General features: G+C 42.2%; 1 pseudogene; it reads left to right on the plus strand.

Annotated features, from left to right (window-relative positions):
- The first annotated feature begins 20,048 nt into the window (after positions 1-20,048).
- Positions 20,049-84,280, plus strand: LOC127215020 (U1 small nuclear ribonucleoprotein C-like; annotated as a pseudogene).
- The last annotated feature ends 59,899 nt before the right edge of the window (positions 84,281-144,179 follow it).

The raw sequence follows: 144,179 nt of genomic DNA on the forward strand, positions 1-144,179 counted from the left end.
TTCCCCCTCCATCTGTTCCTTGCCTGATGGTTTCTCCACCCCCACTTCTTTGGACCAGACAGGTAAGGCAATCCTCCTGCTGCAGCTTCGGTCTTCAGCCTTTCTGTTTGCTGGGATTACAGAGTGAGCCACCACACCCAGATCTTGGCCTACATCTCTGAAAAGACCAGGGCACTGGTTAAAACCAAAACCAAAACAGGGAAACTTTACAACACTGTCTCATAGTCACTCAGGCCTTAAAAATGAAATGAAATGGTAAGCAGACTAGCCATTAATTACTGTCAGTCACAAAGGAACTAAACCCACAGCTCGATGGCTGCAGCTCTGTGTGAGAGGTTTCGTGTGGGGGTGTACAACCCAGGCTTGTGTTCCCCTGAGCTCCCTCCCAGGAATAGGGCTGCAGACACACTCCCCATGAACAGCAGCTCTATAATTTGCATTTCTTCTGCTTGGGCACCTGGAAGCCAGAAACACAGGAGTAGCGGTGAAAGCAGTTTCTTTTTTTTCTTTCGTTCTTTTTTTCTGTTTTGTTTGGTTGGTTCTGTTTGTCTGTTTGTTTGAGACATTGTCTTGCTCTAAGGCCTAGGTTGACTCCTAGCTTGTTACCCTTCTGCATCCATCCCTGAGTGCTGGGATTACAAGAGAACTCAGCACACAGCCACTTCACAAGGAACGTTTTTTACCTGCCTCTGGCTAATGATAGACAGTTACTCTTTGGCCTCTCACTAGCTGAGCTCCACTCAGAGGCTTTCAGGCTGAAACCACAAGAAAATTGAAGTGGATTGTGGGCTGAGGTGTGGCTTAACAGTAGAGTACATGCATGTCATGTACAAAGCCCTGGCTTGACTCCTAGCGCTGCATAACAAAACACACACACACACACACACATTCACACACACACACACACACATTCACACACACACATCAAAACATTCCAGCAATAACCATTAATTGGGAGAAAAACAAAACAAAATCCTAGTCAAGTGTAGTGGCAGAGTGTGCACCCATTGCTTACAGCGCCTCAGGAGGCAGAAGCAGTGGGATTTCTTAGTTCAGGTGTTCTAGGACAACCTGGGAGACATAGTGAAGTCCAGCTAAGCTAAGAAACAAAAATCAGTCTAGTGGTGGTACACACCTTTAATTCCAGCACTTGGGAGGCAGAGGCAGGTGGACTTGAAGCCAGCCTGGTCTACAGAGTGAGTTCTGGGACAGCCAGGATTGTTTCACAGAGAAACCCTGTGCCAAAAACAAAAACAAAACAAAAAAACCCAAACCCAAACAAACAAACAGCAGAATTAACAAGGCCAGTACAGGAAGAGTAGGGCACATTGCTTTGTTATTCTTTGAAAAAGCTAACTAATGGGCAAGAATCTTCCAGTCTGAAGTGCTGGGGCATCCTCAGTGGAGAGGTGAGATCCAGCTATGAATATTTCCCTGTTACTGATTCTTCTCAAGTAGACAGACTCAAGCTGCATAAGAAAAGTCATGGATACTTTAAGCAGAAACAAAGAAAGGGATGTCCAGGCATACAGGATGCACTTTTCTATCCTAGCACTGAGCTGACAGGTAGATGAGGGAGCCAGTGACCTCTCCAGGTGCCACTGCTGGCTGTTTGTGTTGCGGCTTCGTGTTTTCCCATGCCGGGCACCTGTTCACCGTATCTGTTTATTGGGCTTGAGTAGCCTTCCGCCAGGAATGATATACAATATACCCAGCATATTATAAAAATGGATTCCAAGAGTGATCGCAGGTGTGTGGAACTGTGGCAGAACAGAGGACATTTCTGTCCCTTCTCTTTCTAAGGTCCCTAATTCATTTCAATCCGTTAAAACCTTCGAGTTCCTGTAGCGCTCTTGCTTTATAACGACCAGAGGGGGAAAGGCAGGTGCGCCCTAGCCTCAGTTTACATTCTAGGAAGGAGAAAGGAGAGTTGAAGATCTGGAAAAGGCCTCCCAGTTCTTTCTTGCACATTCTCCCGCCCCATCTCCTGCAATGCAATTCAGACTGTAACTTAAAATGCCTGTTTCCTGGGTCTGAACCAGGAACGACCGACTGCTAAGGATTTCAAATGAGTACTTAAAACAGTTTTATCTGGCCCAGTAATGGACTCCGTTTTGATAAGTGACAGGGTAAAGCTGATATGCCCCTTTCAAAGGCATGGGCAATCGGCCAGGAAAGCCACGCCCAGGGACTTCATGGAAGCCCCAGGGAAAGTGGGGGTAGGTGCTGCACTTTGGACCCCATCCTACTGTTGTAACAGGTGAGGCCCCAATAGCAAACATTTGCCTAAACTCCTCTTGTAAACACAGTTGCCCTCAGTAGGATGTGCTCTGTAAAAATGATGGCAGTTTTTTTTTAATAGACATTATCAAAATATTTGTGAAACCTATTTGCTCTTTTTCAAGGATGACGAATTCGGCCGGCATTGGGGTGGGGGGAACTAGCTTTGGCAAAGGTTGGTGATTACAAGAGTTGGGAAATGAAAAGCAGCCTCAGGATGCATGGGTTCGAAGTCTCTGCAGGCTCAGGTAGAGCCTAGTGAGAGAGCCCTGCAAACTTCAGGGAATCAGAGCTGGAGAAGTATGGTCTAAGAGCAGGGTCTTTCCTGGTTTGTTTTTTAGTTTTATTTTGACATTTTGGGTTTTGTTTAGTTGTTGTTCGTACTGTTTGTTTTTTATTTTTATTTTATTTTTGAGGCAGGATTTTTGCCGACTTCAGGCTCATAATCCTCCGGCCTAGCCATCCTCCTCCTCCGTCCGTAGTGCTTGGATTACAGGCTTGCTTGCAGCATCCTGGTTTTTCTGCCCTCCCTTGCTACATTTGATTGTATCTTTCATTTCATGTCATGCTTTTAAATTTTAAGTTGTCTCTCTGCCTTCGCCTCCTTACCTACCTTCCGTCCTCCTTCTCATCCTCCCCTTCCTTCTCCCCACCCCGAGATGCTTCCTCCTGCCTCAGCATCCCAACTGGATAGGATAATAGGCTGTGCCACCACACGCAGCTCCCTGAATTACAAATCCCAAATGCGCACATTACCGGAGCACCATGCAGCGGTCAGCCCAGGAAAATACTGTGCCTTTAAATCAGCGCGAGCGCACACACCTCTGCAGACACTCTTCGTCAATTTTTTAAAAATTCTTCTAGCTTTTGAAATAGATAGTCATCACGCTGTGTAATGGCACCTAGACTGTCTCACTCTCGTCTGCTTGTGGCTTTGTACACAATAATCAGCTTCACCCATCTCTTTCCTTCCCCTCAGTCTCCCTAGCCTCTAGTCATCTGTACTCTTGACTTCCATGAAAACGACTCTTTCAGATTTCCCGTATGACTGAGACCATGTTGTACCCCTGTGCGCACGGCTTGCTTTGCTTAACATAACGAAAAGCAATGCTGTAAAAGCAGAGCAAAAGGAACACGTATAAAGGAAAGAATGGACCGAATGGCATAGGAACAGTGACCTCAGGGATATCCGTGATGTGATCAGGGCCCTTCTGGATTTGGATTTGGGGGGACATCTGCAAAGGCGGGTGCATGGCGTGTAGAGGGCTGAAAGAGGAGAGAACATTTAACAAAGAAAACTGAACCTGAGTATGAATGCGCAGAACTGACTCACTAGCGCAAAGGATTTGGTGGGAGACAAGGCTGACGGGCAGCATGGAGAGATGGTCCATTTGAATGGATGCGAGTCCTGGCATTTTAGTGACACAGTCTAGTTTACTATTGCTCAGGACATAAGCAGTAGGATAATACTGTCCTCAGCTCTTATGTATGCCTGAGTTCTTTTATTTTAACCTATGAGAACACCATGAGCATTTGTTTTAAGTCTTCAACAATGTATACTGCTTTTTTTCAGAGAACTTGGGTTCAGGTCCCAGCCCACTCATCAGTTAGTTTACAATTGCCTGCAACTCCAGGTCTGGGATGTGGGGACTCCACCCCTGGCTTCCTTGTGCATTTATGTGCAAATATTCCCTTATAATTCAGCACTAAAAATAATAACAAGTCCTAAAAAAAAAAACTTCAATACTACTTTTCCTCAAAAACTCAGTGCAACATTGCAAATAGACACAAACTGCGTATTAAGAACCCCCGAGAACCAAATGAAAATGCGGCCCACAGATCCTTCTTTCTCTCTCCTCCAGTGTCCAGGCCTTCCTCAGCCAGTTAATTCTGTTAGTAGAAGAGACCAGTATGAAAGGAGGCAGCGTTGTGGTCACGTGTTTACAGATGTGTCTGAAAGCCTGGAGTCCAAAGTACAACAGCCAAGAGCTCATTTCTATGGCTTGGTTGCCCCCAGAAATGGTTGCCAAGCTCCATTTCCCAGAAAGCCACCAAGCTTACTAGCCAAAATCCAAGTTCCGATTGCCAAGGGAAGAGACCAGGCAGACTGCCCCAGGGCCTCTGCTGAAGTGTGGTGGTCAAACAATGCAGACAGGCCTCTTGCATGAGGCCATTTATGAAGTTTGACATGTCTTCTTTAATTATGTGCCTGCCAAGCAACTTGTATATTTGCCATTTAGCACCTACAATATTGTGATAATTACCTGCATAAAGACACTCTCCACAGCTGGGCGGACAAAGGAATAACCCAAACAAAGCACCATGTCGAATAGCAGCTTTGACTGCCTTACAGTATAGGAGATTCCCAGTTATCCTAGTTCATTTCTTTCTATTCTTTTTTGTTGTTGTTGTTGTTCACTTGATTACTTTTTTAGTGTAGTATCATTTTTTTAGGCTGCTTCATGAAAAATAACTGGACACTCCCTTCTTACTTTACTAGAACAGATGCATGAGTTCTCCCAGTAGTATTTGCTTTTGTTTTTATTACCTGACTTTTTATTTTATTTTATTTGCTAAATTTAATGCAGGGACTCCTGTAATCCACCATATCCTAGAACTTGCTATGTAGCTGAGTCTGATCTTTAACTACTGATCCTCCTCACTCCACACCTTGAGACCTGGGATTACAGGTGTGTGACACCACGCTTTGCCCTTGAATTGTGTGTGGGGGTGGGGGGGTGGGTCTCTCTGTAGCTTTGGCTGCCCTAGAACTCATTATGTAGAGCAGGCTGACCTGGAGCCCATAGCCATCCATCCATCTGCCTCTGCCTCCCAAGTGCTGGGATTACCCAGGTTATGAATTGTCTTTTTTTTCTTCTTCTTCTTCTAATGATTCTTGTAACTGTCAATTTCCCCAAGATAAAATACATTTATATAAAATGAACACAAATCGTTGTGTGCAGGGTCCTAAATTCTTAAGATATAAATATAAACTTGAAATCTGTGTAGTGACTTGATGCTGTAGGTAAGGCTTTAAGATTCTATCTCTTTTCTGATAGTCTTTGAAGCTAGTTAGATTAACCCAGTGTCAAGAAAAGGAAATGACATAAGGGTTCATTGTTGGGTATACATTCTCTCCAGGGATTAACTATATACTACTATAGAGTATAACTATACACTGCTGTAGAGTAAACCAGGAGATCCCTTTTGCACTATTTAAATACAGTTATATTATAATAACTTTACGTTTATATTCAAAGTAGGTCTTTGTGTGTGTGTATGTGTGCGCCCGCGCACGCGTATGTGACATTTAAAAATGCAATACAGCTTTATGGATAATTTTTATGAATGGCTATAAAATGCATAGTAAAATTATGCAATATAGTTCCTGATTATGTGTTATAGTTCAGGAATTTTATTTTAGATTTAAACCACATCTTAAGCTTTGCAAGGAAACGAATAAAATTTTACCACGTTTGAATCTTATCCTTATCCTGGAACTTACTAAGCGCTGAAGCAGTGACTTCTATTAAGTTTAGCACTAGACAGGGTGTCAGTGTGTGTGGCCATGCGGGTGAGTGTATGGTGTCGTGATGTAGATTACATAGTGATTACTGTATCACCATACATAATTACGTGTGTGTGTGTGTGTGTGTGTGTGTGTGTATTATACAAATACAACTGTATGTGTATATGTTTACATATATATTAAAATCATTTAGTTCTTGTGATGAGGACAGTAGTTTCTAGTTTTGTTTTATTTATTTATTTATTTTAATTTTTGCCTTTTGGGGACAGGGTTTCTGCCAGGGCTGACTTTGCATCCCAGGGCCCGTACTTCAGCCTATTGAATGCTAGCACTGTGAGTGAATGCCAGCATTCCGTGCTCTGTGACCACAGGTGCTGAGTTTCTAGAAGGCAGGGAGCACACAGATTGTTCCTGAAGCAGGGTTTGAATCACTGTCAGCTCAAGTTTGAAACATTCATTTGTCAGCATGTCATTAGAATCCTCCTTTTTTTTTTTTTTTTTTTTTTTTCTGTTTTCTTGAGTATTCGTTCTGATTGGTGGGGATCCGGGAAGTAACAGGAAGTTGAAAATGGTGTAGAGCATCCTGGCTTAGATATTCTGTGCTGAGTCAGAAACACTCATGAGGGAAGGACATATCACGATTGACATTGAACTAACGGTTTGGAAGTGTGGAATAAGGCCTCAGTTTACTCTCATCTGCAAACTTGTGAGCTGACACTCACCTGCCTTGGGGTTGTGACAGGGTACACTCTGAGCTGCAGCCACTAATGTGACCCCGGCACATTCATTACAGTCCCTTTTAAAACAGCCCCTGCCTACCTCCTACTTCCTCCCTCCCTCTCCCTCTCTCTCTCTCTCTCTCTCTCTCTCTCTCTCTCTCTCTCTCTCTCCTCTTCTGTCACCCCTTTCCCCAAAGGCCAGTTTCCCCTCTCACCTCCTTATCCTTCCCATGCACTTTCCCCCAATAAAGAAAAACTTCTCTACTCAAGCTCTGTCGCATGGTGTCTTTTTCTTGAGCGCCACTTTTAAAATTACAACAGTGTGGGCTCCTCTTATTAGGCTGAGGTAACACCTCCTCAGCCTGGTCCTGCTGCAAGGTGGTGGCCAAACAGTCACTTCTCTCTTCCTGGTAAATGCGATAGGTTTGAACCAGGATATGGAATCGGCACCTGTCTTTTGTGCCCATCGCTGTTCTGTATAGATTTGGGCTTCAATTAACATGTTGATAACTAACAATATTCCCAGAAACTTGTTTTGAATATTTGACATTCAAGAATCAACATATTAAAAAAAAACCAGTACCTGCTTATCTAGGACACATAATGTGCCTAGACAGAGAAAACAGTCTTGAGCTATCTTCAAGTCACTTGGGGAGTAAAATGAAAAGCCCTACACCTAATATCCATGATTGCTTTTCTTCCTATGTCCCTTAGCTTTGGTCTCCAACCAAATATGACTAAGTAGGTTAGTGCAGTGGCGATTGCCAGCTGGGAAGAGGAGAAAACTGGTAAGGAATCAGCAAAGGCACCCGCAAAAAAGGAAAAGTCCCAAGCAAGCAGAATGACAGTTTAAAGCAACGCACACATGCTCCAGTTCATGAGAACTGAAGAAAACAGGAAAACCGAAACTGTGTGTGGACAAGGCTCATGTGCTAAGGGAAGATAAAGAGTTGGTTTCAGCTAAGATGCAAATGAGCTGCTCCTAGTGCTCCAGAAGGAGCACTCTTAACTTGATTTCCTCATTTGCTCTTGTTTCCTCTTAGGAGTACTGGCTGAGAATTTACTGTTAACCAAATGTAACCAGAAGCTATTCACCCAGTGTTAGTGATGGACACATAAACAGGGAGACTTGTGATGAGAAGTTACAATAGAAATGATTCTTTACTAGCAGAACTATTCCTGTTTAAGCCCAGGGCACATATATGTATACGTGTTTACCAGATATAGGAGAAGCAAGGATTCTTGAAAAAGGTGGATGTAATACTAAATCCTGTCTTTGTGTGATAGGACAAGCTACTGGGTATGCACAAAATAATGTAAGTGATAGCAATTTTTGCTTGTCAACTTCATCCCATTTGGAAGTCTGGACACACCTGTGAGAGATATTTTCTTAATTAGATCATTTGAAAAGGGAAGACTCACTTCTTTTGAGGTGGGAAGATCCACCTTGAATCTGGGTCACAACTTCTGCTGGATACGGAAGAAGGAAGCCCATTCTCTTTGTCTGCTCTAACTCTTGCTGGCAAGTCCATCACTTCACTGGTATTACAGCCTACTTCTTTGGGATTGCAGCATATACTGAAGACCAGCTGGGATGCCACGCCTCATGGCTTGAACGAGGGTATTCCTGGGCTTACTGCTGGTAGACAGCCATTGTTGGACTAGCTGGACCACAGCCTGTAAGTAAGCCACATATATACGCATGTTCAGTTTGTCTGCTCTCTTCCAATAGAGAATCCTGGCTGACACAATGGGTATTGTTGAACTCTCAAGCACATGCAATTACATTGGAAGCTGAACAAGGGTTAGAGTGGATTACTACCACTGTACTCAACTATGGTTATTGAACTAATACTATTTTGCTATGTTTACATAAACCCATGGAAAATAATTACATCTCAACACAAATTATAGGAAGTGTTAAGATTTTTTTCTTATAATGTGCTTTTATGAAATAAAAACATGTTTCATCATCCAAAATAACCAGATGTTTTGCCTTTGCAGAAAAAAAAATGTTGCTTGTATTTGTCTCTTCTCATTCAGAGACTTTGACATCACATATAGTCTAATAGTTTGGTTTTCAAGGTATGATTAGACCCTTCCCACTGAATCTGTGGTGTTCAAAGTTATGCTAGATCTAGCATCATATGTTAATTGCTAGTTTGAATTTGTTTGTATCATGCCAAATTTGATGCCAGAATCTTTATGGTGATTTTGTTTTGTTTTTCAATTAGGAAACCTTTCTGAAGATCCATATATTAATCCTCTCCTATCCATGCAGCTTTCCTGATATGGTTAGTCTCCATCTCCATCACAGTCTTTACACCAAACACTTCTGGTAAAGACAACTCTGCCGTCCTTGGGACATTCTGCTATTACCTTAAGCACATCCAGAGTCTGACACTGCTCAGCTCACTGGTCACCTCCTGCTATGGTCTGAATGTCTATACCCCAGAATTAATCCATTTGAAATGGGATCTCCAAAGCCATAGGTAAACGGCATTGGAGGTGTAGCTTTTGGGTAGTGATTGATTGGGTCACCAAGGCTCTGCCTTATGAATGGATTAATTTATCTATGGCAGTGTTTCTCAACCTTCCTAATGATGTGGCCCTTTAATACAGTTCTGCATGTTGTGGTGTGACCCCTCCCCCAACCATAAAATTATTTTCATTGCTACTTCGTAACTATAATTTTGAAACAGTTATGAGTCATAATGCAAATATCTGGTGTGCAGGATAGTCTTAGATGACACCTGTAAAAGGGTCCTTAGGCCCCCAAAGGGATCTCAACGCACAGGCTGAGATTGGCAAAGCTATGAGATAGATAGTGAGGCATGGACCAAAGTAACATTGTTAGAGAAGCAAGTGTTTTCAGGCATGCTTGCTCTGTGTTTCCTTATAATGCTGCCTGCCTGTGATGGCACAGGAGAAAAGCATCGAGCAGGTGATCAGAGGGGAATGATACCACGTTCTTGATTATTTCATGGGGCAAATAACTGTCCTGATTAACGTGACGTAGTCTAGACTTTTGTGAGAGGATATCCTCAGTTGAGGGACGGTCTGGACATGTCTTTATCGTTATATGAGGTAGGATGGCCCAACCCACTGTGCGTGGGGGTATCACACATTGGCAGGTGCTTCTGAACTGCGTAAGAAAGCTAGCTGATGGTAAGCTTGCCGGCAAGCCAGGTAGCAAGCAGCGTCCGCCATGCTGTACTTCTTGACTGTGAACCAAGTGCTTTCCTGGGATAGTGAACAGGCCTGCCTCAGGTTCCTGTCATGACTTCCTTCAGCGATGGATTGTGTGGTCTGGAACTGTAAGCCAAAATAAACCTCTCTTCCTCCCCTAAGTCTTTTTTTTTTTTTGTTTTTGTTTTTGTTTTTTTGTTTTTTTGTGTGTGTGTTTTTTTTTTTTTTTTTTTTTTTTTTTTTTTTTTTGGTCAGGGTACTTTATCTTAGCCATAGCAGGGGGACTGGACCACCAGCCCTTATTCTTTGCCCAGCGCCGTCTACCTCAGCAGCACTCACTGTCTGTGGGACCGTCTTGCTCTCTTTACTTACCGAGCATCACACACCAGTCTTTGTTTCCAAAGCATTTCTTACTTCGTGTTCTGTCATGTTTTCTGGGAAATGCACCCACATCTTGAAAATCTGTTAACTTGATTTTGTTTCCCCCAATTTTGCAAAGACTCATTTTGTCTGGGAAAACTTTGTACAGCGTCCCTTGTCTCCTTGATGTGATTCATCAATGGAATGTCCCTGGTTTTCCTTGCTGGCCTATGAAAGTCTAGTTATGCCCACTGGGAATTTTTGGAACTTCTTGTCAACTCTGAGGCCATGAAAATGCCAGGCTTATTTCCTCATTTCAATGATCTTGGAAGTAACCGCCCCCCCACCCAAATAACCAAGAATTAGAGAGGATGCCAGGAGAATGATTTCACTTTCTTTTTTCTTTCTTGCTTTTGTTTTGGATACAGGGTTTCCTGTAGCTCAGGCTGACCCAGAACTCACTATGTAGCCCTAAATCCTTGGTCCTGCTGTCTCCATTTCCCCAGTGGTGGGAATAGAGGTTTGGGGGGGGGGTCTTAGTCTCATTGCTAACGGAATTCAGTAATGGACTCAGAAGGGAGCTCAAGGACAATTTAATAGAGTTTAAGATAAAAGCCCAGGTTAGGTGAAAATCCCTGCAGCTGCCAGGAGGAAATGGTGTGGACAGAAAGAGACAGCTTACCGAGCAGGGAAAGAGTGGAGGTGGGCTACTGAGCTGAGAAAGGGGCCCCCAAAGCATCCTCCCTTCCTCTGAAAACCCGTTTGTTTTACGTGTTAATCTTGACGTAGCATTTTTAGCTCAGCAACTGGCTAGACTGATTTAGGAGCCAAAGGTCATTTCTTTACCGAGATCTCTCCCTTTCAAGTCAATAGGCCTTCCAAACAGGATTTAACCTGTCATGTTCTCTTGTTTATCTTATCCCACCCCAACCCCACCCTACCCCAACATTTGATAGCCCTTGAACTTTTAGGAGGCCAGGAATCTCCTTCTGAAAAGTAGGTTTCCCTGGCAAGATGTCTTTACAAAACAAACACTTTTAAGTGGAGAATGACTATAGAGCCCGGCAAGTTTATGTGCAGGAACATCTAGGTGAGGGTAAGTGTAGGGCTTAGACTTATCTGGTTGCTCTCATCATTCTGGACCTAGACTTATATTTCTTACTGAGTACATGAAACACTTCATTGTTCTCTCCATAGCAAGAGAGAAGTCACCTGCCTCTGCCGCTGTAGATAGCCCTTCAGAATCACCCAGGGTGTGGCTACTAGAAAGGGACACATCCTCTACCTTCCCCCATGACCTTGATGCTCTGTAGAAATAATTCTTGAAAGATTTGATACACTGGAGGAAGAGTGACATCCCCGAGGAGGTGTCTTCAGCTGCTCCCACAGAACCAGAGCTGGAGAGGTCACAGGCAATCCACTATCCCTATCTTGCCAAATGATTGTGTTATCAAGCTGCCATGTGAGGAGTCACACCTGTGCTCGTAGAGCTGGGCTGTTCTCTGTCTTGGAGAAGATTCTTTTGCAGTGAGCATCAGGCAGTGCAGAGACTGGTAACAGTCAGCGTCCTGAGAATGGGTGGCTGTGAATGCTTAGCCCTGAATGAGACATCTATACCCACACTCCTTTCTCCCACTCAGGTGTCACAAAGAATATGACACCTAGGGGCTGGGCCACAGTGCTGTGAAATGCTGTCTTTTTGCACATGATAGGGCCATTGCACCCATGAATCCATAATAGCTGTGGATACCTACAGAAGATCTACGCAAGAGTAAGCCAGTCAACATTCCAGCATGAATGTGGGAGGGGCTTATGAGGCCCCACAGGTAACTGAAGATTTGTTAGCAGTTGATGTCTACTAGGATGGGAGTGGGGTCAAGAATTAAGGAGGTTGGAGAAGGTGTATGCCCATGCCCTGGTGAATTGTTCCACAACCATGTACACATAAGCAATGTTAATTGGGCCCAGTGAGTGTGTGTGTGTGTGTGCACATGTGTGAGTGTGTGTGTGAGTGTGTATATGAGTGTGTGAGTGTGTATGTGTGTATGAGTGTGTGAGTGAGTGTGTGAATGCGTATGTGACAGTGTGTGTATGTGTGTGTATGTGAGTGAGTGTGTGTATGTGAGTGAGTGTGTGAGTGTGTGTATGTGTGTGAGTGAGTGTGTGAATGTGTATGTGACAGTGTGTGAGAGTATGTGTGTGTGAGAGAGTGTGTGTATGTGAGTGTGTGAGTGAGTGAGTGTGTGTATGTGAGTGTGTGTGTGAATGTGTGTGTGAGTGTGTGTGTGAGAGTGTATGAGTGTGTGTGTGTGAGAGAGAGTGTGTGTGTGTGTGTGTGAATGTGTGTGTGAGTGTGTGTGTGTGTGTGTGTGTGTGTGTGTGTGTGTAGGACATGAAGTTGGGAAAGGGACCTGTTAGAGTGTTAGAGAAGAGAGTGTGTTGGAGTAGGGTCCAGGGGAAGTTGGAGGAAAGAAATGGGAATGGATATGATTAAAATACATTATATATGTGTATAACATTTTCAAAGAATTAATACAATGGGAAGAGAGGCAAGAGAACCTGGAGAAATATCATTCTGAGGAACCAGAGGATAGTCTGAGGTCACACACCTTATTCTTTTTCAGGCAGAACTAAAATCAACCTTGACTTGTCAGTATTTTAGCAAGATTTTACTGGACATGGAACTTTTCCTGAACTTATTTAACGCATGAATCCTTAGTAATCAGAGAACCTTAGTACCCAGGGGAAGGTACACATTCCCCATGGCTTAGTGACATATGTGAAGAAGGCTAATTAATATAAATAAATATATCTTAAATGTCATCTTTTAGAAATATTTCCCTAAATGCTTCGTATTGTCCATAATCTATTCATCTGGAGCACAGTTACACAGTTCATCAATGAAAAGTGGATCTGTGATCGTTTTTCATTTTAGCCTGGTAAGGAGCCAGACTCGAATCAAGCAAATGACTCTGGAGTTAGCAACCTCAGCTACAGAGTGCTGTTTATCCTCGATGTTATAACAAGCACTGTCCTGTCCTGACAGCCCATCCCTGGCCCATGAGAATTTTAAACATCTGAATGAAATTTTCCTTTCATGACCGTCAAGGTGCAAACAGAGTAGAGAATACTGGATCATTAAGAGACCAATGTTCCTATCTCATACTATAAGTTTCTGAGATTTTGAATATGCAACATGTAACCTGTCCTCAAATGTCTTGTGCATGTCTGTGCCTCTGATAAGAGAACAGTTTCTTGTTTAGACATTTTCTAAGGGCAACTAGAAAAATACAATGTAGAAAGCCTTTGTGGCAGGTTAATTAGCCATAGAGGAGAAAGTGTAGCACAGTATTATTTGCTAAAACCATGAGAGGAAGTGTGATCATGGTGTCCACATGTCCTCCCATTATACAAAGAGAGGGTGGCATTTGTCCACTGAAGCTTCCTTTGATGGCTGCTGATCTTTTCTTTAGGAGGCCTTCTCTTACACAGGTAGGGATTAGCAGGTCGCCTGTCAGTACAAGCCCAAAGGCGGCATCACTTGGTGATTGCCCATCAATGCTCTCAAGAGTTCTGGGAAGTCAGCCTCAAGGAGTGACTCCAGAAGTTTGGCTTTGTGCCTCTGCCCTGGATTCTGCCACCCAACAGAGAACTGTGACTTGGTGCTCTGTGACTCAACATCCCCAAAGTTGACTTGCTTTTCCTCAGCCTTGAATGCCCGAAACTGGGCTTTGGCAAATCAGCGTTCACACCCCAGCTCTTGGGTCTTCTCTCTGTCTTGCTGCCTCACTTGAGAGTCCAAAAGCAACGGGGTGATGATTCATTGGCCCCATTTCCTGTAAGTCATCATTTTCCCACGGCGAGCGAAGGTTTACTCTGCCGGAAGGAGGAAGAATGTTGGCTTGATTTATTTTTTTTTCTTTTGTGCACCATTTCTGCTGACAGAAAGCCAACTTGGAGTACTTTGTCTCCATTTTCATGGTCATCTCAAAACAAAAACAAAACAAAACAAAACAAAAAACCAACTCTAAAAGTATTATAATTGTTCAGCCGAGACTCCTGAGGTGTGTGTTATCGGCGGGGAACAAGAACATGATTATCCCAATGCATATTTTGTTTAAAAGTTTTAAATTTTCTTCTGTAGTTTCACGTGGGATGACTATGTTTGCATTATAGAGGCCAAGGGCTGTTGAGGCCCCTGCTGTGGCCCCATTCTATGGATGAGAAAACTGAGAGCCAGATAACTGACATAATTTGTCTATTTCTACAGAGCTGCTCAGTGACAGACACATTAGGGCAGGGATCGGCTCCTTTTAGGCTATGGTTTTCCTTAAGGTATGATAAATAGACCTAAGGTTATCTGTACCATGAAGGGATCCATGAATTAGTGACACAGGATTGAGGGAGATGGGTGACTGGTGTCAGATGAGCCTGAGCATGGCTGACATGTAGCGGGAGTGTGCTGCTTTTAGAGTGTTCTCTGAGAGCATGTCTATGTTTTCAGAGGAGACTGGGGGAGATCTTGACTATTTCATGTGTTGTAAGAACAGGTGATAATGTGCTTAAGCACACAGTAGGTGGTCAATAATAGCCTTAGTTAGTACCGATGACTTGGTAGCATGCTCCTTGGCTCTCTGGTCCTTCCTTCCTTTTACCCATTTCTGTTCTAAGCTAGGCTGTGCAGAGGGCTTTCTCAGGCTTAGCACTATGCTATTTCCTTTGACATTTGCATCTGAGTTGTCTCATTTCCCTGAAGCACTGTCACACGCTCTGAGGTTGCTACAGAGCAAGATCTGAAACCCCGGCCAGGGAAGTCCCAAGGAGAAGCATTGCTTTCTCTTCTGGAGTTGTCTCTCTCTTCCAGATAGCAGCCGCTGTGGGCTGGTGGCTCTCAGGCTTCTTCCTGGTGGCTGATGGCAGACCTGGGCAGTGGAAAGGTGGTGGTGGGTGGGGTAGGGGTGGCTCTGCTCCTGACTCTGTGCCCTCAGCATCCCCATCAGATGTGTTTTCCCTTTCCCCTTCCTCCCTTGCCAGTGGAAATTTAGAGGGTTTTGTGGTTCTTAGGAAACTCTGGGGCTGTAAATTTTCCATCCTCACTTCCTCTACACATCACAGGGGTTTCCTAAAGCAGGCTCACTGCCCAGCACCCGGGCTGGCTCCCTCCCCTGGGATGGGGAATTGCCACATAGGTTCACTCATCTTCAAATTCCCTTTTTAAATTTCACTTGCAAAAATACATATCTGGTGTTCAAGTCCATTCATTTTTTTTTTTTTTTTTTTTTTGGATTTGGAAGGACTGCTCAGTCCATGCTTTTCAACACACCAGATAGCCCTGAGTTTTATTTAGACCCTACTACATACTAGAGGTAAAGTAGAACAAAGAGCAGCATTATCAGTTAACCTTGAATCAAGGAGCAGCCAGGTTCACTATCATGTGGGTCCCATTAGCAGCAAGCAGCTTCATCCCCTATCTCTATGTGCCTATAGCTGGCATCAAAAGATTGTTAGTTACATAATGTGTTCTTTTCCATAGGCTTAATCGGAACTTTCTCATGCCTCTCAAGAAGTCCATTCATTTTTTTTCAGTGTTTTTTGTGTAATTTAAATGTCTAACACAATAAAATAGTCAATTAAGTGGGTTTATTTCTTTAATTACAGTTTGTGTGTTTGTATCTGTCTCTGATTGTATGTGTACACATGTATAGTATGTATATTTAAATGTGTGTGTATATTTGTGTGGTGTATATGTATGTATGGGTATGTGTGTGTCTATATGATGTGTATGAATGTGTGTTTATATTTGTGCATTGTTTGTGGTGTGTATGTATGTGTGTATATGTATGTACTTTTGTATTGTTTGTGTATGGTGTATACATTTGTGTGTTCAGTGTACATGTATGTATGTATGTATTTGTGTGTCTTTATGTGTTGAATGTGTGTATTCATATATGTGTGTAATATGTATTTGTGTGTGTATGAGTGGTGTATATGTAAGTATGTGTATATGTTTGTGTATGTGTGAGCCTGTGTAGAGTGTACATGAATGTGTATATAAATGTGCATGTGTGTGCCTATACATGTGTGGTGTGTGTGTGGTATACATGTATGTATATGTGTTTATGTATGTATATTTGTATATGTGTGTATATGTGATGTGCTTGTGTATATGTGTGTGTGTGGCATATATGAATGTAGGTATGTAAGTATGTGTGTGTTTGTATGGATATGTGTAAGTGTATCTGTATGTGTGGGACTCTATGTGTGTGTGTATGTATTAATTCTTTTCATGTGTTTGTTTCATTTTGTCACCAGGGAATTCCCCTCTTGAGGGTATGTCACAACACAATTGACCTATCTGCAGCACACTGAAAACTGCGGCTTTGTGCTCAGTGCTTTGGAGGACATTAAGTAACATTAAATATTGCAAAAGCAGAGAGGAGGAAAGAGGGCCTGAGTGACAGCTCAGAGGGAGATGCTTGCCTGGCAGCAGGAGCCCCAGTGCATCCGAGCACTAGATAAAGTGGACAAGACAGTCTGCGCCCCAGCACCCAGGGCATGGAGACAGAGAGCCAGAAATACAAAGGTCATCCTAAGCTACGTAGTGAGTTTGTGGCCAATCTGGGATACGTGAGGCCCTGTCTCAAAATTAAACCAATAAAAAGGGAAATATAGGCAACCTGTCCTTTTATTGTAATGACTAATTTTCTTTCATGTGTTAACTGGTTTCAGTTGCTTTCTCAAGTGCTATATTTTCACTAGAGTCTGATTAGAGTTGTAATTATAAAATCAAACCAAAACAAAACCCAAATGTCTCTCAGCACTTGGGAGGCAGATGCAGCATCGTGGATTTGAGGTCAGCCTGGGCTACATAGCAAGACCTCATTGCAAAGCAAAGCAAAGCACCAACCACCCGTTACCTTAATTCACTTTGCGGGCCTGCCCACTTTTCTAATTTTGTGTGGGTTTCCTTCTCAGGCCTAGGACTAGCAGGTACCATGAACTCCCGCAGCTCCTGCCTTCCCCTCCAGGGCCTGAGATTACAGGCATGATCTGCCATGCTTGGGATAAGCTCAATTTTTTGTCAGCTTCTTCTTTTGTAAGTGTCTTGTATTAGAATATATTATTTGTAGATAAGAATTGGTTTATTATAGCACTTTATACATGTAAATAATGAATTTAGATGGTTTTCTTTTTCTCTCTCATACACACGAGTTAATCCTTTCTTGCCATCCCTCCATTCCTGTTAATTCCCTCCCTTTTCCACCTAACCCTTCTTTACTTCTCATGTTGCACATGTGTGCACGTGTGTGTGTGCACATGTGTGTGTGTGTGTGAGAGAGAGACAGACAGACAGACATCGCTGCTTACAGGAGCACGTGCACCTCACCACTGGCGACATCACTGAAGACAATGTTTCTCCTTCCCCATATTAACTAATATCTACCTGTGTGGGAACCCTGAGGGAGGAGTAGAAACATGGCCCCCACCACCCTGTGACGGGGTGTTAGAAACAATTGTCTGGGTAATCACAGCTTAGTGTGGTGACTCAAGAGTGATGCTGCCACGTCACACTCCTACCACCCGTCCTTCCGACCTTACATCCTCTCCATCTATCTCCCACAACATCCCCTGATATAAAAGGAGGAACTGCAAACGTCCCGTTTCTAAGTAAACTTTCACTATCTTGATATTCTAAACAATTGGAGTGTCTCTGTAGCCACTGTTGACCACTGCCAAAAAGAAGCTTCTCTGTCTAAAATTAATAGTGGAACTATTTTATAGGCATGGACACAGTTAATTAGAAAGCAGTTTAACAGGCATGTTGTATTTAACAAAGTAATAATAACAGTAGCTTTTGTACTAGGGCCTGACTCCCTTCTCCAAGTCATGGGCTTTGGCTGGGTTTACAGCACCAGTTATCAATTCCCTCTTGTGGAGCAGGCCTCAAGTCCAATCAGGAGATGGTTGGTTACCCCCACCACACACTTTCCACTAGTGTACCAAAGAGCACATCTTGCCTGCCAGTTGGTACCACCACAAGGTTCAAAGTAAGCAAGGCTGTGGGTATTGTTCTCCCCAGCAGTCTGTCCAGCACTTGGAAAGCCAACCAGATGGAGGAAGCTGACAGCTGGTTGATGTCTGCATCCTGCAACCAAAGTTTCTGATGTCTTCAGTAGCAGGGTCTTCCATAAAGTTCTCAGCGGCACTCAGAAGCAAGGCTAATTGCTGCATTATTGGGGGGGGGGAGACTCAAGGTAAAGAGTGAGGGGCTCTTCTCCCTAAGAGCTGCTGCTAATAGTGGGTAGAGGAGGGGGGTACCTCCCTCTTAGTCATGGGAACAGCCATAACTAAACTCTCTAACACACACACGTGCACACACACGCACGCGTGCGCACACACACGCACGCGTGCGCACACACGCACACACGCACACACACGCACACACGTGCGTGCACACACAAACAACAGTAGAAAAAGACAAAAGGAAAAGGAAGGAGATCAATGGGGGCATGAGGGGAACCAGGTAATGATGTGTGAATATCATCAAAATACATCATGTACACAAATGAAATGTTGCCAAAAACAAGACTGCAGAATGAATTACGTATTTCGTAGGCCTTTATCAAGTGCCTACCCAGTGCCGAATGTTACAGTACTGATGGAGGACCTGACTTTGTTATATTAAAGATAGGGGAAATGGTAGGTTCCTGATTCTTCAAGTAGCTCAGAGCCAATTAAAGGAAAAAAATATCCTTGCTGTTGTTCATGTGTGTCTGCACTGTAACCGAGGAAAAATAGATGCAGAAGATAAAAACTAAAATGAAGGGGAAGGCAAGTGTGGGGTTGGAATGCATTAGGCACAGTGGTTCAAAAACCCCCCTAACCTGTGACTCTTTAATAGTTTCATGGGTTCGTTTTGAAATTTCATACATATGTATCATTATACTTAAAGTTCTTCTCGGGACATTTCTGTTTTTCTTTCTTCCTCCAGATCTCTTCTGTTTTAATGACAGGTATATGTCATTAGCCTCTCTTGTTTAGCCTCCCTTTACACCTCTCCCTTTTTCCAATAGTCCCCCCCTCTCTGTATATGTGTGTGTGTATGTAAAATACATATTTTTATATACATGAAAACTTAAATCGAGATTCCCCATATGAGAGAAAACATGAAATATTGGTTTTTCTAAGTCTGACTTATTGAATTTAATATAACGATCCCAAGTTCTACCCATTCTTCTGTAAATGCCATCATTTCATTTTTCTTTACAGCCGAACAAAACACCATATTTCTCCATCCATCCATCCATCCATCTGGAGATGGACATGACGTTTAGTTTCACCTCTTGACCACAGTGCAAAGTGCACTGTGCAAAGTGCACTGTGCAAAGTGCAAAGTGTGGCAACAAGTGTAGGGTCTCTGCCGTGTGCTGACACAGAGCCTCTTGGGTATGGGCAGGGCTGGTACAGCTGGGCCACTTGGAGCCTCTAATTGTAGTTTTTTTTTAGGAACCTCCATAGTGATTTCCATAGTAGCTGCCTGCTCTCCCATCCCCCAGCGGGGCAAGCAGTCCAACTTCCCCCATATCTTGGCCAGCATTTGTCATTTGTTGAGAAACACATTTCTAATGGTTTTATATAAAAGCTGAAAATTATTGTTCATGCAACTAAAAGATGCCAGGCTGACTTTGGCTGAAATGAAGATTTCTAGCAACGTTTCCTATGATTTTGCCCTTCTCCACATGTCTACTTTACCATGTCCCCCTGGCTTCTATTTTTAGACACACTCGTTCACATAGTGGCAATGATGACTGTCTGCAGCTGGGGGCTTAAATTCTGTTAACTTGTGAAGGCCCAGATGGAAAGCACATGCTTTACAAAACCTGATTGGCCCCGCTTGAGTCATGGGCTTCCCCTTGGAGACAGCTGGTGAGGCAGTTCTCCATCCAAACCATATGGACTGAGAGGAGACAATGAGGCCTATCCAAGAGAATGTGTTCTACCAGAAGGGGAATGTGAGCCTGAAAAACCCAAGGGTGACAAGGACACAGAGCCCCCATTGGAATATCGAGTGTGTCAACCTTCGGCTGGTAGGAAGTGCTCGACAGACCATAGGAACACAGTTCAATCCAGCTCACAGTTTCAGGACCTTGCATGACTTCGGCTTTATCCTCCATACCATAAAGCTCAAACGCCTCCGATGCAAATACTGCTGTAGGAGTTGAAATAGTTGATGTTGAGGATTGGAACTTTTGGTCCTTGTATCATCCACTCCTAGGAAGGTGCTCAGGTGGAATAAAACATTCAGCACATTTGATGAACAAGTAAACCGAACAGCATTGTCTGGCGATGCTATGCTGGTACTGGGCGAGGGGTTTGCATCCGTCATCATCTTTCATCCTCCCAATCCTTCTTTCGTGGATAAGACAGCAGAATCCATATAGGAACAAAGTGAGCCCAGGACTGACTATTGACAAGCATGGGAAGTCCCAGAAGTCCCAGGGATCCTCCCATCACCGGGGGTATGGAGCAGAGCTCACTTAACCAAGCCTGACCTGAGTGCTGGGGATCCAAACTCAGTTCCTCTTCCCTATGTGGTAAGGGCGGCATCACCCATGGTCTGAGGAATAACTGGTTCTCAAACATAACATCCTTTCCTGGAATGGCTCCATGTTGTATCTCCACACCAACATGTGTTTCCATGGAAGCCAAGGCAGGCGAGAAAGAGAGGGTGTCTCGTCAGAAATTAAATGTTTGTCTGGAAGTGACACTCATACCTACTAAAAGAAATCACACAAATAAACCTAATTTCAAGATGATAGCAGCAGAGCAAAGCATCCCCTTGTCCTAAAGGAAAGCTAAGACGTTAATGAATAGCACAAATACCTTCTCTGTGACCCAAAACTGATAGGTGGAGAAGTAATTTAAATAACTTTTGAATTAATATATGTCCTTGGAATCCATACTACATTTCAACACTTGCATCCCTCTCCCATAACAGCATTTGGGAGTACTACTTTCTCTTAGTATTTTGACAAAATAGGTAAAGCCAAGGAAAGCATTATCATTAACTCACAAATTAGTTTTGAATGTCCAGTTCTTTGATTTGAAAGGCCTTAAAAGCCAGTCATGGAGGGCTAGACAAATGAATACAAGCTAACTAATTATAGTGAAAGTGAGAGCCCACATGCTCCTGAAGGAAGTGTATATGTAGCAACATCAGTACAGAAATGGAAAATCATATTCCATTGTACTTACCTTTCTCAGTCACAAAGCCTTTGGCATCTACTACATTTCTGTTGGTATTCCATGGTGATTTAAATCAATTAATATCTACTTTTAGCAAAGTGTTGACAGTAAGTTTTAAAATTCACAGGCTCCACACTTTCCAGTGTAATTGGACAGACATGAAAGAGCTTTCAGTTTGCTGCTAAAAGCAACACAGAAAGATGTGAAGTGGGTGTTAACCCTTCACAAGGAGGCCCCTGCTGTAATACTGGTGTGGGTGACCTTCTGATGGAGAGAAGCTAGGCACAGACCTAATGAACTCTCTAACTCGTGAGCTGTAGCCAGGGGTCCTCCAAACGTCTGCAAAGACTCTCTCTGTAGCCCTCTAGGTGAAAGAGTGGGCTTGGGGAGAGTCCAGCAGAGCCCAATGGAGACTTGGGATTTCATCTGATGGTGGTTACTTTCTCCTTTAGTCCACACACCCCAGTCTGAGGGATGGGGAGACAGGATGGTGGATAAAGTGCTCACAGTCTGAGTGTGAACCTGTGGGAAAGCCGGTTGTGGTGGCATACATTTGTAATCCCGGCACTGGGGAAGGCAGAGACAGGGCAGGCTGCTGGGAATTGCTGGCTATACAGGCACCATACCTTCATCAGCAAGAACCAGGTCAGTGAAAGACCATGTCCCAAAAAATCACAGGCTAGATGGGGCCTGAGGAACGACACTCAAGGCTGACCTTTGGCTGCTACATGTAAACATGTTCATATGCCTATACAGACATACTAACAAACACACACACACACACAGGCACACAAACACACAGACACACAGACATAGACACACAAAAACACAGACACACCGACAGACACACAGACACATAGACACATGCACACAGACACACACACAGACACACACACAAACACACAGAGACACATACATACAAACTCACAGACACACAGAAACACACACAGACATGCAAACACACAGACAGACACATAGACACATGCACACACACAGACATACAGACACACAGACATAAGCACACACACACATGTTCATATGCCTATACAAACATACACACAAACACACAGACTGAAACATACATACACACACATGCTCTCACACACACATGCACAGACACACACACACACACACACATTTTTTAAGCTGGGGGAGCTTCAATAACATTGCTGAATTTTTCTGAACAAAATTTTTAAATATAAAAACTGGCTATGTATTAATCTGCAGTTTCAAAAGCAATAAACTAAGCAAAAGTATTTGTTTTATAAAATATAAAATTGAATAGTTTGAATGAAAAGAGAATGTTTTATTACTGATAGCAAAATGTTATCATGAAATAAACTGGTATATAAACAGGGGATGTAAAAAGAGAGAAATGTAGATAGGCCTTGCACAGTGAGAAGACATTGATCCTGAGATCAAGGGAAAAGAAAATTGGTCTTGGGGGATATGATCTCTATGAGATCACAAGCTAGACCCTTACAAGGTGTGGGATGTAGTGAAATTTCATTTTAAGTTCCAGGGTTCTACAAGTGAATGGATGGGATTTCATTAGGCCAGTAGAGAGACCTGACAACTACCACCCATCTTGTGACAGGAAACTGGCACTCAGAGATGTCCCGTTGTGAAGATGTGGCTCTTGTGGTTGGGAGAAAGTAGACTTGAGACAGCTTATTAAGTTAGAGAATAGGGTGGAACGTCAACATAGCACTGGCCCATTGTAAGCACCAAGCCCACCTACAAGGAACTTTCTTCATTCGTCCCAAACATTCCTCACAGTCCAACCTTAAATGCTGAAGTGCATCCTAGCTCCCATCAGCCTCTCCAAACGTCAGTGACGTCCAGAACAATCTAGGCAGGGTCTGAGTCATACTAGTCATGGAGGAGGTAGACGGATGCTGACAGGAGGCAGGTGATGTCAGTCTGAGCCAGTCCCAGGCTTTTTGATCATTAGAGTTTTTGTTGTTGGTTTGTTTGTGTTTGTTTTTGTTTTCAATGATGGGCGGTAGATGGTGCTTCTTGGTGTTCAGGAGCTGGACTGAGTTATGCTGTCCTATGGTCCTGTTTCAACCTGAGAATCCTTGAGTTCCAAGGCCTCGGTTATCTCTCAGAACATCTTACAGTGTTCACGCCCCTGTCATAATATTCTCCACCTAGTGGTTGATTCTTGGCTGAAGAGAGAAGCTTGTGCAGGTGAGCCATGGCCACTTAGTGTGCCCCGGGGTCATTTCCGGTAATCGGGGCAAGATTCCCACATATTTCAGGAAAGGTCTTTCTTTGCTCAATAGCCTGTCCCAGGACAGGTACAAACATGAATCCGAAGCTGCTCCATCGCTGGCTAGTTCTCACTGGACATCTCCAGTGTTGGGAGTCATGAGGCCCAGTGTCAGACCAGTGTATGAATGGTTGTCTACTGCATCTCCAGATGAGGCGAAGCCCGTGGGGACAGTCTCACTCAGCAAGAACCACTGCACTTCAGGACAGCCTACAGTCCACAACCCTAGAGACGCTAGGAAACAAGGAGAGACGTGCATGGTCCCCCAGAGAAGGGGAAAGGGACAAGATCTCCTGAGCAAATTGGGAGCACAGCAGGAGGGAGGTAGGAGCAAGAGGAGCAGAGAAAGGGAGGGAGAGGAGAACACAAGGGATCAGGAAGGTCTAGGTGTGTGCTTCTGGTGTGAGGTGAGGCTGAGGGTCTGGGTGTGTTCCTGGTGTGAGGTGAGGCTGAGGGTCTGGGTGTGCTCCTGGTGTGAGGTGAGGCTGAGGGTCTGGGTGTGCTCCTGGTGTGAAGTGAGGTCGAGATTCTGGCTATGAGTTTAGCCATAGCTTGTGCTTTCATTACCACTGATCTTGCTGCCAACCAGCAGGCTGATTTTCTTGTTTTTACTTTCATACATCAGAATGGAAACCCTGAGTAGGCAAAGGGTGGCTTCCTCCATGTTGGCAGTTTCAAGCCCTCCTAGAAGCTCAGGCCTGAGAACCGAAAGCTTATGGCTGTCAGCTGTCCAGTCCAGGAACTTAAAGTGGTATCTACACAAGTCAGAGCCTCATTGCTCTAGGCCTTAGCTATTAGCGGTCGAACACAGTTTTCCCTGGTCCACACCTCCATTGCTTGTCCATCGCTACAAATGGCATTGGTCTCCACGGGTGGTGGTTAGCGTTAAAGAGAAACCTGAGTGTCGGGAACTTTTAGTTCCTAGCAGCAGCTAATGTAGCTACTGGGATTCTTGGCCTTAGGGTCTTGGCAGCTCTCTGGAATTCTCTATGTATCAGAGCCCATAATCTCTCATATTTTACTTAACAAGATTTCAACCTTCTGTAGTCATAGCTTTCCACCTTCTCTTAACTTCTCTCTTCCTACCCCCTCTTGTCCCTGGCTGCCCCTGCTCTACTCAGTTTCTGCTCCAAGGCCTTCTGAATTCTTCACGTGCATTCTTCATGCTGCAGTTGCTGATCCCACCGGTAGCCAATCATGCTGCTGCCAGCCTTTTCCATCCATGACAGAGACCCCAAGAAGAGACTGCCCATGTCCATTCAGGGAAGAGCTGTTTATTTGGCCTGATACTGCAACACCTGTCACCCTCATAGAAGACTGTCCCTTGGCGCATGCAAAATCTGAGAATAACAATAATCAGAGTGTAGTGTTTGCTTGGATGTAGCATACAAACACAATGGTTGTAATTAACACCCAAACCAGCACAACTTTCAGTGTGAAGAAGGGTAATCATAGTCAAGCATAGGTGTGCATTCCTGCCATTCTAACCACAAGCTTTTTGCTGAGTCACGAAGGGAGTGTCCTTCTTTCTTTGGACCTGATTGAAGATGGCTCATTAAGGTCTGGAGTAGCCAGATGTTTGACATGGCTGCAGGTGAGGTTGTGTAAAGTTCATTGAGGCTTGCCCTCCTGGGTGAAGGTTTTCCTGCACAATTGTAAGCTATGCCTGGAACATAGTCTCTGGAATCAGGACTCATCTCTTAAACATTCACGGTTTGTCACAGTATTGGTCAGGCTTCCTATTACTTTGATGAAACACCAAGACCAAATGAAACTTGGGGAGGAAAGAATGCTTTTGGCTTATGCTTTGTATCACTGTTCATCATGGAAGATTGTTGGGGCAAGAACTCAAGTAGGGAAGGTGCCTGGAGAAGCTGATGTAGAGGCCGTGGAGGGGTTCTGTTTACTGACTTGCTTATCATGGCTTCTTATAGAACTCAGGACTACCTACCTGCTCATGGATGGCCCCACACACAATGGGCTGGACCCTCCCATATCAATCACTAATTAAGAAATGGTCTATAGGCTTATCTACAACCTAATCTTATGGAAGCATTTTCTGAATTGGGGTTCTCTCCTCTCGGATGACTCTAGCCTTTTTTAAGCTGACAGTAGAGAAAGCAACTAACTTCATGGCCACAGAGCAGAAAGCCAGGCAGGGAAGATGCTGTGTGCCATTTCCTTCCCAAGAAGCAAGTTCCTAAACCCATATTCTAAAAGAAAAGCTCAGGGAGTAAACAACTTAATAGCTTTAGGAAGTCCCTGAAATTGACAAGATTCACCAGGCTCCTCTCTACTCGAAAGGAAAATTAGAAACTAGTGAAAATATACAGGCATTCATTATAAAGTTCATAAAGGAGGTATGTGCACATGAGTGTGTGTGTGTGTGTGTGTGTGTGTGTGTGTGTGTGTGTGTGTGTACACATGGGGTTGTTTGGGATTTGGTGAATCAAACAGGAAACTTAAGGCAGGCATTATTTCTATTGCCTCGTCTTAGACACACATGTCTATTCAGCTAACATTTATTTATAATCAATGCATTGAATAATTTATTCTAGGCCAGTGGAGTGTATATAAGAAGTAGATTCTGCATGTCTCCTAGATCTATAATCCAGTTCAGGAACTGCCAGAACTCATCGATAAGTACAAATGTTTACACAGAAAATCAGATCTTCAAGAGGTTACAGGAAAGAGAAGCCGATTTCACTGACATGGTACAACAGAAAGACAAGGGGACAGTGCATGGCATCTAGTTACTCGTGCTAGAATTTTTGAGGACTAGGAATATTAGAAAGCAACTCTGATGATAGAATCTTGGTCTTGCTCTCCAGCACATTCTTGCCTGCATTCAGCAGGATAATCCAGTCTTTACAAAAAGTCCCTCTGGCTCTTCAAATCAATATTCATCCCGAGCAGGAACAATCAGTATTTGTCTTTCATTAGTCACAGATTCAACAGCTCAGAGAGAGAGAGAGAGCCAGCAGTGACTTTTCAATCACCGCTCCACTCACCAGCTTCCCCTGAGAAAGTCTGCAACTTCTTGCAGGAAGAGCATGCATTATATTTAGCAACAAGTCCCTCCTTGCCCTGAAGCAAGCCAGAGACAAATGCTGAAAGCTCACCGAAAAAACTGAGAACTTGTGGGGCTTGTTACTTGGCAACTGAGATCTGAGCTGTTAAAATAAGAAATCTGTGTTACTTTACGATTTTTAAAATTCCATGCATGGTATTTTCTTTTCTAGGAGGGAGGAAATAAATTTACTGTAGTTCCAAGTTCTCGTTGTTAAAGAAATCCCAGACTTGTTAAGCCAGCGATGGATGCTCTTTTCATAATTGTCACTGAAGTGGATATTTATGTGTCTATGGTCTTCAGGTGACTCAGCAAGTCTTGTCAGGGGCTCAGAGATGCCAGGAGAAAGCCAAGCAAGCATGCAAGCATCCAGACTGGAAAGAATGTTGTCAGGACGTGAGGGATGCTGTCTTGGAGGTGGTGCACAGTGACATCGTGGTGAGGATACAGAGAAACTGTTGCATCTGCCCCACTTCTAGAAGACTCCTTCCTCTCCAGGTCCAATCCCATTCCTTTCCTTTCCTTTTTTTTTTCCTCACACCTTTAAAGTTGTCCCTAACTCTACATCCAGATGACCAGTGCCTGAGAAAGTATCACTATGTCATACATTGCCTCCCAAAATTCACTTTAGGACATTCACAAGAGTGAATAAACTATGAAAAAAGAAGACAAAAATGTCTGTATAGCTTCTTGGAGAAAGTGGGGTGGAGGGTGCTTTTTTAAAACGTTTTTTATAAGGCTTGGTTGAATTTTTGTGTCTCTGGACCACATGAAACTCAGAGGGTATTAGGTATGTTCAGCACTCTGGATTCCATCAAGTTTCTTTTTCTGTCTCTGCTGTCATTACAGGGTTGTTATAAAGGCTAGGGATCTTGCAGCCACGTTCCATGATGGTGAGTCAACAGAAGGGAAATTCCTAGGGTCAAATGTTCTCACCAGTCCGACTGATAGCAGCTTTGTGCTCTAAGAAGGCTATTTTTTGAATGTTTAGAAGATGGAGAAGGTGAATGACCATGCTGCAACTTTGCTATTACCCGTTAGACAAGGAAATGCATATTCTGCTTTTTGTTGGGAAATAATAGAAAATGTTTCCTTCCGTACGGCCACGATCTCACAGTTAAAGTAGGAGAGTGCACTTGACCAGAATGGAAGCTTTGTTGTCGTGTTCCCCATTATATCTGTAACTATTGAAAAGGGGTCAGGGTATATTACAGGTAGGAAATAAATATCTGTTGAATACATAGCTTACAGAATCTACTATTTATGCACAGCGTGAAAGTGAATGGTCTTGTTTGATATTATAGGAGATTAGATTTCAACTAAAGTTAGTTGGCTATTTTTCCAGCCAAAGATCTCAGAATGTGGCCATTTGTATTTCATAAATTCTATAACATTGAATGCTTTTTTTTATCTGTTATCTGTTGGAAAAAAATGTTGTCTAAGGATTATTTCATCTAAAAGCTACAGACCGTAGAATGTAGGTTTTCTTATACTTCTCCCATTTGGAACACTCCGTGCCTCTTACAAAGACACATTTATTGGCTCATTGGTTCCTATGTGGAGAGCCTCGGGACATTGTGAAAGAATGATACCAAAGTCTCGTTAGTGATTTCCCAAAGAATCACTGAGTAGAGAGAAATGTTCACTGCTGGACTCTGAAAAGTTGTGGCTGATTATTTATTCAGAAAATTCATAAACAAGAGCTTCCCTTTTAATACTCATTGTATGGCCGTGGCCTCATACTATCACATGTGGAATTTAGAATGGAGTTTAGGGGACAGACAGAAATCTGTGACTGGTCATTACAAATTATGGAAAATGATGTGAAAGTCTGGGGTCCCAATCACCAAGAAGAAACCCCAACCAGGCCGAGGTGGGAGGTGGGGCTTTTCTGATGGGAAGTCAGGCTAGTTCATCCTGTTCGAGTCTCCTCTGGAAGACCAGAGGGAGCCATGTGTGTGCAGGGCAAGGGAAAATCAATCAGACAGAGGACAGGGACATGACACTAGCCTATGAGTCACAACTCCAGAGCTTTTACACTTGCAGAAGTGATATGGAATTTAGGGTTTGCTTAAAATAATTCAGGAGTGACCAACGGGTAAAGATAAACCATACCATCTGTATAATAACTGGTGAAACTGGACTGGTATATAGACAAGTTATGCTTTGCTCTCTAGTGTAGGTTTGTGATTTTATGTAACAAAATGGTTAGTGAAGAATTTTGTTGACATGGTCTTTTCTTGGTTTAGCTTAGGAGCCAAGGCCTCTTTCCATCATTTACTGTCTTAGCAATGTTGGAACCGGTGCACACTGCTGGAGCTGAGTGTTCGAAACGTCTAGAAGTGAAGTCATCGACGCTGATGCTCCCAGTACAGAGTGATCTCTGACCTAGAAATGAAGGATTTTGTGTTTGGGGTCTTGATATTTACTTAGTTATATTTTTGATGGGATCTTGGCTACGTGGCTCAGTTTAACCTCAAATGCATATTTTGTGTCCCATTCCTCTAAGATCCGGGATTCTAGATTTTATGTGTTTTTATGAAATGATAGAAATAGAGTATTTTAGGAAGTATGACCACATTCAACAAGAAAGCACTCTCAAGGTATAATTTATATAATTAAATTCACATATATATATGTATATATATGTGTGTGTGTGTGTGTATGTGTGTGTGTGTGTGTGTGTGTGTGTGTGTGTGTCCTCATAACACCTTGATGCTCTATCCTGAGCAAGAATAGAATATTCGACCTCTTCAGAATTTTCAGTGTTATCTCTTGTGGTCAATTACTTCCATCCCTTGATTTAGGAAACAGTTAAACTGACTTTTATTATTATAGATTGCATTTACCTGTGCTTAAAGCACCATGTTGTGTCCTTTTACTCAGCCTATGGATACAGCTCATCCCTGTGATGATATGTATCGGTAGAGTATCAAGTAACTATCGCGTTATATAAATAAACCCAACTTTTGTAGCCATTTAATGGGCATTGGATTGGTTCTAGATTTGGACTACCGTGTACAAAGAGGTCATACACGTTCATTTGCAAGTCTGTTTTTGTACCCATTTGTGTTTTCTCTTAAGTAAATATCTGGGTAGGATGTTAAGACTGTTTGACTGTTGTAGAAACCACCAAAATGCTTTCCAAAGTGTTTGAACACTATTGTTTGCTCACAAGCAGTACTTAAAGACTGTATCTCCACATTCATACATAAAATATGGTATATTTAATACACCAGGCTTAAAATTTCAGCCAGTGTAGTGGGTACAAAATGATATCACAACCTAATTGTAATTTACGCTTTCCGAACAACAAATGTTGAACACTTGGATGACTATATATCCCGAGAAGATCGTTGAAGTCACTGCAGGCCATGTGCCTGTGATATCAGCACAGGGAGATAAGTTCAGGTCAGCCTGAGCTATAAGGCAAGATCTGGCCTCCAAAAACAAAGCTAAAAACAAATAGAAATCCATGGAAGTCTTTTTCCTTTTGTATTACATTGTTTGTTGTATTAAGATGAGAAGTACTTGATGCATTCTTCATGTACTTTGTCATGATGTGTTTTAAGACAGTGAAAAGATTCTATTTTTTTAATGCTATTTTTCATGCTTTTCCGTGTCTTACTAATAAATCGTTGCCCACCACATGATATAACATACTTTTGTGCTCTCCATTCCTCCATCCTGCTGGCTGTAACTGCCTAGGATAGCTAAAATCAAGTTCTATAAATTGTCTTTATAAATATTAAAGTCCCTCCCCTAACACCTCATGATTCTACATGTCTTTAAGAATCAGTTTGTCCCTTTCCTTTTTAAAATATGGTCTGACAGGTGTGTGATTTATACCCCATTTTCAAAACTTTTCCTAGCAATGGCATAGTTTTATGTATAAAAGATTTGGATGACTTTTATTCAATTTATGCATAGAGTTTTAGGTCTTTTGAGGACATTGTACAAGTATCCTTTTGATATTTTATTTTTCCAGTCATAATGGCATGCTTGTAATTCCAGCACTCAAAAGGCAGAGACAGGAGGATTGCTGAGAGCCCAAGACATGATGATACTGTCTCAAAACAAACAAACCAATTTTCAATTTTGTCTTCAGAAGGTAGTTTATGGTTATCATATTGAAATTAGAGAATATGCTCACAAATCCACATTACATCGCTACCATCTTCATGAATTAGCACTTACCCTCAATCCAAGCTAAACTGAGTCTCTTACAGCTGACGACAACAAGGCACCCAGGTATGAAATCACTTGAATCAAGGTCCACGTGCACACAACACTTCCTGCTTTCTGTCTATACCTGCCCTCCTGGAACTTCAGACTACTCGCGTGTGGGAACAGAATTTAATCCAAGAGGCACATAGAGGCTGGATGCAGAGCCTTTTGTGGGATGGTCCATAGTGTGGCTCCCTAAGCTTCTGGAAAACTTTTGAATAGCTATAAAAGTACAGCTTTTTATGTTTGATTTGGCATAGCTGGAAATGGGAAAAGGGAACAGTGGCATAAAATAGATAAGGAGGTTTGTTGAGATGGCTCAATAGACAAGGGCATTTGTTGCCAAAATTATCAACCTAAGCTCAGTCTTGAGTATCTACACGGTGGACAAGACAGTCAGCTCCTGAAAGTGCTCTTCTGGTCTCCACACATGCACCATGGCATGTGCCCCACCCCTGTAATTAAATTAATAAACAAATGTAATAAATTGTATCTTCTAAAAATTAAAAATAGCCCAGCTATCTACTGTGTGCCTGCCAGGCCTTACATATACGATGTCTTTTCATCTCTGCTACAACCCCATGAGGGTACAGCAGGAATTCTGAGATAAGGGATTATTATCTCAGAATTATTATTAAACTAAGCTTCAAAGGGATTACATAATGCACTAAATGTTCTTTAGTTTCTAAGTGTCTGGTTCCTAAACTCTTTATCTTTCATAGAGCAAACTGTCTAAATGAGACACCGGTAAAAGTCCAAAAGGCATACGAAGAAGTATGGAATGGTGTCGGAGGACGTGGGGCATTCCTAACTCCCTCCAGGGCCTCTGGATTTGCTTGACTTTTCTTTGTAAGATCCCCCTTGACCATCAAGCTCTCCTCTTCTTCAAGGGGTGAGACAGGTCACAGATGAAACCATACTCCCAGCTTATGGCTAGGGTGTGTGCATAGACTTCATGTTTATTTTCAGTCACAATACTGAAGTCAAATCTTGTTTCTAAAGTGTTTGATCATGCCAGACTCATGGTAGATGCTGAGAGGGAAGTTATAGTACAAGTCCTGCCTTCAGGAATACCCAGGGAGATTCCCCAAGGTAATTACTGACACATGAAGGTAGTGTCATATGGATACACAGACATGCGTGCAACAGGAATTGGAGGGCATCGAGAGTGTGAGTGGGAACCTGGGTTTTGACTGGTAGGTAGGGTCCAAGTAGGAGAGAGGTTGTATTTCTTGACAGGAAATGACGCAATGGGGGTAAAAAAAAAAAATGTTTGTCCTTTGCTGGGACAAACACAAGCAGGTCACATGACTGGAGAACTGCCCGATCTGTGTAGTTGAGCCTGAGGTCTGGAGATAGACTACCTGAAGCATATTTGAGCACCACTGACCATCTTTGAGATTCTGGCCACTTCACTAATCATCTCTCTCTCTCTCTCTCTCTCTCTCTCTTTATCCTTCTCTCTCTCTCTCACATACACACACACACACACACATACACACGCCCTTCTATACACACTTGAGCACAACACCTATTGCTCGCATGGGAAAGCGATGAAACGGTGTGGTGCTGATGCTGGTCATCCAGTGCTGCAGGGAAGACTCAGGGAGACAGGGCCTGGAAACATTGCTGCTGCACCATCTTTACAGAGCAAACACACACTCAAGTCCCCGAAGCAGTCATCAACAAAGGTATGCGTGTCTGGAGAAGCCAATTCACTCCACTTTCTGTTCTTGTCTGTGACCATCCTCGCTTTTTTGCTTTGTGTCTTCCTTAGCAGGGTTAATCCCTTCATTTGGCCGGGCCCTCATTCCTCCGCCTTTCCTATGGTTTGTTATTAGAGATCATGACACATCTTTGGCCTTTTGTTTCATCAAACATTTGTCTTTGAGGGAAGAAGTGACTAAATCTTCCTATCTCACATTGTTTCTATTGTACAGATAAAGGGCTTTGCCTTTTTCTCTACTTAAATTGACAAAGGGCTCTTTGCTTAACTTTTTTTTTTTTCAGTGCTAGACTGCTAGGCTGGTGATAGCAAGTGACACACTAGGGTAGGAGTCTGTGCAGTCATTAGCTCAAGAATCTGGAAATCTTAATCAAACTGAGCAATCTATTAGAGCATATGCTTGCTCCTCAATATTAAATAACATATTTCAAATGGGAAAACCCACACTAAGGGGAAGAAGGGAATCATAAAAGAAACAGTGCTAAGAAAGATTGTCTTGTTTCAAAATACAGAATGTGGCCTTATCCATCCATCCATCCATTCAGCCATCCATCCATTCATCCATATCCATCATCTATCTGTCTGTCCATATTTCATCTTATCATCTATTTACATCGACTATCTATCTATCTATCTATCTATCTATCTATCTATCTATCATCTATCCATCCATTCTTTATTTATTGTCTTTGGGTTGCTATTGCTGTGAAGACAAAGCATGACCAAGGCAACTTACAAAAGAAAGCATTCAGTTGGGGGCTTGCTTACAGACTCAGAGGACAAGGCTATGATTATCATGGTGGGGAGCATGGGGGCAGGAAGGAGTGGCGCTGGAGCAGTAGCAGGACGCTTACATCCGTCCTGAGAGAGAGAGAGAGAGAGAGAGAGAGAGAGAGAGAGAGAGAGAACCTGGAGTGGGAGGGAGAGACCCTGGAGTGGGGTTTGAAACCTCGAACCCCCTCTTCCCCCCCCCAGTGACATACCTCCTCCAGGAAGGCCAAACCTCTTATCTTTCCTGGACTATTCCACCAACTGTTAACCAAACATCAAAATACATGCACCTATAGGGCATCGTCATTCAAACCACGCTCTTAGCAGGCAGCTTAGGCTAACCTTGAACATATAAATCCCCTTGCCTTAGCTTCTAGAGTGCTGAGATTACAGGCATGAACCACCACCACACTTGGCATCTGCTTTAAAAAAACAGGAAAAAATAAATGGTAATTTCCACTGCTTTATTTAAAAATCCGTGGTAGCCAGGCATGGCGGTGCATGCCTTTAATCCCAGCACTTGGGAGGCAGAGACAGGAGGATCTCTGTGAGTTCAAGACCAACCTGGTCTACGTAGCAGGACAGTCAGGGCTGTACAGAGAGACCATGTCTCAAAAAGCCAAAACAAGTAATGAAGTAAGGCGGTGGCACAGGCTCCTCACTCACAGCTGGGGGGGGGGGGGTGTCTGCTGGAGTGCGTGGCCAGCCTAGAAGTGCAATGACACCGAGGCTCTACTCTGCCTTTCCACAACCTGCCTGTGCCACCGCACTCCAACCCTTTGAGATACACCACAGACACAGTGAACTAAAGTACCCCGGGAGAAAACTGCACACACTGAGGATGGGGAAAGCCTGAGCACGCTCTGCATTTTTATAAGCTGCCAAGTTTGCTGCTGGCTGGTGTTTACATTAGCAGAGGAATGCGATTTTAATATTTAGCTCATGCTGCTGGAATATGCATTTAAATAAGAGAAACGCGGGCTCTGCTATAATTGTCTGTGTCAACTTTTACATACATACATACATGCATGCATACATACATGCGCATACAGACACATACACGGGGTGCTGGGGGCAGCGGACAAACACTCTTAATGTTTGCCAGCTTAAATGGCTGAGAGTCCTTAGTGAAATGCAATGAACAACACACATGGCGCAGAGGGAAAGGATGTAGGGATGGCAATGTTTACAGCTACACGGGCCACACAGTGTGCACAGGCCATTGTGGTCCTCTGTGGAGGCGGAAGTACACCACATGGCCAGCTGCAGCATCAAAGGATCCCAGTGACCTAGATTCAGCCATAGATCATCAACTGCCCAGGCCTGTGTGGTGCAGCTAGCTCTGTACCACCACGCCAGTCTGCCTGCAGTTCCACGGGCTGCCTGGCAAAGGGCGCTGACCCGTTTCACCATGACAACCTGGGCTGCCCCAATCACAAAGGCTGTGAGTGGGGGGAAACGCTCTCTTGTCAGCATTGCAAAGATTTCAAAATCATGTTTACTCAGAGTTTTAAAAATGTACACTTGGAAAATCCAACTAAAACAGCTATTCTTTGACAGCGTTGCACGGCCTGGAGAAGAAGGAAGAGGGCACGCGGGGATTGGCCTTTTCCAAGTTGGATGCAATCAGCTGAGAAACTACCCGTTTCATGTCTCGCTCAGTCAGTAGCATCCTGCTAGGCATGCACCGAACCAAAATGAAGTGGCCCTTCTCTCTTTGAGAACGCACAGGCTGAAAGGCTAAGGGATTGTCTCCCACTGCTACATGTATTCTGATCTTTTAAAACAGAAAATATAGAATCAAATAATTTCACAGTAGGTAAATGGAAAAGTTTAAAGTGGATTTATTACAGCTTTGGCTCAGTCTTAACATGTGCAGAGTTGAGTTTCACTGGAGCACTAGAATGGTGAGCCCCTTGGGGGGGAGGGATGGATCTGTGCTTTGGTAAAGGAATTCCATTTAGGGAAAGCAATTTAGGAAAATCAGGCCCTGGAATGTGCATGTGATCACATTAAAATGCAACCTCTGCTTGTCTGGTGAAAACCACAGCTCAGAAGTGAACGAATTTGCAGGCCTTTGAGCTAAATGCTATCTGCCTCTCTTAGCATCATTTTCTGTTTTTAGTTAGTTCAGGAAGTTAAGGCAGAGAACCTCCTGAACTTTTCTCTTTCCAGCACAGGGAAAGAAGCCACAACAGGCTAAAGAATGGCTCAGGATTTCTTTTACCAATGATGTATCTTAGCCCTGGGCCAGAAGAGTATTTACTTAGGGATAATAGGTTATTGCAAGATTTTTGTTTTGGTAATGGTCTCATTTTGAAATTTAAGGGTGCTAGTGATTCTTTTGTTCTTGTTTTTATATTGATTGATTGATTTTGTCGACTTGATGCAACATAAGCCTTGCCTGGGAAAAGGAAGCCTTATTTGAGAAAATGCATTCATTAGGATGTCCTATAGGCACGTCTGTGGAGACATTTTCTTGGTTAGGGGTTGAGCCGAGAGGACCTTACCCACAGCAGGCAATGCCACCCCTGGGCCAGCAGTCCTCGGTTGCACCGGGGCAAGCCATGGGAAAGCAGCCAGCAAGCAGGGTTCTCCAAGGCTGCAGTTTTCAGCTCCCAGGCTGACTTCCCCTGGTGTTGGCCTCAGAACAAGGCGGGGAAGCTAGATAAGTCCTGACTTCCCTGCCTTGCTTTAGGTTGTGGTGTTTTATTACAGCAACAGAATGCAACTAGGGAAACAGGTCAGCCTTGCCCATGCTGCACAGGCCTGGCACTTGGAACTGAGGTGGTCGTGAGGAGAACGCAGCAGTTCAGGAAAATCAGTAGAAGGCGATGCGTGCGAACACACAAGTGAAACAAAACCCATCATCTCTGCTTCTTTAAGGGCAGAGATTTCAACAACTAGGCAGTTTCCTTCAGTTCCTGCAGAGATTTTCTGTCTTCCTGCTGCAAAGAGGCAGTCTTCTGTCCCGCTCCCCAGGTGAGGTCACCTAGGACCAATCTATCCTGTGTCCAAAGATGGACTTCCTTCTGGAGAAGCTTCTAGATCTGTTTTCAGCTGTATGCCTGATGTTTTTCACCCCAGGGCTCATTGTCAGTCAATGGTTTATTAGGTCATCTAAGGATTTAACATCTTGTTACAAACTGATAGGTATTTCCCGAACAATAAACATTGAAATCCATGGTATCACTCTCCAAACAATTGACTGTGAAAAACGCATCAGCAAGATGGATGTGGCTTTGTCATGAAATGAAATGATAAACTGGGGAACCAGACACTTGCCCTCTGTCTCCCTGATCTGATTACAGCCGCCCCCCCCCCCCAGCCTCCCTGGCCCTCATTTCGATGGTAAATTGCTTGTCTTCCCAGTCATCGGTCCAGAACCACCTCCTTCAGTATCTGCACTTCAGGTTGCTGTCTGTGAGATGCACTTTTCTCAGAGTGGGCTCTGTTTAGGAAACAGCAGCTACCGCCTTCTACCAGAAGTGATGCCACTTTTATACGCGTGATTAAGGTGGGTTTGAACTGATCTTAGCAGTGAATTGAGGACATCACAGCCCAAACTGGGAGGTAGCAAAGGCTGGGATTGCTGTTTTGTTCACTCCAGAGTGACTTTCTATACTCTGCTCATCAGCTCAGTGCTCGCTTCCCCTGTATGTCGGTCACTGTCACTCTGTCCTATTTCCTTTCCAGGGGACACACCAACATGCTCTCCAATCCTTCACTGACTCCAACACACAAATAATTAACCTGAGCTTTAAAGTTTAGGTTTGTGCTTCCTTCCTTCCTTTCTTTTTTCTTTCTTCCTCCCTTTCTTATTTATTTCATTTCCTTCTTTATGTTTTTAATAGTCCTTCACAAATTTAAAAGGTAAGAGGATTTGCATGACAAAGAAAAGACTTTTTGGTTGGATTTCTGGTGCACATCCCTAAAAATCACTTAAAATTTCGAACTATGGTCATACCGATGGACAACTCTGGTCAGAGTCAGTTACCAAACAAAAGACCTAAGTCCCTGACAGGGTCCGGTAGGGGTTGGCAGAAGTAGGAAGAATCACAACGCATTGTAGGTGAGCATGAAATTGTCTAAGAACAAATTTAGTCAATAAAAAGGGGGAGAAAAATCACATTCTATTACTGCTTATTTGGAAAATAAGAAATATTCATGGTCTTTTCAGTGCTAGGCCTTTTGATAGAAATGGACAACATGTATAGGCCACAGTAAGGTCACTTGCTTAATTGAATTGTCTTTCAATGGCAATCTAATTGTATGATAATTACTTTTATTGTATAAGAAATAAAGCCTCATGATATGAATAAACTCCTTTGGAAATTATTATCTCCTATAGAAATTTTCTAAATTAGAGAATAGGCATTTTATCCGATCACTAGAGACCTTTTTGATAAATGCGATATTGTCTCTTTTTGATAAATGTGATATCGTCTCTTTTTGATAAATGCGATATTGTCTCTTTTAGATAAATGTGATATTGTCTCTCTCCCACCTTTTAATCACCACGCGTTTATCAACTTTTGTGGTGGCTTTGCCAAGATTCTCGGTGACTAGCGTGAGCATCATCTCTGGGCAGGTTTCTATATCTCCAGGTCTGAAGTTCTGCAAAGTTTTAATGGAGTTCACTGTCTAGGCATGTAGTGTCTTGTGGATTGAATCATAATTGTGATTTGTTCATGGTTGCACCGAGGCTTAGAACTACAAGGCATTTAGTGATGCAAATGTTTAACTGGTTTGAGAAATGCCAGTGCATCTACTAATGGGAAAGAATCACCAGTCTTGACTTGAAAAAGTGTGGAGTTAGCTTGAGAAGTTTTACATTGTTCCTGCTGCTAGAGTACCCTAGGGCCTTGAGTGTTTTACCACTTAACTGTATCCCTAGATATCGTTTTACTTGTATTATTTTCACACAGGGTCTCACTAAGTCATCCAGGCCAGTCTTAAAGTCAGTCTATAGCCCAGACAGGACTTGAAATGATGACAATTCTTCCTAGTCTCTAAGTAGCTGGGCTACGGGCCTGCGTCACCAGGCCCAGGTAAGAATATTTGATATTTGTGGAGACAGTATTCATGTGAGTACTGTGTTTGGGTAAAAAGTGGCCTTAGGGTTTCTATGCTAGAGTAAAACACCATGACCAAAAGCAACTTGGGGAGGGAAGGATTTATTTAGTTTACAGGTCCTGATCATAGTTCATCATGAACGGGAGTCAAGGCAGAAACTCAAGGCAGGAGCCTGGAGGCAGGGACTGAAGCAGAGGCCATGGAGGATGCTGCTCACTGGCTTCCTCAGACTGACACTATCCACAGTGGGCAGGACCTTACACCCCAAGGATGCCATTGCTCAGCCTTCATGAGGCCCTGGACCTATGAGGCATTTCTGCTTTGATAGTGGGGAAACTGTGGCACAAAGAATTGAAGTAAATATAGTGAAGCAATTACTCAAACCAATTTTCCGTAGAAAAAGGTGGGTCACCGTAGTTTTGGTGGCAGTTATATTGAACCACAGTGAAGTGGTTTAATCAGGGCAAACTTGTGATGAGCAGGCCAATTGGAAATAATTAAGGCTGAGCTATTGTGGAAGATAACGATGGTTCCTAATTGCTGAAGCTGATATGGATAATTTAGGAAAATTAGGACAGTGACATTGGAGTATTGTCATGAATTACATGGGGGTATTTTTGTCTTTCTGTTCAAGTTAAGAAAAGGAATAGGCTTGTTTATTCTTAATTTTGTGTTGAGAAGTTTTTGACTAACTACTTGTAAGAAACTTTCTATTTAATACGGATAATCCCTGACTTGATGCTGGGAAGAAAACAAGATGCTGGCTAGAACGCAAGAGTTCAGGTGACTAAGAATTATGGCAATGCTACAGAACACAGGTCACCATGGATGACGTGGTAATTGGTGATTATATTAAAACAATTATCGTGAAAGTATAAGCCATGCCTTCTATATGTGTGTGTGTCTCTATGAACAAAGAACTTCAGAATATTCATTTGTAGGTGTGGCATCATAACAGAAGAGGGAATGAAAATAAGGAATTTTATCTAAAAGTAGAATATTGAAGAATTAAGATTTAAAATGATTTCTTCCCCTCTCAAATGACCCAAGTCAGGCTTGCTCCTCAGGCATGTGAAATGGGAGTCATGTCTTTGAGGTCTATGATAGCATCCGTTCTTGTGTGTGTAGATTGGCTCACGATTGCTGGACTGTGATGCAGAGATGTCTTCTATTGCAAATAAAAGTAACCAGTGGACTTTAAAAGCTAACATGAGGCAAGGGGAGGGAAATGTTCCATTTCTTCATTTTGACATGGGTCTTTCAGAAATTTGACATTGAATATCTCCGTGTCTCTAGAGGAGGAAAGAAAGAAACCATGCAGGCATTCTGAATGCAGTGTTGAAATAAAACCTTCTGTTGTCCACTAAGACAATAGCACTAGTCTATAACAATGTAGCACAAGGAGAGCACAACTGACATAAGCCAGCAGAGCAATCTTTGCTTCAGTGCAATCTTCCGCATCAACCATGGACACTCCCCAGAGCCAAGAGAACAGCCTTACCCCATTTCCCATAACTCTCTACTGCTTCCCTCTCCTCACTGTGTAGAAAGCTGTGCAATTAACCTCTCCTTTGGGATGGCTAACCATGTTTGACAGCATAGGAAGTGTCCTAAATCTTGGCCAGGGTCTTGCACAAAGCCCAAACTGTTTGTGTCCGTATGCAAAATTAGTTAGCTTCATTTCAATTCCCAAGCTTGCACAGGGCAGATGTTTGTTGTGAAGACACAGGGCAATAGCAAGATTTCCCCCGTAGGAAAATCACTGCTTGGGAAGTCTTCAACTTCCATGGAGAGAGATAATAACTTTTATTTTTTTACCCTGTGGTCCCATATTGTCTAAGCAGGCCTCAGGGTTGCTAAGTAGTTGAAGATGACCTTGAATTCCTGATCCTCCTGCTTCTGCTTTCTGAGGTTGTAGGAGTGTGGCATCACACCCAGTCTGAGATAATATCTTTATATGGAAATCATAGTAAGAAAAAATACATATTACTAAATCAGAGTAAAATGTTAAAGGCTGAAAGGCTGTGGGATAGTCAGAGGCACTGCCTGGGAATGCATCTCCACCTGGACTAGGTGAGGCCTGGCCTCATCACTAATCTTGCTGAAAGCCATGAGATCAGCTTATCCTCTGGCAACAAAAACAATCAGTTCACAAGACATCATGACTTTTTGTCACCAGAAAACCAAGCCGTGTTCGAGTCGGGGGGAAAAGGCTCTATCACATGGAAATGTTCACTAATGCAGAATCACCTGTTGTTAAGAGTCGCATATAAAACAACATAGAGGAAAAGACTTGCTATTTTAGCATCTGTAGACCATGACATAGTTCACTTAACAGTCAGTGACATCTGATGGTCATTGGAAGCTTAGAACTCTTCTGTTTGCATATGAACTACAGTAAGCAAGTTCATCTTCTACTATCTGGCTTTGAAATAATTCACTTATGCAAATATTTTCTCTTTGGCAAGACTTGAAATGCATCAGGGGACAAGTCTTTCTCACTCTTTATTTTCTATTTTCCTGTAGTGTGTGTGTATGTGTGGGTGTGTAAGACATGAGCTAGATAGATGCCCAATCTGTATCTTCTAGGATGGAACACATACAATGGACCAATGACTATTTGAAAGCAAGAAACAAGGTAATCAGGGAGAGTTGGAGGTATAAATGATAGAATAAGCATTTTATATTGACACACCTGTTTGGTCTCAAGGCATTTAGTAGAAACCAGAATGATATGATGGCGAATACTAGGGAGGGAGTATCTGAGGGCGAGGTCTCTAGGCAATGAATGAAAGTCATATACAAAGGCCCCTAGGCAGGTATGTGTCTAGTGGTTTGGCAGCTTGGAGCTAATGTGTTCTCAGGCTCAAAAGTGCCAAGAGATGAGCTCAGAGAGGTGAAGGGGCTGGCTAGTACATCTGTGATGGCTCTTACTTTGAGGTAATAGGTAAGGAATAGAGAACCAAAATTTAAGGGGGACTTTGGAAATGACTTTGGGCAAATTTTAAAATAGGCTTGAGGGTCAGCAAGAAAATTTATGCTTTATGCACAAAGTGATGTTTGTGTTTTAAGATGTTTAATCGCCAGGAAAATTGATCAAGAGGATTTTTAGAAATCTATTAAATGCTTAGGAAAGACCATCTTGCTTCATATGAAATTTCACTTAGAGTAAAGAATCAATGCTTTTTTTTTTTCTTGAACCACTTAAGCTAATCCACAGTCAATTGAATTGATTGTGTAATCATACTGATTTAGTAATTAAGACTTCTAGGGAAACTGGGCTCTACTCAGCTTTCTTATCTGCTGTTTTCAACTAGACATCTCTAAGGGAAATGTGATTCACCATCGCTAGCACAGTGAGCCTACTGTATTTGGTTCATGAATAACTTCAGTAGATCTTCTAGGAGATATATATATATATATATATAATAAACTCCCCAAGCACTGGCTAAGACATGAAGGGAGGGAGGGTGGTAAGACGGTTTGATAGTCCATCAACCTTACAGTTTAAAAAATTAGCCTGCCCTTCATCTCCATGGAAATTCACATATACACCAGTTTCTAACCACTCATAGCCGGCACCCATTAAGAATGCTCCGTTGACAATATATGCTTTCCTGTGCTTCTTCTTGGCTACTTTCTCCCACAATGTTCCAAAGCCTTAATTCACTGGAGACGCAGTGAATGGGCAGGCGTCGGGTAACTGTGGAAAGGACTCCTATGGGGAATACTGTGTGGAGCATCGTCAGATTTCAGCTGTCTGGGGTCACGGTCTTCTGTTCTGCCATTTCTAATGGCTTTCAGACGCAAGGGTTTGTTCCTAGTGAGAAGTTATATTTCTCACAAGGACACTGGAGATGACATCAATGTGCATTGATTCCCATGGCATTTTGGAGGCCTTTATAGAATAGTAGTAGATGCCAAGCCAAAGCCTCTACTATTAATACGTTTTTTTAGGGGCCATATTCCCATGTTGTAAACCATAAGACTTGACTAAGTGCCATGCTAAGGACTTCAGAGGCCAGCTAAGCAGAGGGCAAGGTGGCTGGGCATGCCGTGAAGCATGGAAGCTGTGGTCCCACATTCCAGTTTGCCTTTTGGCCTTACATCCAGCTGAGGCTGCTGCAATTTTTGTTGAATCATGGCTTGGAGTGCCTTTTTTATCCCCAGGGAAACACAGTGTCTGAAGAAATAAGGGATTAATACTTGTTTGTTGGTTTGGTTTCTGTTTGCTTTAAACAATGATGGCAGCTGCTCTAGTTGTTCTCAGAAACTGGATTAAGGATTTAGATGATGTCTGCGCATGACAGACAAAGCTTGAACAAAGCAAGTCTTTCACTGGCAGAATGGCAACCTTCTTCCTGAGGAGTCTCCTCAGGAAGTCTCCTAGGACTCACAGGAGTCTCCTAGGCTGCCCCCCATTCTGTCCCAGCCCCTTCCAAATGGCATGGTTGTAAACTTGCACCTGTGGAGGTTACTTCCATTGACATGTCTTCCTGTCAACAGCAAACCCATGTTCCGTGCTTACAAAACAGGGCTCAGTACCAACAAAAGGAGGCTGAAGGGTGTCTCCAGCCATCTTCCAATGCTAAACTCGACAAGAGAAATAGTAGATGGGACTTCCCCATTCCTGTGAGGAGCGGCAGGCTAATCTTACAATCTGAGCCACCCATTTCTGCTTCCAACAGCCTTGTCTTTCTGTTTAAGGTGTTCCATTCACTCTCCTTCCCTGTCCACTCACCTCCATTATGCAAGAGGTGCACATGCCATCGAGCACCAAATGCACCAAATGCCATTCAAGTTATTCATGGACTTTACTTGAGGTGTCTGAGCAGTTCTGGATGAGGTCAGGCTGAACAACGTGCCAAAGTACACTACCATCAGTCATGAGAGCATCAAGAAGTTAAAAGCAATATTGCATAACATCGGTGATAATTGGACGTGTGCTGATAACAAGCGTTACGAGGTGGCACAGATCGAGGCTACACTCTAGGTGAGGTACGAACACGGATGGGGAGGGATTGCAGTCATCTCTTGTTGGGACATACAACGAACAGAGGAGAGTACACGTGCATTTAAAAATAGGAGTGCTGGCTTCACACTTGGGACTTCAGAGTAGCCCTGAGGCGGGCAAGGGTACTGGCATTTGAGAAGCCCCTTGGCCACGTCCAACTGTTCGGCTTCAGAGGAGATAGAGGACTTCTTAAATGGCCGCTGATGTCCTTTAAGGTGTTTCATTTTCTTTGCCATTCATCACCCATAGCCGCTGAACTCCTACCCTTTCCCAAGCAATATCCCCCTGCTTCTGTTTCGTGCCTTGCCTGGCAGGCGTGGGAGACGGAAGCGGGAGGGGACCAGCCTCTCCTACTGCTTTTTGAAATCATTGCATCCTGACACACTAGTCCTTTCCCTGGAACAACTAGATTAACTCACTGGGAGGGGGCAGCAACAAGGCTCAGGAGCTGGGTCCATCACAGGTGTTCCCGCTGAGCCTTAGACTTTACATGGGACAGGGGGCGGGGATGGGGTGGGGGCTCCTCCAAACAGCTCAATCTCTGTCCATGGGAATTTCTCATATTGAATAACTACTGAGAGGTGTCTAATGTCATCTGCATAATGGTTCTGCCATGTGGCTATTATTAGCTCTACTTTATATATTAGGAAACCGAGATGCAGAGTGAGTAAATATCTTTCCCATGATCACATAGCTAGGAAGTGGAAGAACTGGTTTGTGAAGGGAGGGTTTTCTCTATACTGTGCTTTCCAGTGCCTACAGTACCTCTTGGTTCAGGCTTCTGTGCAGGAAATGGCAGAACCTTCTTCTAAGTCGGTAGTTCCAAATTTGGATGAAGAAAGAGCATAATCCCTGTGCACCCCTTCTGGGTACTCAGGATAGATCTATGTGATAAGAAGTAAATGCTCTTTAATTCCTTGCCCACCCCACCCTCAAAGACCTCTAAACTGGTCCATACTACCCTTAAGACCATTCCTGCATCAGCAGGGTGCGTCTACAGAGAACGCATTGCCTTGAGGTTAGTCCGTGTGAGGGATAACCCATCTGGCATTTGGTTCATTACTCATCACTTAATGAAGGAGGACAGAAAAGCTCCTAAGTCCCCACTCCTGTCACCGGGGTTACAGCTCACCCTGAGTCTTCTGAAAGAGACACCTGGGAAGCCGATTAGCAACAATACGTACCCTGAGCCAACAGCAAGAGCTGCAGGTGATAAAGAATGACTGTTCTTCTCTAGGATGAGGAAACCCGAGCCTTGTGTTTCATAGTAGAAGCAATCAGGCCTTCTTCGTCAATGTTTGCATGAGGGCTGCTTCCTACACCAGAGGACTGTTGCCTGTTCTCAGCCCAAGTGCCAGTGATACCACCAGTTAGTTGTCTGAGCTCTGGACAAGCCCCTGCCTGGACAGGGGCCTTCAATACATCCCATAGTGCCTCGGTCTTATGGCCTCTTGTTCCCTGCCTCTCATGAGAAAGCAAGTTACTTTGGCATGTGTGGGACAATAGCTGTGTTGGTAACTCCAGAGACCTTTCCGTGGTTTTTGCCTGGATTCCAGAGCATGCTCCTAAACGTGCTTGGCTATCCACTGGAAGAACTCGGTGCTTAGAAAGATCTCTCGTTTGGCTCTGAGTTTCTTATTTCCTAACTCTGGACAGATCATGAACCAGTTCACAGAAACTGGTACCACATGTAAAAGGCGTGAATTCAGTCCCTTCCTGAGGTTTTAGCACCCAAGTCTTACCAAGTTCACCTTATCTTCTCCCAAAACACACCAGCATGTCCTTTCTAAAACCCTAATAAATCCTGGAAGATGAACGAATCAAAGAGAAATGATAATGTCTTAGGCATTTTTATATGTATACCGTCGACTGTCGCTGGCCTCTGAGGTATCCCTTATAGTGTTCCCGCAAGACCAGGGGAGTTATCCCATCCACGTTTCATAAAAAGCTAAGACCGTTCCTTTCATTTCTTATTGCCTAAACCAGAAAGCTACCCTCTGAAATTATGTTCAGTAACAATGTAGTCCCAGGAGTGGAAGCCTGGGGCCCTGGGGCCCACCCTTTGCTTGATTACGCTTCCCTCGGCCCTTTTCCCGTCACCGCACAGGCACCAACTCATTCCCCATTAGGATTTGGCACAACGGGAAACTAGAAGAATCTGGCCGGACTGCCAGAGTTAACAGCCCTTCGAGTACAATAAAGGCAGACAGTACTTTTGACAAAGCGCATTCTCTGTGCATTCAGAGGCCTGGAAAGCGTCCATGGCTGTTGATTTCAAGCAAGCAAGTATCCCAGGGGAATGAGAGGCAGAGGTGTGTGCTCTCGGCCCTCACCGAATGCCCTTGGGGGCCCAAAGCAGGCGTGAAAGTGAAGGAGCATGTGGCTAGACACGGAACACCTGTGAGGCAACATTGCAAATCCTGAGATGTCGCAAACTGCCCTTCCTTCATAGCAAATGTATTTCCACCAGTAATCTACAGGCTGGCATCATATAACGTTTCCAGGCTCCTAGGAGTTTCATTCTGTAATTCGCTGGCCACGAAATCTGTCCTATCCTTTCTTGGCCTCTGGTTTTAGGTGCAGCCCCTTCACATAGCCTGCCTCCATCCTGCAATCTGTGGGGTTATACATGCACGAGGGGCACTATTACACAGCTCATTTACACGTCCTCTCACCATTATCCCTGGGTCTCCTATTGGCCAAAAATTGGAGAAATGTGTCCAGTTTGTAGGTGCACAGACCAGGGAAGGGGCCCTACAAGGTGCTGGAAGCTGTCCTCGGATGGTTGAGAACGGAAGTGCAGAGTCCCAAAACATGCTTAGGAGTGAGCAAGGCATTGTGCAAGGATGCCTGGGGAAGCTTGATAGACGGACCACAAAGGCTCTCCTGCCTGGATTTCTGGATGGTGTGCACAATGTGATCTTTGTTAAGGGACACAAACCGTGGATACTTGGCTATAGTGCTGCAGATGCAGGTACAGTAGGACAAGTCACTCTGTCCTTCATAACCCCCAAAGAGACAACTCTACGGCGATCCTCAGCTCAGGCTGGGCTGTAACTTCCCTTGAGAAATGTTTCCCCTCTCTGCACGCAAACATGCATCCTGGGAAGCAGGCACACATCCTCAGAAGATGCCCACAGGTGATGGAGCGTCACCCAGGACAGGGGGCCACTGTTGCCCCCAATGACTGTGCTTTTCTTGCTGTGTCTGTATCACAATCTTTATGGCTACTGCAAAACACTCGGAGCCCAGAGAAGAGTCATCAGCAGAAAGCAGTGCTCGTGGGCTGTAGGTTACAAAGGCATCTGTTGTTGGTTGGTGGCGTGGTCAGTCAGATGGGGCCAGAGGGAGACAGGACTCTCGACTGGCTTCTCCACTGGGTTCCATACAGGATGAAAATCAAAGGAGTTAGCATTCAGAAACCATTGCAAACACAGTACAAACAAACACCAACCTTTGGGAGCCCATCTACTTTACCGTTGTCCAGCCCACTGACCTCTTCCCTCCACCCAGAAACCATTTGGAGTGAACATCATGGTAGACTCCTCTAGGGTTACTTGCCGGACGCCAAACCTGAGACTTGAATCTAGATCTTCCGATGTAAATCCAGGCTTTTGCCAAGTATGGCGGACAGGTTTTCCCAGCACTTCTGGGTGGTACAGACTGAGCCTTTATGCTGTGGCATTAATTAGCACATGCCAGTAAACAGTTCTGTGTTCAGCTTTACATAAAACACAAATCACATAATGAGTCCAGGTAGGTCCACATGGAAGATAGGGAGAGCCTTGATTTCTAGAGCTAGCAAGTGGCTCTTTAGTTGTGACGTCTACATGTAAATTAAGACACTGAGAGAGGAATATGTGTCTTCTCATTGGCTCATTGCTCTCACTCAAGGTCTGGAAAATTCCGGGCCGACCGTTTTAAGGTTGTGTGTGGACTGTATCCTGTATGAGTCCAACAACAACATGAAATTACAAAATCACAAGTCATGCTCATTTTCTTCAACTCTGTTTCTGGGTACATGTACATGTGAGCTATTCCAGAGGCAAAGCTTCCCCACTTAGAATACAATTTCCTGTGTCCCCACAGGAGAGGCTTCTATCCAAAGCCCAGGTCAAGGGTGACCATGACCTGGCATAGTGATTTATTGAGAACCTGTCCCCAAGCAGGGCAGGCTCTGGTTCTGGGAAGTAGAATTTCACACAATTAGAGGGTCTAGGATGGAGAATACAAGTGAAGGTAGGCCCAAAGTGAATGCTTATTTAGAATGAGGCAATCAATCACCGTAACTGATGAAGCCTTGGAGGCTTTTCTCACTAAGATCATATGAGGCCTCTTCCCAGACATACTAGTGTTGCGCTTCCTGGTTGTAGCTTGGCATCCCATCTTGCCAAGGAAAAGCCACCAAACCCAGCAGACCATAGCAGGCCCAGGGCCCTCCACATATACTCCTGGTCTTTAGCAACTGCGCATCGATATTATTTACTTACTAGTTTGTTTATGTATATGCTTCATGCATTTCCAAAGGATCGAAGCAGAGACTTGCCCTCTGCATTCCGGCGATGGAGCAGGACACTTATGATGCTGGTGCAAGCTTCACACCCTCTGTTTCTCATCTGCCCAACCCCACCTGCTCTCCCCCCCCCCCCAGGGCATGGGAAAAGTGTCAGGTCTCTCTTTGTTCTTTAATTCTGTTCTGCAGTATTGATTGCTTTTGAAGCCATGGTTCTGGGGTCTATTTGAACCCCCAGGGACTTTTGGTAATGCCTGCAGACATTTTGGATTAGCATAACTTGTGTGGCCTTGTGGTTGCTAACCTGAATGTAGTGGGCGGAGAAAACGAACTCTGGTAAATACCCTACAATGCACAGGACAGTCTCAGCGTTAAATGAGTTACATGGTCTAAACCAGGGGTTCTCAACCTGTGGGTTACGGCCCCTTTGGCAAATCTCTGTCTCCAAAAATATTTACGATATGATTGGTAACATTAGCAAAAATTGAAGTTGTGAAATAGGAATGAAGACAATTTTACTCTTGGGGGTCACCACAACAGGAGGAACTGTATTAAAGAGTCGCAGTGTTAAGAAGGTAGAGGTCCACTGCTCTAAACTTAGCGACGTTAAAGGTGAGGAACCTCACTCTTCATGATTTAGGGACCCTGTTCTATGCTCCTGGAACCACACCCACAGAGTCTGTGCTTGTGACTCACGGACGCGATCATCTGTGCATATCCACTGGTACACTTTAACCACTGGCTGTTGAGTCATCTGAGGGATTTTAATTTTTCCTAGTGACCCCAGAATCTACCTGCTTGCACACACTGAATTTTCTGCAATGATAATTCAAAGTGATGGGCTCTACTACCTTTTTCTGAGCCATATGTCAGTAAGTCTACTCTGCAGTGCCCTATTTTAAAATATGTTACTGTATAAGCAGCGTGTCTTTGGCAAGGCTGTAAATGTCTAAAGTAGAAAAAATTATGTCTTTCTTACACTTTTCCCACAACATCTCTCTTGTAACTAAGCATGCAACAGGTTCTCAGGTGATTGCAGATTAATTGTCTGCCGATTTCCCCAAAATATTTGTAAAGTTTAAAGTTATAGTTGGACTAAGGTAGGACAGACATAAAAGGAGAAAGTGTCTGGTGGAAATGCCTAAAATTCAATATGAAAGTTTTAAATGTATTTGAGTAAGGACATGTGTGCTATACTACAGATGCACAGGTCAAAGGGCAGCCTGTTGGAGTCAATTCTCTCCATCTACCATACGTGGCACAGGGATTGAACTCAGGTCATCTGACTTAGCGGCAGGCATCTTTACCTGCTGAACCATCTCCTTGGTTCCAGAAAAAAAAAAAAAAAAAAAAAAAAAGAAAGAAAGAAAGAAAAGAAAAAGAAAAATGTTTTTATGTTTTTCAAGACAGGGTTTCTCTGTGTAGCCTTGGCTGTCCTGGAACTCACTCTGTAGACCAGGCTGGCCTCAGACTCACAGAAATCTGCCTGCCTCTGCCCCCTGAGTAGTGGGATTAAAGGCATGCGCCACCACTGCCTGGCTTGAACAATTTTTGAAAAAGGAAAAAGACTCATATTCGATTAGAAAGGAAGTTTCTCATAAAAAAAATTACAGTGTTGTCTAGCAGTGGTTTTAACTTATGAAGAAAATTATGACTTTATGATAAGGAGAATTAGTGATAGTTAATCTAATTAGTATAGTTATATCTTGAGGCTTGTTGAACAAACTGCTTTGGGTCAGGGTTTCAGAGCCAACACTGTGGTTTCAAAGTAAATGAAGTGGTAAGTGATTATCAGTGGGCCAGCCTCCCAGATGTTCTGTTCACAGAGCAAAATCTACCCAAAGGGGATGTGATTGCTAAGAGTCAAGACTGCAGAGGTGCTTTAAGGCCCATGATGGTGTGCATCGTACCCTAGCTCTTAGAGCTAGCCCAGACCTTTTGTGTAGATTAACAATTACTTATGGACCTATCTTGGGGAGGTTTTAGTTGTTCATATCCATATTTTTCATGCCTTTGTGTGGTGACTGGGAAATTTCTGTGGAGGTAAGCTCCCATCAATCTACCCAGGTGTTGCTAGGTGATAATCACAGGAATGAGGGGGAAAGGGTTCCGGGAACTCTGGTGGTTTAAAAATTCCAGCGAAGCTTCATCTGTCTCACCTTGAATGACCGCAAGAGCAAGCATGAAGTTTCAAGATGCCTTATGCCAGTCCCTTTGAGGCCCGAATCCATTATCTTTCATCTAATACCATGGAGTGTGCAGGCTATCACAGCACCTAGAGATGTTAGTGAGTAGCAGGAAGGGAAAGTCATCCCTGAGGCTCAAGACTTCCATTATTGGGGGGATACACAGCCTTATCACTTCCTTACTGATTGTACTGGTGGACAAGAATCAATTCTATTTTTGTCATTTATCCCCAGGCCCTTTGCTATATAATTTGATGTTATCTCTGTCATCTAGTCCCTCCACCTCCTTCTACTTCTCCTAGTATATAAAGGTACAGTATAGATCACATGGTAAATAACTTAATATATCTTGACTAATGCTTATTTTTAAAACTCTTGATTTTAATAAAAGTGTGCCTCAGCTCTGCCTGCTCATCATGTCTTGTTCTAATTTATCCAGGGTGTGCATTGCATAGGTGCAAGATGTCATTTTGTGTGAAGTACATTTTAAAACTATATTCTTTCACGATAATACATATACTCTATTATTTTTACTAGTATAGGTAATGAAAAATCGGTTATTACAAAGCCTGATTTAACAAGAAGTTTGTTTAACTTTAGACGCGGACGAGTAGAGGCCTATACACACTATGGGTAACTCTTCTTTGTATAGGCCTTTGGCGGTTTTCTTATCTCATTGTGTAATAGACTTTGAACCTTGAGACACAAAAGAAGGTGGAAAAGAAGAACTGGCCAAGTGCTCCTGACAAAAGAGATAAAGATAAAATTGGGCATGTGGCCCAGCCAGGCTGGAGACGATCATTTGTTGATGGTGGTACATAGGAACCAGAAGAAAATAGTGACTTCTTTTCAAGGATGACTAACCCGAGTGGGTGTGCATCTGGAACTTTCTTTAGGTACTTTCCTAGGATACTCAAAGGGAATCTTCATTGTTAGAGTAGAAGGCAGCCCTACCATGAGACATGTGATAGATGATGAAGGAAAGCAGGGAGGCAGAAAGGAAGGAGAGGGGCAGATAGAGCATCCCGGGCATTCATTGACCTCCAAATTCAGTGATGCCTAAAGTCAGTGTCTCTAATACCTTTCAGTTCCAAGAGTCAATCAGTCTCCTCTCCCTTTATTTTCTTGCTCATTTTTTGAACTGGTTGTTTCCATTAACAATGAAATTATCTCTGATGAACACCACCTGAAGACTACCCAGGTGGATTGTCCAAATCAATGTGATCAATCTTGGACCAAAATTCCTCTCCCTAGAAGAACTTACAGTTGACTGCTGTAGGTCCCAAATGGTAAATGCTTTACTTTAATGCCCTAAGACAATTTCCACCATTAGTAAATCAATCACATTAATTGATGTATTAATGATCCCATATGGTCCCACTTGATAGCTTTAAGCATCATGATTATGAGCAACTATAGACAAGATTGACAGATTGCCTGGAAGCCAGAAAAGGCTGTCTGTATGCTGTGCCCTAGAATCACTCAGGTGGTAACTTGAGTATAGTCTACATAATTGCAGTATATGAAGTTTAATATGCTTTGTAAGATGTTTGTTTTAAGAAATCTCTCTCTCTCCCTCTCTCTCTCTCTCTCTCTCTCTGTGTGTGTGTGTGTGTGTGTGTGTGTGTGTGTGTGTGTTGGACATGTATGCCTATTCAGAGAGTAGAGGACAATGACTGGGCATCTTATCCAACCTCTCTCTACTTTATCTTTTGAGACAGGATCTCTCACTGAGCTTGGTGCTGGACCAGTCCCAGGGATGCTCTTGTCTCACCTTCTCAATTCTCCACAATCCTAGTAGGATCATCCTTGCAAACAGACTTTTACATGGGTGCTTAGGATTAATCTCAGGTCTTCTTGCACACTAGACAAGAACTTTAAGACCTGACTCTCTCTAGCATCCCAACATCAACTTTTTAGTAGTGGAGTCTTGTGAAGTCAGTTACAAAAGTGTGTGGTGTGGAGGCTTTGACCACATACACAAGGACAGAAAAGCATATCTTATTAAAATAGGCTACTTAACCCCCAAACAGAAGTATAATCCTGATGGGAGATGTCATTCTGTATATGTTTCTCATACTGGTTAATGAATAAAGCACTGTTGGCCAATAGGAAAGGAAGATAGGAGGGACTAGGAGACAAGGAGGAAATAGGAAGCAGTAAGCAGGGGTCAAGATGGAGAATCTGGAGAGACTAGAACCGCCAGCCATCTCTCGCTGGTAAGGCCACGTGGAAATACATAGAAATGGGTTAATAATTAAGACAGAGCTAGCCGATAAGAAATAAGTACCTGGCCAACAGAATTATATCAAATACAGAGTCTCAATGTGTTATTTGGGGTTGGCTCGGCGGCGGAACAAGACCAGGCAGAGGGCGGAAAAACCGTACTCCTTACATAATCCTATCCTATAATATTTTAGGAACAGTAGTGTGGATAACTAATAACATAATTTTTCACAATATAGAATTTTGAGTATCTTCTGGACTATGAATGAGAATTCCTAGAAAGACATTGTTTCTGCAGGTGCTCATTGACTGGTGAGAAGGTCAATAGTGTGGAGAGATTTGTATGTTATAAATCCAGAGGTCGATTACCTTATCTTGAGCTAACTTTAGGCCCACCCCCAGCCATCCCCACCCCACCCCAGTCTTTCCTTGCCTGCCTCTGTGTCAGCACCAACATCCTGTGACTAATAGATAAAGTACCTTTGGAATCTATTCACTTAGCAGATCCACTGGCTTCTATGGAACTTCAAGAATGACATCAGATAGCATCTTGGTTGGGCCTGTAGAACAGTTTTTCCTGTCCTGCTATAACCACCTCCCTAATGGTACTCAACCATTTTACACTTGTCTCAATGTATGACTTTCTTTGTTCTAAAACTGTAAGACTTCATGAAACTACTTCCATGTTGAAACATGGAATTTGGGGTAAGTCAAATCTGTGTTCCTGGACCATGGTCACTCAGAATGGCTCCAGAATAGACTAGCTCTTATTCCTTTTAAGATGGCAGTTTTGATTTTTGAGTTGACAAGACCAAAACCAAGTTTGCTTTTTTTTTTTTTTTAAATAAAAAAATATTAATGTGAGAATTGATTATTGATATTAACTCTCAATTAAGCTAAAGCTATTGACTTACTATGTTGAGTCCTCTGAGTCATGGAGCAATTCAAATATGTTCTGGTGAACAAGGTCAGTAATAATAGGGGACTGTATAGTCTGGGGAAGCCTCAGCAAGAGGACAGACATTAGGAAACTTCTATCTCTTTAAAAAAAAAAAAAATCAACCATTTTGCCCCCAGAGGATGCAAGTTGAAAACGTCTTTGTGTTTTCACTTACAATTTTATTTCTGTTCTCACACCCCACCCTCCTTTACATGAATATATTAAGGACCAAGGCTTTAGCAACAGGCTTTTAGTTGTGGGGGAAGAAGGGGTAAAGGGAAAAGTGTTGTGTATGGCTTTTCATATGTTAATGGTTGATTCCATGACAACCATTGAAAAAAGAAGAGCTGGGAACAAAAGGTGCTGGAGGAGAGGATGGGGCCCTTTCAGGGGCTAGTAAGAATAAGAGCCCAGAGCCTCCTCTCTGAAAGGTATCTGATGGCCATGCCTCAAAGGGCTTTGTCTTAATAGTGCAGAGTCAGTATGTAATTAATGCACAGTTTTATGAGTCCAAATTTCACCCTCAACGATGTTTTCCCTTTAAAAGGTGGTGAATAAGAATCTGAAACCACCATGAGGATGTTTCAAATCACTGCTCCCATTGGGACCTGCCACAGCGTCTGTCCAGGGGACACACTAGACTATCGGGCCTAAGCATCAGACATTTCAGTTTTGAGTTAAAAGGTCAAGGGCTTTTTATCTCTGAGTACAAGAAGGCTTTTAAAGCTGGCTGACTAAAGAAACCACAGTGGGAATGGCTGCTCTCTCTCACAAGCATAGTTTGAACACTGTTATCCCCAGTGACGTGTTGAAATGGTCCAGGACACAGACAAGAGCAAGTCACAGGACACTGGTGGCACTCCTGGGCTTCCTTGTCCAATGAAAAGAATGACTGGCTGGCTATTTATCCTCCCCGAAGCATGAGGTGTCGTCCTCAAGCCAGAGATTCTCTAGAGTTGAGTACTGCTCAGCCTTCCCGTAAACTTCAGTGGTCACACATATGAATCAGCTCTTGTATCATGGCAGCACAATGCAGGCCTTCTAGCCTTTCTCAGACAGTGTGAAGCATTACATTCAGCAATAATGCTGACTCCCCTCATTTTCTATCCAGCCTTGTTTTCTCGCATGTGTGTCCCTCAGTCTTTGATTGAATGATAATTGAATTTTTCTCTCTTCCCCACCCCACCTCTAAATGGCTGCCAGGCACTAGCCACCAGTGTCTGTGACACAGTGTTTTCTCTGTTTGGATGGACACAAGGGCTTTCATCACAATGGAATGCTTATGGAATTGCATGTTTCAAAGGACACTAACATGAAAATACAACTTCATTCAAACTCAGGTTACAATGATGAATAGCAAGGCCCCATGATGGCTGAAAGAATGCCTAATTTGCCTCGAAAGCCCTGGCTCTGCCTTCCCTTCAGTGCTTATAAAATGTAATTCATGTGTTGTTCTTTTCTTCTCATAAGCTTCATGAACTTAGTCCCATTTTCATAACTGGGGTGGGATAGAAAGAATGGAGATATTGTAGTTATCAGGAACCCCAGTTTGAAATCTGATAATATTGTTACCGATGTTACATTGCAAATATGATAGTTACTTCAAAATGATCTTTTTCAAACGGTTATTCTGCTTGATATTTGCAGTGTGGAATTTGACATCTCCTGATATTTTAGCAAATAATACTGAACTATTCATCAAAATGATAAGAAGTGTTCAATCTAGTCTAGGGCTGGGCCATATTTGATCAGTACAAAGAAGATGATATGACTGGTTCTCATGGTACGTGCATAATTGTGTTAATAAAGAATCATAGCTTTAGTCATTTGTTTAGTATCTGATTGTTTCTGAAATTAAGACTTGATGGGCTGAGCCATGTTCTGGTGGAAGGTTCAGCCCAGCCGTCGGCATCCATACACCCAAAGAGTCTGGAACATTATGGTGGAAGTTCCACTCAAGTCCCCTCCCCTATCTCCCTCCAAACCCTGCTGCATCTCAGAGAGCCTGCCAAATGGTAACCCTTTCCCCACAGAGATGCTCAAGTTTAAATACCACAGGGTATTTAAACTGCCCTCCAGAAAATGGGCTCATGGTTTTCCCAGTCTGTCTTTCCCATCTCCTGTCTGGGGCTGGAAGGCTACCCAGGAACACGGTATTAAATGCATTAAATGTGGGCTTTTTTTTTTTTTTTTTTTTTTTTTTTTTTTAATTCGGTTTGATTTGGTCTGATCTGGATTGTTGCATCAGCAGAGAGGCTTATCAGGGTGTAGAAACCTCTCAAGAGGTAAAAACCAAAAAGCAAAGAAAAGATGTCTGCTTAGACAAAATCCAGTCAAAATCAGAAAGGAACTCTTGATCAATCTAGGGACAGGGTGAGTTCTAGACACACCTATAAAACCCTGTCTTGCTGCTAGATGAAGAAGGTATTGCAGAGAACATGTCTATAAAGCTTTTGAGGTACACAAGAGCAAAACTAACTTGAAGTCCATGATGAGCAAAGCTCTGACTTGCTTTGAAAACTAAGAGAAGCTCCCTTCCCCCCCCCCCCCACAAAACACAGCAGAGATCTGAGAAGGAGTACATGGAAATGCCATGCCTTCCAGCACCACATTCTTAAGACAAATACCACATCACATCTTCAATAAATGCCTTACATATTATTCCCATGGCAAACTAATACAACTAATGACAAGGGCTTAGAATGAGCTCGGGTCTTCTCAAAGGAAAGGAAAACAGCCATACTTGGCTTGCCCCCAAACAGCTGTGCCTTGGGCTCTGTCACCTCCCTGTTGAAAACAACCAGTACTCCCCTCACACGCAGTTGCCAACATTACAGCTCCAGTTAATTGGTTTGGGAAGAGGAGCGACACTTGACTCAAGCATCACCACTGTTTGCACACTGGCTAGTGGCTTGCAACACCATCTGATTTTAAAAAGCTTTCCTGAAAGACAATGCCTGAAGTTGAGAGCGAACAATCAGATGTGCTCGTAGGGTGTTTAAGGACAAGAGGTACACAGAGGGAGGCAATTATTTGGAAGTGTGAGCAGAAGCTGAAGGACAAAGAGAGAAAAGCCAACTTGTAGACGCTGTAAAGACCTGAGACAATAATTAGGCACAAAAGAAAAAGCATGGGCAGAGCAAAGGACAGAATGGCTTCTCAGCCAGATGTGGTGTGTGCTAGAAATCTGACTCCTAGGGAAGGAGAGACAAGAGGAGCATAAGTTTCAAGACTAGCCTGGGCCTATGGTATGATTATGCCTCAACAAACCAACCGCTAACACAACAGTTGGGGGGAAAGCTAGAACCCTGTTACTCAGGAGGTGTAGGACATTGCTGACCGAGGAGCTGACAACACAGGGACATGCCCTGGAGCCTGGCTCCACTGTACTCTCTTCTTCCAGGAAGACAGCATGAGGGCTACGACTTCTGCTAACCTATGAGAACTGTCTTTTTCTTACGGTCGAAACAAACTACAAGGACAAACCAGGAAGAGGAACCCTGCAAGGGTTCAAACGGCGGTACAAGTAGATCCCTCAGGTGTGCTGGGTTCATCCAAAATAAAACCGATCAGAACTGCACATCTCTTCAAGCGATGGTTCATGAGTGCTAGCATCATCTGCATATCATATTCATAGAAACAGGAGGGATGTGGGGTTACACTGTGCATGGATAGAGAGCAGAAGCCTCTACTTGGGAAGGCGTCAATCCAAATGCTTTGCCAGCCAGCAGACTAGGAGACAGAGAAAATGTCTACCATGAAAATTGTGGGCTGTCCTCAACTGTAGCAGACTAGTCTGCTGATGGTTGTCTGGATAACAAAGGAACAGAAAATAAACTCCTGGTTTGAATCATAAAAATAGGTAAATAAACCTATGTCACCAACCCCATAGCGTTTCAAAGCGCAGTGGCAAGAGTGAATTTTCTACCACATCCTCACAGACCGTCTCGCTTGGTATGGCATTATCAGCAGGAGCTAATGGAATTTGGGAGCTAAACTGCTCAAAAATGGAGCCCATCCTAGTCAAGAGAGAGGGCTGAGGAATGGGTCAGAATCAAGGAACAATGGAATGTTTGCAAACTATGTGTTCCCCCACCCCACAAGCCTCATCCTTCATGACTCAAACTGTAGGGCTAGGTTGGGCTTGGGATCAGAACAGTAGTCATTTTTTTTTTTCCCCTCAGAGACTGATTTGTGGTGAAAGACTCTTAGATATCACTGTCTGAATCACACCAAGGATCTTATCTTCAAGTTAGTTAGAATATACTTTTGCATAATTCAACTGTTTACACAGTTGTATATTTCAAAGTACTGTGTTTCTATTTTTAAAAAACCTTACCTTTGAGAGGAGATGTCTAAGAACTTCCATACTGGATGTCTAAACCCTTGAATTGTATTGAGCATATGAATATTGTGCTTTTCCATGTATCATACATACTTATGATCATACATACCAACTTAATGATAAAATTTGATTTATAAATGAGGTAAAAAAGTAACAGCAACAATAATAAAATAGAGACATCATAACAATACACTGTAGCAGAAGTGAGTGTGGGTGTTGGAGAGATGCCTCAATGGCCATGGACACTGGATGCTTCTAGAGGACAAGGCTTTGATTCACAGCACCCATAGGTTGCTCAGAACTGCCTGTAACTCCAGTCCCAGGGGATCTGCTGCCCCTTTCTGGCTTCTGCTGGTACCAGGCATAATTCCTGGATTATGGGCAACATTACACATGGCTTCAAAACTGATTCTCAGTTATGATTTTATTAGCCTTTCCTTTTTTTTTTTTTTTAATCTGTTTGGGTATTGGTTAGTTGAACTCATTGACTTTGTGAAGTAATTAAGATCTATAATTTCTTTGCAAGATACTGAGGAACAGAACATGATAAAATTTAATATTATGAATTCTGGGAATATTTCTAAGATTTAAGACACTAATACTAATCAACTAAAAAAAACACATAACAATACTGGATTTCAGTTGCTTGATTAGAAATGTTATATTACATTTACCTCTGGAGTGAATAGAATACTGGGTTTGATATCAAAGAATTTTTCCATTGCTTCAAGTATTAAAGCTATGATGTTGAAAAATGAGTTATTTCTTAAATTCTTGACTTTGCTTCATTTATCTATAAAACAGGTAGAATATTATCTGCTATACAGAAGGCTTTTCCAAAATTCTGAGCTAAAATAGTCTTGGTTGACATGTTGTAATAGGCCCTGGCATAATAGACACTGTTATTTTTCTTGCCTAATTTTGTGAAATTGAATAAAAACAGAACATCATGATTAGTAGGATACAACTCACTTGTTCTTGTGACGGGAACCAAATGGAGTTGGTTTTAGGTATTTTAGGATGGTCTCTCGCCGCCCTGTAGAATGGGGAGTGGGGCCTTGTCCTTAGCCATGAGGCCAGGCTGAGCTCTAACTTATTGGTGGTGGGGGGCCACCACCTGCTCCCTTGTATGCCCAACCCCACCATGGGCAACATGGCTGAGTCTGCTGGGACCCCACAAATAGAAAAAAAAAAAGGGTGTTTAATTGGAAATGACTTCTCCAGATCAAAATTTATGCTTTAGGTAAATATGGAATTATTCAATCAAAATTCCAACTATAGGCTCCCTTTTGTATTAGATTATATCATAGATAGAAAATAAAGAGGGACATTGGTAGCTTCCTAAATAATTCTAGTCAACTCCAATCGGGACCATATTATGTGGATTATTGTCAGTGAAAGGGTTCATAACTTAAATGATCTAGGTCCTTGCTTGAGTTCTCCCTAGACCTCATGTGTACCTATAACTTTAGTATTGAGGTAATATGAGGGAGGGTGGGCTAGTCTAATTCTAATTTCAGATGGTTCCTTCATATGCTTCCTGGGTCTAAAAACCTCCTGAGGTCACCTTATCCTTCTTTTGGTGCTTGTGATAACCTGTTGGAGAAGGGTGTGGCTCAATCCTCACAATAGAAAGGCTGTCTCAGAACAAGAGGTGACTAGTCCTTTTGATGTTGCTCCCCAGAGACAAAGCTATCACATTTTCTTACCACCTAAGAGTGCTCTCCGTGGGAGGATTTTGACATACTGATTTCTATTTCAAGAATCTTGGCATATTACTCCAAACTGACACACACACACACACACACACACACACACACACACACACACACACAAAGACAATTTTAATGTATGTGGTAAATACTCAGATAAATAGAAGCCTAAGAAAACATGTAACTTCATCTACTTCATCTACACAATAGCTAAACTTCTGGGTGAGAATAGAGAACACTATAACATATTTAGATGTTATGTGTGTGGACTACTGAACATGAGATATTTTTAAGTATTCTGAAAGTGGTTAAGTATTATAGCTATAGCATCAGAAAGCTAAATTTACTGTCAAAATTTCTGGAGACAGCCACCAGAGAGAGGGACTGTATTTGGTGTAAGCCAAGGTTGATTCTAATGGCACATATATGGTATTTTTTTTTTTCAAGATCTGGTACCAGGTTCATCATGGTGAACACCCACAATCCTAACAAGGGGCTGCTGAGGCAGAAAGGTCATGAAATCAGGCTAATCTGGGCTTCTCAGTGAGATCTTCTGAAACCTACAGACAGGAAGATGGCTCAGTGGGTAAAATGTTTGCCAAGCAAGTTCATGACCTGCACTTGGTCCCTGGCTTCTGTGTGAAAAGACAGATGTCATGTGCATGTCTATAAGCCTAGCAAGATGTGTGTGGACACAGGAGAGTCTCCTGGAAGCTCACTGGACCAGAGCAGAAGCAAGAGACACTGGGACTTGGAAACGGGAAAGGAGAGAGCCCACTGACCTCCACACACACGCTGTGGCACGTGGGCATCTGTCTCCACATACACACATAAAGCTAACAAGAAAACTAATTAAAACATGGAAATGTAAAGGGAAGGGAGGCAGGGAGGGGAGAAGGGAACCTGATAGACTGCCTAATAACAGCAATAGGACCTACAGACACCTTGCATCATAATTCAGAAACCTTGGTTGTTCACTCAGGAGTTGTGGGGCCCTGGAAAAGTCCCTTTTTCTATTCAGAAAGGCTCTGGACTTAGACTGGACCAATCTGCCAGGTCAGAATCCGGGCTCATCTTGCTAGTTGTTGTACTTTCAAAACCTACTGAACAGTGTGCATTTCTTTGTTGGCTGAAAAGAACCCCAGTTGCAACACGGACACTTGTACTGTTGTTTGACAGTTTATACAAGGGGCTTAGATGAAGGGAAGCTCTCACCATGGCTCCTGTCCATAGTGAGGGCACTAACAGCATTGCGACCCTGGCCCTACCCTGACAGTGGTACTTCTCCAAAGAATTACATTGAAAGGCAGAGGCAGGTGGATCTCATGAGTTCAAGGCCAGCCTGGTCTACAAAGCCAGTTCCAGGAGAGCCAGGGCTACACAGAGAAACCCTGTCTAGAAAAACCAAACCAATATTTTTGTCATTTGTTGTGAGATGTTGTGAGAGTTCATCTACTAAGACTATTTTTTTTTTTTTTTGGAAGTCCCCGATTACATGAAAAATTTGGTGAAAACAAAGAAAAGCCAAGGAATTTACGTCTATAGGGATAGATGTAATAGTGATCTTGGGAGAATAGAGTGGAGGACAGTATAATAGAGAGAAAGAAAACACTGGTAGCTTGTACTTCTCTTTGAAATGCAAAGCGAGAGATTTGACACGAGAAGAAAACAAAACAAAGCAAGGAAATTCTCCGTTTTCTGAATAGGAACAGATAATTTAAAAAAAAAAAAGATCTACAGAACATCCCAAAATGGGGTTCCTGTGTGCTAAATCCTGTGTCATTTATTTTAGATTAAGGATGGTAGATATACTGTCAGTACCCTCTAAACGACTGGAAATACAGAGACTTAAGCGTAGCTTACCTCTTCCTTACTCAGACAAGACTAGGTGTTCTATGTTCTAGGCTTGAATGCAGAATACCAATGCCATTCTGGGTGAAGGTGATGCAGTCATTTTCAATTTGTCCCTGATAGAGGAGCTTGTATTCTACTGGGCCAGGCAACATTTTGAAAAACCACATAACTCTTGACATAAATAGATATGACAAACAATTCAAACAACTAATACTTAGCAAGATATAGGACCAATTGCTATGACAATAGAAGTTCACTTTCATTTAATGGTCCAAAATCCGCCAAGTGGTATCATGAACAATAAACAATAACCTCGAGAGCAATTCCTTGCCCTGTTATAGATGGAGTTTCTTTTCCACCTGATCTTGCCACCCTTAATCCCCAATAAATACACAGAGGCTTATATTAATTATAAACAGCATGGCCAATGACTCATAACTATTAATCTATGTGTTTCTATATGGCCTTATCTTACCAGAGAATGCCTTGTGTCTTATCGTCCTAGTACACGGCATCATGTCTCCCTGGCAGCTTCTCTTTACCTACCTTTTCCCAGAATTCTAGTCTGGTTGTCCCGCCTACACTTCCTGCCTGGCTACTGGCCAATTAGCATTTGTCAGCCAATAAGAGAAACACATATACAGGGCCTCCGCTGTCACCCTGTAAAATAGAAGGGAGCTGGATCACACCTATATTCTAGTGCAGTATGAATGCCATTGTCATAAGGTAAGACCTGGGAACCCTTCTCATCACTGCATGAGCAAAGGCTCATCTGCAAGTTATCTGGGCAAAGTATAGTCCAATCCAGCCACACACAGAACTTTTAGATCTTGAAGGGAAAGAGAAGTCTCATCTCCTGTACTCTCCGGGTCATTAAGGAATAAACTGGTGGAAACACAGCAGAATGCAGCCTTGTGTCTATCAGCTTGTGCTATGGAACACACCACTTAAAATGGCAAATAAGCATATGACAAGCAGAATGGTGGGCACACATTCACAGCAGTTAAGTAGAGGATAAGCATAGGTATGGTGGCACACTGCTTTAATCCCAGCACCAGGTGGGTAAAAGCAAGTGAACCTCTGAGGCCAGAAAGGGCGACACAGTGAGGCTTTGTATAAGAAAACAAAAGTTAATATGATGTTTTATTAAATTATTAAAGTGCTCATTATATGTGCACACGTTTTATCTATTATACATGTATTCTTTATAGTTTTAAGAAAAGAGATGGTGGCATGTACACTGGCCTAAGTTAAAGTTATGGTTTCTCAGGGTATTCTTTTAACTGCCCAGTACACTTGAGGACATGAGGTTCTAATCAAAACCTGCGTTTCAATCATAGATTGCTTTTGAAGTCTCCAGTGACATTAAAAAAAACTGAATAGTTTTTGTATTTTATTCCAAATTTTAAAAAGATACTAAAATAAAGCTATCTTTATAAAAATCCAGTGGAATTAAAATTCTGGGAATGAATCATTTAATCCCATGACTCTGATGACCCTGCAAGGAACACGGGCTATTTAAATGAGGAACACAGGCTTGTTTGGACAAGAAGCAGTGTTTAATGTTTTAAAACTCTCTGATTGTTGTGATGCAGTAGCAGCAAGCAAAGTAAGCAGCCCTAAGAAGAAAAAATGGAACAAACAAACAAAGCAAACAAAAAGCATTCTCCCGCAGCAAACAAGCTAGAGACCCCCAAACCGTCCTGTACTTAGCCAATGCCATTATGGCCACATATGCCCCTGTAGCATGATGGATGTTTCACTGGCTAACTGCCCTCCTAGAGGCAAAGCGCAGTCTTGTTTTGCCAGTGAAGCAAATCACCCAGACATGCTACAGGCTGTTCTTAGTAGAGCTTTAGCATCAGACAAGGTAGACAAACTTGGGGGAAGAAGAGGGGCTGAGATGTAAATGAGTGGTGGACAACTGGGCAAGAAACTTTTCTTAGAAGTAATTCCACGAATGTCTGTTTACTAAAAATCTAATAACATCTAATGTGCAGTCTTGGAACGTGCTGAGGTGAAGAAGGCACAAAAACAGAACTTGAGAAATGAAACATAGGAGTCAGAAAACAAGTTAAACTCAATTTTCAAGGAATAGACTAAATTGGTCAGGTATTTTTCCTTGAAGCTTAGTAGCTTGTAGTTCCACCAGTGAGCTGTGCCAGCCTTCCGATGGGGTCCATCTTTATGACCCGATGAAACTATGAATTGGAAGACACTTCAAGGCCCACCAAAGCCTACCAGTCCAAACGTCTTTAGGTGCTGTGTGTGTTCATTTCAGAAGTTAGAAAGAATGAACAGCGAAAAAAGCACTCTTTCTGGATGCAGCAAATGAAGCCGGGAACTTGTGCGTTTGGGGGACTTTGTTCTGCTTTTGCATCTTCTTCCAACCTCAGCACATCACAAAAGGATGAGCCGCAGTATAGCCCATTCAGTCGACAAGCATTGATTTTTGTGCCTATACAGATATGCTTGGCTGGTATGTAGGGATCCAAGATATGGTAAGACACATTTCTCAATTCCTATTGGCTTAAGATTTAAAGGAAGTACAAGTGACAGATCTCACAGGCTGACTTGATAAAGGATCTCAGGAGAACCACAGAATCAAAGAAACGAAAACTATGAGAATGTATTATGACAAACCCTATAAGCTCTACCATGTATAAAATCCAATTATGAAACAGAAATGGGTGGATTTGTAGTCTAGAGTATGGAAATAGTTGATGATTGGCTGCTAAAAATCTGAGGATTACTACAAATATGTGGGTTAGCCCCCATATTTAGCAATGATTCCTGATTAAAACTAAACAGAGTTCTGTGGTAGTAGAGATAATGATCTTCCCGGAGAGGGGCACAGGGAAAACACATTCTGTTTTTTCAACACACTTTTTTGAAACAGGACCCAGAAAAGCAAAATAATTACAACTCCAGAAGAAAAGAACAGATGGTCCATGACTAGAAAGAAGTTACAACAGCATACACTTCTCTGTGTGCCCGTCCATGTGAGTGTACACTGTGTGTGGCTCTGGGTACCCTTGTGTGCGAGGTTGATGTCCATTGTCTTCCTCAGTTGTTCGCCATCTTGTTTTTAGGGTCAGAGTCTCTCAATGCACTGGGAGCTTACTGATTCAGCTAAACTGTGAGTCCTCGGGACCTTCCCCTCTCCATTTCCCCAGTGCTGAGATCACAGGCACATTCAGCCACTTTTGGCTTTGTAGTATCAAGTGCTGGGGACCTGCACTCAGCCCTTCATCCTTGTTCTGAAAACACTTTACTGCCTTTTATAGCGCCGAATGTTCTTATAAGAAATAACAAGGAGTCGCTATGCCCAAGCACTCCCTAGAAACAGCAGCCTCCAAGGAAGTGCATAGACGGAATCAGGAGAAGAGCTGGTAGATAGAAAACCAAAGTGCAAGCTTGAAGTCAAATGCCAGTAGGAATGGTGAATATATTTGCTTGTGATTAATATGTAAATAGACACCTATCAACCTTTAGAAGTTAAAATTGTAGTGTGGCAGAAAATTTTGGGCAAAATATTATTCCCATGTAGGGGATTATTTTTATGTTATTTGCATAGAAAAACAATCATAATTAATCTTTTGAAAGTTGATGAAATGCTTTTTCATTCATTATACTCACATTCATTAAAGGCCTGCTTTGTATTATATAAAGCTTTGATCAGGATTAGGAAACTATCTTGTTATTCTTTTAGTCTCCTAGAGCATTTCTGTATTAGGTTTATTTTAGCCTAAAGACACAGCAACTTCCTAGCAGTCTTAAGAAATCTGTTTAACTCTCACAGATGCTCTAGCCACTGAGCTTTGTGAATAATATGAAATGTGTGTTCCATGTACATCTGGTAGTCTTACTAGCAAATAATTTTAGACTATGAGAGCCAGAGAGTGGCAGCGAGTATGAGATGGATCAACTATCCTTAGGATATTGGGTTACCCGGCAAATGTGGTTGAATGCCAGTGAAGCTTGTGCTGTCTTTTTATACAGCACCCTTTGGTGTTATCCTGTGAACCAATAGATGGAATGAAGCTATCAGGAATAGGCCACTGGACAGACCTTACTTTACACTTGGCAGCCCTGAGTGAGGGAACTATCCAGGGAAAACTGCACTCAAGCTACAAAGGACATTTTTCTTGGGGTGTCGAAGAAGATGTGACTCTTGTTTCAGGAGACCTTGTTCCAGTCACAGCTTGTACCAATGGCGGAAACCTTGACCCCAGGCAAGACGAGCTTGTGTGCACTTGAGATGTCCTCATCTGCAGAGAGCCTTGCAGAGGCCAACTTCAAACAGGTCTAAAGGAAGAGCACTTTCCCTAGTTAATCAAGCTCAAAGCTTGTAATTGACAGATGAAAGAATGATACCTATACTTGCTTATAATCTGTTTTGAAAAAAAAGAGGAAGTTGTGCTGTAGTTGGTTCAAGTTGTAAGCGCCATATTTGCATATCACACATACTTTCAAGCTGCATTTCTATGCTGTGTGGTCCACTTTTCCAGGTAGCCAGGTGAAGGTCTTTGCACACCAACACTTGCTCCAACTAAAGACTTGTTCCCAATCACTCTTTGTGTACTTGTAGCCTTTACCATGAGCTGCTAGCATAAAGGGGGGACTTCCACCCAGGCAGAGCTAAAGAATCCTCTTGATTCCTAATAGAAAATTTTAATGGTTTAAAAAAACCCACATATTTATTCATTTTGCATGTGCGTGTGGCATGTGCGTGTGGCGCGCCTTGCGCGCGCGTGTGTGTGTGTGTGTGTGTGTGTGTGTGTAGGTACACTTCTGCTGTGGTGTGTTTGTGGAGGTCAAAGAATAATCTGTAGGAGTTGACTCTCATTGCATCATGTAGTCCTAGGGATAGAACTCAGGTCCTCAGCGTGGTAGTTTATCCAGAGAGCCATCTCACTGGCCTAGAGCGAGTCACTGTTTTCTCTCCTCTTCCTCCCCCTCCCCCTCCTCTCTTTCTTCCTTCCTCCCCCTCCCCCTCCTCCTCTTCTTCCCCCTCCCCCGCCTTCCTCTCTTCTTACTCACAATCTATCATCTTCCCCTTGTTCCGAGGATCAGTTTGTTCTGATTTTAGTCCTGGTGCTGTGACAAGTTACTCTAAGATGAGTGTAGGAGAGCAAAGGGTTTATTTCGGTTTACAGTTCCACAGTTTACAACCCCACACCACAGCCCATCACTGAAGGAAGCCAGGACCTAAGGTAAGATTTGAAGGCAGGCCTGCTTGCTTTTCTACACAACACAACCTCCAAGCAAGGTTCTCACTCACAGCCAAGAAAGTATGGCAGGAACCAGAAATGCTGCTTGCTGTCTGGCTGCTACCAAGTTCAAGACCACCTGCCCAGGCATGGCACCATGCACATGGCATGGTCCCTCCTATATCAATTAACAAGCAGGATGATCCTCTACAAAGGAACCCTGATCTGGGAAATTCCTTACCCCAGGCTCTTAATTGACTTGATATTTAGCACTTGCTGGAGCCCTACCACCTCAAGAGAAGGAGCCCTCGTTGGCCACTGATGACATTTGTCCTGTGGAAGTGAGGAATTGAACAGAGACCTCCAAAGGAAAGAACAGGAGACAACCCCAGCCCCCGCAGGGAGCAAAGGGCAGATCAACAGGAGACAACTCGTAGTCTAAAACTGGCTTCTCTCAAGTAGCGGAGATTTCACCTGGGCCATAGGCTGTGCACTGAGGACATGTTTCCTTGATTTCCAGGAGTGCTGGTCTTCACAATTTTAAATCTCCCAAGTTAGGTGTTTTGTAACTGGTTTTGCCTAGGTGTCATTCACACTATGGATGTTCCTGGTTGCTCATATGCACAAGACCTTTGGAAACTGTGTCACTGGCTTAGAGCCCAGCTCTGAGGTCCACAGCAGTTTCCTCAGGTAAGAAATTCAGCATCACCTACACTCCCAACGGCACTGATGATGCTGTGGAGACATGCACGCATGAAAGGTTCTTCTCCACGATGTAGGAGCCTTCAGCTGCAAGTGTGAAAAACTCCTCAAATGCCGTCACCTATTTATTCTCTTCATATTTTCCTTTTTTTTTTTTTAATAGACGCATAAGGATAACACATAATTCCAAGGAAATCTGAATGGGCTCTCTTAGTATGTATGCAACAGAAAATTCTAAGAGATAAAAAAGGATGCCATAATTTAATTGGCAGCTTTTTAATCTTTCTGAGTGGTATGTAAAATGATGATGTGTTTTACAAGAAATGATATCCCAGATTTGATAAAATCCCCAAAAAGCTCCCTTTTGCCAGGAGTAAAAGTCAGCCCTTTTCACAGCATGGTGTGTAATGGAACACAGGCCTTGCAGAAAGAGGCCAAGGAATCTACCCTAAAGTAATGTTTTATGGATTTTGTGCAAAATGCCCAGCAGAATGCCTGGCAGTTACGGTGCCTTAGGGACCCATCCTATGAATCGTTCCCACAGGCGGTTCTGAACTCTGATCTGTGTGTGCATTGCTTGTAAGCATGCCGTGAACTTGCCAGATACAATGCATATTTGTGGCATGAACATATTTCTAAGAGTTTCCAATTAGTTTTGCATATCATGCAGGTTATTCTGCTATTTAAGTTTTCCCTTTCAGGATAATGATTTCATGTAATTTGTTTGTACTTTGCTGTTGGAAACCTGTATCTCAGATAAATTTCATCCAGTACTGGTTTTTAATTGGCTTTAAAATTTTTAAATGTTAGAATCTGTGATTCCAGAGGATTGATTATGTGAATGGTCCAACACTGTGACACAGTTCAGATTATAATCTACCCATTTCAAAAGCCCATGCCCTTGATGATTTGTGTGATTAAATATACTCCCTACCTTAAAATCAGTCCAGTAAGATACTAGAACCATGGGGTAAATCCCTAACAGAAACAGTGAACACAAGAACCAAATTATAGAAGGCTCAACTATAAAAATATGAAATAGATAGGCTTCTTATAAAAAAGTTATGTCATGACACAGAGCCATCTAGATGATAAATAGGAAAAGCCAAGGAAAGCATTATCATTAACTCATAAATTCGTTTTGAATGTCCAGTTCTTTGATTTGAAAGGCCTTAAAAGCCAGTCATGAAGGGCTAGACAAATGAATACAAGCTAACTAATTATAGTGAAAGTGAGAGCCCACATGCTCCTGAAGGAAGCGTGTATGTAGCATGGAAAATCATATTCCATTGTTTAAGAAGTAACGCTGGTTCAGGACCTACATAGGTAGACAGTGGGAAAGGATGGAGTCGAGAAAACAGAAAAAACACACATGACTGAGAAGACATTATTAACAAAAGGGAAAGAAAAACTGGGTTACACACAGAATGAAACAATTTGGGATTGGTACTTTCCACTGTGTTTAAGGAGGGAAAGAAAGACATCTTCCCCCTACTTCAGTCAATTAAAGATCTAAGTTTGAAAAGGAAACTTCTAAACTTTTAATGGAAGAAAATTCAGGAATTCATCTTCGTGATTTCATTTGGGGAGACCCCAGCAATATCCCAAAATACAAATGAGAAGATGTTAATGCATTTGTCAATATCCAAATGTAAACCCTCCTGCTTTAGCAACGAACTTCACAAAGAGTAGACAGCTGTAGAATGAAAGGTTTCTGTGATGTGAAAACTGACAGGTGATAGTTATACTGGATAAATGCTTCGATATTCTGTTATCAAGCAAGCAAATCAGATCTGGGAATTCCCCAAAATATAAATGGAATGGAATGTGAAAATGGAAGTTCACAAAAGCATGGGGATAAGAATCAAATGAATAATAAGCATATAAGTAGATATTTCCCAACAGTCATTCAAAATTAGAACATCACACCCTTATAATGTCTACTCCTGGTTGGATATAGGATGATGGCTTCTCATTGGGAAGTAAGTTCAAAGTGTGTAGTGAAGTTAAATATTCAGGTAACAATGATCTAACCACCTACACCTGGTATGTACCAATAGAGACACTGTTGCAGCATCTCCACTCCTGGTATGCTCCATGAGTAGCATTAGGATTCAACAACCTAGACTCTCAGTATGCATGATCCCAGAGAAGTGCTATGCTCCAACTATCCCACATTCCTGGTAGGCATCCCAGAGAAACGCTGTGATTCAATGACCCTTATTCCTCCAGCCACACCACTCCTGGTATTCATTCCTAGAAGTGCTTCCCACTGTTGGAGGACCTGTTTGTTCTGCAGTTCTGCTTGTTACCATATGGTTAGAGCCATGTTTTCATCAATGGGAGGATGTAAATCATAAAACCTAGACTTGCTAAAGCCACTGTCTTCCAGGAGGCCCTCAATAAAAAGCAAAAATACCCTCTACCATACTTGGATTCTCAGCAGACTGAGGAATAAGAGCAAGAATAGACTGTCTAAACATCACCTTCACTACAGGAGGCATATGGCTAGAGGTGTTGTTAGAGTGAAAGGACCAAGGTTAATTGGAGAACAGGAGGTGGAATCTCCATCTTGTGCCCAGTACTCTGGTGGGTCCCATGCCTGAGTAGGAAGCAGGTGTTCTGCAGGAAACCGGGGCTCACGAGAAGGGACAGCTATTGTCAAACTGAGCCATCAAGAAGTCACACACTTCCCCAGAATCAGAAAGAAACACGGATAGGAAAAGTCTTTTCAGAAGAAGGTGACATCACGTGTGGAGATTAAAGTAAAAAAAAAAAAAAATCAGAAAATACAATGTATAGTTTATTATTATATGCAAATCTAAAGCTACACATACAAAACAATTGAAAACTAGGAATTTCCCCAAGGATTTATACACTTAAAGAAATACATGGGTGGAAGAGTTGAAAAGTAGAAATTACAAGCAATTTGAGGTTATTTATGACTATGGAGACTTAGTACTACTTTTATTAAACAAAAGAGATTTGCACAGATACAGAAAAACAATGCAGTTTGAAGTCATGCCAATGGACAGCCGCCACTTTACCAAGGAAACACCAAGAATCTAGAAACCTAGGCACAGCAGCGTTTTCATATATCTGACGGGAAATGTCCAATAACAAGAGAAATGACCGCAATAGGTCGGACTTCCAAGATGCACGAGGTTCTAGAGGCCTCTCTAATGCCTAGAAGCTTTTGAACAATGGCTTTTTCTCTGTTTATAAAAAGTATAAGTAAGTGTAATGGGAGCTTGTTATTAGCTGGAAGATACAGCTTTTGGTCGAGCTGGGGAAGGAAACGGTAAGTCACACTCATGATGTCTGTCAGTGTCCCTCGAACTTTGGAACTTTCTGGAGTGCACTCTTCAACCGGCTGTCCTCTGCCATTTCTCACTAGTGGTGGAGATTCATCTTGTTCATAGGTTCATCTTGTTCCTTTCCCCAAACTCAAACAGGGAAACAGCCTGCTTTTCTATCTGTGTTGCATAAATATCATTAAAAGAAATTCGAGAGAAAAGTGTTCCTTGGTGGAGATCCAGCCAGGGCGCGATAAACAAGGCTCTGGGGGCATGGCCTAGCTCAAGGCTGTCGTGGTGCTGCTAAGAGGCACAGACTATAGTGCCACTTGCAAAGTCCCTCTCTTCCCCGCGGCGGCAGATGGTCTTTCTTGTGCCTGTGTGTGAAGGGGGTGGGGAGTGGCCATAACAATAAGCAGCATTAGCCACTTGACAGGCTCCCTGCTGCCAGGAATTTGCATGCGGGGCCCTTGGTGCCATCTGGAGAACTTAAGCTCATCGAGGAAGAATCGGTGTTGCAGCCAGCTTGAGCCCTAGTGGGTGCTGGGATCTGGAGTTCCAGGGAAAGCACAGAGAAACACAAACCGTTGCTCTGAAGTCAGGGGAAGTGGGAGCGGACCTACATGCTGGGCTGGGCAGAGGATGTGCCCAAAGGGCTACCACTTCAGAACGGATCAGGTCAGCCACAGAGTCATCTTTGCCCCATGGGTTTGTTTATCCATCAGTAGTTGGTGGAGGACATGTGGACTGAGAAGGAGGAAATCCAAACGTGTACCCCGTTTCCCATGACCTCTAGAATAGAGTTCAGCGACGCAAAAGGCTGACCATACACCCCAGGGACGTTTTCTCAGACCACAGGGCTATGCATTATAAACACATGTGCAACCCATTTAATTAAACACATAACAGCTGCTGAGATGTTGGCGCGTTTAAAAAGCAAAGTGTATTTCCAGAACACTAAAAAAATCATCTTTGTATCTAAAATGCTTAGGTAGAACCATGTGGTCTGGTTTTCTCTACAAAATAAAAATATCTCCAAAATTTTTCTAAAGGATATTTAAATGTACTGGGGCCAAAATGGCAACTTTAATAACATAACGTTTTGTAGGGAGAATGCATCCTATAGTGAAAAAGAGTTATCATCACCAGCTAAGGTGTAAACTTAATAGATAATCACAAAGCTTTATAAACTCTCTCCAGCCCCCCAAAACCAAACCAAACCAACAACAACAAAGCACAAACCAAACCAAAACAAAAACCACCAAACATGCAAACAAGCAAAACAGGACAAAGTTCCACAGAAGAGAAAAAAACACCATGGTCCCATATGTATTAATTATGGGTTAATAAAATAAGTGAGAGTAAATCTGTATTTACTGATGGTGTCCTGGGATTTTCTGGGTGGAAACTGTATTATTTCTGTCTTCATTACCGCAGCTGTTAACCCAATCCTGCCATGAAGTGGGAGCCTGTGTTTCACACTGGGTTGTTACCAGGAACACTGGTTAATGCTGACCAACCTAAGCCCACAGGGGTGTTTGCAAATGGCATCCTCCAGAATCCTAAAAATTTTAAGTTGGCTAGGTGTGGTGGAATATATATACATATATACATATACATATACAACATATACATATACATACATATATATATAGTCACACACGTATATATATTCCTTCCTCTAGGAAATATATTGACATACTGTCCTTGAAAATTATTAATGTATTCTATATAATCTCATAAAAATTTCTTAACTTTTCAGGTTTTTTCTTCTAGTATTTGAGTTCCAGAAAGAAACATGGATCTTTCTACTTTTTATCTAAATACCTCCACTCCTTTTCAGATTCACTGAAACTCACTTTTACACTCAATATTATATATATATATGTATATATATATATATATGATCTATTATTACAATTATCACACATCCTGTGCTCTCACACTCATGTAACAATAAATGTAGACTCTTAGGATAGAATGTTTTTACAACTTCAAACTTTTGAGTTGGGCTTGGGATTTGTGCCACACTTTTAATACTAGTACTTGGGAGGTTGAGGCAGCAGATTTCTGTGGGATTAAGGCCAACCTTGACTACAGTGAGCTACAGGTTAGCTCACTGATTCCCTGTTTTTCTTGTTTTTGTTTTTTAAAGATTTTACACTCTTACAGAGATGTTTTTCTCTCTTTGATGCCCAAGGAAGAGAAAGGGGGCAATAGAAATATATCTCTTGCGCCAAGAAACTAGGAAGAAAAAAATCATAATTTTAAGAAAAAAAATAAGAAATGGTGGCAGTGTTTAAATAGATAACTTATCCTTTGGTGGCTGTTAATTACAGCCACCCGCCCACAAGCTGTTTGCAAAGGTTCCCTGGAGATGATTTCCAACCTATTTATGGACTCTTCAGAGGAGTAGCTATGAGATTGCCTTTTAAAAAATGCTATTCTCTTTAAACTTTCATTTTCAATAGCTCACAATTAGCTGCCTGGAATGAGGATGTATATTAGGCTAAATATGCAGGGGTCATAATTTTCTGACCTACTTCCTTCTTCAAGTCCAAATAATGTGAAAGGAATTCATTCCAGATCCTGTTTGTCTGTTGCGCTAATTCACAATGACATCTTTTCAACTCTCCTGATTTCAAAGCGTCCTGTGATTTTAAAGTAGCAATTTCCTATTTGAAGGAATCTATTCCCGTGCCAACAGCGATGTTGGTGGGGTGGAAATGTGCTCTACTCAAGTCAGCAACATGGAGAAAGTTTAGCTCTGGGATGAGCAAACAGAACAAAGACAGGCACAATTGTAATGTGGAGGGAAGAAGCTGGGCATCTGTGTCTAAAAGACTGGGCCATACTGACAGAGCTCATTTTGATAGTTTCCACTTTCTGCAGATTCCCATGAGAGATTTTGTCTTCTTCATCAGAAAATCCTAACTGCTAGTCTCCTTTGCTTGTGGCTCTCCTCCAAATAACACACATTTTTGTTTTATTCACCAGTTTTTAGAGAGTGAAATTTTGTGCCTTCCTCTTTGGCACCATATGCCCATTTTCTAAGTGTAGGGCTTCTAAGATCCCTCAAATGGCCTTTGTGTTTGCCAGAGGGCAGCATGTGACACTCTCCCATCTGGCATGCAAGTGGCCGCTTGGCTGGCACCTGAGCAGTCTCTTGCAACTCCTCCACCATCCAGGGCTGAGGGACTCCAGTTCCTTCAGTCTCCTCCTCCAGTGGCAGATGTTGGGGTGGGAGCAAATTGAGAGCCAAGAATTTGCTATTACCAGTTTGGCAGCGATTCAGACCCTTCTCCATCAGGACAATATAAGAACAAGGTTGGTGCCTGCCTCTGAGTGGAGTCTACAGTCCCCCCCCCCCTTCCCCCAGCTTTTTCTATATCTATCAAACAGACCACCTCAGTTTGATTCCTTGCCCTTTCTTGGTGTGACATCCTGTTAGACTCAGTTTGTCCACCCAGCTTCCCATCTTTACCAATTTCTAAAGAGACTTTTGTGGGTTTTCTCTTCAGTAAAGTGGAGAGTTAATTCATGCTGCCTTAATCACCTGAGCTTCCCTCCTTTGCTGAAGTGCTCTTTGTTTTTGGACACAAAACTATTAAGCAATTACAGTCTGGGTTCGGTACTGGGAAAACAGGCTCAACTGTGAATGGCTTTGATTACTATGATGAAGAGAGAATAGCTTTAGAATTCTAGACCCTTGTAAGTTCTTGAGTTAAGTGATCTTAGTGTTGATCATTCGTTTGTTTTACAAATGATGGAGCTGGGGGCATCCCATAGTTTTGTTATACTTTGTTTATAAGCTGATGCTGTTCAAGTAAATTGACACCCTATAGAAGCAAATGCCCGGAATTTATTGCTAGAAGTATTTGGAGTTTTATACTTACTGTTTATAATATACCCTTCCAGTCTGGACACTTTTAGGACCAAAGCATTTCATTTAAATAAGACCACATGGATACTGAGATCCCCTCTTATATGCGGGATTGTGATATTTGACACATCAACAAAATGCTCTCTCCTAATACTTGAAAGTTCATGCCAATAGCTTTAGCAGAAGCATTCTACATGACCAGAACTGTGACTTATTTAACTCCACTTACTGCATATTTCTTTTGGAAATGTCAAACATTAGGTGCTGGGAATATGCTAAGGAGCAAAGCAAGAGTCATGACATCTAACGTGATTAGCTTGTGTTTTGATTTCATGAGACAATGAATATGATCTTAAGAACACAAATCCAAGTTTTACTTTCCCCTTTTGTTTTTGTTTGACTTTTCTGTAACATAACATCCTTACAATGTCTTTGTTGGTACCTAAGTATGTTACTTAGAAGGCAATTGGCTGTGAGTGAAAGAAAAAGTCAATTAGATTCAAGGTGGCTTAAATGATAAAGGGATCTATTGGCTCAGTAATGAGAAAGGCCAGCTGGAGGGTGGCTTCCAGCATGGTGTAAACAGGACTCCAGCTCTACTGCTTCCTGTCTCTGTCCAATTCCATGCATGCGTCATGCTAGTCCCTGGCAGGTTTGTCTCATGGACAATGAAGATGAGGAAAAATGGAAAAATCAGACCTTGATTCAGTATTTCTACTGTGGAGGAGAAAGAGAATATTCTCATCTTAGGATCCTAAGTAAGACTCTGGAGACCACTACGATGGACTGCATTTGATCAGATCACACGTGTAGACCTTAACCAATTACTGCAGCCTGAGGAACAAGATGTGTAATTTGATTCAAACCATTGCGAAGCCTAAAATTGGAGGTGGGAGTAGAGCTGGACACTTACCTGGGGCGGGGGACAGGACCAGATACTTGAAAGGAATCTGCACACTATTCAAAAATAGGAAATGGATAATGGACATCGGACAGCAAACCATCCAGTATTTATTGAACAGATTTTTGGGTAGACTGTATTAAGTCCTATGCTCTTGGTCCTTATTCCTCATGGAAATCAGTCAAGAAGCTTAAAATGAAAGTACATCAAGGAAATTTCTGGAGTGAGAAAAGAAAGGAAACATAAATATTCAACTCAAGAAGGCCAAAAGAAATGTCTATACAGCAAAGAAAAGTTGATGAAAGGGGCTAATAACAAGGTAAGCAGGAATTAGAGAAAGAAAGTAACACACACCTTTTAGGGCTATGTTAGGTGACTTTCTTCAAAACTAACACTATTCACTGAGAAAACCCCAGTGAGCTGGATAGCAAGAGCAGCAACAACCCATGAAGACACACAAGAGCTTCTAAAGTGGCAAGGACGTGGGGGTTAGTTAGCCTCTTAGAAAGGAAAGCACCGAATGGCAGATTCCACAGGGGCAGCTTTGCCAATGAAAGCACCCATCAGTTAGTAACGTGGGTGAAGGCAAAGAAGCCAGGCAGTTTTCAGAAGTGTTGGTTGTAGGAGTTAGATAGAAGAGGAAAAGGACTACGTAAGTTTGGATGAGCTGATGGCTCAAGCTAGAGTAGGCAGTCAACTGCAGAAAGGTTTCTCACTGGAGCTCTTCCCCAAAGATTCACTTACATTCTCCCAGAGAGCCAGGCTCCCATAGGGAAAACCTTGCAGGCTTTGAGTCCTCTCAACCACTTGAACTGAATGGCTCGAGGTGATAGGCAACACTCTTACTTCAATATTCAGTTAAATCTCTTTGAGGACAGAAAACTCTACCTAGAGCTTCAAATTCTCTTCTTTTTGTGCTGATCAAAATGAAAAGGAAGGAAGGAAAAAAGAAAGAAAATCAAACTGTTTGCTGAGAAACAGACTTCAAGAGAAACAATTTAAATACACTAAAAATGAGACTCACGAGGGAGCCAAACATTGGCATTGTATCAGCTGTGTGGCATGTGTAGGGCAACCAACCATTGCAGTTTATCTGGACCATCTTGGTTTTAACACTCAGTCTTGGGCAAAGAAGAAAATCTGGTCCCTTTAAACTGGCGGAAAGTCACAATAACAGCCAATATTGCAAAAATATTGATTGAAAACATGCAGGAACTTATGAGGAAACCTCCATAATTTTATTGAGTACTATAAGTGTATTTTTTTTTATTTTAAGTTTTTTACTATTATGGTATGTGTGTGGGTGGGGAGGCATGTATGCACATATATACAGGTCAGAGGATGACTATTGTGGGTTCCCTCAATCAAATTCACATCCTCAGGCATGCATATGCCTGAATATCCAACTCTAATGAATATCCAACTGGATTAAAAATTTAATTTGTAAATACTATGTAAATAAGACCACTCAGTTTAGATAGAAGGAACTAGTCGAAAATGCTATTAAACTAATGAGCTACCCTGTTAACATAATAAATATAGTTAGATTCCTAACTTAAACTAACCAGGAAGACCAGAAGTAGACTAATTTACTTACATGTAAGCAAAAACCCACTGTATTTCTATCTTTCACACACACACACACACACACACATACACACAAAGGAAGAAAATGGAGGAAGAACAGATCAGATCATCTCTTAAAGTAATATAGCAAACTAATTTCAAGGAAACATTGAGCTGTTTGATTGCATACATTAGAATTAAGAGCATTTGTAGGTCTCAAACAAACAGATGCACATACTCCATAAACCATATGCAGACGTTAACTCTGCTCAATTAAGTGTTCTTATTCAAATCAACTATGACAAGTTTTTATACCCTCAATTCATAAATAGCATTTATAATTCTAAATTACACACATTGCAATGTAGATGAAAGGCATATGCTGGAAATTAATAAACAACAACCAATCAAAACACTTATGGCAACATGCTCGACATTGCTGGCAATTAGAGGAACAGGAACCAAGGCACCAATGAACTGGTGTGGCTTGCATGCATTTGATTAGGCATAATTTGCTTCGTGCAGAATACAGGTGACGTCACTCAGCAACGGTAATTGTACTGAAGTGAACATTTACTGGGTAGTCTTTTAAAATGTGGCAGTTTGCTGCGGTTTGTCCATATCACCTCCCGCAGTGTGTCTATCTGCTGGCATGGGGATACTTGCCAGAAGTTGCTGGAGATGGAAAAGTGGCAATTTTCTGTGCTGTCTGTTGTTGGTTGTGTTTTACTCTTTTTACTCTTTATCCTTTTGGGGGACCCACTACTCAGCTCCCAAATAATCACACACGGGGGCTTATTATTACTTATAAATACCCAGCCTTAGCTTGGCATATTTCTAGCCATTTTAACTTAAATCGTCCCATCTACCTTTTGCCTCTGGGATTTTATCTTTCTCTACTTCTTATACTTTTTACACTTCTCTCCTTGTTCCGTTTCTGGCTGTGTGGCTGGGTAGCTAGCCCCTAGCAACCTCCTCTCTTTATTCTTTGGCTCTTTCTTCTTTCTCTTCCAAGATTTCTCTTCCTATTTATTCTCTGTGCCTGCCAGCCTAACCTATCCTTCCTTCTGCCTCACTATTGGCCATTCAGCTCTTTATTAGACAAATCGGATGTTTCAGACAGGCAAAGAGTCATAGCTTCACAGAGTTAAGCAAACGCAACATAAAAGAGTAAAACACATCTTTGCATCATTACAGTAAATGCTACACAGCATAAACAAATATAACACACCTTAAAATAATATTTAATAACAGCTACCCCTAAGAACTATATTGTCTCAAATTAAATTAACAGCAGAAAAAGACAGCAATTATTTGACAAGTTATTTGACAATTTGAAAATGTTCATTGTTTGACTCAATCATTTACTTGCTACATTTAAGTCAAGCTGTTCAGTTCAGTGTACACTTGTAAAGGACATTATTGAAAAATAGCATGTTATTAATTGACTGCCTAAAAAAGGCAGATGTGTCCAAGAATTTTATGATCTCTATCTGTCTATCTTTCTGTCTGACTCCACAGACACAAAAATCTTACTACGCAGCTCAGGCTCGCCTTGAGTTCACAGCAAATTCTCTATTGCCCAGTCTCTCAGTTGTGGGATTACAGGTGTGCCACTGTGCCCAGATAGGAATTTTATATTTTCTAGAAACTCTAATAGTGTATTGCTTTAATATTTAACTCTTCCTCATTTGGATCTGACATTGGTTGAATAGACATACATTTTACATGAACTCATTGTGTAAATATGAAATAATCTGTCTCAATAAAGTCACAGACAAATATGCTCTTTAACACATCGTTGTTGATGCCGTCAAACTGGAATTGTCTTGCTGAAGGTGAACATGACAGATAATGTCAGAGGTTTGGAACTATTATTACTAATGCCCTTCTCTGCCCATTCTAGGCTTCCACAGCTGTAAGGTGTCAAATCTTTTCTTTGCCAGTGTCTCCGTGCAGTGTGGTTATGATGGTAAACAACAGTGACCATCTAATGGTCAACAATAGAAGGTCAAGTAGACTCTATCAGTCCACATTATTGGATACTTCGCCTTAAACTAATGTTTCAGTGACCTGGAAGGTATTTACTATGTGTAGACAATGACATCAGCTCACAGATTTCTAAGTTCCTCAAAGTCTTATCACATGCACCAGGACAGAGGTCTACAAAACAAGCTGATAGCAAGGGGTTTTCCCTGGGTAGGGTAGCTGCTGCTGATTTTGTTGTTTCCTTTGGGATTTTCTGTAATTCCATATTTCTAAAATGTCCACAGTAAGCATATTCTGTCTCTATCATCATAGGACTATTATTTTAAAAGTCATGCTTGAAACCAGTAAGTTAGAAGTGGTTATTTCTTTCAGAAAAGATGGAAACTTTTGGGTAGCATCCCCCAGTACATAGCAGAGCAGAAGATAGACCACTATTTTTTTTTCCTCTTATTTTAAATGCTATTTACATGCTATCTTTGTCTAAATATCTAAGATTCACAGGTTCTTATTACTGGTCAGGATGTTAATTCCTGATAAATATTTACAATGAAATGGCCCTGGAGAACATACCTATCATAAATACAAATAATATTGAGATCCTTTCCAAAGGCCAGCAAAACTATTATTTCAATTCTTCAGTCAGTATATAATATTGTTGGGTATGACGCTTTAGAACAGTGGCAATGCAAATAATTTTATGGTTGGGGGTCACCATCACATGAGGGACTATATTAAAGGGTAAAAGAATTAGGAAGGTTGAGAACCATCTGTTTAGATCAATATTGTCATGACATGAGAATAAATTATAAATCACAGTCACTTGTGCCTGTATCCCATGATTCTGTGAGATGCCCAGAGAGACAGACCAGAAAACAGAGTCAAGCAACATGCAGAAAAACTTTCTAGAAGAAGTTGCCCTGGTTTAAAAAATGTAGGAATTTACATAATTACAATCAATAAGAAAAATTTCAAATAAACTATAATATTTTGTCAAATTAAAAGTACATTTAATACACGTTTGAAAGGTCAGGATGGAAGAAAACCAGCAATTAGGGGGCTAGAAAGAACTCTCCAATATTGAATATGTGATCATGAAAACAATATAAGGCTTGCATTACAGCTTTGTGGCAATAAAGTGAAGTCAAAGACAGAGAGATATAATAGGCTAATTTTATGCATTAATGGATTCACGAAGAATGGATTCACACCCAGAGCTCCAGAAAAGAACATGGAGAAGACATGAAGATATTGTCAAAGAAACAATGAGATGAAAATTTCCATACAGAAAGAACGTGAGGGTGAAGGCTGAAAGGGCTTGCTGTCCAGCCCGAAGCAAAGGTTCACACAACCACGCCCTTCCTAAACTATTGCAAGCTTCCTTGTCTGCAAAGAATAACGTGTGTGTGTGTGTGTGTGTGTGTGTGTGTGTGTGTGTGTGTGTGAGAGAGAGAGAGAGAGAGAGAGAACACATGCAAACAAAATATAAGAATAGAAGAGATGAAGAGGAAAAGAACAATTTTAATAATAATTATAAGCAAAAGGTAAAGAAGTTGGGGCAACACCTTTTTTTTGGAAGATTTATAACTGTGGCAATTTTACTTGGATTATTAACTGTATTAAGGCAATGGGAAACTTAATTCAGTAGCTGAAGATTATAGTTCTCATTTATGTAGTTGTCCAGTTCAGGAGAGGGCTGGAAAGGGCTCTGAGTCTCTTAGTCTCAGTAAAGGACCCAGGGTGATGGAGACCCATCACCCTGCCTTCCAAAGTAAACCTGTTGGAATTTTAGTTAGCAGGAAGGAGAGACCACACACCTACTTTTCTGCCTTCCCGTCTTGACTCTGCATTCTACTCCTGCTACTTTCCTTCTTTCGGGGTTTTTACTATGTAGCCAGCCCTCCTGGCCCTCCTGGCCCTCCTGGCCCTCCTGGCTCTCCTACCTCCGCCTCCTCAGTGCTGACATCAAGGCACACCTCACCACTCTCTGCATCAGCTCTTTACACATTTCTGTTGTAGAGAACCAATCCCATGTGTCTTTCTGCATGCGGGGCAGCTGGGAACAGGAGATCTGGGTAGCCACACAGGTGAGAAATTCATGTCATGGAAAGAGAGTGTTTCCTTGAAGTACAGACTCTGAAGAGTGTGAGGACATGGAAGAATGGGTCATCAGGAAAGTGGCCAGGAAGTGCCAGGGTGACAGCTACATAGCTGTGAAATGGGGCGGGGGCGGGGGCGGGGAGACTATTTAGATTAGAGTGTGTATGTAACTATGCAGGTGTGTGGTTGTGTGTGTGTGTACTTGTGAGCACTCACATGTGTGAGAGTGTAGGAATAGATATAAAATTGGTAATTATGCAATGCTAGGGATGTAGTTCAGTGGTAGAATACTGCCTGACATCCATAATGTAGTCCAGGATTTAATCTCTCTGCAACACACACATATATAGCAAACTATTTCACACATGCATTATGTTGAAAATTCAAAGGAAAGTTAGAAGTCTAAGCAAAGGAAAAGTTCTGACTATTGTCAACATTAGGAAATACTAAAAGCAGTTCAGGAGTGAAAACTTTCCTATTTTCCAAAAACTAAGCCACAGATGCCAGCTCCCAGCATTAAAATGAAATGCTGATAATCAGGGACTTAAGCCAAAGCTGCTGTATGGTCAAAAGAGTGGGCATGGAACTGAAGGGTTAATATATCTCATTTATCTAGTGTGTGTGCACACATATATGTACATATACATATGTATGTAGTCGTATATGAGTAAATATATATTTCTCATTTATCTAGTATATATACACTCATGAGTATATTTGTATTTCTCACTTATATATATTCTCATATTGAGTATATAAATATATATACACTAGATAAATGAGATACATTAACATATGCTAACTAAATATAATTAAATATATGCATATATATATATATATATTTGCCTGCCTGTATGTCTATGTTCCACTGTGTGCCTATTGGTTGAGTTAGATTCTCTGGGACTGCAGTTACAGATGGTTGTGAGCCACCACGAGGGTGCTGGGAATTAAATCTGGGGCTCCTGGAAGAGCAGCCAGTGTTTTTAACCAAAAAGCTCTCTCTCCATCCCTCATCAAATGTAACATAGAAAATTTATTTTTCATACTTGGAAATCATTTCAATATATAGAAGCTGAAGCCTGACAAAGTACTGAAATAATTTTGGAAAACACTTGCCTCTGAAAGTAGGACTTAGTGAGGAATGACGGGCAGCTCACATGTGTCTGGGCTTATCTCTAGAAGCCAGAGAATTAGTATGTCCCAATTTCTATTAACAGTTAAACCCTGTGCTCTCTCTCTAGGACTTGGCTCTTCAGATTTTGTAAACTGGTCATTTTATTATGGTATCTCAGAACCCATTGGTGTGTTGGTTGATGTCAAGACAACTTAAGCCCAATCGCTGAATTGGAACTTTCTCTGCTTTTCTTCCTAATAAAGGTAAGCCTGCTGGGATTTCTTGGAGCTGCCTGCCAGGATTTTCCAGAGCCAATTTTGAGTTAGACAGGCTGCCCAGTCAATAAAATAAAAAATAAAAAAATAAAAAAAACCGGAAGCATCTTCCTGTCCTTCTTGTTCCAAGGCTTAGTCTTTTCCTATTAGGGTGTTGACACTGTGCTGGTGGCCTGTTAACCCATTACTGTACAGCTCTGACACTGATACAATGCAGGGGTCACTGGAGGAGGAGGATTATGTCAACGTGGTCATTAGCATTGGCACGGAAAATATAAACAAGGGTTCAGGGCAGATTGGGAGATATTTACATGCTGACTTCGTTTAGAGCATGGAGTTGGATGACAAGGATTTGATGACATTGGTTAAATGGACACCCCGGAGAGAGGAGCTGAGGGCTGGGACTTTGCAGCCATGCTGTTGAGCAGATGGTCTGATCTACACTTGACACAACAGGAAAGTTTGTGCTTTTTTTTTTTTTTTTTTTTTTTTAAGTGTATTTCTGTTTTCAACTTAGATTTTTATTTAATTGACACAAGAAAAGTTTTCAAAAAAGTTTTAAGGTTAGCACACGAAAGGATGGGTCCAATTCTGGTGTTTTCATGCCCTCTTTTGTTGCTCTCATTTGTACCCTTCCCGTCACTGTCTTCCCCGACATGCCCTGCCCTTCCCATCCTTTCTGGTCCCCTATCACTCCTGAACAGCCTGGGCTTAGATTTGTTCCTATGGGCAGTAGAGAAAGCAACCGCTTTCTGCCAATCATTCCTTTTGAACTACAGCACCCCTTGCTAAAGCCTGGGAGAGCCAAATGAACATTCTGAGAGCTTATCCAGGGTCATGTGCCAGCCATAAAAAACAAAACAAAACAAAAAACCGTAGGCTGAGCTTCAGGCCCACAGGGCAATGATTAGGGAAGGTTTTTTTGGTGCGTTCAGGAATAAAATAACCAGATAAATTAATGGAAGTTAGTGTGTGTTCAAATCAAAATGTTCAGGGAAGAATTCTCACAGCCAAATCACCTCTACTTCCTCAGGAAAGGGGATAAAGAGAATTTTGTTTTGTTTTGTTTTTTCTTTTAAAGCCACATCTTTTAAAAATTTTATTCGTATTTCATATGCATCGTGTTTTGCCTGCATGTATGTCTATCCATGTGAGATCCTCTAAAATTGGAGTTACAGACAGTGGTATGCTGCCACATGGGTGCTGGGAATTGAACCAAGGACCTCTGGAAGAGCAGCCTGTGTTCTTTGCCACTGAGCTGAGTCTTCTCTCCAGCTTTAAGCTGCTAAACAGTTTATGTTTGCTGTAGTTAACTACTGTCAAAAATGAGTGGTTGAGGACATGCCTCATTGTCCTCATTGATAAGTCATTACTGAGTTCACAGTGGGGTTAAATGTTTTCTTTGAGATGTGGGTTGCCTTTGCCTATTTGATTTAAACAAAGTGAACTTGAATTTTCCTGGTGGTGCAGAACCTGGTAGTCAACTGTCTGCGTAGCAATGAGCCTAGTTTTATTGTGACTACTGTGATATGTATCTTACCCATGATTCTCCATCTGTAAGAAAGACACACTGCAGTGGTAGGAAACACAAAGAGACCGTGGAAGACTACTACCAGAAATAAATGGAAGAGTAGTCCCAGAACCTGACTGACAAAGCAATGGCTGCATTTCAGCAAGGAAAGCTACCTCCTGCTCTGTTCTCTGTTCCTCATCCTGCAGGGACCAGGATCCTCCCCCCTCCCACTCCCCAGTCTCCAGGGTCCACTTTTCCCTACATGATGCCTGATCCCCACATGGGAGGGAGGTCGTCCCATGATGCCAATGGGTTCTCCTCCCCCTGGAATGACACCCATGGGTTCTGCTCCTGGAACAAGGATATCCATGGCAGGCCATATGCCTATGATGCCTGGACCATGATGATGAGACATCCTGCTCTGTCTGTGATGGTATCCACTTGGCCTTGCATGACTTAGCCAGATAGGTAAGAGCAGAAGGTCTCTTTATTAGTTTTGTGTTTCTTGTTCTGATTTACAAGGAGATCACGTCACTGAGTCCAGTCATTTTTTGTTTGTTTTGCTTTGCCTTTAGCTGTATGACAAGGAAGACACCCTTCTCCCCCCCCCCCTCCACACCTCCTCATAGAGAATGTAGTTTTGGATTGTAAACTGTGGAAATGCAATTGTCAGCTGTTTTAGCTAAACAACAACAACAAAATTAATTTAGCTTCTACCATACTCAATCTCCCATACACTCCCCTTTTGATGTACAAAACAAGCAAAGAAGAAGATGCATTTAGTTGGAGAAAAGAAAAAAAAAACTTTTGTGATTATAGGTTTTGTCTTCTCTTGAGTTGGTGGGATTGGTCAGCATTTGCTCTTCTGAGACAAGATCACTCACTTTTCCTTTAGACAGAGGAGAATGGGTTGCCCAGCAGACACGACGTTTGTCAATACTTGGCTGTACAGTTTCAACTGCTCTCTGGAACAGACAATATATGTTTTCATAGCCTACAGACACAGAGTGCCTGAGAGCAGGGCTGCACAGCACTGTGTGGATAAAAGAGTCACCGAGTGAGTCACGCCACATCCCTTAGATCCACACTGCAGCCCAAGGGGTCTCAGAGACCTGGACAGAGGGAGGCAAATCCAGCCTCATCCTAACTCACCTTCAAGTCGCCAATTATGCTGTTACTAAAATCCAGCTTTTTTGCTTCAATTGTTCTTTAACATTCATATGAACAATTTAGTAAGGCTTAGTTTTTATAGGATTGAGTATTAAAGAATCTTTTTCATTTGTGAATGAGTTATTTAAAATATAGTCAGTCTTTAAGATAAGCAATTATCTTTATTTTTAAAGAAAATTTCCAATGACAGATTTTGTTTACTTTGGCTTTTAAAAAACTCTCTAGTGAGACCATTTTGTAAAGAAGTACCAATTTCCAAAAGGAAAGAGAGAGAGAGAGAGAGAGAGAAAGCAATTTTTCTACTTCCTCTATCTCCTCCCTTTTCCCCCTCTTACTTCTTCCCCCTCCCTCCCTCCCTCCTCCCTCCTTCCTCCCTCCCTCCCTCCCTCCTTCCCTCCCTCCCTTCCTTCTTCACCTCCTTTGTTTCTGTTTTTGAAGCAGAGTCTCACTATATAGCCCAGGTTGGCCTTTGCTTTAAGATTTTTCTAAGAGAAACTTTTTATTCACTTCTTATAAACAGGACAATATCAAACTACAGAAGCTTTTTAATTCAAGCCCACCTTAATGACCTGGTGAACTTATTGGGGCTACTTGCAGGAATACAGATAAGGTGTTATTTACTGGAACATGGGTGAGTCAAAGGCAGCTGCATCCCTGGAAATAATCACACTCCATTATGGGTGAAAACTGTACTTCTGAAGTGTTTATGCAGCTAGCAGGCAGCCACACCACAGCCTCCTCTCCTCCAATGACTGTTTACTGCTTATGTAACCACAGGCATGGCTGTGTGAGCCTTGTAAATTGTGTAAGCCTCTTAGGGGTGCTGGCTTCTTATGATTTGTGAACCCCACAAGTCTCTTCCACCACTGTGTGATGGGAAGGGTTAACCTGTGTGAAAGAGCTACACAGTATCCCCTCTCCCAGTCTTTCATTTTCTCTGCCTCTGTGGTGTTTCCTGAGCTTTGGAAGGAATGGCACAATGTATCATATTTCCTTTCATGGCTGTCCATTATATGATTATGCAACAGTCACTTACTCTCTGTAGTTTGGCAAGTTTTAAGTCTCCAAAAGTAACAGCTAACTGCAAAAAGAAGCTTCATAGATCAGCAGTAATCTACTGGAGTAAATGTGTTAGTGGGAAGATTATATAACAAAACAATAGCAATAGCTTCTGCATTAAAGCCTATGACTACTTTTATGATAGGTTTATGCCCTGATTTAGGGTACCAAACCAAACATGGGTTCTCTTCTGTAAATGAGACTTACATCCAATTGGGAAGTAGTTGATTGCACCTACATAACTCTACCACCAACACACCAAAGGGCACATGTAGCCTGATATTTTGTAGTATAATACACATTCCACAGCCAAGTAGGACCATTGTCAAAAAGTGTCACCCAGCAGTCTCTGTAGTGGCACTCAAAACTTTGAAAAGTAGACAGAGGAGAGGAAGCTTCCATCACAGTTCTAATTTCATCTCATCTGTCCATGTCCTACAAACTAAGTGTGCAGCATTTATATTAATAGGGAGCTACCAACCAGGTCTAGGCTGTATCAGTTCGTGCCAATAGTTCATGTATTGTGCATGATCTTAGTTAACCCTTTGAAAGGATGTCAGCTCTGGGATATTTAACCAACAACTTTACAGGTCTTGGGAGTGTCTTCTTAGTTCCTCTAGGCCCATTGCACAAACATTTCAACTGCTGCTTTTACTTTTTCTTGTAGATGTTTTCCAGATCTGTAAGACATGCAAGAGTTATCATCATGTAATGGATCCCTTTAACATAGTGTGCAAAAGATTTCTGAAGGTTCATTTATGTCCCTTCCAAGCAAGTACTATTGGTCTTGGAGTTCAGTGACTATGAGGTTAAAGAAATAAGAGGTTAAAAAAAAATAGACCATCATTGGTAACAATTGTTCTGTCAGAAGAGCAACACTGGGTATAGCAGCATGGATGAGAGGTCAAGGTACCATTTATATAGCTCTCTGTAATATACACTCATTTACCATGAGTGATTCTACCGTCTCATCCTGCAGCACTATCCATGGGCTCATCCTGCAGCACTATCCATGGGCTCATCCTGCAGCACTATCCATGGGCTGACGTACATCTCCCTTTCTATCACAGGCTCTGTGTGGCTGGCTCATCCTGCTCTGCTCACCCAGTCTTAGGGCAAGGGATAACAGGTCAGACCCACCATTTGAGCCAGCTCTTGAGTCTGACATGGTCCGGACCAGCAGCTCAGTCACCCCAACTGCTGAATGGGTGAACAATCTGTGTCCCCAGTATACTTTATTGAAGGGGAGAAAGGCATACAGCATATTCTTGGAGCATAACTGTTCATTCCTAGTATAAGGCTAATCTCTGTTATCTACACCGTTGCCTCCATACGTGTATTTAGAGCTGCCCATTGCCTCCTGTGCTTTTGGATTCACTGAAGTGAATCAAGACATACCTGGCACTGATGGGAGATGAACCTCTGCATATGTTTCTCATACTGGTTAATGAATAAAGCACTGTTGGCCAATAGGAAAGCAAGATACACGGGACTAGGAGACAAGGAGGAAATAGGAAGGAGGAAGGAGGAGTCAAGATGGAGAGTCTGGAGAAAGCAGAATGCCAACCGGCTCCCCGGTAAGAGAAATACATAGATCAGCAGAAATCGGTTAATAATTAAGACAGAGCTAGCCGATAAGAAACTAGTAACAGGCCAACAGAATTATATCAAATACAGAGTCTCAGTGTGTTAATTGGGGCTGGCTGGTGAGGCGGCGGGACCAGACCAGGCGGCGGGAGGAAAAACCGTACTCCTTACAAATGGCGCCCACGTGGCTAATAAGAACTTCCACTTAAAATTTAACAAAAGCTTAAAAAAGGGTTTTAGAAACAAAAGAACAGAGAAAAGCAAGGTTTCTTGGTAGCAGTATTTTTCTCGATTGAACTCTGCTTTGCAAGAGACAAGCAGATATTCGCGCGGCTCTTTAAGGAAAGGTTCCTGACTCAGCATAAGGAAAAACCGCATGGCTTTAAAAAGCACTGCTAACAATTTATTGGTGTATATGAGAGATGGCAATGGCATTGATCACATCTCCAAGCTGGCAGCATGCTTGCTAGATGGCAGCACAGACCAAGGCAGTGGGCACAGCTTTCAGTGCTGGCTGTAAAAGTACCCACCGCCATCTTTGGTAATCCGCAGCAGGATTTTTGCAATGTTGTTTACAGATAAAAGACTCGTGGCCAGAAAAAGATAAAGATTTACAGTAAAGACAGATTCACATTAAGAAAAAGCGCTAAAGGTTTACAGTATGTTCTAAAATATATGTAGGCTTGGTAGAGAAAAAAAAAATAAAATGGTTTTAAAAAGACAGAGAACAGCTGGGTGTGGTAGCACATGCCTTTAATCCCAGCACTTGAGAGACAGAGGCAAGTAGATCTCTGTGATTTCCAAGTAAACCTGGTATGCAGAGTGAAGTCCAGGATAGATAAGAGTTACACAATGAAACCCTGTCTCAAAAGATGAAAAAAATAAAAGAAAGAGAGTAATAATAAAGCCACTTAAAGATGGAAAGCTCAGAGAGAATCTGGATACTGTATGGGGTTATATTGTCTTTGTATCTTTTGACTGCCGAGGAAATAACAACTGTCAAAGGAAATACTGCTGGATTAATTCAATTTATATATTTTAAAAATGCTTTGACTCCAAGATATAAGTTCAAGGACAAGTTACTGGGGAAAAGGATTTCTATTTTTGTTTCCACAGAAAATAAAAGGCTGTGGATTCCTTCCAGACTAATGTGGTTTGATCAAGCCTGAAACCCTGAAACAGAGTTCCTGGTGATCTAACATCCAAAACAGCTTGAACAAGACAGCCTTGCAGACTACAGCCAGGATTTCTGTGTCTTCTTAGAATTCCCATGACAGCGCCCCCTATCAGCAGGAAGTAGTTTGGAAAGAACGACGCCCAAATTCCCAAATATTATTTATAAATATTTGTTTTCATTTAAATGGACTTGGTTATAAATGGTTAATGATCACAACCAATATCTTTTTAAAGGTAAAAAGGGGATTATGGTATAGAAATGAATACTTTGTTTTGGAATGGATTTTCATTTATTGATACAATTTAAGGTCAGTTTTGTGATATGCATGTTTCTCCTCTTGTTTAGGTATTGTGTTTATACAGCTCAGTTAGAGATGTAATGTATAATTTAGTACAGATATAGATAGTTACCTATAATAGTCAAAATTTATAGTGTTAGTTAGGTTTTCTAGATATATAGAGATGTATTTGAGATGGATAGGAATTCTTCAAACCTTTCAAAGACCTACAGAATATGGCATTTAAAATGTTTTAGGGTTTTTCTTGACAGTGAGGCACAAATGCTCCTGGCAACACCACCTATGTCAGAAAGGAAGATGGACATCGAAGAAACACGTATGGAGTTTGCCTCCAATATGGCAAGACTAGCCATTTGGACAAGATACTGCTCTTGTCTGGACTGTTTGACTTTATGCTGTATAAACTGGACATGCAGGACCCACAGAAAAGTGACTGCTGATTCAAGATGGACATTGCTACAGAGTTTCTGCTTCATGGAAGAGTCTGCCAGACAATCTGCAGGACACAGAGAAAAGTGACTGACAAACTGCCAATATAAGAAGACAGTTTAAAATTTCCTGCTTTGCTGCAGAGTCTGCCAGGCACACTATGGTCTATGGGCTGAAGATAGAAGATTACAGAAGAACTTCGGTTGACTAACCAGGCAAGATGTCTCTGTCATTTCTAGAGTTTATATATTATCCTTCTATGGTCTTTGATGGAGTTGAAGACAGTTATGGTTATAGTTTTCCTTCGTTAGGCTTAAAGATAAGTTACATATAGGACTTTAGACTCACAAAGATAGGGTAGATGATGGAATATTTTCTTCAAATCTTTCTAAATGTTAATGGAATAAATGTTGTTAACTATGATTCTTATTTGATAACTGTTGTATGATATATTTTGCCATGTTAAGGTTAAAACCCTTCTTTTTATTTTACACAGAAAAGAGGAGATGATGGGAGATGTCATTCTGTATATGTTTCTCATACTGGTTAATGAATAAAGCACTGTTGGCCAATAGGAAAGCAAGATACATGGGACTAGGAGACAAGGAGGAAATAGGAAGGAGGAAGGAGGAGTCAAGATGGAGAGTCTGGAGAAAACAGAATGCCGGCTGGCTCCCCGGTAAGAGAAATACATAGATCAGCAGAAATGGGTTAATAATTAAGACAGAGCTAGCCGATAAGAAACAAGTACCTGGCCAATAGCATAATATCAAATACAGAGACTCTGTGCATTATTTGGGGCTGGCGCGGTGGCGGGACAAGACTGGCTGCGGGAGGAAAAGCCATACTCCCTACATGGCACCTTAACAGGGATGAGCTACACCTGTCTTAAACATATTTTTTAGTCCTTTGGCAAATTGTTGCTCAAGCTTTAAAACTCCCTTGAAGCTCACAGACACTAAACTTTGTCAATTCCCTTTCCTAGGGAATTCCTTTCAAATAGACACTAATCTTGTCAAAATTACTTTCAAGTAGCCTGGACAGCAGACACTGCTTTTGCCCCCCCCCCCCTTTCTTTTCTATCCTCCTCAGAGAACATCAGTAGCTTAAAAACCCAATTTACATAACAGTCTAAACCATCCAGAAACCCCAGAGTCTCCCCTGCCTGGAAACAGCCACGTCCCATCACGCACTAATCCCTGGGCTCTCAGTATCTCTCCTAGTCCTTCAGCTGCTTGTGGGGGCACATCTGTGCTTACATTGTAGACTCCACTCATGAAGAGGATGTGCCACTTCATAACATGCAGGGGGACATGGCCACTTGGGAAGTCCTCCCAAGGATGCTCCACTCCACACTCAGATAGCTCAGCCTTTGTGACCCATTTTATAGCAAAGGCCATGCAGGTGCCACTGTAGCAAAGAGGTCACCGTCTCGTACTACGTGGGGGAAGATGGCTGTAGTGAGATTGTCCCGTGTATGATCACTCTGGTATAGTTCAGCATCACGTGTATGTCTTACCACCCACGGAGAGGCCACACAACTTCTCCATCTTTGATTCTGTGGAGTCACCGATTGTGTGGCTTTCCCTGGGGAGGCTACTTCTATTCACCCCAGATAAATTAAAGATGAAAGAAACAACTCAAACAAATCCAACTCAATGAGCCAATGTGTTTCCTGGGATTATATGCACACAGGCAGGTGGGTACCCAAGAGGCAGCTGCAGCTGCGCCACTGAAAATTCCTACCCCATCGTGGCTGATAAACCACTAAAGCCGGCTCCTTGCCGAAGTTATGCCACCAAGTAGTTTTGCATTCTCTCAGCATTTGCTAATTGTTTATGCAGCACCAGGAAGGGGGTTTTGTGGCCACCTGAAAAAGACAAGGCTCTTCTAGTTTCACCAGCCTGGTGAATCTCCTTTCTCCACAAGTCCTCCAGAGCATGTTTCAGACTGGGAGGACTAACTATACAAGAGCCTTTGACTTGGAATCCATTTGCCTCAGCCTCCTTAGCAACTGTTTTATGGTATGTTCCCTACCATCACGCCTAGAAAGAAAACTGCTCATAGTTTGTATTTATACAGAATTAAGTATTTGTAGTTTTTACAAATGAACTATTTAAACTTAGTTTCAAATGTACACACACACACACACACACACACACACACATATATATATGTACACACACACATATATATTGTGGGTACTTATTTTTTAATCACAATGAAATGTTTTGGTAGAAAATTATGCATCACTATATGATTTTGTAATACAAGTTGTACCTATATGCCATCCCTCTATTGGTTTCTAAATAATACATTTGGATTTTGTTTTGCATAAGACATTGGAAATAATAATTTGTGTTTCAAAAAATTCCCTCTTATAACAAGATAATAAAGGTTATTACTTCTAAAGGGCTGATGCTAAACAGTTTATCAGCTTTAGCCTAGGTTTCAGAGAAATGAGATCCAATAATGTTTGGCTTTGGACAAGGTAGGACATTGAGACTTAAAAGAGGAAGTACAATGTGGGAACTAGTAAAAATGAACAAAAGTTTGGGCAAGAAATAGAAAAAAGATGAATTTGAGTCAGGGACATAGTTTAAATTGAGTATTACAACTAGATAGACGTCACCAATAGCTGATGGTTGCTGCGGGTGAAGTTCTAAAGTTCAACCCAGCAGATACTGCTGCTTGAGCATCTTCGAGGGCAGCTACCCGTGTTAACCAGGGCTTGCCTGAAGCTTGATGGAGGAAGGGGCTGGTACTAAACCCAAATGGTGGTTGACAGGGTTAGTTCCCCATGCACATCAGACCGAGAGGCTCAGTTCCTTGCTGGCTGTGGGCCATCCCTCAGTTATTCATCATGTTAGCTTCTTCTAAACATGGGGACTGGTATGCTAGAGCCAAGAGAGATAATTGCTGAGCAAAAAGACTTAGAAATTTCATGGGACACAATTGTGTGTATCTCATCATCTTTACCATGTTCTAAAGGTGAGACACAAGGCAGAGAATCTCAGCTGCACATAGGGTGTGGGCTTGCACGAGAGCACAGGCAGATACAAGGATTAGGAGGGAGACCTTAGGGTCAGTCATCCTAAGGCTCAATGAAAAATACATCTGTAATGAATAAGGGTAAGCTTGAGTAATTATCTTCATTTGGGGGGAACACCACCATCTTTCTTACTGATTTCCAACTTGAACTTTCCACTCATTTTGACCCAAAAACCTGTACTATTTCCCAAATCATCACTGCTTCTAGAATGCATGGCTTCTTCATGAAAGGGCCTCAGAACCACTCATGTGATATTCTGGAATAGCACCAAGGTTGTGGACCCTCTCTCAAGTCTGGCAGAGTCATCCAAAAGTTAAGGCAAACGGAATTCAAAGTACTGTTTTAGAACCTTCATGGATTCTTTTCATTTTAATCCTTATTCAACATGAGGAGAGTCCTCAGAATAGCTCTAATTATCTGTTACATTTCTAAAGAGGCGGGCTCCTGCATAGTTGAAAGGGACTGAGCATCTGAAGGAGTCGGAGTCCTTCTGCAAGCACAGTGGGTTGGGGTATTACCATTCTGCTGGAGTGGTGATTGAATAGCAGGGGCACTCTGCCTCTGGGAGGAGGGGTCTTTACAAATCGGATCACTTAGTCCATGTTCTTCATCCCTCTACCTCATCAGCACAAATCTGACAAAAAGGCTTTGAAAGCGACGTGAGATGAGGATGGAAGAGAAGCTTAGGCAAATCTAATCAAGCATTCTTGTCTGCTAACTTCAAAGGGAAGCCAAGCTTTGGAGAACACGTGTACAGACTTAGCAATCTGGAGGCTTAAGCTATTTTATGACAGGTTTCCTGAGTGTGTAGCATCTTGAAGGGTTAGGAGCATCTGATGAAGCCATAAGAAGCCTCAGGGGTGGGAATACTGGATAAATGCTATCTTACTAATCACTGGCTAAGTTCTGGGATGTTAGCAGCAATCACATAAAGTTGATAGATAATCTGAAAGTTCTGTGTGAAGTACTTGATATTCAAGTCATGATCTGATTATGTCTTCATTGACTTGAACCAGTCAAACACTGTGCCCTTATTATTTATTTATTTTAGATGTGTATGCGTTTATCTGTATATATGTCTGGACACTACTGGTGTCCAGCTTCTGGTGCTGGTCCGTTAGGAGCCACCCACCTTGTCTTTTGTGACAGGGCCTTTCATTAGAGCTGAGGATCACAAATTGAGGCCAGGCAGACTGGCCAGCTAGCCCAAGCTAGCCCTTCTGCCCACCTGCCCAGCACTAGGATTACAAGTACATGCTGTTATGTCCAGCTTTTCACTTGGGTTTTGGGGATCAAACTCTGATCTTCATGCTTGCATGTTAAATCCCTTACCAACTAAGATGTCTCCCTGGGCCCTCATTTTTAAAATAGGTTACTTGACTAGATGGGAAACTTAAGGAGTCATGGTGCATGCGGATTCCAATGTCAGAGTTGCTCTCCTCTCCCGGATCTGCCAGCAAGAGAACGTTCCCCGGCTCTTCCTCAGACCTCCTTCCACAGTTCACTTCCGCCCCTGGCTCCACCCCCAATGGGCGTGGTCCGTGCCACAGAAGGAGACAAAGTGAATATCCCTCTACTCTGTTTGATCTTCTTTCCAGTCTCATCACTATATCTTTCCTTGTCTCAGCACCAAAAGTTACATGTGCACGGTCTCGGGCCTACAAGGACAGCATGATTTGCTCTGGACACAAATTTAGTTGACTGTGAAGGCAGGTTTGGGCCGGATTTCTAACAGCAAGCTCACCATATCTCAGCTTTTAGTTGGAACCCACTTTATGTATTATTGACCACACAAAAATTACTTCACAGTGGGGTGTAGGATGTACCCAAGAGCAATGAGCTTTAGTTAATACACTGCAATCACAGCGAGACATTAGTTTTTAACCTTATAGTTTGTAACTTCTTTAAATGATCAGAGTCTATAGTCAGTGCCATTAAGAGCTTGTTGAATAGAACATAGGAACTTTTTTATTTTTATTGTTATTGAGCTGGATAAGATGCATATCACCTTGTTAGGCAGAGGCCAAGCTGTCAGGGAGATTACATAAACCCAATGCAGGAGTCGAGTGTGCTGGCTCTGATAGTATGTTAGGATAGATAAACTCAGAGGTGAGCCCAACTCAAAATGTCTTCCAAGTAATTATAAGTTTTACTTATTTTTTTCTTTTTAAAGTCTTTGTGTATCAAAATGGTAACATTTACTCAAGCAAGAGTATGTTGTAGTTAATAAATGTTCACAGATTCATCAGGATGTCTGAATGTGCAAGACTGGCAGGTAAATATCACCACCTTTTATTTAATTTTTTAAAGTGTAGCCACTATTACAATACAGTGCTAGAAGAAGGCTGCTTTCTTCCTTATACTTTGAATACTAAGCAGAGAAGATGCTGACATCATCATTGTAGGCATGCCGGGACATCACCACTGAGTAAGAGGTTGGCAGTCCTGGAAGGATTAGAGGGGATTCAGCATCTAGTCCTGACAGTGTTCTTTGGTATTTTATCACTGGGTGATAGAAGGTTCATGGAAGGCTTTCTTCACTCTTAGGGCCGCAGGACCGCATCTCACTCCATCTGGGTGACTGTGCACTAGAATGAGGGAGAGCCGCGTGAGTAATGCCTTCTCAGGGCACCCATATATGGCTGTGTGTTACCTAACTCCAGGACACCACTCACATCAAAGGGGTGGTAGACATTCCCGTTTATCATGAAACCAGTTCAACAGATCAAACTGAAGCGGTAAGGAAGAGGTGTGTTTAACATTTTACACAAGCAAGACAAGTAGCTCTGACTGGAGACTAAGCTCTCAGAAAAAGATAAGCAGGCGATTGAGTAAGATGTCTTTTAAATGTATGTTTCATTCATGTAACAGGTGGCTCAGTAGACTAACTAACCTAGTTATACCAAAGTGTAGACAGACAGCCAATAAAGTGTTGCGTTGTTACATTGGGTAGCACTGTGAATACTGGGGCCCTCAGGGTTAGGCCTTCGCTTTCAAACATGGACAACTAGAGATTAAGTCTACATGGCTGCAGCAGCTAAGGACTTTAAGAACGGTGGAAGAACTTGCCCAAGACAACTCCATTTCTCCCATCTTTTTTTTTTTTTTTTTTTAAACTCAGCAAGGACTTTTTTTTTTGCCATTTGTTTTACTATTATTGTTGGAATTTTATGCATAAGCACTGTATTTACATCATTTCTATACATATCTATACATACTTTTTCCCACTCTAACTCCTCTCACGTCAATCCTTTCCCACTTCATGAACTTTACTGTTTCTCTCTCTCTCTCAAACTCTCTCTCTCATACATACACACACACACACACACACACACACACACACACACACACACACACACACACAAAATACAACCTCCTGACCCCATTTAGTGTTGTGCATATGTATACGTGTGTATGGATGAGCCCTTGAGTTTGGACAACCTATCAGGGAGCTTGTCCATAGAGATGACTGTTTTTGTTTTTGGTTTTTTTTAATGCATCCATTAACTATCTGTAATTCCTCTTCTAGGGGTGGAGCCTTGTGAGATCAGGGATGTCAGCTCCTATTATCATTGTGCAGGTCTTGTTCAGGTGTCATGAATGCAGCTCCAGGAACCCAAACTATGTCCAAATAAGAAATGAGTTTACTACAAAGGGAATCATCATTTATTTTAATTAGCTTGGTGAAAGTTAGTTGAACTGAAGCTTGGCTATCAGAAGTTTTGAGTGTGTTTTTGGCTTGAAGTTGTAAGTGAACAAATCAAGGAAAACTTAAAGTTACCACGAGTAAAAGTGCCAAAATTGGTGAAAAGAAATGAGTTCTGCATGCTTAAAGGAACACTTAAAAATGAAACAAAAACATCAGTCAAGAATGTTTTCCCAAACTTTTTATTTTTATTTTTTATGCAATGTGTCTTTTCCAATTACATTTCTAATCTATTTGTGCAATATGCTCAAGGGATTTCAAGTGCTTCCATGGACCATACCATCTCTCGTTTTCCATAACTATGGCTTTAATTTTTCCTTACCATTTCCCTCTTGGAATCATTAGTACTCAGCCTTTTCTGTTTCTTGAGGAATTCTGGTGATATCTGCCCTTCTCTCCTTGTTCCTGAGCACGGTCCTGACCTCTGACCCCCTTAGCTACATGGTCCACCATTGCAATCTCGTAGCCATCCTCACAACCCTGTCTAATTTCCCTTAATTTTCTGGATCCTTCTAATCTCTCACATTGTGCTTTTCTCATACCTTTATTGCCCAAGCATCATTGCCAGCTTTCTTTCCTTCAAGCTCCCCCTTTTCTCTACTGCTGGTCCTATTCACGCATTGCTTAGCTGGGTGTCCAGCCACTGCTTCCATGCTGCACACTGTTACTCTACTTCTCTCCTTCATGTGTGTCTTCACCTTTGGCCTTTCACGCTGGAGGTATAGACCCTTAGACTTCCCACCTTTAGTGGTCCTTACTCTGGGCAGGTGTGCAAACTTCAACAGCTCTCCAGAGCTCTGCCCCTCTCACCTGCTGGTTGGACGGTCATTATCTTCATCCCCTCCCACCCCGTAGTCCAGGGTAGTCAGGCTCCAATGCAGTCTTTAACCGTGCCACTTTTATTCTCAATAATTCTGTTTAGATAATAAAGCATCTGCCTTGTCTAGAACTTTAGTCATGACTGTTATGTAGACTGTTTGCAATTTTCTGTAGAAGAGTTACTCTCCCCGTTGTCAGTAATAGCACACGTGATGCTTTGTGTGAATTCCTTCCCCTCCCCACCATGGCCTCCTTGTCATAACTCCCATGGATGCCTTTCCCTTTTCTCTGGTCAGCCAACTTGTTCCATAAACATTAGGCTATTTTGTTTTGTATGGGCCAGTTGATCTAGTTCATGTTATACAGCAAAGCATGCTGGCTTAGTTACTGTTCTATTGCTGTGAAGAGACACCATGAAAAAGGCTACTCATACAAAAGGAAACATTTGGGGACTTGCTTCCACTTTCGAAGCTTTAGTCCATTGTCATCATGGCAGGGAACATGGTGTCATACATGGAGCTGAGAGTAATTGAGAGCTTTCCATTGTGATTTGCAGATAAGAGAAACAGAGCAATTAGGCCTGGTGTGGGCTTTTGAAACCTCCAAGCCCACCACCAATGACACACCTCCTCCAACAAGGCCACACCCCCTAACCCTTCCCAAAACAATCCCATCAGCTGGGGATCAGCTGGGCTTTCAAATATAAGTGCCTGTGGGGCATTCTTAGTCTACCTTCCACAAGATTGTTCTACCTTCTGTTCTAATAAATATGGCCACGTAGAATCCAGCACTACATTTTTTGTATGCATGTGTAGTGAATGTAGTGATTGTCTATCAGGCATGTGTGCTCTCCTCTGTGTGGGTACACGTTTGTGTCTGCATACGGAGGTCTGAAGTTGACATGGGTGTCTTCTTCCACTTTGAGTCAGAATCTCTCGCTGAATCAGGAGTTTCCTGATTTTAGCTCCTCTAGATAGATACATAGCTTGCTCCAAGAATTCCCTGTCTCTGCTGGGTTTACATGTGGCCACCACACTTGCCTAGCATATACATGGGTACTGAGGATCCTAACTCCAGTCGCCACCTTTGTGTGATAAGCACTGTACCCATGGAACAGTCTCTCTAGCCACAGAGGCCCAGCTTTTAAGTCAAGGCACTGGTCATCATCTGTTTATTATTCAAAACTGTTATCATTTTTTGTATTCATGATTCAATTAAATGGTTAGATAATTCTTAGAGAATAATAGAGATTAAGAATTACAAATAGAAATAGTTTAATGATAACGGAACACCATCTTGATTTTATTTATTCTACTTCTGATCTAAGGTTAGAGACATTCAGGAGCCATTTGTAAACTATTTCTTGATTTGCAGTGTTTCCAGTATGAAATAATGTCAAGTTGAACTTCTTGATATCATCGTTTGGAGAGAGAATCTGGCAGTTTCTATAGAAAAATCTCTAGATGTAAAACGTTTGGAAGCAAAACTGCCCTTTTGTCATCTCTAATAAGCAAACAATGATGAAATTTGTTTTCATAAAAATCTTTTCTCTTTCACTTTTAGTTTCTTCACATTGGTTTGCAGGTTAAACAGGATCTGGAAGTCATACTGCTATGTCTCTCTTGGGTGTATGCTTAAAAAAAAATAATAATAATGATAATACCCTGACAGTGAAGTATTTAGTGGACTCTGATAGATTTATTAGCAAGTACAGAGTATTTCCATGGAATCTGGGCAGATGTTAGTTCCTGTTAGGAAGGGACAGTTGGCTGAAAGCATCTTTTCGAATTCCTAAAGGAATTCTGCTGAGTGCTGATGGGAGCGGCTGGAAGCCAACAGCTGAGGCCTGAGCAGAGTTAACTGCTTCTCTCCATCCTTCAAGATTGGAAGTTGGTGAAAAGAATGTAAACATTCACACAGTGAAAGAAGTTCAAAAGAAGCCCCAAGTCCTTAGCATTAATAAACCAACAACCCAAACGAAGCTGCACAGCTATGTGCATGGCTGATAAGAAGGGAAGAATTTCAAGCATCTTTTTGAAGGAAAGAATACTAAAACAAGGGTCTTAAAAATAAAACCTCATTAAACGCTGCATAATGGAACAAACGGAGATGACATCCAGGAGGAGAAGATGGCCACTCTACAGTGTCGGAGAACACCCATCTGGAGGGACGGCCCGGATGTTAACTTTGCTCCCCTTCTGTTGCCCAGAGTACCACCACCTTGCCCCACATTTTAATAATTTTTCTTGAACCTTCCATCCTTCCCTTCAAGCAGGCCATTTTGGAAAGCCTTGGTGTCTCTGTTACATCTTTCCTCTGTGCTGCAGCTATGGTCACCTGCCTTTTAGAGTTAGCATGCTTGCTGAAGCCCAGGCAGCATCTTTTTACATAAAGTGATGTTTTTAAAATTTTGTTTTATGAAGGTGGTACTCCCTACTAGCTATGAATATTAGATGATTTTCAGAAGTGAAGAGTTTGCTCTTTATCTCATATTCTCCAGTGTTGTTGCCAAGCTCCTGTGGGCATTAATTTGGGTGAGTATCTAACCCATATCCACAGTGGTATGGTTACAACGTAGAGACCTGACCCGAGCAGTGTTCCTAAATCTTATTACATATTTTATAAAAATGCCTTGATAACAATTATGGCTAAGTCTAAATATCTGGGCCATGAAATCCACATACCCAGTTATTAGCAATTGTTTACATTTCTCTATTGAATCCAATTTATTTATGTGTGTAGGCACATGCGTGTCACAGCATGCAGGTGGAGATGCTAGGACAATTTTGGAGACCTGGTCTATCATTCCATCACGTGGGTCCTGGGGACTGAACTCAGGTTATCACGTTTGCTGCCTGGCGCCTTTATCCACTGAGCCAGCTCAGCTGGCTAGCCCAGCTATTTATGTTCAAATATAGATGTATATATGGCATATCGCCGTAGTTTTGTTTTTCTGCAATTAAAAATATGTTGAGCTATAGAAATTTTGGCATATGTTTGTTGTGATGGTTTGAATGAGAACGGCCCCATTGGCTCATACATTCAAATTCGGGAACCCTAGTTGGTGGAACTGTTTGGGGAGGATCAGGAGGTGTGGCTTTGCGTGGCTTTGCTGGAGGAGGTGTGTCACTGGGGCTGGGCTTTGAGGTTGAAAGCCCATGCCAGGCCCCATTTTCTCCGCCTCCAACTTGTGGATAAGACGGAAGCAAAGTTGTGACTCCAGTGCCTTCCCTGCCGGTCTGCTGCCATGCTCCCTACCGCGATGGCCATGGGCTCAGCCTCGGGAACCGTAAGCAAGCCCCAATAAATGCTTTCTTTTTTCTATAAGCTGCCTGGGTCATGGTGTCTCTTCACAGAAATAGAACAGTAACTAAGACCTATTTTCTATTATGTGCACAATGTTCTGTCTGCACATATGCCCACAGGCCAGAAGAGGGCACCAGATCTCATTACAGATGGTTGTGAGCCACTATGTGGTTGCTGGGAATTGAACTCAGGACCTCCAGAACAGCAGCCAGTAGCCAGTGCTCTTAACCGCTGAGCCATCTCTCCAGCCCCAAGACATATATGCTCATGAAAATACCATATAATAACAGTATCTACATGTCTTCCCATACCCTTTTGTGGTCTTTTCTTCCCATGCCTCCTCGATGCCCCCCAACTCTTTCCTTTCTCTTCATTTTCTGGTGGAGGCAATCAGTGCTAGCGATTAACCTCAGGGCCTCATGCATGCTAATAGGCCACACTGCCAGCTCCACATCCATCTACTTTTCAGTGACTGTAGATCAGCCTGCATTTTCTCAACTTGCAAATAAATACAATTCATATAGCACCCACTCTATACAGGTTAGCTTCTTAAACCAGAAAGAGGTTGTATGTATCAACCACTTACTTTAAAAGTAATTTCTGAGTAAGGTTGTATTCTATTAAAAACATATAATGCATTTGTTCTCGTGGGCACCAGAATCAAGTCGAAATAACAAATAAAGACAAATAAAGGCCCTGCAGGTCTTTATTTAGAATGCATTTATTCTTCTTTGGTAAATATACAGGAATAGAATAGGTGGTCATGTATAAGGGTGTGTTTAAGAACCCGATTAACTACTTCTTAAGTGGCAACTTAAAAAAAAAAAGGAAGTGTTTATTTTAGCTTGTAATTTCATTTCTTCTGGATGGGGAGGGCATGGTGGTGGGAAAGAGTCTATGGCCGTGGAAATATATGGTTGCTGCTCCTCACACCATGGCTGAACAGAACATCAGAAGTGGGTGTAATCTACAAAGCCTCCTCAATCCTCCACAACCTCTCCAAACAATGCTGCCATCGTTAAGAGACCAAGGGTTCAAACAGGCAAGCCGATGAAGGGCACTTCATGTTAAAGCCATAACAACTACTGATTTGCATTTTGTTTCAGTAGTTTGGGGGAGGGGTCCAAGGTTGTTTATTATTGCCAAGAACCAAGGTTGTGCCAATTCTGTTAGTCTTTGTCTACACCATGGGTAGGAAGGGAATGGAGCACATGTTAAATGCAGCTCAATGAAGACATGGTGAAAAGAGCAACAATGCAAAATCCCTGGTGAAAAATGACAATAAATAGTATATTAGTATAATTGGGACTGTCGTACATAAACAGTAAACCAAGGCTTAAACGGAGTAGGGAACTAGCAAGTACAAACAGAAAGTGATGCAGTGTGTTCCAGGTGATTCTAGGACTCAAGTCCATGCTGAAATGAAATTGACTTCAGTAGATTTACAGGGGTCTAGATGCATAGTCATACTTTCAAGGTTCCATTCAACTCTGAGTTGTGATACTTTAAGATATGGTTAAGTTTCTCTTTGGCAGAGGAGTACCATGTCTTTGGTTACAACGGAGAGATTTATAGAAATATGAGACCAACATTATTAGTGACACATATTAAAAGGATCAAGGATGCTGTATTAGCAGGCAAAATAGGAAAATCATATCACTCTTTAGACTCACAAATTACCTACAAGTGGGTTACACACTCACTTGTTAATTGGAGTCATTGGAGAACTGAAAAGTGTGAACCACGAGAGGTTTCTGATTTTGTTAATTTCTGTTGTGATACATGTAGTTTTTTGAGCTGTTATCATTAACAGAAGCTGGATGAAGAAAAAACAACAACAACAACAAAATGTCCATTTCTGTAGCTTATCTAAAGGTCTCAATTTATTTCCAAACGAAAAGCTTTTAATAAGAAGAATGAGCAACTAGATTAGATTTTAAGAGTTAGGTGCTTGGAGTTCTTTTAGATTTTTTTCCCCCTCAGGATGAAGACCCTCTGATTTTGCTTACCCAAAGTGTAATACTTGGAACTCCCCTCCCAAACTACAAGTATCCAAATCCTTTCAAATAAGCAACACATGTGTATATACTTCCTAAGACCCCGGAAACAATATGTTCATAAGACAAGGGATGGTGTGATCAAATGTGTATCGAGAGTCTTGCAGGTTCTGGTCTTTGAAGATGTAAAGGTGACAGATGTCATTTCTGCTCCTGTTGGAGTCAGAATCCAGAGAAAAGGGCTGAGCAAACACAGATTTTTTTTTTTTTTTTTTTTTTTTTTTTTTTTGCAGTATAGCACTATTTGAGTCACAAGAAGAATAAGTGGGCCACAAGGGAATGTGTGAAACTCATTCTGGGTGGAAGTGAATCTCTGAAGTACCCCAACCATTAGCATATGTGGGAGACTGGTGCCAGAAGTCCCCTTCATTTGAAGCTCAGGTCTCCTAGATAAACACAGTGGTTACATGTAACCTCAGCACATCCTCTGTTATAGTCTACTTTGGATCATCTATAATACATAAGTAAATGCTATGCTAATGTTGTGTTACAGTATAGTTTAGGAAATAATCGCAAGAGTCTACATTTTGAGTACACACAGGACCTCCTTTTTTCCCAAATGTATTTAATATGCAGTTGTATGAAGCTGCTCATGTGGAGCCCACTGTTATGAAGGATCAACAGTGGCCATCTTGCTGAGAGTAACACAGGTATCTTGTTTCCATGGAGAAAAATTTGATTAGCTGTTTTCTCCTTTAAACCTTCCACAATCAAGTGACATCCAAGCACTTTATATATTGTAAAAAAGATGGAGATGCCTTTACATAACCCTGTATCATCAGGAGCTTAAAGATTAATTTTTGTGCAGTTCATACGATGGGGTTCCTTTTGGGAGATTTGTACAGTGGGTGGTACCAGCATACTAACTACAGCACAGCTTGGAAACAAGTTCATTAGTTGAATTATTCATGGGACTCTTTGTGTCCCTGTGGGACACGCTGAGCTCCAAAATCCTCATAATTTGATTTTATACCATGTAGGTGAAAATACTCAAAATATATTTAAATTGCACCTTTGAGAACCCAAAGTGTTTGCTTTACAGCAAATTAAATAATTAAATCTCATGTATTTCTAAATGAAATGCTTCATATTTCACCCTAGAGTCTAAAAGAAGGATGCCATTCCAGACATTTTCTTCACTGTGTGGGAATCCATGCACTTAGTGAAGCAGGAACTGCTTCATTATGGTAAGAGAGTCATAGCTTGACACTTGTTCTCAGGTTCTTTATCTTTCTGCAGTAAGGTAGGCTCTGTGTGTCTTTTCTTATAGAGTATGAGCCAACTAGCTCAGAACCAGCAAACCATGAGCAATCCCCAGAACCTCTGAGGGCACTTCAAAGGAATCCTGAAACTTCCCCTAGGTTTTCCTGGCCTTCCCTTAGGCAGAAATCATCTACCTTCAGTGATACCACTACCAAGGAAGGTCCATGGCCAGGTGTTCTGATCTACTCCAGCTGGAAGCTCAACCACTCAATGCAGCAAGACCCCCTCAGGTCGCAATAGCCAGTATGCATATTTCATTGTGACATCCCAAGGCATCCAAAGCAATAACTTCCCAACAAGTCTTCTTCTATTTCAGGTTCAGAAACTATGGCACAGAGGGAAACACAAAATGTTATTAAAAGATATTGCACTTACTCTAAGGGAAGTAGCATGCATTCTTTGGTAGTAACCAACAACTCCCTAAATGGATTTAAGACCAGATCAACAGGACTGAAATTGTATCTGGTACTGGAAATATAGCTAACTCTTTAGTCCCAGTGAAGTCATGGTAATTGGAGGAGAATCTGCAATCTCTAATTTATTAAACCAGCATAACCAGAAACTACTAAAGAAAATCATAACCAATCAAAATGCAGAGGTGTGGAAGCCACTACCAATGGATACCGCTACAGAACACTCCCACTCAGGGAACACTGCAGAACGGGGAAGGGGGTATGGAGTGGGCAGAAAGTCTGTAAGAGCCAGAGGATCAGGGGATTTGCTATGCCATTGTGTCTCCTAGTAACATCATGAGCTACACCTGCAAAGTCTTAACCACATCACTGCCCAAACGTAAGCTGAACAAGGATGGAAACAATGGACTTACCAAATTATAGTGAGATATTCACCTTGTCTGCACCTGTGGCATAGACCACACCCATTGGGGGGTAGAGACAGGGCGGGACATTACCTGGATGGGGAAAAGTCCATGATGCCTTAACGGTGCAGGAGACTCACCTGCAGTGCATTAAAGTTAGATAATTGGCCAACTGATCTACTTTAAATGTCCTCTAGGTTTTTACATACATTTATCTAGGAGCAGTCATTTTAATTAACTGTGTCCTTGGTGGGGAAGACTCAGTTTAAATATGCTCACCAAGGTGGCAGTTGCTGAGGAGGAAGTGAGTTCCAGTGGACCTTAGTTAAGGCCCCGTTTTCCTGCTTCTAGCCACCTGTTTCCAGGGAGCTGAAATAGCCTGTGTGTGGAGATTTTTGGAAGTCGGCAGTAGGAAAGAAAATAAACTACAAGCATTTTGAAAACTTGATTTTTATGGGGAGAAAAAAGTTGAAGGTCCAATTTAGTGTGCAGTTAAGAAGGCAATTTGCAAATGATTTAGGATATCTGAGTGTGCAATTTTATATCCAAATGGGAGAACATTTGGCATTGCTGTGTGTAGCAAGCAAATGAGGTCATGCTGGGAAAGGAGCCTGGTGAGTGTTGACTTCCTGTATCCACAGTACTGAGGATGAGGCAGTCTCAGGAGTCGCCAGTCACATGCAGCATACCCACCATACAAACCTGCTGTTCTTGGGGACCTGTGTCTCTCTCCAAGCAAGATGAGCTATTGTATCACATAAGAAATCAAGTCCACTGTGTATGAAAATGTCACACGGACACATGATCACAGTCACTCTACTCTGAGAGCGCAGAAATGAGATCCCTCTCCAGAACGAACCTAGTCCTGCCTTTATCTGCCAACCTTTTTCTTTCACTCTAATTAAAAATGGGGGAGGGGGCCTGGGACAGCCGAAAAGAAAAGCATGAAGTAAAAATGAGCTATTTATCTGAGAAAGGAAAAAACAAAAAACCGCTGTACTATGTATGACTTTAGCAATTTTGTTTTAATTAAAATTCCCTGATCACATTCTGGGACAAATGCAATTTTTAAAATAAGGCTCTTAAGCTGGTCTTGCTTTGTTTGTTTTGTTTTTGTTTTAAGCAATGTTTCAAATGTGCAATCTTCCATTTTTAGTCAAAATTCCCAAAATAATGTAAATGATTTATGGGAAAGACTTAAACTGAGAAGCCAGGCATGGAGCAAAGAATTTCACCTAAGATGTCTAATCTAGACATAGAGATCTGGTTGCCTTTTGTGATCTTTCCTGGGTATTCAAACTATGCAAAGTTTAACCAAAGTTTAAAATTAGACTTCTGCTAATTTCCATGCCCCTCCTCCAGCTGAGGTTGAACTCTAGGAATCCTAGGAAAAGGCCCAGAAATGGCTCTATGTGCAGGGGCTGAACTCTAGGAATTCTAAGAAAAGGCCCAGAAACGGCTCTATGTGCAGGGGCTGAACTCTAGGAATCCTAGGAAAAGGCCCAGAAAGGGCTCTATGTGTGTTGTGCACTCTACTAGGCCAAGGCTATCCATGTTATGGAAAAATCCCGGAGTCCCCTCTTGCCTGGCGTGTGTGTGGGGACGCCAGAGCCCCATCCAGGGATGTCCACGCCACCATCCGTACACACAGGTGATGCATACTTACTGCTCGCTCTGAACCTTCCTCCTGTCTGTTATAGAGGTGTTCCCCAGTCACCCTTTATGCAATGGGAGCCCTCTCCATCAGCCATCTTTCAGAGCAGTTGCCTCCTGGTGATCATGATCCCCACTGTGGCCCTAAAGTCTAACTCTGTGACAGTTTCTATTAGCCAATCTCACACTCTTGGAGTTCTCTGAGGAGAGGCAGCCATCTTACAGTGTAGCTGGCAAGTTGGAAACAGAGGTCCATATGTCAGGTTCTCTTAAGTCTTCTCTGAAGGGCAGCGACCTGAGATCTGATGGCTCTCCAAGTGCTCGGCAGGTGGCCAGGGAGCAGTGCCTTCCTATAGCCAATATAACCCCAGTCTTTACGAGGTATTCCTTCATGCCATTTTTTTTTTCTCTTGGCTTGAGGGATGCATGAGTTTTTGCCTGTGTGTGTGTGTGCCTTCTTTTGCTGACTCAACATCTACTCTCTCTATTACCTTTTAACTTGATATTTTCTTTAGGCAGCAGATGTAACAAATTGTAACTAGGTGAGGAATAGGTATGGAACTAGAGTGGGGCGTAACATATAGCTAAGAACCAAAAAGAATACACAAACCTTCCACAGAAACTAATGGAGGTGGCTCAAAGGGACTGTGAATTTGGCAGAAGTGGCCAAGCTAACAACAACCAGGATGAAAGAGGGAGTATTTGATCATTTGTTTACAACTTACAGAATCTGAGAGAGACATGGAGAGGAGAGAGACAGAGAGAGGAGAGACAGAGAAGAGAGAGGAGAGAGACAGAGAAAGGAGAGAAAGGGAGGGGGAAGAAGGGAATGAGAGACAGAGAGAGAGAGAGAGAGAGAGAGAGAGAGAGAGAGAGAGAGAGAGAGAGAGAGAGAGAGAGAGAGAGAGAGCCTGCCTTCAATTAGACAGGAAAACCATAACCATTTCTTGTAACAAGCAAAGACAGGAATTTCTCCTGAGGGCGAAACACTATGAAAAGCAAACCCCACAACTACATCTTAGTGGACACCGCATGGGTTCTATGAGGTTTCATGGAGCAACCCTTGGCATCTAGCAGATGGTATTTGCCAAGGCTAAGTTCGGCAATGACTTGATGAACCTCTACTCTGACTCTGCTTACCTGTTAGACAGCAAGAGGCCTTTAAAATCTCAGGGGAGGAAATGACAACAAATATTTTCAGCATCTTGGTTTGAACACAGGTACTCAGATCCACACACACACACCCAGCTTATATTAAATGTTAGCCAAGGGCTATATCCCACTGAGAAAGGAAGCAAGCACAGTCCATAAAATTAACTCTGTTCCAGAAAAAATAAAACATGTAGTCTGTTCTCAGAGCTGTCTTTAATCAGTACCGCCATACCAGGAGAGTCAGCAATTCTTCCAGTGTAGGGAGACCATGAGGAGGCATGGGAAGGCAGAGTCAAGCCTGGTGTCCGCTGCTTACTAATGTGTAACTCTGCCCCAGGAAGTAGTGTGAAAGATAATCTACTGTGGCTTTACATTTTAGTCCAAAGAGTTTATTCTTAATTTAATAACATCAAGGAAATCTTCCAAGATCTGTGTTTTCTGTGAGAGCTACAATGCTAGACTTTCTAATACATTTTAGGTATTTTGTTGATTTTGAAATGTTTCAGAATTCAAATGGTCAAGAGTTCACAGAAAGGGAAGCCTAGTGCTGCTTACCAGAGCCTCGAACCCCAGGATCTGACACTTTTTATGTGATCTAGGACCTCTAGTATGCTATTACACTTGGCTTGTTTCAGATTCATAGTTAGAGAAAGGATTCTGGTTGGTTTTTCAAAAAAAAAAAAAATTTCTGTCCCAAAGGCCCTAGTGTTTCCCATGTCTGTCATTGATTCATATTCCTGAAAGATTCAATGAGAATGCATGACTAGAAAATTGATTCTGTGTTCAGTTATTGTAACACCATTTTTTGGGGAAGGTTTCTGAACACACAAGTCTCAGACTCTGTTTATGTCTTGTGGGCTGGCGACAGTTTTCACCCTGGAGGAACATGCTCTATGGAACCTGGTGTAATTCAAAGGAGGGCTTGAGGCCGATCAAGTCTAGTGCTCTTTGACATAGCATCTTCTGGAGGGTTTAACTTCCTTTCCTGGCCATTCAGTAGGAGTTATGCTGGCTGTTAGACAAAGACAGAGGGCAAACACCCTAGCCCCAGACTCTGGGGAGCTTCAGTGCACAATGAAAATACAAATCTCTTTCTTAAAACCAAAGCAAAGCAAAGCAAAGCAAACTAGACCAAAATACCAAAACATCAAGAATGAGTAATATGGTGAAGGTAGAAGACACCCAACATCTTTCTCTGGCCTTTGTATGCCAATGTGTGTTTCACACACACACACCACACACACACACACACACACACACACACACACACACACACTCACATGTGTACACATGGTTTAAGTGACTTCTCTGGCCACTGTGGTTGTTCTATGTTGGATTCTCGCTTACTCTGAGATCCGACTTGGATCCACAGTGTTTGGCATGGCTGCTTTGCCGAAGCCAAGTAGACAAGGCTGCTTTATCACAGATGAAATTATTTCACTCCCCCTCTTTAGAAATGTACTGATGTTAAGATACTGGTCTTCTCAAAGTCTGCCCTTCATTCTATCACCTTGACCTTGACCTCATCATCTCTGCATCGCTCCTTCCGCTGTAGAAAACATCCTGCTTTTGTGTCTGTAGGCTATACAGCCTGAATTTATTTCTCTGCACAGTTTGTTTCTTTTTACATTCCTCTTGGCTCACTTCCACCAACTCTTCTGTTATCCAATAACGCAGTGTCTGTCTAACAACTGTGACATGACTCAGCTGTTCTCTGCATCTTGTCCACGGGACCTTGTACAACATCAACATCACTCTCACACCATGCTGGTATTAGTGGCTTATTGTGCTGCTCAGAAAGGGAACCTGTGTATGGGGCCTGCCTCAGAGCTGAGAGCAATATCTATCTTGCAAAAGGTACACTTTGTGCAATAAAGAACCCAGATGCAGTTATCAGAATCAAAGTTCAGTTGCTCCAACGTCACTTCTGAATTACGTTCATAAGCCATTTCAAAAATCCAGCTAGAAGATGATTAATACAGTCAATGCTCACTGAGCATGTATATGCCAGACTCTGGTAAACTTGTTTTGTGTGAGCGAACTCATTCACTATCTTAACAATCTTGTTTCCACAGATGATTTACTCTGGGATTTCTACAATTTGGATCCGTGTTAGTGAAATGGGAGAGCCAATTTTCAATAGTAACTTATGTATTGATTTAAAAGAAATGCTTTGGATTCTGGGGGATGGAAATGATACATGCTAAACAGGTAGTCTACCAGTCTCGTAAGGCAGCTTCAGGCTAAGGTTAAGAAAGACCCGGCTATGCATCGTGTTAATGCTGCACTTGAAATAGTGATCTCAGACCCTGACCTGTACTGAAATCACCTCACCTCAAGAAAGTGTGCAGAACAGATGACCTGGCTCCACTTGAAGTGTGTCTGACTTAGTGCATGTGGTGGTTAATCTCACTTGGTTGGCTTGTTGAGACAGATCTAGAATCACCTAGAAGATGGACTTCTAGCAGTGTCTGTGGGAGATTATTTCAACTATGTTAATTGTGGTGGGAGGCCCTCCGCTACTGTCCAATGGGTAAGAGGATGCCCACTGAGAACATCACCATCCTTGGGAGGAGATAGTGGCCTGTATAAAAAGGAGACAATGAGCAGAGCACAGGGCTCACCGCCATCTGCTCATGTAACACAGCGTGAGCCGCTGTCCCCACCTCTGTGGATTGTGCCCTCAAATGGGAGCCACAGCAAACCTCCTTTCCTTTTTCAAGTCGTTTTGGTCAGGGTATTTTGCCACAGCCACAGAAAAGCAACTGCTACAGTGGCTCTGGGAGGCACCTCTGAATTCACATTTCTACCATTTTTCCCAGATAAGAACGAGGCTGCACAGGGCTAAGCTCAGTATTGGGAGACTCTGAGATGCTCCAGGATGAAGGAAAACCTAAAGAAGAGATCTATGAAAACAGATTCTGTTTTCATTGCACTGTGTAAACCTCAGGCTTCACCTTGAACACATATTTCAGGTTATTGCACTTGAGTTAAAACATTGTAAGGTGAAGAAATTCCATGTGTTTGTGTCATGCTAATTCTGCTTTGAAAAAAAAAAAAAAACCACCCCCCTCTTTTTCAGACAAAGGGAAATTGAGTAAAAAGCATATAGTTCCCATCCACCCCTTCCTTTCCAGCTTAGAGGTTCCCTGCCAGAGGGCTATATTCATTATGAACTTCCATTGACACCTGAGTGTCACTCAGACACCGGAGCTCACAGTCTAGTCTTTATGCTGTGCATTGTGTCGGTTTGAATACATGCATCATGGCATGCATCCAAAAGTCCTACTCAAAATTAAATTAATTGCTACTAAATAATCCAAGTTTTGTGTTTTTCTTTGTTCTTTGGAACACGTCCTTTTCCTCAGCAGTAAAATAATACTGAGCTTGCTGAAAGGGTCCATCTGTGCTATAACCTTCTCGCTCCACTACTGTATACCCTCACACAGTCTCTCTCTCTCTCTCTCTCTCTCAGCTAAAGAAGGGATAATAGAAAGGGCTCATTGGCTAATTTAAATTTTGTTCAAAGGTAGAAAAAGTCCCCATAAAAGATGCTTTGCTTCAGACTTCAATGACAAATCAGTCCTGGGATTAAATGGATTAGTGTAAAAAGCTTTCTCAAAGAGAAAAGAAAATCCATTCTTATTTTCCTCTGAGCGAATGTGTGTGCGACTTCAATGGCCCCGACGGTAGCAGTGAAGCTGCCACCACACAGATGGACAGTAACAGGTGTCCTGCCGTGCTGGGGTGGGCAGTGACTGGACTCAGTGCAGAATGCAGGGGACGCCTTGTCTTATGTGAGTCTTTTCATGGCCGGCGGTGGGGGTTCCTTCACAGGGCTTCTCTTCAGTACATGTCAGTGGATTTGATAGGCACTGTGTTATGGTAGGAAGACAGAAGCGATTTTGGATTCAGTCCAGTCTAGGTTTGAATCCTGCCTTCAAAACTTGGTTCGTCACCACCTGAGAGATTGTTAAAGTAATGGAAAGTGGTGGCCAAGTCTGCCTTTTCCATTATGTGACGTTTGTAAGGAGCTTACAAAATGTGAGCGAGCTGAGTATCATATATTGCCCAAACCACCTCAACAGAGTAATCATCTGATTGTTCATAAAGAGAACCATTCATTCATTCATTCATTCATTCATTCATTCATTCATTCATTCATCTTTACTGGATACTTGTACGAGCATTTCATGGAGGATTTCATAATATCAGTAGTTCTTTTTGTTATTAGCTTCCTTCTTCATAATTGATTTTTCCTGGGAAAGATGTCAGCCTCAAATGTTTTAGATACCTATAAAAATGTAGGCGCAGTGCAGTGCCTTTTGCGTTTTAAAAGTTTTACACAGAGAGTGGCTGCTACCATCCACCTCATTGGATGCTTACGGTGGTGAAAGAGGCAAACTATACAAAATGACCGAGACCCCGCCATGTTCAGACAGTGGCATGATGGCCAAACCTTGCTTCTACACCACAGTGTCATGTAGTGCTTGCTAGCAGAATTTCACCTTTCATCTACCTTCCCCCTGTTTATCAAAGTCCTGGCCTCAACCGACTTTATTTCCATGGCTTCCACAGGAATACACCTCAGATTCCTGAGCCCATTCAGAGTCTCTGCTGTGAGTTCCAAATATCAGCAAGAGACATAAGCAATAATAGTGTGATAGATCTAAGGCTAAGACTGTTTCCTTCCTGCTCTGCCTTCCCTCTGTTCCTGCTCTGTCATTTTCCCAGTAAGAACGGTGGCTGTCTCAGAGGTTGCCTAAGCCAGAGTTCCAGCTAAGAAACACGGGATTCCGTCTTCATACCTCAACATTACACCCTTCCACTTCCCCTCCTAAATCCCTCTCACTCTGTCTCTGTCGCACTGCCTCCAACTTTAAATGCCTCACAGAACACCCCTCCCAGCCCTGCCTCCAGACGAGTCGACACTATAGGGAAGGAACACGCAGTTCAAATTCCGGCATTGTTGCTCATTAATTATATGTCCTCACGAACACTCCACCTCCCCTCTGAAAAGAATAATGGGACCCACAGTACCATCTATTGTACACTGGTCAAGTTATCTCTGCCTGCTCTGCTGTGAGCTCCCTGTGGATAATGCGGCCTCAGTGATGCTGTGTATTCGATACCATGTGATGCCCGGCAGAGCACCAAGGAGACAGACAACACAGAACTGAGCTGAGCTGAGATAGACCTCGACCTTTGTAGCGTTCACTATCAAAATCACCACTGGACCATTGTTGACCATACCCCAGACGACTTGTACATAGGAATGCACCACACATGCCTCATTTGACCACTAGAAATGATTCAAGTGGCTAGCTGTCATCCATTAATGGGAGGGTGCTGGCTGGTTTCCTGTCACCTTGACAAAAGCTAGAGGAGGGATCGCAAGTTTAAAATAATGCTTCCATGAGATTGGGCTGTAGGCAAGCCTATAGTGCATTTTCATAGTTAGTGATTTACATGGGAGGGCTCCCCTAGGTCCTGGGTTCTCTAAGAAAGTAGACATGTAGATGGGAGACAAAAGCTTGCATTTGAACACAGAGTACTTCAGGAGCCTGTTGCTTGGGTTAAATCTGAAAATCTCTGGAAGGAAGGCTCATTTTCTTAAGGAATCGTTTGAGGCTTTTGAGGGGTCTTAATCCATGGGGTTCTAACTTCTTTCATGGAACTAATTCACTGAGGAATTCGTGGCTGATGTGAGTTAGGGTGTGAGTTACAGTTGGATGAAGCCAGTTACTGAGAGAATAACTTTGAAGGACACATGTTGAATGCAGACCTACCTCTTCTCTGCTCACTCTGATCACAGAAGCTTTGTCTGCCATGGCAATCTTGAATGACTTAGACACAAGAAGTGGGACCAGCTAAGCATGGGCTGAAGGCCCTGAGTGCCTGAGCCTGAACCAATAGTTCCTTAGGTTGTTTGTCAAAGCAGTAGATACGTGAGCGTATCATACCCATGTATCACATTGTCTTACATCCCTGTTTGATTTGTAAGCAGGTCAGCTGTGAAACATTGTCTTCTCTTTACCCTACAGCTGTGAACTGGGTGTTCATGTCCTCCTGAAACTCATAAATGAAAGCGTGGTCCCTAGGACTGGAGAGATGGCCCTGTGTTAAGAGTATTGCCTGCTCTTTCAGAGGACCCAGGTTTGATTGGAGGACAGTCACAGTCATCTGTAACTCCAGTTCTAGGGAATGCATACTCTTTGGGTGTCTGTAGGCACCATGGATGCACATAGTACACAGACACACAGACAAAATACCCACACATAGAAAAACAAAACAATAACAACAAGAAAAACCCTGTTTTCCAGTGTAGTGTGATAGGAAGTAAGTAGGTCGTGAGGGTGGGACCTCATGAATGACAATAATGCCCCTAAAAAAAAGAAAAGAAAAGAAAAGCCTTGAGGGGCTCATTTGTCTCTTTCACTCCATGAGACTCTGGTGAAAAATGTTAGCTATGCGACAGAGAGTAGAGAGATTCCAACTATGCTGCTTCTCGGGTCCTGGATTCTAGCCTCTAGATCTGTGAGCTATACTTTTGTGTCATTTTTAAATGCTCTAATGGTGGTATTTTGTTATAGCAGCCGAAATCAACAGAAGCACATCCATCCTACCTTTTACAGTCAGTTTTTCCTTTTCAGTTAACCTTCAATTCTGTTTTTTAGGCCTTGTTTATCATGTCTATATCCTTGGAGAATAATTAGTTAGGATATGCCTTGCTCTGGGAACTACTCTGTTGACTCAAAAATGCTCTAAACATTTTGTGCATGACAATGTCTATGTGTGATATGCTCATGTCATGGAGTACATGTGGAAGTCAGAGGATAACTTTGGGATGTCATTTCTCTTCTATGATGTGGATCCCAGAGACTGAACTCAGGTGGTTAGGGCTAACAGCAGGTACCCTCACTCTGTGAGTCATCTGTCTGGCCCTCATTCTTCTCTTAATATCATATTCAATAGGTACCCAAAGTCCATTAGCTGTTAGCATGGTGTCTTTATATTGCAGACACTGGTCCCAAACTCTCCAACTCAAGGGAGCCTTCTGCTTCAGTACCCAAATCCTGAGATCATATTACTATGCTTGGCTTATAGAATAATTTTTAAAAGCTTAAATTAAAATATATTTATAGAACATACAAATAACAAAAGAAGCCTTATACATTTAATAAATTCAGTATATTTTGTTGTCAACACAACTGAGAAACATTCAAACAAAAAGTTCCATTTTTGGCCAGCTATGATGGCATGCACCTACAGCTCCAGCACACGAGAGGAAGGGACAGGAGGACTGAGTAATTTTAACGAGAGTCAAGGAAACTGGGGCTATATAGTTAGATTTTGTCTCAAAAGGCCATGCTAAGGGCTGGTGAGATGGCTCAGGGAGTTGTAGCTGCCTGCTGCCGCGCCTGAGAAACCAGGTTAAAATCTCCAGAATCCATATGTGTGCCCATCTGCTTGCACAATAAATAAATAAAATATGATACAAAATTTAAAACCAAGATTAAATAAAGACTGTTTTTTTTCTGCCTTGCAACATTTCCTTGTTTCTCACCATTTCCCAAGCAAATTGTGTTGCATTTGGTTATTCACAGATACAGTTGTTTCTGCTGCTACATTTTGGGTTTCATATAAATCTTTCATTATTCCTTTTGTGTCATTGTTATAGTGTTGGTAGTAATTATTTTACACTTTGTTTTTGTCTCTTGAAGCCTTTTGAGTACTGTTTTTAGATCTCTTCCTTCAGCATTTCTATGGTCTATGCTTCTTTGCCTTTGTCCTAAAACGTATCCACATCCTCTTCTCTGAAACTTCATTTCCGCACATTTAATCTCTCTCTGTGAAACATGCCCATTGTAACTCCATCGCCCCTGACCTGCCACATCCCAGATGCTTCCTGTGCGACAGACCTCAGGCGCTGACTTGTGAGTTACAGGAAGCATTGCTCTTTCTGTCTAGAGTTTAAAATGCTTAGTGTAAAATTGTACCACATTATCTCTTGGTTATTCTTCTAGATTCTCACTTTCTCAAGGAACCAACGTTCTACTCATTCACACCACTTGTACCCTTTATACCAGAGAATATCTAGAGAAGAGACACATGGGGGGAAGCCTGGACCCATGCCATGGCATCGCCAATGAGAAATGTAAAGTGGAAGGCCGCAGAACTATGTCAACCTCTTGCTATCTCCTGTATTGGAGGAAGTGCGTCACGACTTTCCACAATGAGAGAAACCGTAGTATTACGACTTGTTAAACATAATTTTTTTGTCCACATTTAGAACTATATGTTCTAATAGTCTGTAAAGCCATAATACTTCAAACAAAGCCATGAGGCAGAAGTGCTAAGAGGCAACTCTGTCAGAAACGATGGTAAGTGATTTGTCATGCTTTCCTGCTCATGGGAAGAAATGGCATCATCTCTCAGGCCCATAAGCTGCTAAAAGCCTAGTCAGCAGGAAACCAACCCATTATCCCACACTCATTCATTCAACAAATATGCATGAGAGCCAACTCTGGGCACTGTGCTGAAGGTCAAGGTTGAGTGGGCAGGAAAGACATTCACACAAGGCACTGTGAGATCACAGAGGAGATAGACAGTCAACTTAATCTGGAGTCAGGGTAGGATTGGGTGGCTGTAGGGGAAAGTACTTAATCCAGCCCTTGGAGATGGGGTGGGGCTATTGTATATTTAAAAACAAAGAAAGAAAGAAAGAAAAATAACAACCAAAACTCCAGGAGATTGTATTTAGCTCAATCTAAAAGCATGAGTAGGAGTTATGCAGGTAAAGAGTATTGGAGCTAAAGGAATGACTAAGAAGCTATAAGAAAGGAGGAAGCCTGAATAATGAGTGAAGGCAAGAAATTAAATACTATTTGGAAAATCACAGCATTTTAAGGGTTTCTGAAATGTAATTGGGAGGCTGACTAGGTCAAAAGACGAGGTGTAATGTCTAATTACGTAGTTCTACCCCAAGTGGCGAGAAGTGAGAGCTGTGGAGATGGGCAAGATGTTTTATTCTTGTCAAGGAGCTTTATTTTATGAAGATATGGGGTCATTAAAGAGATACACACCTAAGATATAACATTAGTGGCTAATAGACAATGGCATGAATATACTTTGAATTGCCAGGATGGTTGCCACCATATTTAAATAGAATCCAGAGCCTTGCTGTTTTTGTAGTAATGAGGATAATAAAAAGAATAGATTTTAGATGTAATCTAAACTGTGGTTTTATTGACCGCCTACAGGATGAATGGGAGTCATCATTATGAAGGGAACCCAGAGTTTTAGTTAAACTGTTTGAATCATAGTATCATTTCACAGAGAGCATAAGAACAGGGAAAATTAAAGGAGAAATGAATGATTATAGCTTTTGGCTTGTTAAGTCTTCCTTTGACATTTAATTGGGTGTAGTTATATAGATCATGTGGCTATCCTAGGTCAGTGTATGAGTCAGTGGTCACTGCACTCAAGATTTAAATTTGAGGGATATGGTGACTATTTTTATGTCAACTTGACACAGGCTAGGATCATTGGTGAAGAGGGAGCCTCAATTGAGAAAATGCCTCCATAAGATCAGGCTGTAGGCAAGTCTGTAGGACATTTTCTTAATTAGTAATTGATGTGGGAGGGTCCAATCCAATGTAGATAGGGCCACCTCTGGGCTGGTGGTCCTGGGTTCTATAAAAAAGCAGGCTGAGCAAGCCATATGGAGCAACTCAATAAGCATCCTCCTTCCATGTCCTCTACATCAGCTCCTGCCTAAGGGTTCCCACCCTCTTTGAGTTCCTGTCCTGACTTCCTTCGATGGTGGACTATCATGTGGAAGTGTGAGCCACATAAGCCTTTCCTTCCCACGTTGATTTCAGTTGCGGTGTTTCATCATAGTGATAGTAACTCTAAGACAGGGGAGTAGCAAATGCATGCAGACATAGGAACAAAACACATAGGAAGAGAACATAGATGGAGAATAGTGAGCTAAAGAGGCTTCTTGGCTAATGTATGGATGAGGAAATATGAGAAAACCAGTAAGATAGGGAGACGTAGGGACCAGGTCAGTATAACTTTGAGAAGCAAGAAGTAGTCAGCCATACGAAGACCAAAATCACTTCCAGAGTCAACTGAGAAATGTTCTCTGTACACAGCAACTTAGGAGTAAAGAAGGAATAACTTTAGTTAAATAATGGAACAAAGGTCACATTTCACCAGGTTCGCAGTCAAGTGTGAGGGTGGGTTACACTGGAGAAGAATAAGAAACGTAAATGACAGACCAGAAGAGAGAAAAAAAGGAAAGGGGATAAAAATGTTATTGGGACATGTGTATAGGTTTTATTTATAACATAATATGTATTATGTACATATATAAGCTTAATGTGTACAAGTTTTATACATATTAAAGATTACCTGAAGACAAGGCAGAGAGGAAGAAATACAAATTCTTAATTTTTCAGTGTTTGCAACACACCACCCTACCCCGTGGGACTTCATAAAGGACAGGGACACAGAAGCTGGGAGCAGGGTGGGGTTTGCTGAGCAGAACAAAAGCTGGTTGATCAAGTTTTGCCATTCACTCAGATTCACTAAGCAAATATGCTGTCTCTCTAGTTACTGTATGGCTTGGGGGAGAGCTGTGTAATTAAGTAGATTAGTTGAAATGATATGTGGCCTAACTGCTTCACATCCATACAGTTGATGCTGGGGTCTTAGAACACAGGTGGAGATTGAAGAAGGGGAATAGGAGGTGTGAGTAAAAATAAACAGAAAGTGGCATTTGTCAAGATTAAGTTAATTCGAATAGCAAACCTGTTGCCTAAGATGCAAGCTTTTTGGAGTAAGCAAGCCAGCCTCAGTCCTTATTATCACTGGCAACTGTGGATTGCTTTCCGCTGTGCCATGCTTTCATTTAGTTTTCAGACTAACTGTTCAACCTTGTGGTAGTGCTCTCTGGATGCTACCTATCCCTTATCTTTCATTTTGAAGGTGGTTTTACACAAAACAAAGGTCTTAATTCTGGCGCCTGTCCCGTTTTAAGCATGGATAGGTAGAAGACAGAACAACAGTTAGTGGGTGACCCAGCCTCCACAAAATCGACAACAGAAGCAGGTCATTCTTTTCTTTGTGAAGGGTCATGCTTGACATTCTTCACTAGGCAGTGAGTAAGGATATTCTTCCTTACTAAGATATCTTTACTAAGAATATCTTCGAGGATATTCTTCAGTATTATTTGTGGCCAGGAACATCATATTACTGAAATTTGGTAAATAAAATCTTATTCAAAAGCCATAAATAAGCCTTTTAAAAAGATCACAGTATTTACTTCAATGACGGCGTCACTTTAAATGGACCTGTTTAGGGATAGGCAGTTTTGTGGCTTTGTCTATTGGTCCCATCTCTAGGTGGAGAAGTGCAGAGTAGACTGGAATCAGAGACCCGATCGGAGTTCCCTCTTACGGTACAGTGGTGGTATTATCCCTGATGAGCAGTCACCGATTGTTAAAATCAGTCGAGGTTCTCACTCCAGGATTCATGGCCTCCACGAGGTGTGTGCTTGGTGGGCTGAACTGGGGTGACAGTCCAAAGAACAGATGAGTCTCAGACATAACAGGCAGACGCAGATGAAAAACGCCTGCGGCATGCAGAGCATTCAAGAGAAAGACTCTGGGCCAAGGCTGGAAGTGATCTAGAATATACAGGTCTGAATGTCAAATAGGGACAGACTGTGTCAACATCAGACATAGTTGAAAAGAAAAGTGACATTGTTCTTTAATTTCTGCAGTCTCCGAGTGTCACCTTTGACGAGTATTTTAGTGAAATTTGTTACTGCAAAGTTTTGTTAGCATGTTTGACCTCATTTGTCTGGTGTTTGCTCCCACCAACTCTTTTCCACTTTTTCTACTTGGCTTCTGCCCTCAACTTTTCAATTATCACTGTATCATTTTCTGTCTATACATTTTATCTTATTTATCCATTTAAGTGAAATATAAAGCACTCAGAGAGAAACAATGTACACATCACTTACCCATTTAGATGTAGACTATAGCTTATTGAATCATTCATTTGAGTTTTTCTCATTCTAAGCAATAACAAATATTGTGCCCTTGCCTTAATATTAGTTAAAGGAGTTTCCTGTTTACTACTTTATTCATATTCATAACTTTCCTAAAAGAAATTTTATAGACTTTGTTTTTCAGAGAATACTGATACCTTAGATGGTCCGGCAACTCTGAGGGAGTGGACCAATAACCCATATATTTCTATATTTTGGTATGATCATAATGTGATTTGGAAACTATGTAACAAAGGAAGAATGAAAATCATAGTACAGTTAGTACTTGTGATTTTGGCTGCTGGTGAGACCTCTGGGTAAAGTGCCTGCTGAGTTCAGAGAGGTATAAAACCCAGATTCCAACCACTTCTCATTTATTATAAAAGTTTCCTTTCTTAGAGTCTAGAGAAAGATAATGGATAGCTCATTCCTTTTAGACTGTTTGGAGATGATCAACCTGGCTTACAGGATTTTGTAGTTTTAGTTTCCAAGTTTGGTTAGTTATGAAGATTGTAATTATGTACATGCAAATGCAAATTCAATTCATGTATTAATATAGAGATAAGTAATTCAATCTAATGAAGATAAACATTAAGATTGAGATTGGTTATTTGAAGTACATTTGATAAAGTTATCTAATAATTACCATATAAAATCATCCTTTCCCCCCTAAAAAAATAAATAAAATATATTATTATGGTGGACTAGCCAGGATACATACTGATCAAATGATACATTTACTTAATAGTTAATGTAACCAGTATAAAAAAGTATCACTTTAGTATCAATATCACAATAGAAACATATTCTAACTTTTAAAAGTTCCAGTCTTCAAAAGTCTTTAAAATATCCCAAATCTCTCTAAAATCACCAAATCTTCTAATTGTTGGCTCCTATTAGGTACAAAAATACACTCCATGCTTCTTATCCGATAAGAGAAGGACCAGAACACGGACATGAAATGAAAGCTAAACTGAACTCCAGCAGTGTAAATTGAACCCCTAGCTCAATGTCCTGCATGTGGAATTCACACACAATGTTCAGGTCCTCACAGGGCTTAGATAATTCTCCTTCTCAGGTTCTCCCATTTATAGCACACACATAGTTCCTTTCCCAGACTCTAGCCAGCTCCATTCTATAACACTTGGTAGTCGCCCTGTAGTTCTGAAATCTCCAGTATGCTGGAGTCTCCACAGACCGCACCTTCACCAATGGCCTCCTAATCTTTCTTTAAAGATTGATCTTCTTACCTGGTGCCAAGCCACAGTTACTCCATGACCCCTTCATACTTTCAAAACCAATGCCGCCTGGGAGGCTCTTATATATGACCAACTTTGGCTGCCATGGGATACAGCCTTGGCCCTTTCTGCATCACAACTTCTGTGTGCTGACTCTGAGAAAATACTCTCAGAAGACTTCACCTTAGTGATGTTTGTCTCTTCTTGATCATAGAAGATTCATCAGCCCCAGATAACCAGCATCAATTACCCCAGTAAAACAAAAGGTTCACTTCAGTGCTGCTACTATCTTGTTTCTCACAGCTGATTCTGCAATACCAGCTAATCAGGAACCACCTATTCTTAATGTAAAGTATCACATGAATAGCTCTGATAGATTCATTGGAGGACCCACAAACATTCTTCTGAAACTTCACAAGCCATGCCTCCATCACCTGCATTTATCTGAGCATTCCTATCTCCCAAGCTCCCACTGAGAAGCTCGTTAAGCTGTAAGAACTTGATGTACTTTTGGTCCTTTGCTTCTGTTTCTTTTTTGATTGTTTTTAGCTTAAAATTCTAAGCTTTGTCTATGATCCTTCCTTAAACAATATTAGCAGGATTGTCATAGTAACACCTTGGTACTAATTTCTGTCTTAGGGTTTTCTATACCTGTGATAAACACCATGAGAAAAAGTAACTTGAGTGGGAAAATTTTCATTTCATCTTGCAGCTTATGGTCCACCATGAAGGGAAATGAAGGCAGGGACCTGGAGGCTGAAACAGACCATCAATGTTTACTGGCTTACTCCCTCATGACTTGCTCAGTTGCATTCTTCTATGCCTGTGGTTTACCTGCCCAAGGAAGCACTGTGCATAGTGAGTTGAGCCCTCTTATGTCAATCAATAGTCAAGAAAATGTCCCACACACTCGCCTACAGGCTAATCTTCTGGAGACCACTCTCCCCATCCCCAGTTGAGATTCTCTCTTCCCAGCTTCTTTTTCCAGATGACTCCAATTTGTGTCAAATAAACAAAACATTATTTAGTGCAATATATAATCATTTTTTTTTTGTTCAAAATATTTAAAACATACAGAAGGCCTTTTCTTTTTGTTTGAGGTCCCCTCTTTCCAGACAACTGCAGCTTGTGTCGCCAAAAACCTAACTAGGACAATATATAATTATCTTTGTTCAAAATATTTCGAACGTATTATTATGGTGAACTAGTCCAACATTGATCAAATGATACATTAATTAATTTTAAATGCAACCATTGTAAAAGAACAGAGTAAAAGAAAATCTGGAATGCATTCTGACACATAAAGAGTTTTAGTAGAGAAGAGGGTGCATCTGCTTAATCAAGTATGAAACAGATTCTCAAGGAGTTATTCTTGAGTCCTGCCCCCTTGCATCTGTTGGATTGGGCCCCAGTGGAGCTGGCTATGAAACACCTGATGTGGCCTAGGCCAGAAGCAAATAGCACACGGCAACAGAGTGCTCATTAGCTAGCACCAATGCATACTTGAGATGTGTTGAGGAGCTGAGGCAGTTCAAGTGATTACATCTCCAGGTGCAGAATCTCTTTAATTCTAGAGCTACTTGGAACACTATTTCAATTTAGGCAAAACTGTCTAAGCATCTCCTCCGGGGAACCCATTATCATGGCTGCTATTTTTGTGCAGAGCCCAATGCCTACCTAGCAATATGATACTACTTCTGTCTCACAAACTTACAGACTGTAAGGTGAGAGGCAAAGGATGCATGTGTTCCCAGTGTACCCTTCTCTCAATGAGCAATCAAGTAATAAAATGTCAAGAAAAAAAAAATGCCTTTTCCTTCAAGAGTGCACAACAGCATTCATAGATAAATTCTACTTGGTTGGAAGAGCTCAGGTTTGTATTGATATTCTTTTGTTTTAACCTCTGGAAGGAAAATCTATCATGTACTTGTAGTATAAAAAAACCCTATAATCATAAGAATCATCATTGTTCAACTGGAACGCAGAAAGTGTGCTTTATTTGCCATAGGACTAAATTTGATTAGCTAACAAACATTCCAGTATTCATGGGAAAGATAATGAAACATAATTGCAAACCTTCCTACATGTGGAATAATTGAAAACTTAATAGGTTTCTGGTGGAAATACAAAAATGGTATACCACTACCAAAAGCTGTTTATTTCTAGGAAAAAAAAAAATGCTTACCCTGTGACTAATCCATTACACATCTATCCATGAAAAAAAATCTAATAGAATAGTAGCAAATTTATTTATTTGCAATGAAAAATGTCATCAAGAAAAGATTAGCCAACTCTATTATATCAGAGGGATAAAGAATGAATGAATAATGGTATTAGGTCAGCACTAGGCCATGTATGTGATTGTGATCACATAAGACTTTGTTGTTTAGCAATTCAGAGTCCATCTTCATTTATGTATGAACTGTTATTCAAGTAGTAAGACTGCCTAATGATGTGTTTTGTAGAACACATGTGTTGTCAAATAATTATATATGATTATTATTCAGCAATAAATGGAATAAATTCCTGATACATTAAAAATGAGGTCAAGAAAAAAATTCCTGGTACAAAGACCAGAAGTATGATTTTATTTCCATAGAGGGAATGAACAGGTCAGATTCACCTCTTTGGTATGGTCAGAATGGCAGTACCCACAGCTGTGGGGAAGTGTTTCTGACTGCAGAAGGAGTCAACAAATGTTTGGGAGCTGGTGACAACATTCTACACATTGGTTAGGCTACCATAGAATATAATTTTGTAAAGTTTTATCTAAATGCATAATGAATATTTTTATTTTACTATATGCAAATTGTATTTTAGTAAAATAATAAAAGTATAACATTTGAAACTGTTAGTTATAGAAGGGGAATTAGCTTTAAAGGTGAAGTTTGTGTAAAACTCTTTGAAGACAATCTGAGGAAAGAACAGAGGTGGGGATGGACCCCCACATTAGTTTATGTATATTGTACCTTTCATTTTTGGCTGACAGGGCAAGATTTGCTGGACTATTTGTATGAATGTAGGTAGAGACAGAAATAAAGACTGTTAGCTGATGGTGGTGTATCAATTTAGATCCCCGTACTAGAGAGGTTATGAATGTCACTCTAATTTACTGCTCTAAAGACCATCTGATTTCATATATAGGGAGGTAGAGCCTCTAACAAGACTATGCTCATAGAAGGTGCTCATGAACGCAGCAGCTGTCTAGGACAAGCCTAGGACAGGTTATAGTATACCCAGTGGGCTAAGATTCATTCCAGAAATGTATGTGAGACCTTGGTTGATGAGATTCCCCTTGTATACCCTTGCCCCAGGCATTTTATTTTAATAAGAGTGCTCTCTCTGTCTTTCTCTCTCGCAATCATCTATCTGTCTGTCTATTTATCTATCTATCTATCTATCTACCTACTTATCATCTATCTCTTTACCATCTGTCTGTCTGTCTATCTACTGTGTCCTGCCAAGTCATCATTTCTGCACACAAGCACACCTCTCTACTCATTGAGTAATCCTCTATATAAAGAAGTGACAGGATGAGACAGAGAGAGACACTGGGTATAAAACTTACTGTAACTTCTGCTATTGTGAAATTAGTGTGCCTGAGGGCACTGGCTAAAACACAGTTTCTGTGCATTTGTACATGTGCTTGGACTGCTTGACTAGTTTCACCCGTCAGTTTCATTGCTAGAGCCCAGAAGCATTTAGAAATGAAGTTTCAGTTTCTAGGTGTTCAAAATAATTGAGGTGAGTGTGACAGAATTCTGTAAAATTCTATCAAAAGGCCCGTGAGCTGCCCAGGGCATGGATTTCCACAGCAGCCAGCAGCCATGCAAGCTCAGCTACAGGACATCCCCACACAGAGGCAGCTTTTCTGTTGGGGAGTCGGACGTTCTCGAAGCCATCTAGAATGCAGACTGATATGTCCACATCCATATAGCACTTAATAGCAGGGTGCCATGGGAAATGCAAAAAGCACAGAGAAACTTGTTCCCTATGAAGAGCATGGTTTTCCAATGGGAAGGATGGCATACTTGTGAACTCAGCTTTTTCCTAGGGCAAAGGGCAGGGAATGTGCCTAAAGGTGAGCTTTCTGCTTGACTGCCTACAAGGCAACAGTGCTAATCCAGTGTGTGAAAGTTCAGCTTGGCCGTAACCTGAGGGCTTGAATGATGATCTCTAGGGTGTTCAACTCAAAATCAGCCCCAAACATGGGAGGCAGCCATGTACTAACTCAGCAACAGCCGCAGCCAAGAATGCATTCCCTTTTGAAGTATTTGCCACATGTAGCATAATCTGTTCTTTCAAAAGTTTAGCTGAAAGCTCAACCAGAAGTTTTGATTTCCTACCACAGGAATAATTTTGTTGGACTCGGCTTAGAAAAGACAAGAATAGGAGGTGGTAAGAGGTAAAGCAGATATCAAGAAGAGGGCCTTAAAAAAAGATCTTGCTTGGGAACAAAAGATATAAACGAGTAAGAGACATTGTAGGAAGAACAGATAAAACCAACTACACAGTGGGCACAAGGGGATTGTAAAATGCCAGCCTTGAGAATAATGTGTGGTTGTATGTTGTAGCTAGTTGGTTTGGTGTCAGTTGGATTAGAACTACAAGGGCCCTTCCTCCGGGTCACAGAGTTGGATGAGCTACATCCTGGCCAGTCTGAGTCCACAGTCAGCATGTATTACATCACACCACACTGCTGCTCCAGACAAGCCATACACATATAGAATTTGACTGTAACACCAGTGACATGCGACTTAGTGATGTACGTGATCCAGGACAGTTCCACCCCACGCAGAGGGACAAAGTGAAGGGATTTCAAGATCTTTTAGAAAAGTTGCTTTCTCCCTCCTGGCCCTGTGACTCCCTGTAGGCAAGCTCACTGTCTACCACTGACACTATACTTCCTTGTGGGAAGGCGTCACACTTTCTCTCTCTTTGCAAATGTAAACACCCTGAGCAAGTGTAGAACCTAAAAGAAAAGATCTGGCCAAAGGGAGATCTAGTCCTGGGTGGGGGAGGGGCAAGTGGAGATTACATCTAGCGCGATGCCTATGAAGAGCTTTCCCTAGAAGAAGAAATTGTGCATTCAATGAAATCTAAATGAACAGACCCATTGGAAGGAGAAAACCTGATGTGACAGGGTAAGAGTACATAGCTTCCTTTTCCCTGATGAGTTACAAAGAAACAGTCTGCAATGATAAACTTAGTTAAGATTTTTGACCTGGCAGAGAAAGTGGAAACATTTTTAGAAAGACTCATGCCAGGGGGAAGATGCTGATGATGTGGAAGGTGGCTCTGAAACCGTGACACCACAGCTGTGATGGGAACACGGTCTGCTGCTGGTGACGTCACTTACCCCCTTTCACCTTCTCCCATGCCTCCCCCTCTAAACCAGCAATGTCAGAAGGAAGCCTTACCAACTATGTCGGTTTTGTTTCTTTCTGAGTGCCGCCAAACTCTCATGTTTTAGCCTATATTATGGTATCTTTACTAAAACTTCCCGCTGTTTTACTCTATGAACCCGGAAATTCTTTGCAGCATCAAAGCTATGCATCCCAGGTTGGCCTGAATGAAGGTCCCTAAAACTTGTAAGGCTGCTGAGGATAGCAGTCGGAGGTATCTCGTGGTTATGTACCTAAAACTCTGGCAGTGGGGCTTGAGCAATCCATCCCAAGGCACAATTTCTTTCTAGCTTTGAACTTGGGAAACCAGACAGATTCCATGCTGCTAAAATACAATGTGAGATGAGAGTAAGAATAGAATTCCCTGTTCTCAAAGGCAAAGAGATAGGAAAGCAAGAGGGGTGGTAGGTGGCAGAGCAGTTCCAAATGGAACAAGGCTAATCCATTAGCTCCATAGGCCATGTCCCAGGCCCACTGGAGTGGTATTGTCTCCGCCCTCCCAGTCTTCACACAATGGACAGCTGTTACATCTCTATGTGAGCCTTGTTCTCTAAAAGGAAAATGCCACGCTCAGTGCTGAATTGTAAGCAGAGTGCTGAATTAAATGTATTTCTTTAAAAGCTTTTTACTTTCATAATTCATTCACCTGGGGATCATCTTCGGAGACCTGACTGACATCCTCCAGGGCCTGAGTGCTCTGTGAGGCAGTAGCCACTTTCTCCTGTGCTAGTCTTCTGACCCTCCAGTGTCTCCAGGAGGAGCATCATCTTTGGTCAGTTAGCTCACAACAAGGGGGTGTTCAGGACTCACTGGGGGTGGGGGTAGGTCCTCTTCTTGGTCAAGTACACTTCAGCTGTCAGCCTCCAATCACCTTACAGAGACCTAAGAAGCCACCTTGAAAGGTCCTGCTTCTTCCTATCAACAGGGTTTGCAGTAGAGGAACCTGCAAGATGATGCTTCCTTACAAGATGAGTCAGGCTATCGCCCAGAGGAGTTGGTGACTCATAGGCAACCCTCAACTCCCTGTCTCCTACCCAGGAATGCAATGGCATTTCTTCACCCAAAGCTTTTGTCTGCACTCTGAAGCGAACACAGTTTTTCCCTCTTAAGGCAAATCCATGCTCTGTATCTTACTAGGATCCTCTGTTCTGCATTCTCTCCTTCTACTCCCTTAGAGTTTTTAATATATAGTTCAACATTTCTTTCTATGTAGAAGCATGCATGTGAGAGCGTTCACACGCACACATACACACACTCAAGTTCACACACACAAACACACACACATGCATTTTCCTTTTTTCTTTTTCTTTCTTTCTTTCTTTTTTTTTTCTTTTGGAAGTGTAGGTGGATGAGACAGGTTTCACTCTATAGCCCAGCTTAGAAAACTTGGGAATCCTCTTGTCAACATTTCTTTCTATGTAGAAGCATGCATGTGAGAGCGTTCACACGCACACATACACACACTCAAGTTCACACACACAAACACACACACATGCATTTTCCTTTTTTCTTTTTCTTTCTTTCTTTCTTTTTTTTTTCTTTTGGAAGTGTAGGTGGATAAGACAGGTTTCACTCTATAGCCCAGCTTAGAAAACTTGGGAATCCTCTTGTCAGAGCCTCCCAAATTCTAGGATTGCAGGCGTGTGCCACTGCACTCAATAAGAGGTATCCATTTTTTTCTTTTCTTTTCTTTTTTTTTTTTTTTTTTTTTTTTTTTAACAAAAGTACAATTTCCATTTTACTTGTCCCATGAGTCCAAGAATTTACATGGACTTTGGTAGAGGATGAGGGGCAACACCAGCAGGCTAAATAGAGTCTAAATGAGGTGTGGGTATCCAGTCTGCCTGGGCTTTAGAGCTTTAATTCCTTACATCTTGCTATGAACGGCACATCTCACACAGTAATGTAGCTTGACACAGAGCTTGGGAAACACATAAGCATCAAAGACACTTGCTTTGGAAATACCCTTGACGGCAGGCAGAGGCCTCTACAATGTTGTGAGTGATGAACATCTTAATGGCCTTGGCCCTAGGTGGGCACTGGAAGTAGTTGGTGCAGTGGTTGGCTGCATTGTTTCTCTCTCTCTGTCTCTCTCTCTCTCCCCCTCTCCCTCTCCCACTTTTCCTCCCTCCCTCCTCCTCTCCCCTTCCATCTCCCCCCCCCCCCATCTTGGAACCAAGACTCTATAAAGAGCCGGCACCAATTAAACAGTTCTTTGAAGGGCTGCATGTTGAAGCTAGGTCCCGCCTTGTCAATCAGGCACTTCACCAGGAAACTGCGTCTCTGCAGCCTCAGTACACGTGCATCTCCCCCATCACAGTTCAACGTGGCTGCCTAGCTCCTATGCTACCCAGTCCTCATTTTGCTCACACTTCATTATTCTAGAGTCTAAGCGGGCTGCTGCCAATGTATTTCCCCGATTGGTCACTAGGACACTCCGTGTTGCTTGAGCACACTGTCGATCCTCACCTCTCTCTCCGTCTGTCCCAGTCTATCCTCTCTGGGTTTTCCTTATCTTCCATTGGATCCTGGCTTTGCCCTGTCCACCCCCTTTCTCACCAGCCAATGTTCCAGACCATCTCTCACATCTTCAGTTCCCACTTGACTGTAGAGGGTTTCCCAAATGAGTCTCTTCAGTACTCAGCCTTTTGATCAATCAATATTCATACCCCTCATCCTGGGCCCTTCTCCAGAGAGACCGTACACATCTAAACTTGGCCTTGAAAAGACAAACCATTGAACAAGCAAACACGCCAGCATCTTTCCCTCCTCCACATCCCATGTACTTTCACTTCTTGAGCCAAATGGAACTTTGACAGCTACCTGTGATTCTGGTACCCCAAATTGCTCATTATCTCAAATTCCAAACCTACCTGGCCTCTGTTCCCACTGTTAATGTCCTTATTTAAGTGTTTATCGTATCTGTAAAGTATGGAGATAATCCAGCCTCGAAACAAAACAAACACAAACTTCAAATGCCCTCATTTTAATTCCCTCCCACACTGATGCTGGAGGAGGAATTTCTAAAATGTAGTCTGACTGGTAAAAGCAGCTATCTGCAGATAACATTTGCAAAGTCTGTTGAAATGTGCTTCACCTCTCTTGTAACCCATCTCTCCTTGTTTTCTCCCTCTCTTCCTGGTCTTTACTTCTTCACAGACCCTTCCCAGTGGCTCGCCACAGACTGGCCCTGCTTGTTTTGTACTTGTGCCCATTCTCCCCGCTGCCTTACACACATGGCCCCTCTTTCCTGCTCTTAACACTGCTCTCCCAACCAAGCACTGAGCAGGCCACCCTGGCTCAACACTGCTTTAGAGCCCAGATGATATCAGGGCTATTTAGGTTGCTATGGCCACAAACTTCAGTATCTCCACTGTTCTAAGGGATGGGGCACATCCTGTACGAGTAGAATTATTATTATTGTTAGGTCCTGAGGGGTAATCTGGGACTGGAAAATGTTGGTCAAAAGGTATACATTTCAGTTAAATGGATGACTATACTCTGGGGCTATATAGCATGATTAGTATATTTCATTTTCATGTTGGGAAATGAATTCGAAGTAAATTGTTAAAGACATATTGATTCTTTGCCGCTTGTCCTACTATCAAGGTCCCCTTACATACAGAAATCTGCAGATTTCTAGTCTTATATAAAATGGAACAATATTTACATATGACCAACATACCATTCTGCATACTGTAAATCACCTCTAGGTCGTAATAACACTTAAAATACAAATAATAAGTGAATGACCATTATAGTATACCTTTTAAGGACTAATGTAAAGAAAAATCTGTATATGTTCAGCGCAGGTATAATGTTTTCAAATAATTTTGATCGGTGCTTTGTTGAATCCATGAATGTAGGACCTTTGTATGTGGACCGTGATGAGACAGGAATTACTGAAGTGAGCCATAATTTTAACATTTATTCAAAGTGTTAACAATCCACAAAATAGCAACACAGGACAGTCTATGTTATCCACATGTGATATGTTCTAAGATACTCAGTACTTTAGCTGTGGGTATTGTTAAGCCTCATAAATGTTACACAAATACATTTATGATGAAGTTTCACTTTCACATTAGGTACAAAAAGATTGACATTAACAGAAAAAGACAAACAATTCTAATAATAGACTGGTAAAAGTTATGTTTAATTAAGAGGCATGTAAGTGGCATATAATGCCAGGGGGTGTCTATTTCCACTGTCAGACAGAAAACTTGCTCACTATGATTTCCTTGTCTGTTGGTTCTTAGACAGAAAGCATGGTAGGTCAGTGAAGCCTAAGGAAGGAGAAGCCACTTTTGTGCCTCTGGAGTTTATTTGCTGGAAACAGAAGCGTGGGTAAGTTAGCATCTGGAGAACAGAAAAACCATCAAGCGATACAGGGGCAAATGTAAACAGAACATGTTTGGGTTAGAGGGGTGTGCATGGGAGAGTGGGAGGCAGGAATTCAGTCATGCCCTTGTTGACTTTGAGATTAGCTTTAGGTATCTACACCAGGACTTCAGTCAGTGTGGCATTTAGGGTAAATGGCAGATATCAATGTCAGTTACAGCTGCAGAGAAGAAAACTATTTGGATTTTGAGCTTGTGGTGAAGAGAACCCAGAAAGAAAAAAAAAAAAAAAAAAAAAAAAAAAAAAGATGGATAAAACTACTGAGCAATGAGGTTGGAGAACCAGCATAAATACTGTTTGGATGGACAAAATAAAATGATTGGAAATTGACAGCAATGAAGTTATTGATATCCTTGTCTACAGGCATTTTTGTAGAGTGCCGAGTAAAATTCTTGGAACTTGTTTATTAATCAATCAACTCACTTAGAATAATTGCTGGGCCATGGTGGTGCATGCCTTAATCCCAATACTCAAGAAACAGATGCAGACAGATCTCTGAGTTTGGGGCCAGTGTGGTCTAGAGTGAGTTCCAGGCCAGCTAGGGCTACATAAAGAAACCATGTCTTGAAAAAAACAAAAGTAATTATTGAAGGTATCTGTGCCAGATACTAGGAACTCGAGATAAATAAGGAAGACATTGCTCATGTCCCGTAAAGGTCGAGGAACTTTACAGGCTATGATTTCATGTAGGATGCTCTTCTAAATGAACAGCTGATGGAGGAGAACACACACACCACACTTGAAGAAAAGTAGGAAGCAAAGACACAGTTTAAGCTTATTGTTAGCATTGTAGGATACATGAAAACAAGCACCAGCTCTTTGAGCTAGGCCCTGCTAAATGGTATTTTATCGTATACACTGAAAACTCTGGTATCTAAGGAAAGGGATTATTGACCCTCTTAGTTTTATTTGGGTAAGTATTTGACAAGGTGCCGTAATTTGATTTTAATCTGTTTTTATCTCTGCAGTGCATAGATGGTTTGATCAGATACCTAGAATGTGAGTTGTTGACAAAATGTCACATTGGATTTGTTCACAGGAAGAGTTGTTTACAAGGATTCTGTCTTCTGAATACAAGTCTCTCAAGGGACATGCAAAGCAGCATTTTGTTAATTTAAATATTGCTTGAAACCATGTAAAGTGCTATCTGAAACCCTACCAAGTTCTTGGATAAGTTTGGATGTGAGGTCCTGGGCATATGAAAATAATTGAAAGTGACACAAAAGTTGAGTGCTTCAGAAGTCACTGCTCATTTCATCTTCTGCTTCTATGATAGTTTTCTCTAATTCTCAACAGCAAGTCACTAGATGGTAATAAAGCATCCACAGGCACCGGCGTTATTGAAGAAACCTTTTAAGAAGTACAGAAACAAACGAGAAAAGTACCGAAACATTTTACAAATCTCATGGAGTTATGCTAGCATTTTAAGTTTTCTAGAAAACTAGTTTTCCTTTCGTTTTTTTGCTCTTTGTTTTTCTTCCGTTCGACAGGTCTTGCTATGTAGCTCAGGCTAGTCTTGACCTTACAGTCCTCTGGGCTCAGATATTTGAGTGTTGGGATTTCAGGGGTATGCTACCATATCAGTATGGACACAATCTATTTAGTATAGGTTTTTTTTTCAGGGTGTGGAAAGGGTTTATTTTACGTACACTTCCAGATAACAGTCTATCATCAGACTCAGGGCAGGAATTCAAGGCAGAAACCTGGAGGCAGAAACTTTGGCAGAAGCATGGAGGATGGTACTTACTGGCTTGCTCCTCATCGCTTGTTTAGCTTTCCTTCCTTCCTTCCTTCCTTCCTTCATTTCTTTTTTTTTCTATTCCTTCCTTCTCTCTCTTTCTAAGTAAAAGACACCATTCCTCTCAACATAATACCTTTATTAATTTTTGGGGAGTTTTGTACAAAGCACCCTGATCACACTCACTTCCCTTTCCTCCCAGGCCCACCCTTCCACCCTTATGGAATACCAAGTCCAATTTGTGCATGGTCAGACTTCCAGCGACCTGCTCACGGGGGAAAAAAAAAAAAAAAAAACTGAGTCCTTCCCCACCCTCCCACCCTGCCCATGACAGAAGCCATCAACTATGAAGAGCTATACTTCATCATCTTTATCACTGTTTTTAAGGACTCTCTTCAATCACTTCCTAATTATTAGCCTGTGGGTGAATGCTGTTGGTCTATAAGGAAGTCTCACTGGACAAAACTCCTGTATTGGATTAATTCAGGTGATTAGGTCTTTCAACAGGAGCTTTGGCATAATGTACCTCAGGTTGCAAAAACGAATTACTACCACACTGAGATGATGTAGGGTAGTGTGCTTTACATGGAAGTGTGGCCTTGCAGGAAACCCGATGGCTCACTGGAAACGAGTAAGAAAGGAGCTGTGGCATTGCTCTTAGAAACCTACACTTTGACTCTGTGGCGTTAATGTGATTAATTCCACTGTGTAGTTCATCTGTCAATTACAAAGGCTCAGAGGATAGTAAAGCGATCGGGAGGCGACACAGCCAGCCCCGGGGAACTTGGTGGTGTAGTCTCAGCCCACAGGGTGTGACGTAAGCGCGTGACACCACGCAGTCTCTGCCTCTTGCTCTTTTCTTTCAGTAACTAAAACCACAGAATTAGTCACCGGACTAAAAACTCCCTGATCTTGTTTGTTGATGTATGTTTCTATTTCTACCGACTTTTCTGTTGATTAATTTTTCTCTTTGTTCTTGAAGGAGTAACAAACAAGCCGAGGAGACTCTGGAATGATTTGGGCTGGTTTCTGCTTACCATCTAGTGGGACCAAACATTATTCTGCCCGTCAGGATCAGAGTTCTCAGAAACAAATTCCAGAACTGTCCTTCCCGTCCTCCTGCGCATTCATTCATAACCTGAGTGACTATGAATTCACCTGTGGTGGGTGTCCTGACAGACACTCTCCACCGAGTGGGAAAGGCTCTGTGCTCGCTGGCTGGCCATCACTCAGTTCAGGACACCGGGGTAAGTCAGGATCTGAGGGCTTTTCATCATCAACACGTGGAGGATGGTTGTCATATGGGTGCTCTTGACTGCTTAGAAAATGTAGTGGCATCTGGCCTTGCCAGTGAATTGGTGTCAGTGGCCACGCCCTCTTTGGGCGTGGCTTCAGGTGCTGATGTGACCAGAAGGTGAAGAAGCATGAAGCAGGGTGGTCTCTTCAGTTATCTCTCTCTCTCTCTGTCTCTCTCTCTCTCTCTCTCTCTCTCTCTCTCCCTCCCTCTCTCCCTCTCCCTCTCTCTCCCTCTCCCTCTCTCTATTTATTACCTATCTTGGGTCTAGTGAATTCATTATTTCCCCACCTTCAAGAAAAGATCACATTTCCTCTTTTGACAATGAGCACTGCGAGAGCAGTTTCCAAAGCATGGTGCTTAGAACGGAGCAGTTCCCATAAAGTGAGGTGTGCGGAGCAAGGCTGAGCGACGCTTTGGCTCTGCTGTAAATAGTAGCATGTGACAGTACAACACGAAGTTGTCGCTTTGACACTTGGAGAGGGAAATCCTAGTGAAGGAAGCATACCACATAATGAGGAGGACTTGGGTCCAGATGGTACCTGCAGCCACCCTCTGTTTTCTGTAATGGATCTTCAGTTTCCAGGATTCCTGCCGTCTGAACTGATCGCAGGCGATATCCACCCAGGGGCTGTTTCTCCCAGTAACCCCTGCATGATCCTCAGTCCCTGACCAAGGAGGTGAGTGGAGAGCGCAGTGAAGAGATTCTGGGTTAGTTTCATAAAAAGGAAACCGACTTCCCCCAACATCTGGTAGCTTTAGTGACATGTCACTCAGCACCCACTGAAATAGATGGAATTGTAAATATTATAAAATCGCCTTCAAGTGCCCTATTTTGAGAAAAATTCTGGGTGTCCTCAAGTAGCCTTTCCATGCTTCAGGCCTCACTCAATCTTCCTCGCAGGATTTCCCACATGACAAGACAAAACCTGCCGGCAGGGACATTGTGGGAAAAAGTAAGACAGGAAGGGAGGCCGAGTGTTAAAAGGTCAAGAGGGAAAAGGAGACGGGAAAATGTGACAGAGAGAAGCAGAGGTAAGCGAGGGGACAGTAAAATGTCCTCAGCAAACACCAGGCACCGTGTTGAATCTTCGAGCTCAGTGTGAAGTCCCAGTAAAAAAGCCTGAAGTGAAGGTGTTGTAGTACTTGATAAACCTTTAGAAGTCTTGTAAGTCCTTGACAGGTTCCTTCATTGAATTTTGGTCATGTTCATCCTCAACTCCTCCCACTAACTCCTCCCCGATCAACCCACTTCTCCCAAGGATTCCAGTTTAACAAACGTTGATGCGTAAAGTCTGGCACATACACAAACACACACACACACACACACACACACACACACACACACCACACCACACACACTCACATACACACACACTCACACACACCACACTGACACACACCACACACACTCACACACACACCACACACACACATACTCACACACACCACACACACCACACACTCACACATACACACACCACACACTCACACACACCATACACACACCACACACACACCACACATACTCACACACACCACACACACACTCACACACACACACTACACCACACACTCACACACACCACACACACTACACCACACACTCACACACACCACACACACACCACACACTCACACACACACTTCATGAGGTTATGCCCTGGATGTGTAATCACTTAGCTGCTGTTGACTGACATGCACAGGGGACCCCTGTCACCCCAGAGAACCTAGCCTAGTTCTCTGCACTGCTTCCCATCCCCCAGGAAAACCCACGGCACAGATAGGTGATTTCCTAGCCCCTTACCTTAAAGCTGAGAGCTCTCACTTTTGGTTTCAGGGTTAGAAACAGTCACCTTAAAACACTTGTGCTGAGCCAGGAGGGTAAGGAATGTAGTGAGATCATTAGGGAGGGGGCTGACCCAATAGGACTTTGGAGTGCCTCCCCTCCTCCCCTGCCCTCCTCCCCTCCCCTCCTCCCCTGCCCTCCTCCCCTGCCCTCCTCCCCTCCCCTGCTCCCCTCCCCTGCTGCCCTCCCCAGCTCCCCCTCCCCTCCCTCTCCCCTCCTCCCCTCCCCTCCTCCCCTCCCCTCCCCTCTTCCCCTCCTCTCCCCTCCTCTCCTCTTTTTTCTCTCCCTGTCCTGTATGAGGACACCTGCCTGCCAACAAGCAAGAAGGACCTCAGGAAGAGAAGGGAAACATTAATCTTTGGTCTCTAGCCCTATGAAAAAGTACATTTTCGAGCTTTAAACCAAACAGCCTATAGTACAGTTGTATTGAGATCCACCCTGCCCATTGTACTGACCACACCCGTTGGGGACTTGGGGACAGGTGTGGGCGTGACCGGTGGAGTCTAGGTCTGTGTCCAGACCCGGATACACTTACATCCCTGCCTTTATTTCTCTAGGATCTTGTCTCTCTATTCTATCCTAATAATTACTCAGTACCCAGCCATCTATTTGATGCTTTTAAAAACCAAGAACTACTATTGTCTTTACTATACTTTGCTTATCTTCAGTGGGAGTTGGATTTAAATTACTTGAGTTAGAAAGAATTAAATTCAGAAACTGGAGTTAAGAACAAGATGCCTATCCAGAAGAAGCAGCATGTGAATTCAATTTGTGCTTCTAAGTGCTCTCTCTCTCTCTCTCTCTCTCTCTCTCTCTCTCTCTCTCTCTCCTCCCTCCTTCTTTGACAGGCTGACATGTGGGTTTGGTATAACTGGAGAGGGGTTAGTATTCTTAGTAGGTTGAGATTTGAATGAACAGACTCTTATTTGCTCTCTGACTTCCTTGTCTTTATCTCTTTTTTATCCTTTTCTACAACATTCTCTGCCCTAACAACATTAATTAGTAATGAGACAAAAGAGACAAGATTAATAAGGACTATTGGTATTGCTGACTTCATACAGCATGCATTAAAGAAAAATAGATTTTAAAAACTCATGAACCTAGGTGGTAAAATTATGGAATTTATCTCTAAAGGAGCATTTAGCCGAGGTCATCTCATTAATCCTCACCACACGATCTCTGTGTCTCTGGTTCATAATGGTTGCAATTTACCAGTAGGAAGTAAATAACTTCTCTAGCATCTTCATTTTAAAACCTCTACTCTTTGGCTCCCCTGTCTGAATGATGTAAGTTATGCAGTATGTCAGCCTGCTGTGGCTGTTGCAACCAAAGGCTGCTGACTGGGAGGCTCAAGCTGCAGAAATTTCTGTCCTTACAGTTCCCGGAGGCTTGAAGTCCAAGGCCAAGCAGCTGACAGTATGGTTGTGTCTCCTTCCTTGCTCTGCGACAGGCAGAGGGTCACATTCTAGACTGTATCTGCGTGGGCTTGTCCCTGTCTGTGTGGTCTGTGTCCAAATCTCTTTGTAGAGCAGCCAGTCTTATTGGTTTAGGAACTGCTCTGGGGTTACAATAGTAACTTGATCACATCCTTCAAGGCCAAATTCTGAGATTCCAGACTGGCAGAATATCTTCATAGGAATTTCAAGGAAACACAATCCACCTTCAAACACCTAAATATGACATTTAAGATTATGTTAATATTCTTCTAAGAAGACTCTGAGGGTTGGTGGTCAAGGTGGTTGGTGTTATGGCAGTATTTAGAGAGTATTAGGGTGATGGTTCCTCATAGCCTGTTATGAAATAGATATATGTACATGCATATATGTATATGTGTATATATACACACATGGGTATGTATACACATACATATACACATATGTATATGTATGTATACATATGTACACATACATGTATGTGTATATGTATGTGTATATGTATGTGTATATGTATTTGTATGTGTTTAAATATATTCATAAAAATAGGCCAATGGTACAACATCATCTTTTGTTAACTATAGGCAATTATTGTAAGAACTTCCTTTATGCCAGGTAGTGGTGGCTCATACTTTTTATCCCAGCACTTGGAAGGCAGAAGCAGATGAATCTCTGTGAGTTCGAGGCCAGCCTGATCTATAGTGTAAGTTTCAGAACAGCCAAGGCTATATAGTGAAACCCTGTCTCCAAAAACAGAGAAACAAAACAAAAAAAAAAAAAAAAAGCCCTTCTTGATTTTTATGACCAGCTCTCCAAATTGGGCAGGATCACTTTGTATAATACATAACTGGCTGAGTGCACAGTGTGTTCCCTGCTTGCATGTAACCGAGCTGTGAAATGAAAAATGAGGTACTTTTATAATATTATTTCTAACCATTGCAAATACCCAATAAAAGATTGACAGAGGTCAAAGAGTTTCAGATTCCTAAGAAGGGTTACTAAATATCATGTAATCTCTTGTGTTAAGCTTGGCTTCATTAGTCTTTAGGTGTCATTGTCTACGACTGAGTCAGGAATGATGCCTGCCAGAGCTGAGCCTTTATCCCTGACATCGTTGCCTATACACAGAGCGTGTAGAAACAGGAATCTCACATGACCTTTGACCCATTCTTGCAGAGCGTTTCATTTTGTTAAGAAAGCTAAGGAAGATCACTGTTATAATTTAAAGTAAAATGTTCCCTGTAGGATGATGCATTTAAACATTTAGTCCCCAGATGGTTTTTGGAGGGATCACAGAGCCTTTAGGATGTGTGGCCTCATCAGAAGAAATGGCCACTGTGCATGCTGTTCAACCCTGGCACCCCTGGTGCACCTCTGGATGATCTCTGCCTCCTAACTGATGACGCAGCTGCAGCGTGCTCCCATTGTCCCACCACAAGGGCCCAGAAACTCCCGCACTGTGAGCACATCAAAGGCTGTTAGCCTCAAGTTACCCCTTTCAAGCATTTGTTCACAGCAACAAGAAAATACTAGCACAACGCAACCAGGCAACGAGTCAACACCCTTATGCTTCTGAAGCAAGAAAAGTGACGGGGACTAAGAGAAGGTAACTGTGACAATGTCTGAGAGGTAAATACAGGGAGAAAAACACACTGGGAAGGGTAATAGCCAAACATCAATCATTTACAACCAGAGTCTACAAAAGCCGTATGCTTCCCAGGAGTGAGGAGCTGTGCCAGGGCAAGGCCTGGGGCAGGTGAGGAGCAAACAGAGGACCACAGTGACTCATGACTTTGCTGCCATTTAACAGTTGAGGTTTTTCTTTTGTGTTTTATTGTCAGGGCTTAGGGATGTCTGTGTTGTGACAGGACAGTTCAAGTTCACGGAAAGAGCATGCTAATGGCTCTGCTCAGGGAGAGGACAATGTCATGTTAAGACAGAGTTCTGGGGACAATATGAAGCCACTGCACTTTTGCCTGTTGTTGGGGAGTAGCAGGTGAGCACTAAGACGTACCGCACAAATGAAAGCTGGGGCTGTGCACCTCTCAGGTAGCTAGTTTGAAAGTGGGAACCAATAGGGCGCTACCTTTGATGGGAGTCCTGACGACTCTCCAAGCTTGAAGCGTTCTCTTATTTCTTGATGCTGGAGTGTTTCAGCTAAAGTGATGTGTGGTGAATAAGCACCATTACCAACCTGACTGCACCTGGGGTCACCTGAAATACAAGTCACTGGGACTCTTCTGTGGACCAGGGTTATCTGAAGAGGGAGATCTACCCTCAATGTGCTGGTACCTCCTGGACATGGAGTGACAAACTTGTTTTTACCTGTTTGCCCTCACTCTTGTCCGTCTACCCTGTGTTTTCATTCCTTCAGCAGAACCAGCTTTTGTGTGGTAGATAGAAGACCAGCAGATCTCTGGGGACTGTCCAGGCTCTCAGTGCCAGACAGGAACTGCAGAGACACCCAGCCCCATGGAATGAACAACTACACAATCCGAGGCCTTTCTATGGGGAGACAATGGTTGTTGGACTATGTGAACCACATCCTAAGAGGCTAGTAAATCCTCTTACACACACACACACACACACACACACACACACATACATACATATATATATATATATATATATTTTTTTTTTCTTTTCTTTTTTTCTTCTTGTAGATGTGATAGGGTCTGTTCAGGATGGTTTGGCCATAGATGTTTCCTTTTAGATAACCAAATCAACCCTGGTATTTATGGAGACTACCTCATGGGCCACCAAAAGTTTTGCTAAATAGCCATTATTTTGTATCATATATTTCTATGACCTTTATGTAAATTTTAGTAGAAGAAAAACCTCAATTTTCATAGCTCCACAGTTAGAAATTAGATTACATTATTTTCTTAGATTAATATTTTTCTGGAAGAAGAGAGTAAAAGGAAGCCTGGAAGTCCATTCTCTGACTTGACTCTTTGGATTATATTTTTTAAAAACGTTTTTCACTTATGAATCACAAGCTAATGGGAGTCTTTTTAAACAATTCAGTGTCTTGATTTCTAAATCTATTTGTATCTATTTTGTTTTTAATCATATGCATATGTGTATATGTGTGGGTACCCAGAGAAGCAAGAAAGAGGCATTGGATTCCCTGGAGTTGGGATTGTAAATGGCATAAACTGTCTGATGTGAGTGCTGGGAACCGAGCTCTGCATCTCTATACGAGCATCAAGGATCTAACGGCAGAGCTGACTCCCTAGCCTTTGCAAATATTATAACGAGCAAAGTCTGGCTTTAGATACTACAGTCTGTTAGAGTCTGCGAGCCCAGCCTGGCACGTGTTTTGTTTGTAAACAAATAAGGAATCAGAGATAGCTGTTACATTTTTAAATGTAAGAACAAACAAAAGGAAAAAAATGCTATTGAGACTGTTTATGTCCCACCAACTCTAAAATGTTTATTGCTGGATTTTTAACAGAAACAGATATTGAACCCCAGAACTAAGGGATTAGGCAACACATTCTCTTTTAATTCTTCTCTTACTGCTATCTTTTTCTCCCTGCTTCCACCTGTGAACGTCCCATAATTCCTAGTTGGTTGACTGTCCAGTCCATGAAGCACAGCTGGGCTTGGATTAGAAAGAAGCCTGCAAACAATTACAGTCATCATCTACAGCAAAAGCTTCATGTCTTGCCTGATTGTTTCAGGCCAGGAATGACAGCAGGGTTTCAAATCTAACTTCTATCCTATACCTGGCGCTAAACACCCACCTGGTGCCTCTAACCCATACTCTAGGTAGAATCCACCTACCTGGCGCTAAACAGAATCTGGTTCGCTGCTGCTGTAATTATTCTATAACGTAGACTCAGTTCAAGAACAACCCTCATTAGTGAGGGTGAAGATCACATAGACTGAGGTTTCCATGAAGCTAGTCCCGAGAAAGTGCAGAAACCACAGTGGGAATACGTCCTTTCACAGTGAGAAAGAAGACACGGTTGGAAAAAGATGCTAAGGCGTTAGGCAGTTGGAGAAAAAGCCCTCCCGTGGCTTTACTTACAGTAGAGGTAGAACAGGCAGGCCAAGACGATGGATAGTGAAGATCTGCTCTGCTCTGGCTGTTTTACTTGCAAGAAGGTAGGCACGCACGACAGTTTTATTCCTATAGGAAAAGAAGAAACTGATTTTCAGTCATTGTTCTCCTGCCCCAAGCCCCTTGTGATCAGTGGCGATTTGCCCCTTACAATCCAGAACATGGACTCCTGCTAACATTCTGGCATTAGATGACCGACCTTTGTTTGTACCATTTCATGCAGGTTAATTGCTCCATTAACTGAAGACAGGAAAACAGCACAGCCCAAAGGTAAAGGCAGTAAGGAGAGAGAGACACAGAGCAAGGCCATTTTCAAACGGGTTGGGTTCTGACCAGACCTCTTCAGGTGTAAACTGTTTCCACTTGAGGCTTTTTTGATACTGTCCTTTCTTATTGAAAACAAAACAAAACAAAAAACAAAAGCAACCAAACAAACCCCCTAAGAATGATGTTTTATGTATCTATTAACCACATTAGTTTTTATTTATGACTTCATTTCATCCCAGCTCATTCCATTTGTAGTACTGCTAATGGCTCGATTATGTTTCATTTGACATCAATCAGTGTAGAAAGTAGCAGAAACAAAGGACTCAAGCAATGGTCCTTCCATAAACATGCAGAGATCGGGCAGGTTCCGTAAAAATCCCTGAGGAATTTGTGGGAAAATACAGCTAACCACAAAGCCATTCCTGGAATATTTCCTCTTGTCTGGCTCTGGAGGATTCTTGGTTGTCACATGGCCTTGAAGAAAATGCATGGCCGTGTTTCCTTGCTCAGGGGCCACTTCCCATGGTGCCGGCCACAGCCCTCCAGCTGACCTTTGGGGAATGGTGACACAAACTTCCTGGCTCCTAGCTAGCAACATCTTTGATCAGTCACTTTTAAAGAAGCAATTCTCAGGGAATTGAGACTCAGTGGAAGTTGAGGAGAAAAGGGAGGGGGAGTTTTCAACAAAATAAAGAGGAAGCAGTTTTGAAGACTTGAAGAGCATATACAGAAACAAATTCTGATCTGCCCCATTTACTCCAGATCAGCTTTGCAATACAGAAAGGTATTGTTCCAGGATATGTGATGAGCAACTCAGCCATTCATGCCGGAGCTAGTGAAAGTGTGCCCAGTTCTGTCTCCAAGCAACATTCACAGGATGAAATAGAACCAGATTCAAATATCTTTAAAAAAAAAAAAATCTCTCTGTTTCTGTGTTTCTGTTTTTGCCCCCTCCACACACACAAACACACTCCATATATTCCTACATTGTAGGATGCTCAGTGGCTTAATAAACATACTCTTTTTACATCTGTGTTAAAATACTCATTGTTGGGGAGCTTGGTTCCCTTAGTCAACATGTTGTATCTATCTTGTTATAAAAGGAAGACTCCAGAACAAGTGGGTGTCAGTGATAGCAAAACATGATGTAATACTCAATGAGGTCCCCTGATAGCATTGCTTGGGACCGACCGTCCTCAGAATCAAGCAATTCTTTGAAGTAAATATTTGGTACACTTTGATTTTTCTTAAGATTCAAAAATATCTAAACATATAAAACCATTATGAAGAATGGAAACATGAATTCATGAATGTATTCACCTAAGTGCTCAGGCTCTGTCCATCAGAGGACAGCATGTTCTCTGACATGTGTGTGCTTGCCTGCCTTTGGAATCCGCAACACATTCCAGGAAAATGATATCCTAACTGGCTTGGTTGTTTGCTTTGATGAGAGCATATTTGAACCTCATCTCTGTCCTCTCCAGTTTGTTTACATTAAAGCAAAACATTCTCACGCAGGAAAGGCATCCACCCTGTGTCTCAGTGAAGGAAGGCTTGTCTTCCTAGGGTCAGCAGCTTCGTGCCTGTAAAGTTAATTAACAGGAGAGTGGGGATCAGGCCTTCAGGATTCTCATCTGCATCTACGATTTTTGGCAAGGATGGAGCACCACCACAGACTTGGGATGAGATGTGCCAACAATGGCCTGACTATGATTGTGTTCTCTGGTGATGGTGGAGCAGTTCTTATCACAGTCACTTCGGGGGACTCGAGAGACTTCTCTGTGAGAAAAGTAGAATGGTTCAGAGTTAAAAATCTTCATCCAACACATATTCCATTTTTCACACCATTCTTGCTGTAATGGAAAACCTTTCACTTTGGAAGAGATCTGTGCAAACCATAGAAAAGTTTACCGGTTGTGAATGTCTGTAGGCTTTGATCATTCAAAGACATTGTTTTAGATTGACAGCTTGCCTCACTCAAAGCAAGAGCTGATGGCACAGCACTCGTTGAAAAAGTTTCATGTTTTATATGATTGGCTTTGCTGAAGGCCTACCCCTAGTGACATAGTCAGTAAGCACTTTTTTTGTGGCCACCAAGCACAGACACTGTGACTCTGCTCAACTGTGAAGTGGAGGCAGCATATGGGGCTTGAAAGACAGTTGAAACAGTATCTGTATGTAATTGGTTAAATGATAAACGTTACCAAAGTTTATTTCACTTGTCTCTTTTTATGTTGCTAAGTGTGACTAGATTTTTAATCAGTGGTATGTCTAAAATTTGCATGGATAGCTCACATTCTTCTAAGTAACGCTCTCTGAATGCTTGGGAAGTAAACTATGAGGAGATATGTGCTGTGTTCTGTGCTTTCATACTGCCTTTGAAGTATTCCAGGAAGATCCTTAATCTCCACAGAGCCCTGTGAAAAGACTAGGATGCCAAGGAAAAGGACTGGATGTTGTCATCTTGGCTATGACTCATAAGATGAGGGTCACTGAGTTCATGCCCAGCTGTTTCCCTTATTACTTCTAACTCTCCCTCAGTGTTCCCTGAAAAAGCAGAAAATCTTGAGGTAGGATCAAGAATTGTTGCAGTTTATAATTAAAAAAGAAAGAAAGAAAAGAAATTTTCCTAAACCGAGAGAGGGGGAGCGAGTACAAACTCCTGTTGCCTCTGCATTGGACCTTGGTGCAACAGAACTCAACATCTTGTTGCAATGACAAGAGTTTCACCATGATGTGGCTCGAGCAAATGCCAGATCTCCGGGATGCAGACCATAGCATATGAAGGGTTCTGGGAGGCTGGAACAATTCAAAGACCCCGATGCATAAGGAAACCATGCAAATTTCAGTTGGTTAGAATGTGCTGGAGGTAAGGATTCAATAGTTCCTAGATGTAGGTGTAGGCGTGGAATCTTGACCCAGGGTGGAAGTCAGTGATGGTGCTATTGTGTGAACCCCACAAGGCAAAGTTTAGCTCACTCATGGGCCTCTGCTCTACTTATTATTGCTTGAGTAGTGGTTGGCTGTGGCTTAGATGTAGATCTGATCCTCCTGGTACTAATACAAGTTGA

The sequence above is a fragment of the Phodopus roborovskii genome, unplaced genomic scaffold, assembly GCF_943737965.1.
Source record: "Phodopus roborovskii unplaced genomic scaffold, PHOROB, whole genome shotgun sequence".
Classification (NCBI taxonomy): domain Eukaryota; kingdom Metazoa; phylum Chordata; class Mammalia; order Rodentia; family Cricetidae; genus Phodopus; species Phodopus roborovskii.